Genomic DNA, 112,309 nt, shown 5'->3' with positions numbered 1-112,309 from the left:
ATTCTGAAATTAATGTAAGAATTCTTTTTTTATCTGAATTCTGAGACTAAAGAATTCTGACTAATCTCAAAATTCTGAGATTAAAGTCAGAATTCAGATTTTTCCCCCTCTGAATTCTGACTTTAATTTGAGAAAAAAAGTCAGAATTCTGCCCTTTTTCTCGGAATTCTGAAAAAAAAAAAGACGTGCCCACTTTCCCCCCCCCAGTGGCCCTAATCCTCTTCTGTAGCTAAGACACTTGCTTTTGCAAATTTGATTTTTTGATCAGCACAGCCTCTACATGCTGTTGGTTTAGAATCTAGACGTTTCTGTATGTCATAACAGTGCAATAGACAATCAGCAAGCTCATGCAAGACCCTGAGGCTGAAGCAGCTTAATGCATCATGAGAAGCTTTATTTGTTTGTTTTCTGAACTCATGTTTACAAAAGAAATACTAAAATACAAGAGTAGACCAGAGGGAGAGTTAAGCTCAAATGGGAGGCAAGGCCCCATATTGTACACTCCAATAGGGCTGTAACATCAGGTGGGCGCTAGTCCACAAAGTGGTGATGGAAGAGAAGTCAGATGTTCCTGCAAAGCATCCTGAAGCCACAAAGGCTATAATCATGAGAATGAAGATGCACAGCATAAAGAAACCCACTCTCCAGATGGCTTTCTCCAAGGTACCTGGGCATCTTTACACGATTGAGAAGCAAGAGGGAGAATAATGAGCGAGAAAATGAAATACGATGCCTCCATCACGTACAAAATCTTATCTGAGTACCTTTTAGACTGAAGCTTAACTGTGGGAAGATGAGGTTTCAGCAGCTCCTCAGTCTTAGCTTCCTCCTGCAGACAGTGTAGCAGGCATCATTAATGTAGCATTTCTAACTCAGTTTCTCTAGTTTGTATTTATTTTATTGAACTTCATACAGACATCTACATTTCCATGATTTGTGGAGTCTGTCATGCCGGTATTCATTTCAGCTGTTGTGGCCAGCAGTTTAATTTCCTCTGCAAAGGACAGAGGGCGGTTGAGCACTCGTTCCTTCTCTCTCATCAGGTCACTAAAAACAGAGTGACGCAGTACATTATGAGCTCTCCCACTATACTGTGTAATCTTTTAAAGCAAGAGGATCTGTGAGTGAGGATTACAATGTGGCCTCATCTTGTCTGTCCTCCAACTGCTTACTCAGCTCCTGCGTTGTCTGCCTGAGGTCCTGTAGCACAGACACAGGGCCAGACAGTAAAACACCTTAAAAGTTTATAAGTCAGAATTGGGCAAATGTTACAAGGGCATACATGCCAACCTTCCCGATTTTTCCTGTAGAATCCCGAATGTCAGTGCCCCTCCCAAAAATCTCCCGGAGCCACCATTCTCCCGAATTTCTCCCGATTTTCCACCCGGACAACAAAATTGAAAAACCATATATCGCAGAATTCATAGCGCGGCCCAGCCAATTCCAGTTTCCAACTGTGGCGGCAGCTACTTAGTTTTAATATTACTCCTATTACTCTTTCTGGGTCACAAAATAAACTTTTAACATATTTTCAGGCGAGAATGTAGCTGTGTAAACTTCAAATATCTGAGCCGAGGAGAAAACATCGGCACCCGTCACATCGTTTTCAACCCCCGCGGTCTTTCACTACTCAGATTAAACATGATATATAAGTCACTTTGATAACTTAAAACTGCTATTGTTGGACTTTTTTCAGTGTTTTATTTGTTCGTGAGTAAATCAGTTTGGCTGAGATTAAAGTTATCAGATTAGATTAGATTCAATTTAACTTTGTTAATCCCTCGGGAGGGTTCCTCCGGGGTTTTCACACAGCTGAATAAACGTCAAACAGAAAACTGATTAAACAGAAGTGTGAGATGGTCAAGAATTTATGGCAGCGTCAAGTTTATATTTTAGATAGCAAGGAGCAGGCGGAAGAATTTCACTCCACTGACAGAGTTCGTGATGTAATTCTGAAGGCTAGACTGTCCAATTTCACAGTCGCTCACTTCCGGCCTACCCGGCTTTTGGAGGACCCGGCCCACTTAGATTGCGAAGGCCAGGTCCTGAGGAGGATGCAGCCTCTCAATTTGGATACCCCCGCTGTTTCTGGCCAGCAAATAGAGCTGTTGGATACCCCCAACAGCCCTTTTGAATGTCTCCCTAATTCTGAGGTTTCAAGGTTGGCAAGTGGGGACTCTTTGTGAGCATCGCCTATGGACCGATTCCAAATGCAGTATCACATTTCAGGAATCTCTGACTCTCACACTGAAGATGAAGCAGACAATCCCTCCACCAAACAGACTTTAAGATGAGTTTTTTTTTTAAATCAAACAGTAATTGTGACCCACAACTACTAACTGTGCGCTCGGCTTGCAGGCACACAGCATGTTTAAGATCTCCCCGCTGACTTTCAGTGATGTTTAAGTCATAAAACTGTGAGAGCTCCTCCAAAAGCGTCAGCTTACAACTCCAATCAATCACATAATACATCAAATAATAATCTCTGTAATATTCTGGATATTTATTATTGAGCTATTTGTATGTATTAGAGCTATTTCTTATAATAAGCAATTTAGTTCAGTCTGTTACTGTTCTTACTGTATTGAAAGCAACTGTAACCACATAACTTCATTTAATAAGGTATTCTGTGATGAAAGCTGATGTCTGCTTTGCATCAATACTCAACAGTTCACAGTCTTCTTATAGACCTGCTTTTTCTTTCTTCCAAACATATACTTGATGATTCTGGCTAGACTTTCTATCTCTCTGCATCTCTGACTTATCCAGATGTTTTAGTGAAGTGACTGCACGTAAGGATTCCTTTGGAGGACTCTTCCATGCAGGCTGTGTTTGCACATCTGAACTGCACAGTGAAATAGTGCACCAACTCTCCTCTGTCAGTTAAAATTTCCAGCAGCTCTTTTGAATTCATGACGTTGATTTGTTTTCCTTTCTTGCACAGCAGGGGTGCAGTTTTAGCTAAAAGTTTTCTAAGCCTTGCAGATATTGTCTTGACTTTCAGAGTTCCTTTTAACTGTCGTTTCTCAGTGACTTGTCAGACAATTGAAAGTTGGAGGTATTTTGATCTTTTTAAAAGCCTTCCCTTTGATGCCCTGACAGTCTTTTCAACTATGGCACTTTTTGACCTGTCAACAAGTCAATTAAGGCCCAAAGAGTACCCGGACTTTTACATACAACTGTGCATTTGCAGATCCCAACAGCTCCAATGCAAGCTCGCACATCATCACACAAAGGAAATGTCTCTCTTGTCAACAGTCTGCTAATCACTGACACAGTTTGAAATCCATGTGATAAAGAGTTGCATCACATGAATAAATTGCATAAATTATACTTTTTTTGGTTTAATGTTTGATTAGATATCAATGGATAAAACATTCTTACCTTTATATTGTTGAAGCACTCTTCCACAGTTTCACTTAATTGATTCAATTGCAAGTATATCTATAAAGAAATGGTAAAACAATAAACAACAGAGAACTGTGACAATCTTTACTGTTAATGTTTGTGAGAAAATCTAAAACTGTTGGTCAGTCACTGCTTTGTATTGACATCGATGCTGATCTTATACTTGCCAGCTGAATAGCCTCATCCTTGTGCTCCAGGTTTGACTGGTCCTCTTCCCTTTTAAACTAAAAAAACATACAAAGTACAGAAGAAAAGAAGATTATCAAAATACTATATACTCATGTCATTCAGGTTTGTCAAGTGAAACCAATGTGGACGTTCTTTACATCTGCATTATTTTTTAAAGTCTTCCGGTTATATAGAAGACTGTGGAAAAACAGCACTCAGCTTCCTTGATCTATGATATGACACCCTTCTGGGATCTTTATGAGCTCATTAATATCAGATCATTCTGAAAAAAACATTCATTTTGTTTATTATGGACATTATTAGAGCCAAAAAAGAGGATTATGCACAGTATTCTTGTTTTTAAATAACTTGTCAATCACATAAGAATGGGCTGTCCTTGTTTTTGCAGTCAGATACACTCCTTGTTTGCCACATTCAGTTTCAAAACTATAATAAGGCAACGAAAAACACTCAGTTGGAGGCTTCATAACTTTACTAATGTGTGACATCGAGGTGGCTATAACCATGGTGGAATTGATAACGTTACCTTCAAGTCCTGAATTTCAGACTTGAGGTTGCTCAGTGAGAGCTTGTCCTGCTCTATTTCTTGCTGGAGGCTTTTGAGCTAAAAAAAAATAAATTATATTTATATTTAGACACAGCTTTCCAAGTTTCTGCAAAACTTAAGATGTCAAAACTGAAACCCAAAAGCAAAATTCATCCAAGATAAATAAGCATGTATCACTGCACACTGAAACTATAAAATATGAGTGTTTAAAGTTGTTACTGAATGTGAAAAGTAATGCATATCTACCTCTGCAGTTAGCTTTTCATATGTTTTCTTCATCACAGTGGATTCCTTCTCCTACACAAAAACATGAAGGTTCATCTGAAGTGAACTCGCTGGGAGAAACCAGCAATCAGTGCAACATTACATCTACATTTTATGAAGCTTAAATATCACTGGGGGAAATAATGATTTGATCCAAGGCTGGATTTGTAAGTTTGCTCACTGGCAAAGAAATCACAAGTCTCCAATTTTTATGGTTGTTTCTTTTTAATGGAGAGAGACAGACAATCAACTATTCAGAAAAAAACACATTACATAAAAGTAGTAAATTGATTTCTGTGCCATTGAATGAAATAATAAAACATGACTTAGCACTTGGTGGAGAAACTGTTGAAGATGTTTCTTGTAGTTACCACCAGGTTTGCACACATGTCAGGAGGGATTCTGGCCCACTGCTCTTTACATGAACTTTCTAAATCCTTTAGGTTTCTTGGCTGCTGCTTGGGAAATCAAAGCTTCAGCTTCCTTCACAGATTTTCTATGGGACTGATAGGCTACTCCTTAACATGCTTCATATTGTTCTCTTCCATGACTTTAGGGACTTCTCGTATTGTTAGCAGAAAAAGCATAACGATTCCACCTCTGTACCTGACTGTGGAGATAGTGCTCATTGGGTCATCATCTCTCTTCTTCCAAATGCGGCATGTCAAGTTCATGCCAAAGAACTCGATTTTGCTTTCACCTGATCACATCACTTTCTCCCAAACCTTCTCTGAATCATTTAGCTGTTCCATGGCAAACTTAAGATGTGCTTGCTTGAGCAGGGGAACCTTGCGGGTGTCGGAACCAAAGAAATTGCTTCTGAGGATAGGACTGCTTTACTCATATAATAAGTCTGTTATTGATTGACTGTAATCTATGTACCAAATTGGCTCACATCTCTCCATTAAAATGAAACTACCATAAAAACTAGACACTGTTTATTTCACTGTAAGTGAGCAAACTTACAAATTCAGCTGGGGATTAGATAATTCCTCTGCTATATTTCAAACACTTCTTACGAACCAATTCACGGATCTTTTCTTCATTCCGTCTATGTGCCTCGAAGTCATCTTCCAGAGCTATGCAAGGCTCCGCTTCAGTCTGTTGCAAGTCTTGGAAAACTTTCTCCAAGCTGGAGACACACAGTGACAGTTTTAAGCTTCTGACCACATTGCTAAAAAAAAAAAAAAAAAGAACCTAATAAATAAAATCACCATAAAAAATAAAAAAGCACAATTATCCAGTAATAACAACTGACTTATAATAGGTTTAAATTAAAAAAACAAACAAAAAAAGGAGATCTAACAGCAAGATGCAAAGTATTTCACAGGCAACAATAAAACAGCAAGATTAATCTGAAATTAGTAAAATATTAAAAACCCAACCTGATAACGTACTGGATTGTTTCATTAAATTCCAAGCAAGAATTAGGCTACGTTCACACTGCAGGTCGTAATGCTCAATTACGATTTTTTGATCAAATCTGATTTTTTTTTGTCTGGTTATTCACACTACAAATAAAATGTGACAGCAAATGCGCTCTAGTGTGAACCGTTCACGGCCCCCAAAGCGACCCGCATGCGCAAAAGAAGACGTCACACACAACGCGCTCTGTTTAGACCCAGACCAAACAGTATTGTTTGACTGATGGCCCTTAATATAAAGACTTGTTTCGGACTTTACGTTTCCCAATTTTGTTTTAAGTTATAAAGTTATTTTGTTATTTACATATGGCCTAATAATGATCCTTATTGCTGTTTTAGAGGAGCGGTGCTTCAAAGGATAGTTGCAGATTTCTGTCATAATCTGCAGATTATACAGTACAAACAAAATGTTCACGTTTCTCCAACGTTGTCTTCCCAACAGTTTCACTAACATCTACACTGGATGGCCAGGAGGCGTTCGCGATGTCTTCTCCGGCGCTGATAATTGGCGTCTGTCTTGTGTGAGTGACGTAAAAGACGGATTTAATGCGACATGACCATTCAAACAGCAGTCGCTTTCTAAAACATCAAATATGTATCAGATTCAGTACCACATACGAAAGTAACCCAGATCAGATTTGAAAATATCGGATCTGTGCTGTTCACACTGTCATACCATGATCGGATATGGGTTGCATAGGGTCAGAAAAGTCGGATTTGATGCGCTTTCACCTGCAGTGTAAACGTAGCCTTAGAAACACTGCTGTTGTCCTCAGGGCCAAAGATAACAATCTTTCTCTTTCAGACTTTTCCCAAACAAACATAAACCACAATGTTTTACTGGAAGCCAAAATATGGAAACATGTGACACTTGCAACTGAATGCCACCGAATGGCAGGGAGACGAAATGGAAGTGACCCTTCCACAATCAACTCGTGACAGTAATCTGTCTTAACTTACGTTTCAACTTGTTTTCTGAGGGACTTATTCTCCGAACCCAGTGCTGCCATGTCATCATCTGCACCATCGAGCAATTTCCTCATGTCAGCATTTTGATCTCTCAGCAGACTCTGACTGTATTCCAGCTCTGCTATTTTCTCAAGCATCTCCTTTGGTGACCTGCACATGCACATCACAGAAAAAGGTCATATGCTGCACAGTAAGTCCAACCAGTTGTGTGTGTGTTCATTAAGCATCACTCACATGTTTTCCTCTATGACATCCATTGAGTTGGCGTATTCCTTACCCTGCTGTGATCAACATATGTTTTTGTCAAAATTCATATAAAATAGTGACAAAGCCACAATACATATTTTTGAAGTGAATGGTGTTGAAAGTAATTTAGATTTCAACTAGATTTCAAGTAGACTTTATTTATTCAAGCATAAATACATTTTTGGCAAGAAAGAACAAGCAAATGCACAGGTTTCTATTAGGTAAAGTAACAAAAATATATGTGGACAAGTTGTGCTTATGTGTGGTTTCCTCCCAAAAGACAATTTTGTGCCATGAAAAACCATGATCTACTTAATTTATCTAGGCCACTACAGTCATGTGAAAAAGAAAGTTTCAACTAAACCCACCTTAAGCAGTAATAAATACAAGTAATTGTTTCCAGTGTGACTTTATCAGTCTTTTACAATATTGGCTTTTGCCCAACACAGCATGTCACTGTGCATTATGTCTAAGTATCTTCACTTTGGTCTTGTCTTTTTCAAAGAAGTATCATTGTTTTTTCAGATGTACTAAAGCTAAGCCATGCTGACACTTTTACAGAAGAGGCTTTCTCTTGGTAACGACTCCAAAGAAGGCCTACCTGTTCATTATTTTCAGAACTATACTGTCATGAACTTTAACATTTAATATGCTAATCGAGGCTTGCAGAGATTGAGTTTTTGCAGTTTCACTAAGCACTGCACAATCTGAACTTGAATATGCTGGGATGTCCACTCCTGGGATGATAGAGGCATTGTGTTAACACACACCTGAATGCTTCAGCCCAGTAAAATGCCTGAACTCCTGCTTTTACAGAGGTGCTGGTACTTGCTTAAGGTAAGTTAATCATTTACATTTGGAGCACCTGGCTGCTACTTGCCCTATTACTTGCTATGGCTATAGTAAGGGTTTGTTAGTTAACTAACTAGTTAACTTAGTTTTTGCATCAAGTCCTTTTTTTTTAACATGACTGAACCAGAAATGCTTCATATGAGGCATATTTGTTTTGGCCTTGCAGGCAAGACCAGGACATCACACATTTAAGTAGAATGACATTTTGCTGTTAATGTAAATATAGATGGAGGTATGATTAAGGCCACATTAGCTTGAAAATGAATAAAAACAGACTCAGGCTTAGCTAACGGTTAACTTAAATGCGAATAATTAAAGCTAATAAGTTATGAGAACTTAACTGTCGTTTACAAAATGGTTAAGTTTTTTTTTTTTAAATACAGACACACATGCAAGCATTATTGTAACTTTACATAAATGTTTAAACGTACTAAAATGGAGGGGGGGAAAGGCTAATGCAAGGTAAAAACGTGCAAGCTAATGGCCAGCTTTTTTTTCAGTTAGCGTTAGTTAAATAAAATTCAACTTTGTGCAATAAAGACAATTTCTAGCAGAGCTTAAGTGTAAAAGTGTTTCAGTGGTGTTGTAGCTGTATAAAACTAACAAGCTAAAAACCTTACCAGCACATGAACACTTTGCTACTTGGATACCTGGTCACACTAGCTTAACTACCAAGGATCTAGCTTCCATACAAGCTGGTTACCATGGCAGCAATTAGTTGGGCAGGCTTCACAATGAAGGCACTTTTATCAAATCGCTTATTTCCATCTAGTTTATAACAAATTTATATAGCAGTATAACTGTAAGACTCACTGATACTGCTTATAAGGGATCAGAAAAGTTGCTGCCATGTGGAATAAATGTAAACTGTGCTGGTAGATATTGCTGCTTGCTTCAGTTGCAATTATTAGTTCAATATTAGACAAATATGACAATTTGTTTGTGTTGTGTTCAAGAAACCTGTCTTGGATGTTTTGAGCTTTGTGGTTAACCATCCATTAGAAGATGGGTAAACTTCTGTCACACAGGGATGGACATGGCCAGAGGCAGGCTGTGGGTGTTTAAATGCTTAGTTCATCCCAAAGTGGTAATAGAATATCCCCTGTCACAGAACAAATGGAGTCTCAGCATGCCATACCAGTATTATTCCCATCTTATATTGTTTTATTTTGGTGAGCCTCAGTTTCCTGTCACCTGATGTAGTCGCCTGCTGCTGTAGCCCATCTTCATCAAGGTTCAATGTGTTTTGAGTTCAGAGATGCTCTTCTGCATACCTTGGTTGTAACAAGTAATTATTTGAATTACTGTTGCCTTCCTTTCAGTTTATACATTTCTCTGAACTCGGGATATTTTCAGTTATTTTCAGATGGCTGTGCAGGAAACTCCAAGGGGATCAGCAGTTTCTGAAACTCAGCTTTGTTGTTGGTGCCAGATGGATTGGCCTATGTTCAGTTACTTAAATCACCTTTCTTCCCCTTTTCCATCTCGACATACATAAGTACACTGCCATACTGTTGCTGCCAGTATGGCGAAGATTTTATCTTTTGGTGATTTTTATAATTGTTTTTATAATTGTTCCCTATTTGAACAGGATCTATTTGGAATTTTGGAATAAGAATTATTTTTATTAGTCAAATATGACAACAATTGCAGTTTAAAGTGATGCAAATTAGAAAAAGTTAAAACTTTTGAAACCCAAAATTTAATTATTTCAGCACAACTTTAACAAAAATAGAATAATATTAAAATTAAACATTTCTCAGTGGTATATCCCTTCAAGCAAACACCTTTAAAAGGCAAAACACCCAATAATCAACCAAACAAAATGATATCTTTTGGCAAGGAACTAACAACAGTTGTAAAGAATAATAATATAAAATTTAGTGACCAGTACAAACAAACAAAAAAGGCTTGTAATTTTTCCAATACACTTAGGCCAGAAGAATTAAAATAAGAAAAATAAAAGATGCCAAGGAGTAAAATACATGGAGGTAAAGGAAATTCATTTGGCATCAATTAAAACTGACATGTTCGCATTCTTCCATATTATTCTGAAATGAAGCACTTGACAGGATGAAGTACACTCAAGACAGGTAAACAGTTACAGGGATACCTCGTGAAAAAAGAAAGACTCTATAGCCATCAATTATAACAGTTTGAATGTGTTTGTATGCAAAAACTGGTAATTATAGGCAAAAACAGGATGCTCTAAAGATTTCTATACAGTATGTAACGTATAGGGTACAGAATGAGGACACAGACGCTGCTTAATGAAATATCAAGCATGGAGGCAAAACTGTTCACACATCATAAGCATGTACATTTTAAATACTGCATTCACTAAACGTAAACTGTCATATTTTGCACTTTTTTCCACACCATTTCAGTATTTACTTTTATTTATTTCAAATTAATGTTGTGCTGAAGACATTAAGACCGCTCCTTTGTGTCTCCCACTGTTCCACCTGCCACAGCAGAATCCAATTAAAAAGGTCAGTTTAATAAACTCAGGAGCATCCTCAGAGCAACAGCAAAATAGAGGCAAATGATTGTGCATTTTACAGTCAAGTGGAGTAATCAGGAACTGCGTAAGCCACACTTGTGTAACGTTCGGATTTAGGCAGCCTCAGCGTAGGGAAAACCCAAGAAAGCAGCTATTATCAACACTCCCACGAGGCGTCACTGTCAGAGATTGTGAGTGCTTCTCAACAAGGATTAAAACTGAACGTTGTTCAGTCAAAATACATTCTTATTTCAGTGCTATTTTCAAACATGTATTATCAGTGCTCGCTTGCAAGATGAACACATCGAGTTTCTGTGTTCATTTTCTGAGGCCAGCCTTGCTGAGTGTACGGATTACCATTTAAGATCAATGTACCACCAAAAGAAGACCCTTAATTTCTTTGTCTCAGCACAGAATCTACAGAGTAGACACTGGCAGTGAGTTACACCCACCAATACATTACACAGCCACAGACAATTCTACTTTCTTCCCACTCCAAGCTACCTCTTCTTGAACTAAGATGAGTTCCCCTGCTGCTCCCGATAACATTAACCACCACCATTAAAGTAAAGACACTCGGTCCGCTCCGATCAGCACCTGTTACCGCGAGGGCTCCAGCGATCCTGTGACCTGGAAGTTTATGCCGTCTCCTGGCAGTGGCGAGGGGATAAGAGGGCAGAGCCAGCAGATGTACCAACGCAGGCCCAGTGTGTGATGCAGGTTGCCAAAGAGTCCCAGGCTGTAGGGTCGGCGGGAGGAATACCACTCCCTGGTGGTCTGACCACGAAACAGCAGGTAGAGATGGAAGAAGAAGAAGGAAGACACCAGCAGGAAACCCACCACGCATGTGTCTGCGATGAATGCGAAGGCAAAGGCACGTGCTGAGACCTGGCCTGGGGTGACGAGGAACAGCAGCACACATTAAATCACAGCAAGTGATTACAAATCCAGGCAAACTGAGGTCTGTGATTCATCTCATCACCAATCAACCAGAGGCAAGAGGACAGTATCAGTTTTACTTAACCCGTAGAGTTTCTAAAATACAAACTAAAATATGTATTTCTGAATAATTCTAAATATTTTTTCATAGATCTTAATAGTCAGAGATGTAAAAATAATGGAGATGAACTAACTGTATATTTGGATCTGATATTGACATTTAGCTGATTTTTTTTTTGTGGTTACTAAGATATGTGATCAGTAATGATACCAGTCAACAGTGGGAATATCAGCCAATACCAAGCGAAATCAGACAGCAATAACGATAATTTTTCTTTAAGCAGAGATGACAGTATCCTCTTTCCTTCAGTTTTAATACATTATGTTCATTTAGCAACATCTATAAGTTCAAACAGAGTGTCAAACAGTAAGTATCACAGTAATAATGTGCATGAGACGCTCCAGCTGTGACAAACCAGATCGTACCTGAAACAAGCATGATCCAGGGTATGAGCAGCAGCAGGATGCTGTGTACCGTCACACCCTCCTTCAAGATGACAATGAAGACCTCTGCGTTCATCAGGGTGGCGTACAGGAGCCCCGACCACATGAAAAACAAGCAGCTCAGGAAGTAGCGGTAATTGCGGAAGCCCACGCACTGGCCAAAAAAGACGCAGTGGTGATCCCGCCGCAGCACGCACACCTTGCAGTCGTAGCAGTGGGAACAGCGCGGAGGAGTGTGCGTCTCACATGTGTAACAGTACCTTTGAATAAAAGACAGACTTTTTTAAATGTATGGTTATTAGTAAATCTATTTTATTGTGAGCATCAAAAATAAAGATTGTGTTGAGCCACACGTTAATAATTCAAATGAACACCTGCTTTGGAATAAAGTGTGAAGCAAACTTTAGATCTGGCAAAAAGCAAAAATCTCACTTCTTTGCTGCCGTTAAATTAATTATTTATGGTTCCCGATCTCGCATTTTTCAGATTTTAGAAAACCTACAATCTGTTTCAGTTGTCAGCAGAGGTTATATTTCTTGTTAACATGCAGTACATGTTATGCAATGCTAAATTTTGTTATGTAATCACCCCCACCCCTTTTATCGCATTGCACAGTTGTAAGCAAAGATTTACTGCAAATTTAATCTGATCACTTCACTCAAACATAAACATCTCATCTCACATCTAAGTCACAAATAATCTGTTAGGATTCAGTGTTTTTCCTAGCTTGTCTCTCTTTAAAGCCTAAAACAATATGTCAAGGAATTCTTGCCTCTGCCTTGCTTATACCTCATGTTGGGCAGGATAGGGAAGCATACAGGAAGTAGTTTTTCTGATTCGATGCTTTATGAAGGTTACAAAATACAAATTAGTTGCCCAGAACATTATTTAAATCAAGATTCTTATCAAATCATGACGACAACAACAACAAACCCGAAGCGCACAAAGCAGGTAGCTGTAGATAGGTGGCAATATTAAACATACAATGTGCTGTGCATCAAATGTTCATTTCTACAGCTGTTTAATCCTCACCTCCACCCTTGGCCGAGGACTTCTCCTCCCAGGAACACTCCCTTGATGCTGGGACTAGTTTTCATGAAGAGCAGGGCGTTCCAGCAGATGTTCCCCAACATGAAATACTGGGCCAGCAAGTGGATTAATTTCCACCGAGAGGACCACTGAGTCTTCTTCTGGTCTGGCTCCAGCGGAGCCTCCACCGACACCAGGTAACTCACCTCTCCGGTTATGGAGAAAACCAGGAACGTGTTAAGGACCACAGGGAGGTAGTGACACATCTTCTCCACCCTGCAAAACACCTTACTAGCTATACTCGTCATGTTTTATTTGAAATTGCACCTAAAAGTGAATACGGAAAGCGGAAGGAATGCTTTAGCCGACGCACAGCGGTAAGCGTTGGCTAGTTTAACTAGCCTAAAACAATCTAAATTAGCCTCTCGCGTGAGATAAAGTCAAACACATGAAATAAAAAAAATGCCTTACGTGTCTTCCGGAAAGTTACAGTAGCGTAAGAAAATAAATGGTACCGTTTTAATCTTTAAAAACCTCACTGACAAGCACGATCTCTGATTGTGGACGGAATCTCGTCTGCTAGTAGGTGTTACATGAAAATATATCCGCAATGCAACAATATACTTTGGTTCCACCTCTAACTTGCCATGGGTAAAACATGACTAAATCACTCGCCTTTAGCCCTTTATTTGTATATAACTGTGTGTATCGTTTTTTTTTTTACGTCCCAAAATGTATTTCTGTGTGTCAGCAGGCACCATTTTGGTGTAAATTTGCTTCAACCACAACCCTGTTTTGAAGAAAGAGAGAAAACAAAGCAGCTTCTCCTCTTGTTAATCTGTTCAGTTTTGTAGCAGGTGTACTTTTTGCGACAGAACTGCAAAAATATTTTTTATTACTTCTGGTTTGAAGGTGAATCAAATTTTCTCCAAGTCAGAGAAGCTCACCTTCGGCCCTAAGTATCACATGAATTTTTCATTATAGAAATGATAGACTAATTTCTAATCCTGTACATCCTGGTCGCTCCTAATGAAGATCTGAGCATTTTCAACTGTGTCTCACTCTCACTGTCATCTTGTACATCATACCCTTCACTCTTGCTGCTATCCTTCTGTCCCAGATCACCCCTGGCACTCATCTCTGCCCACCCCACTTTGCCTGTACAGTCTTCTTCACCTCTTACGCAGTTTCCGTTGGTTTTGATGGTTGACCCCAGGTATTTAAATTTATCAGCCTTCACACCTCCACCTCTTGCAGCTTCAGTGTTACACATAGATTATTATAGATGGTATTCCACTGATGCCTGCTACATGCCCTCAAAATACCAGATATTAGGTATAAAAATCATTTTGATTATGTTATACTAAGGGCTCACACATTTGCATAAATACAAGTTCCAATAACTTGGTTACCCACTTACCAATAAAGTTGACCTCGCTGCTGTTTAATCTCATTAGCATGTCGATATGTTGATTGGACAGCATGTCTTTGGTCCCTCCCCTGTTGAAACACAGCCTTTAATCCCTGGTAATCTGCTCATCTACTGAGAGCCCACAGTCATGGCTGCACCAAAGGAAAATTTGCTGTCTCTTGGGCGTCTGAACTGCTCAGAAAAAAACACTTTCACCAAAGAAAGACAAATCTGTGGAAATAAGAGGTTAGACCACCTAAATGGTACCACATTTGCAGAGAATGGTGGATGATTTTGTCTTTAAAATCTTTTAAACTCTTAAAATGTGACATAATTTAAGTGTGTATGCAGTTTTTATATGAAAAGTAATGTTCACAGTCAAGACTAGTTTTATTGGCAAGTCTAAGAAGCAGATGCTGCCATGTCTTCTGGAAAAATGGGCTGTATGTAGATGGAAAGTGTGTGTGTGTGGCTTAGATGACCATCCTGCTGCTTCATGACCTCTTTCTCTTACAGTGTTAACAAGCTGGTGTTGTTGCAAGATGACCCTTCAGCTCTTCACACTCAGGATCATCTGTAAGTTAGCGAGATGCTTTCTCAGTAAGTGTTTTTTAAACTCCAAGTTTTTATGTGTGTGTCCTATTCAAGAGTGATGCACCTGCAGCAACGCTGGCAGGAGCTGAAGGAAAGAGAGCACATAGCCCAGCAACAAAACAGGCAGCTGCTGCAGCAGTTTGAGAAGGCCCAGGACACACTGAAAGGGATGTTGGCCCGCAATGCTGCCATGAAAGTGATTCGGGTGTGTAGATGTGCAGAAAACAGACCCATTAAACACACTGGAAGAAATCTATTCTTTCCTCGTGAAGCTCTTAAAATAAACTATTGCTTTGACCCCTGCAGATGGAGTATGAGAGATACCTGGAGGAGAACTCCCCCCGCTGGAAGCAGCAACTTAAGGAGAAGAGACAGGCAGCTCAGAAGAAGGTACAAGTAATGCACAGCATGAGCTGATTATTCACAAAGTTAAAGTGTCTGGTCAAAATGTAGAGCTGGTTTGTATTTGCTGCCTTACTTGCAGTTGTGTTTACATACACTCTCGTTGGCATGAATGTAATTCTGGGCTTTTAATTATTATTTTTTTCCAAGGTAGAATGATTGTACAGCATACATCTTTAATAATGACGCTAAATAATTGGGTGTACAAGTTAGAATTTATTTTAGATCTTTTCTAATCCACACAGGGTCAAAATTATACGTACACACGTTTTAATTTTAATGATGCCGAAGCTTCTACAAAGTCTTTTAACACAATTGACCACATTTGGTAGCTTCTCTTTGCCTGCATGAAAAAGGACTCACTAGACTCAATGAACAATGGGAAAGTCCAAGGAACTTTGGGAAGATCTAAGAGGGAGAGCTGTAGATTTACTTTTTGGGAAGGTCTATTGGAACCATTTCTATATAACTGTAGATTCCAGGACCAGGATAATCAGTTTAATTAGTTATATTTAACTCAATTTATTCAGATTTATTCACTTTGCTGAGATATTCAGGAACAATCCAGGAACCACAAAGGCTCAAGCCTTTCATGAACTGGAAAGCTGCCGGTACACCAGCGTCACTGTCCACAGTTAAGCTAATTTTACATTCCCATAGACTGAGAGGGTGCCGACCAAGAAAGAAGCCACTGCTACTAAATCAACAACTTCAAGCCCGACTAAAATTTGCAGCTCCCTACACAGAAAAGTCAAACACCAAGGTTTTATAGTCAGACAAGACAAAGATCGATTTATGTCGGCAATGACAACAGGTGTGTTTGGAGGAGTAAAGATGAGGCTTTCAAACTGAAGAAAACTGTTGTAAAGCATGGAATGGAATGGATAAGGCCAGCTAACATTAAGCTTCTGGAATGGCCTTCCCAAAGCTGGACCTCAACCCTATTGAAAATGCATGGATGCTTGAAAGTTGAGTCAATGCCAGGAACCAACCAATTGAAATGAACTCTACCAATTCAGCAAAGAGGAGGGGTCAAATATCCAACCATAATTATGCCAAAAGCTTGTTGATTGCTGGTTCATCTAACCATGTGTTAGTGGGGGCGTGCAAATTTGTGCACCCAATTCTTGTTTTTTTTAAAGTCATTAAATATGTATGCTTTACAATCATTCCACCCAACAGTTCAAAGAAATCATGAAACAATCAAAATGACAGTGACATTCATGTCCATCATAAGTGTATGTATATTTCTGATCACAGCTGTATTTGATAGCACTTTCAATGTTTCCACTTCCTCTCACCTCAAAATGACAAATGCAAGGAGATTAAGAATATCCATGTTCCAAAATCCAAAGTCATTTTTCTTTATTTACAACTGATGCCATGTCTTTCTGACAGTGTATTAAAGAAACTGTTTCTTCAACAGAAAATGGACGACTATTTGAAGTCATGTTTAAAGAACACGGACGTGATGAAATCTTCTGCAGGTAAGTCTTTATGCTGTGGGGCTCACTTTAGTAAATGACTAGATCACATTTATGGTTTAGTGGTAATAATCTGGTCTCATGTGTTATCTTGAAGATTGAGGTGTTCAAATATTTTATTTAAAGTTAGTGTGACAAACACCAGTCGAACATGTATCCTTGTTTTCAGGTCCACCCACGGAGCCACAAAAAACTGCTACACCTCAAGGTTACTCTGACTACAACCAAGATGGCTCCTCCCATCTTCCCCACACGCAGTCCTCCTGGTTGAGCTGCAGTCAATCCCAGATAGCCAGATTTCCTACCAGAGTTCCACCCATCATTCCTCACCCATATCCGCTTTACTATCCCGCCTCCGCACCCGGACAGTACCATCATCCCTGGCACAGGCAGGATCTACAAGGCAGGGCTTCCCTACAGCCTGACTACCCCTGGTACCAGCCTGCTGGTGCAACTGGAACTCCATCATACTCCGAGGCCCTGTGGGGCCAGCTTTATATGGAGGAGCCTTTACGTGACTCAAGGGTTTCGCAGACTGTGGGAGAGGAGGATAAAATGAGCAGAGTGCTGAGCTCACAGAGGGAGAGGAGCATCAGAAGCAGCAGCAGTCGTTCGTCCCACGAGTTAGACGTTAAACCAGGTGAATACACAAAAATAAATACTTTTCTTACACGAGTCTTTGTGCGTATTCAGCATGTGTGTGGACTTGTTTTGTGTTCGTACATTCTGTATCTAGTCCGTCTGTCCAGCAGTCACAGTGAGAGCAGTGAGAGTGGCAAGGATTCCAGCAAAAAGGCGGGGAAGGAGAAGGGAGGAAGAAAACAGCATGTCTCTTCAGACAGAGAGAGATGCAGCCCTCAGGAGTAAGCAGCATTCTTGTAGATGTGACTTTGAATTCATTGGATCCCACTGATGTATCATCTCCCCTTAGTTTCTTCCCTTCATGCTGCACCAGTCTGCTAAATGTGTTCTGAATACCCTTCATCAATACCCCCCTCAATTTATAGGCGCATTCCTGTCTCCTTTAAAAAAAAAATGTAGTTGATTTATGTGTGTCCTAATCTTTCTGGTGCAATTACTTGCCTTTGATCACAGCACAGACAGAAGCTGCAGGAAAAGAGAGCACAGGAATGACAGTAAAGGTCAAACTGGCTGGACATGAAGCTGGGGATAGTATTTAAAGGCGTGTGGCAGTCACACTAACAACTTAGCACTAAACCACATTTTATAGAAAACATCACGTTCTTGTTACCTCCTAATTTTATATAAATTAACTTTTAAGTTTTAAAAAATATGTATTAGTTAAACGGCACATGCTGTAGAGGAGGTCACAAAAGATCAGAAACAAGTCTTCTCCTCTTGCTTTATTTCTTAATACTTATTACTGTTTTAGACTGGCAAATTCATTCATCCATTCTTCCATCTTTTAGGTTTTCTAGGAATTCGAGTGCCATTCACATTCACTCAGTTAAAGTGGCCCAAAGTTCAGAAAGCAATGCCTCCTCAGAGAAAAGCCTGAGGAGCAGTAGGAGAAGGAGAAGTGGGGAGCTTTCTGTTCAATCACCAGGATTTCAGGAGGCAGAGGAAAGGACTGCGAGTAAGGGAGGTGACTCAGAGAGTCAGGACACTGGTGAGGAGTCAGGAAGTTTGAATGAGGCATACGATGGTGAAAAAGCAGGGAATCAAAATCATGAAGAGAAAACAAACAGATGCAAAGAGTCAGGATCCCAGCGGGAGAAGGAATCAGAAAGTGGCAGTGCAAAGAATAAAAACGATGATGTCAGTGAAGTAGAAGAGCAGGACAGTAGCAGTGCTGAGCAAAGCAGCACAGGAGAAAAAGTTAAAGGTAAGACAGAGGAAAACCTGGAAGCTAAAGAAGACGGTGAAGAAAAAGAGAAGAGTCAAACAGATAAAGAACAAGATGACAGTGATACCAAACAAGGTGATGGTGCTTCTGCCAAGGACGCAACAGAGGAAGCAGAGACATCTACAGGTGATGAAATGGAGGAACAGGGAGGTGAAGAACAGTCAATCAGGCTGAAGAACGAAGGCACTGAGAACAGAAAACAGGGTGCTGCCTCCTCTCAGGATGAAGAGGATGGAAGTGAAGGCAGTGAAGAAGAAGAGGATGAGGACTTGAATCAACAGGAGGATGACGAAAGCGAAGAGGAACACGGGAGTGAGGAAGATCAGATAGATTCAGACGACTGCATCGTCACACCACAAGAAAAGAGGTAAGACGATGAAGGATTGAAATATTCCTCACAGACATCATCACAAAAAAAATCGAATGTAATCCTGTTTTTAGATCTACACAGATTATAACCGAGGAGGCAGCTCAGGAACAGGAAGAGGGTAAAACAGGATCTGATAATGACGACTCAAACGAAGTCAGTGATGAAGAGGATATTGAGAACCTTCTTGCGCCTCAAGAAGAAACTCAGCAAAAGTAAGTACTCTTTTAACTGACTGACTTAAATTACAATGTGAAACGTGCCTCTTACTTTTCTTTTACCTTGTAGAGAAAAGTATCTGAGAGGTGAAGAGAAGCCCAAAGGTACAGTATAACCAGTCTTTACAGTAACATTAGAAAGGCTGCAGGACTTCTGATTTATGCTCAATTTATTTTCCAGCGAGTTTTCACAACATGGGAATTTTTCAAGTGGAGCACGACAAGCCGAAGACGGAGGACCCAAATGACTCTGATGAGTTTGATCATTTTTATGACTAAATGTACTGCTGTGCAAGTTAAAAGAGACAAACCACATTCAAAATAAAGTACTGCAGAGTATTATAATTAGTTTTATAATAATACATTAAAAACAGAAACAACAGGCTATTTAATAACTGTTTTATTTCTTCTTGTTTTAATTAAAGGCATTTTTGAATGTTACAATCTTAAACTGGAATACAGACTGTACTCAGGCTTCCCTGCAAACACAAAATTATTTTCATTTTGAGCTGCAAAAGCAACAGGATTTTTCAGCATGTTACTTTTTCCTCCTGTTAGAGACACAGGAAGATAAAAAAATCTGGACAACAATAAAACTTAAGTGGAAGAGACACAATGTTACAAAAGCTGTACAAAGGGCAACAATAATTTGTTGAAAAAGAAATTATTGCTGCTGTATTTGACTGATAACCCATCAGTTATGAGCACAGTACACTTCAACATGTTCAAGGTATAAAAATAAACCAATATACAAAATAATTTGAAATGGTTTTCCAGCAGCATGCCTGTAGCACAGCTGGTCCTGGTTAAACCAGCTCATTTCTGGTGACAATTAGAAGTGAAAGTCTGCACTCTTGTTAGATTTTCACCACCTGAGCAGTCAAACATGGGCTCACCCTCTTCCCGTCTTCTGACTGAGGACTGCGCTGGATGAGCAGCCGCCCGTACGTCCCGCCCACCTGGCCTTTGGTCAGCCGTCCAGGGTTGACACACACACAGCCGACCACGTCCTGAAGATGGGAGGAGATTTTAGATGACATAACACTCGTAAAAACTAAAAAAAAAAAATAGTCACGTGTTTAAAAAAAAACCAAAAACATGTTTTACTTTATATTATCAATGCAATAACTGATGATCCTGCAATCAATTCCCTCAATAAATGTGTATATATAGGATGTCAAGGGGAAGACGAGTTGTTTACCTTTACAAAGTAGCGCATTTCAGAGGGAACAACAAGGATGTCGGGGGTGAGCGGCATTTGGCCGAAACTCTGGAACTTCTCATAATCCATATTTACCTCGTCCGCAGGCGGATACAGTGGGTAGTAACTGGACATGAGAACATGGACACGATCACTAATAATACGTGATCTCAAATAAATAAATAGATCTGAACTCCTTCAGGATTTACCTCCGCTGTGTGAGCATGTGCTTCAGTATACGTGAGAATTTGTCTGAGCCGGTTCCACTGCAATGCAAAACATCAATTTCAACTATGTACACCGATGACCTTCATTGGAAAATATGATCATGTGAATAATTTAAGAAAACGGTCAGCCCTGTTCTTTATAAATCTGCATAAAAATGTAGGTCAGTAACTCACTTTGGTGTTTCTGATCTGCCACCTTGATGTCAGAATTTGGTGCAAATTAGAAAACAGCCTCACTCACCAGCTGATTTCCTCTGCACCCATGTGGATGAGGATGTCAGTTGATGTCAAGCCAATAGTCACCCCGTCAATCAGAAGGGTGCAGGGGTCAGGGACCAGGGTGACACGCTGCAAAGCATGAAGACAAACATTATATAACCTGACACTTACGCATGACATCTCCGGGACTGAAAACCATATTAAAGACAAACAATGCTACACTATTAAAATAAGGTTTGCCACGAGTGCTCAGAAATCTGCTGCATGTGCTCATCAGCACGCAACAACAGTGTCTAACCTGGGTCTGTTCTTTGCTGGGGTGGGGCAGGCTGAACGGAGGCTGTGGGTAGATGAAATGGTGGTGGATGTCTCTCTGAGAAGGCACAAACACCAGCTGACAGCCAACACTGGATTAAAGAAAACGAGAAAACACGAGGCTTCATTGTGGTAAAGAAAATCTGATTTGAACAGGAGGAAAGCACAGTTTAAAAAACAACCAAACGAACAAACAAACCTCGAATCGTTACAGTGTGACTGACCTCTGTCTTAACTTACTTGTATAATGTGATGACATAGTTTATGCAGACATATATGTAATTAACAAGAAAGACAAATTTCATGTGCAGTTGCAAGCAGGTTAAGTCGCAGGGTTTCAGACGGGGTTGCAGCTATAATGTCCTTAAGGCACAGATTTAAAACAAAAGCGAAAAAAACTGTAACTTTCGGAAAATTGCAGAAAAGGTCACACATGGATCCTGAATTTAACATCACAAAGGAAGTCACATGCATAGCTGTCTGACTCTGAGCTTTGATTAGACAACACATACCTTCTGGTCCCATCCACAATGCTTTCAATGCATCTGGTGAAAATGTTCTCAAAAGTCTCAGTCACCTGGGCTTTCTATTTAAGAAACACATGGAGATGACAAAGAAAGAAAAACAAACAAACATGTTGATTAAAATGAATTCACACTGCAAATTTGGATATAGAAGCTCAAATTAGATCCTTCTATGCAAAACGTGTACGAGTAGACGGTATTTTATGATGAAAAAAAACAAAAAACTTTCTGTGATTGCTATACTGCACCTGTCGGTTTCATTGATCTGTTATTGTGGTCAATCCAGTGGTACGCTTTTTATTTCCAGACCCAATAACACTGAAACTAATCGTCTTATTTGTGGGTTAAGTGTTATATCTTGAAGGATAACACAGAAGATTTATTCAGCAAGTGATACCTATTAGTTTTTGTCTACACACATATCCCTTTTAAAGCATTTTGACTTGTGCAAAAATGCACGCGAAAGGTTCCCCCGTGCGCTGTGCACACTCAAAAACAAGAAAAACACGGTCTCTGTCCCACTGACCTCAATCTGTTCATGTTTGGAATCCACAAATGGGCCCAGCTGTGGAAGAGAAACAAGAAATAGGAAAACCAGACAAAACACAGAGTCATGGGAGGACTGTCTCCCTCATAGATACACTCCTGACAGTGTGTATGTGAGCTTTAGTGGAAATTCTGTCATGGATAGTGTCTGTTTTATGATGGAACAACAAGGGAGACTGTACCAGCAGGCAGACATCAGGACGATCCCTGACAATAACATTGATTAAGTCCACCAGGGGGTCAAAGGTCAGACTGTCAGAGGGAGCGTACGGTCCACAGGCCACCAGTACATTCAGTGGCTCTGCAACAAATGAAGAGTGTGGAGTGTAAGAAGATGGCTTTAAGTTCAAGCTAAATCTGAAAAATTGATCAGACAGATCTTACCCTCATCTGTCTCCATTTTCATGTCAGAACTGTAGAACGGCAGAGGAACAGCCTAAAAGCACAACAACGTTACAAGAGTTTTCACAAACAGGCGAAAAGTGTTAAAGCCAACAACTTAGAACCGACCTCATAGAATTTGGAAGCCACCAGTTTTCTTCCTGTAGTGTTCATACCCTCCATCACCACCACCTAAAAAAAAAAAAAAACAGAACAGGAGCATTTAGATAAATGTTTTCTTACATGTGGGTTTGTTGGAAAGAGCTGCAAAAACAAAGCTACATGCTTCTGCTGATAAAAGGTTTCCTATAATTCTGAAAGTTTATTTTTATGAGGGGGAAAAACTGTCAGAGCTCTCGGTCAGACACCGGGTCAGTCTCAAGCCCATGTCCTTGGCATGCTCTGTTACTCTTGGTGGCCATATAACCTGCTGCACATAAGCTCAGTGCACAGGCAAAGGAGAAACCACCGACTGGTCATTAGGAAGGACCTCACTGGCATACCCATTTCTAGTTTCATCTGTCAAAGTAAGCGATTTCATTCAGCTCACCTGACCAGGAAAAAGGGAATACTCTTTAAGCTCCGATAGGTCAACAGGTACTTGCTGACCGCCTTGTTCTGGTCCAGCCTCTAGCAGGACTGACTGTGCATTCAGTTTGCCATTACTGTCACAGCAAATCTGTCCTAGCACAGTTATACTGTCCTGGAGGGAAGAAGACGCAAACCCAAGAAAGAAGTTAACTTTTAATCAAACAAATAAGCAGGTTTGATTTTACTCCTCAATATATATGATTTTAAGAGAAAACAATTCAGTGATGTAACGTAACATTTTATAGCAATGTACTATTATTTAATAATTTATTGTTTAAGCAGTGGGGATGAATCTTTAATTTAAAAGTTTTCCACAGGTGTCATCTCTTCTGTACCTGGGCAGGCAGAGAGACGGGGGAGAACTCCTCAATGCTGAAGTGAGTCCTGAGTCCTTCTCCTAGCTCCTCAATCTTCTCTGTCAACACTGGGAAAGACCCAGAAAAAAAATATTATCCAAATGTTCTGGGGTATATTTATTTAGTGATTTTACACCCAAACATACAGGAAATCTTTAATCAAGTGTGTGCAGCTATGTACCGTTTCGAACATCTCGCAGCCTCTGGAACATGTATTTGTAGCTGCTGTTAAGGGAATCTTCCGGTCCTTCCAATATCTCAACTTGGACACCTGCACCTGGATCTTTCCTGCCCACCCAACGGGTGCCCTGCACAGCCCCAAACGTGGCCACCACCTCTCCCTTTCCTCCCCGCTGGCTGTACTTCTGTGAGGGTGTCGCACTTCCAAAGAGATAAGGGGAGAAGGTCACTTAAAGTGACAGTGATGCAAATACAAAGGTTTATCTTTAAAAAAAAAGCTTTCTTTTTAAACTTTAACACAACCAGAGAGCATAATTTTCACGTTTTCAAAAATAATCAGAGCAGCATGGGGTGGAGAGTACTTGGGAGAGAAGCTGGCTGGAGACAGCAGTATGCTCGGGCTGGCCATCAGAGCTGCAGTTCTCTTTGAATGAGGACGCTCTGGTGTCGTCAGAGGTCGTTTCTGAGAGCCCTGTACCGACAGGAACAAACACAGTTAGGATCTTGTCTGTCTACATAGACTCAAACTCACTCTGCGGGAGACCCACGAGTTACATCTAGCTTATCTTAGCTTTTAAAGGCAGATCAACAAAAAAAACCTAAAGCATAAATGGATAAATTTTTTTTAAAAGTTACGAAACTTTATTTCTTTTGTTCAGATTAGATAACGCTCTGCTGCTGACAAGCAAGAAGTGTTTGGTTACCTTAGCAGGAGTAGAGTAAGAATCTAAGAGATCCTCCTCCTCTTCCTCAGCTTTTATTCTGATTCATTTTGTCAAAGTCTATGACTCAACAGCAACATTAGCAGACACAAATCAAAGAAAACACGTGACTCCAGGCAGTGCAGATAGACGGGTCTTTATGCTCAAGCATCAGTGTGAAGGATACAAATCATCAATCATGCTAATGTCTCTCATTCTACTGGCTGCTTCTTCCTTTCGGGAGGTTTTTCTGGATTTGATCCTCTTGTTCAAAACCTGTAAGATGACAAACATGCTGCATTTATAAGGAGCAGAGAATGACTAAGTTGTTGCATATTTAATAAGTAATTTGTAATGCATATTAAAATCTGTGGTCCTGTTACCTCATGTTCAAACTGCTCCAGAGTGTCCGTGGTGAGCTTCACGCCTTGTTTTGTGGCGCTATAGGCAACCCACTCATGCAGTATCTCTTGTGCCTGCAGTCTGTTACAAATACACTGCTCCACCACTGAAATGGAGGAGATATGAGGGAAAACAACCTAGGATTTAATCTGAGTGTCTGAGAAAATATTAGATGCAAGTACAATGTGAATTAATTTTGTGGGACACAACTTGCAGTGAATAATTACTGTTCCTGATCTTTAAAAATGGCTTAGTAATTATAAAAGACGTATCAATGAAATCAAAACAAAAAAAGCAGATTTCTAATTTACTTGACTTGTGAAAGTAAGTTATCAAGAAGAAAAATGCTATTTTAGTCAAAAGCTTTAACTAACAAAATCGCATGCACATGGGTATATAAATATTATGACTGATGACAACAGCTTAAACATGTCACAACACTACATTACTGCTATCCTGGGTACGGTAGAGTCCTCGATGATTACAGTGATAATGCACTTAGCTTCTTTGCTAACACACTCTCCCGTGTAAAGCTTCAATCCATATGAGAAAAACGGTCATCTTAGTTAGCAACTTACTTTTGTCGAGGACGGAATCATCTTGATAGGGTATATCGAATATTTCCAGCTCAGTCTTTAAGCTCTCTGTAGTTACTAGCGACATGGTTTTATGATACACAGTTACTACGTTGTGGAAAACGTCAAAAGCTCCAATGTTGTGATGATAGCTGCTAACGTTAGCTTTACTTTTACTTCGCGACAATGCCGCCGACCCTAGTTTTGTTTTAACTACACGGCTTCTAAATACTACCTACAGGCGGTTCGCTGTTAGACAGCAGAAACTAAATAATAATGGTCAACCTGATGCCTGTTTCATTTTACCGCGAAAAAGCGCTGTTCGTGTTGGCGGCCGGAATGTACGTCACATTCGTAACAGTAATAAACGGAAGTTGGCGGTCCCACAAAAATAAAAGCCTGTCCTGGTAACTTAGATTTTTTTCAAACTTTTTCAGTGTCCCACTTCAGAAGCAGAAAAACGAAAACGCCCCACAGTTTAATCATCCAATAACAATTAAAAGCAAAGGACGCAAGAATTCTATCTGAATAATGGTCAGACAAGTGGCAACAAACTATCTATTTATACTTATTTAATCATCTGGTTGTCTGCTCCATGGTTGTCTGGGAATCACTGGATAACATATGTGTGTTTAACTATTGGATAGCACTGGTCTGGGTAACACAATTCTCAGATCTTTTTACAGGTGTGCAGTGTGTGTTAATGATACTGCTCTGCTGCTGGCAGAAAGTCTCTGGAGTGGGCAGTTGTGTCCTTGCAGAAGATCAGCAGCAGCAGCCCGTCAGTGATTGAAGATATGTACATCAGCAGATGCAGGAACAGGGCTACCAGTATCAAAAACGACTCTTTAAACCCATGGACTTTTTACCCCCTCACCTTACAAAGTGCATCATCAGTGCAAAAACAACAACCTGTCACACCCATAAACACTGCTACACACTAACATTTTTTTGTCCATGCACACATACCCACACATTAGGAACTTGTTATGATACGCAATAACAGGTTACACAAAACAGACTCATTTTTGCAATAACACCTATTGTCTGTTTTTATATCTATTAAGACTCATTTGCACTCTAGAAACAAATGCGGTCTAAACAACTGCATACATCAGATAAGAATGCACAAAATTGCATCCTTACCGATGTATAGCCTTACCTTAATTATATGATCATTAATGTGTTGTTTTTTCAAATTTAGAAAATATTTCAAATTGTATTACTTGTTGAGGTTGCTCATATGACTATGATATCAGATAATGATAATATAGTGACCAAATTCTATAAAGAATACAAGTAAAATTCAAAACTATTAGAAATAAGACAGGAAATTAATTCAACAGATAATTTTTAATCTTGCATTTAGCACACAAAGTGGTAAAATAAACATTTGAACTCAAGTTAATTATTTTAATGCTGTTGTTTATTTCTAATAGGATGGATGCATGTTAGAGCTCTGAAACTTTACATTTTACAAATTTTAAATATTCAAACGTACTGGCGCATAGCCAAAAGATGTGAAAATCACTTTTGTTTGCCACCAGATCAAAGTGAAATTGATTGTATTGATTGCACAGTTCTTGGTGATGAATGCCAATGTTTCACGGAAGAGTATCTGAACTGGGGCTATTTCAGGGTTCAGTCTTGTCAGTTTAGGGAGATATCTCAACAACAGATACTCATCAAAGATCTCATGGGCATTCTTCTGGCTATCTGTGACGAATATAAAGGTATCACTGCCTCTGATTTTACGGCTTTTTTTCCAGGTTACCATGGTGATGTAGGTAAAAAGAGAGGCTCTTTCACCTCACATCCTAAATAGATATATGGTACAGACATTTTTCTATGGGTATAACCATTGATAAGAAAAAAACTGAGATCAATTTGGAATATTATTACAAAAATAAACCAGTGCAACCAAGCTATAACAACAACTGTACTTATAAATTATGGGTTAAACAGATGTTGCTTTTGGCAGCACTTTAAAATTTTTTAAACACATTCAAACCCTTCTTCTGCTGCCTCCGCAGCCTTTAACCATAACAGAACTCTTAAGATAAACACAGAGATTCTCAGATTTCTGCTGTGGTGGGCTCATCGTTTTCAGGATGTACTTCCATCTGTTAAAACAATGACATTGCATCAAATTGTGGTTCAGTGTAAGAGGTACAGTGGTAATGAGGAGCTGCTATAGGAACTGGGTGGTGCTGGCGGAAACAAAGCGTCTCACTCACCTTAGTAGAAAAGCACTTTGCCTTGGGAACGAATTTCCACGATGTCACTCTCCACAGTGATTCACGGAGTGAGGCTGCCAACTCATGTGTGTCATGTACCTGACAAACACAAACCTAACATGTTGTCAACGCCTCTGAATACAGTATTCAGGTTCTGCTTCACACCATGAGACAAGCAGTTTTTCCACACCTTCATGCGGTTCAGACAGGCATTTCTGAAGTCCATGCTACTGCTGCTGCTCACGATACTCATGGACGAACCGAGAATCACCTCAGCAGCTGCATGCAGCTTCTCTTGTTGCTTAAGGATACACACAAACATACATAATTACTTTTTTTTCTGGTGTCAATAACTGTTGGAAATGAATGTAAAACAACCATCACAATCTACCCGAGTATAGGGTAATGCTTAATTGCATAACCAATTCAATCCATAGTTAGTGAAAAGAGAGAAAAGCTGTCAATGATCAAAACTGTTGCTGATTCATTTTCTGATAATGGACTGCAATAGTTATCATTACAGGACTAAAAACTCTTAAGTAAAAGAAGTAGGACACTTAGTGTGTTTGTGCATGTGCGTGTATGTCTTTGTCATGCCTTTTTTCTGTGATTTTGTGATTTCAGTGTGTTCCTCAGCTCAGTCTGCACGTCTGCTACGAGGGCCTGCCTGTTGTTGTTCAGAATGTCCTCCAGGTGGAGCTCTATCAACATCTCGGTGGCTGAATGATCAACAATTTGCATGTTTGGATTGGAAAACTGAAAGGCAGGCTGTCTACAGTGTAGGGTTTTGTGACTGTACATGCCGCTGCGGTTCCTCACCCATAAGATCAGTGAGCTGGGAGGTGAAGGGGTCACTATGCTGTAAGAAGAAGAAAAGCAGGAGACTCTGCTGCACTGTGGGAAGACTTGATTCCTGCTCTGGATCATCCCAGCTGTCTTTCTCTACTGTGTACACAGTACCGCCGCTATACACAAGATCTGCAGGGGATGTTGAAACATTTATGCCAAAGTAAAGAAAATAATAAGATGGATACAGTGGGAGTTACTTGAGATAAGAATTTTAAGAAGAAAACAGTGTTCGCATGAAGCCACACATGGGTTACAACCAGCATAACATGTATCTAGCATGCTGGCAATTAAAGACACACCTCTGGGTTGGGCAGGGCATTTATTTATTTATTGCAGCCTTTTATGTCAGCATTAAAAAATAGCGTGTCAAACGTGTTTCTTTTCATCCCAAATCAAACTTCTTAAATAAGATAAATGTTGATGGAAGATGGAAATAGTCAGAGACAGTGTGAAGCAGAATAGATTACGGGGCGTTTTCAGGTTTCATTGTGTAAATGTGAATGGATAGACTACTGCTGATTAATACAGACTGTCGGTTTTGTTTGTAGTTATGATTTATTGTATACACAGGGGGAGACACTTATTGTGAAAGAGCAGTTTCTGATAAAAGGGCCGCCTTTTGACTGTTATCACCACATGAGTGCGTTTAATCACACTGCTCCAGTCTGCCTTGTGTGCAAAACAGCGACTGTTAAGTCTTTTTAAAATGTAGCTTCCAGACTAATGTGTTTCTTTTTGATAGCTCTCTTTAGGGTAAGGTTTTAAATACCTGCTACTACTGCTTAAAATAAAATCTAAATGACTAAATGGTTAATCCATCCATCCATCCTCATCCGCTTTGTCCGGGGCCGGGTCGCGGGGGCAGCAGCCTAAGCAAAGAGGCCCAGACCTCCCTCTCCCCAGCCACCTCCTCCAGCTTATCCGGGGGAATACCAAGGCGTTCCCAGGCCAGCCGAGAGATATAATCTCTCCAGCGTGTCCTGGGTCTGCCCCGGGGCCTCCTCCCGGTGGGACATGCCTGGAACACCTCACCCAGGAGGCGCCCAGGGGGCATCCTTGTCAGATGCCCGAACCACCTCAGCTGGCTCCTTTCGATGTGGAGCAGAAGCTGCTCTACTCTGAGCCCCTCCCGGATGGCCGAACTTCTCACCCTATCTCTAAGGGAGAGGCCAGCCACCCTTCGGAGGAAGCTCATTTCTGCCGCTTGTATCCGCGATCTCGTTCTTTCGGTCACTACCCACAGCTCGTGGCCATAGGTGAGGGTAGGGACGTAGATCGACCGGTAAATTGAGAGCCTCGCTTTTACACTCAGCTCCCTCTTCACCACGACGGACCGGTGCAGCGTCCGCATTACTGCAGCTGCAGCCCCAATCCGTCTGTCGATCTCCGGCTCCCTTCTCCCATCACTCGCGAACAAGACCCCGAGATACTTGAACTCCTCCACTTGGGGCAGGAACTCATCCCCGACCCGGAGTGGGCACTCCACCCTTTTCCGGCTGAGAACCATGGCCTCAGATTTGGAGGTGCTGATCCTCATTCCCGCTGCGAACCGTTCCAGTGCGAGCTGGAGGCCCTCACCCTATGAAGCCAACAGAACCACATCATCTGCAAAAATCAGAGATGAGATTCTGAGGCCACCAAAGCGAAAGCCCTCCGCCACTTGGCTGCGCCTAGAAATCCTGTCCATAAAAATTATGAACAGAACCGGAGACAAAGGGCAGCCCTGGCGGAGCCCCTCACCCACCGGGAACGAGTCCGACTTATTGCCGGCAATGCGAACCAAGCTCTTGCAACGGTTGTATAGGGATCGAATGGCCCGTAGCAATGGGCCAGACACCCCATATTCCCGCAACACCTCCCACAGGACACCCCGAGGGACACGGTCGAATGCCTTCTCCAAGTCCACAAAACACATGTAGACTGGTTGGGCAAACTCCCATGCACCCTCAAGTATCCTGGAGAGGATAAAGAGCTGGTCCAGTGTTCCGCGACCAGGACGAAAACCGCATTGTTCCTCCTGTATCCGAGGTTCGACTAACGGACGAACTCTCCTTTCCAGCACCCTGGCATAGACTTTCCCAGGGAGGCTGAGGAGTGTGATCCCCCTGTAGTTGGAACACACCCTCCGGTCCCCTTTCTTAAAGATGGGGACCACCACCCCGGTCTGCCAGTCCACAGGTACTGCCCCTGATCTCCACGCAACATTGCAGAGGCGTGTCAACCAGGACAGCCCTACAACGTCCAGAGCCTTCAGGAACTCGGGGCGGATCTCATCAACACCAGGGGCTCTGCCACCAAGGAGTTGTTTAACTGCCTCAGTGACCTCGCCCCCGGAAATTGGCGGGTCATTCCCCTCATCCCCAGACTCTGCTTCCTCCTCGGAAGACGTGTCAGTGGGATTAAGGAGGTCCTCGAAGTATTCCTTCCACCGCCTGACAATTTTCTCAGTCGACGTCAGCAGCGCTCCGCCAGCACTATACACAGTGCAGGTAGAGCACCGCTTTCCCCTCCTGAGACGTCTGACGGTTTGCCAGAATCTCTTCGAGGCAGTCCGAAAGTCTTTTTCCATCGCCTCTCCGAACTCCTCCCACACCCGAGTTTTTGCTTCAGCCACTGCCTGAGCCGCATTCCGCTTGGCCTGTCGATACCTGTCGGCTGCCTCCGGAGTCCCACAGGCTAACCAAGCCCGATAGGACTCCTTCTTCAGCCTAGTGGCTCCCTTCACCTCTGGTGTCCACCATTTGGTTCGGGGATTACCACCACGGCAGGCACCAACCACCTTGCGGCCGCAGCTCAATGCAGCAGCTTCGGCAATGGAGACGCTGAACATGGTCCATTCGGACTCAATGTCCCCAGTCTCCCTCGGAATGCTGTTGAAGCTCTGCCGGAGGTGTGCGTTGAAGATCTCGCGGACTGGGGCCTCTGCTAGACGTTCCCAGCACACCCTCACTACGCGTTTAGGTGCACCAGGTCTGTCCAGCGTCTTCCCCCGCCACCTGATCCAACTCACCACCAGGTGGTGATCAGTTGACAGCTCAGCCCCTCTCTTTACCCGAGTGTCCAGAACATATGGTCGCAGGTCTGCTGATACGATTACAAAATCGATCATCGACCTACGGCCTAGAGCGTCCTGGTGCCACGTGCACTTATGGACACTCTTATGTTCGAACAGGGTGTTCGTTATGGCCAAACTGCGATTAGCACAGAAGTCCAGTAACAGAGCACCGCTCGGGTTCAGATCAGGGAGGCCGTTCCTCCCAATCATGCCCCTCCAGGTCTCGCTGTCGTTACCCACGTGAGCATTGAAGTCTCCCAGCAGGACAACAGAGTCTCCAGGTGGAGCACCCTCCAGCACCACCCCCCAGGGACTCTAAGAAGGCTGGGTACTCTGAACTGCCACTCAGCGCATAAGCGCAGATGACAGTCAGGACCCGTTCCCCGACTCTAAGGCGCAGGGAACAAACCCTCTCGTCCACCGGGAAAAACCCCAACGTACCGGCAGCAAGCCGAGGGGATATTAGGATACCCACCCCAGCCCGCCGCCTCTCACCAAGGGCAACTCCAGACTGAGACAGAGTCCAGCCCCTCTCCAGGAGACTGGTTCCAGAGCCCAAGCCATGCGTAGAGGTGAGCCCAACTATATCTAGCCGGTACCTCTCAACCTCACGCACTAACTCAGGCTCCTTCCCCACCAGAGAGGTGACATTCCATGTCCCTATTGCCAGTCTTGGCAGCCGGGGGTCAGTCCGCCAGGGCCTCCGCTCCTGGCCGCCACCCGGCACACAATGCACCCGACCCCTATGGCGCCTCCTGCGGGTGGTGGGCCTGCGGGAGGATGGGCCCATGTCTCCTCTTCGGGCTGTGCCCGGCCGGGCCCCATGGACTAAGGCCCGGCCACCAGACGCTCGCCCTCGGGCACCCTCCCCGGGCCTGGCTCCAGGGCGAGGCCCCGGTAACCCTATCCCGGGCAGGGTAAACTGTTCCCTCGGTTTCCTTTTCATAAGGGTCTTATGAATCGCTCTTTGTCTGGTCCCTCACCCAGGGCCAATTTGCCATGGGAGACCCTACCAGGGGGCAAAAGCCCCCAGACAACATAGCCCCTGGGATCCCTGTGACACACAAACCCCTCCACCACGATAAGGTAGCGATTCAAGGAGGAGTAAATGGTTAATAAAGACTTAAATTAGGCTCATTTTACTGGACTGCTGTCTGGACACAAGAAGACAGTTTGGTCTTTTTTAGAGAAGAGCGTCCTGCTTGTTAGGTACTCATTGACAGGAGAAACCATATAATATTTATAAGACTATTACTCTGCGAGTCAAATGATCTTATCTGTTCAAATATGCCATATAGAACTAATTTGCAAAATACATTTTGGGAAACTATAATGCTGCTGTCTGTATGTCCATCAGTTTGGTCCAAATTTAAACCCGAAAAACTTGATGGGTTTAATTGCAGGGGATGTTACTAAAAGCTTTTTGTAACTCTGATGGGACAGACTTTTCCTTGCATGGCACTGGCGGTCTTGTGGATGTGTCTTGTCAACTGCTGATTATTTTGCAACAAAACAGGTCCTGATAGATTTGCAGCAACTCTGGTTGTCCTATCTTTTTATCTGGCACTGCCATCAAGTCAAACATTCAGTCTGCACGTTGCACACAGTTCACATTCCACATGCTTTTTGCACTGTCACTGTGACAATATCAATGAAACAAAAATGAAACACTGCTCATCCCAAAAGCTATTAGCATGAAAAATTATGTAAATCCTTCTGAAAAAACAAACAAACAAACTTTTAAGTATATTACTTTAAGAAAAGCACAGTAATTCATGGGTAAGACAGACAGTTAGGTCAAACCCTTTATCCACAACTGGAGTCGCTGCTATGAGAATATTTTGCAGCGTGACTGAAGCACTAAATCTTGTATTGGAAATAAATGTCAAGTGCAAATTAGTTGCAGATGAACCCCATTCTCATGAGGCAGGTTTTTAGAGTGCAGGGACAACCACTGTGTTGTGACAGAAAGTAAATTCTAGAGTCCATTTTCTTTTAGTGCTTAATGCTTTTGTTTATGTTATATGTTCTGCGTCCATTGTTCTGTTTGGTTTTGCCTTTCCCATTCAAATGTTGGGCTTATGAGATCCATAAAAGTCTTAATTAGCAGCCTCAGGCTTGGGCTCATTCTCTCATAAACCCACGCAGGTGGTTGAAATTAGTTTTCTTCAACAAAGGTAACAAATCCAAGTTCTAATTGTTTCAATGTCTTAATGTCCTGTAAGGACAGGATTAACTGTTCCGGACTTTGGACCTACATCAGGTTCGTTTTACACTCTTTTTATTGGGAAATCAAACCTCTCAGCAAAAAGAATTAAAATACACCCTGAACATCAGAACATGCTGTTCCCATCAGTGATTACCTTTGAAAGAAGAGCAGTAAAGTCTATATAGTCCCAGCTCTTGACAGTCCAGAACAGCAGGAAGTTTTTGAAAGAAGCCAGAGGGCCCAGTGACAGGAATGTTACTGGGGTTGTATACCAACACATGGAAACATGTCAAGGAAGACTAATCCAAATCAGATGCCCAAATACCCCTGAAATGAGTCAGGCCCTAGTCTGAATTTCCTTCTTTTCAATTCCTTTGCCTACCATGACAGGAAATGAGACTGTGTGGTACAGATGTATGATAAAACATGAAAAGGATATTTGTATGTGAGTAAGTTCTGTTGCCACATTGGGATATGGCAGCAGACAGGGGGTCAGGAGTGTAACCACCTGAACACTCAGATCCCCAAAGAGGCCCTGCTCCATGGTTTGTGGTGGGATGCTGAGTGGCACCCTGCCTCCTATAGCAGGGTGTCCTCTCACACACCAGCACCCTTTCTTCACACAGCACGGAGGCCTTTAAATTCAAGGGGAGAAGAGAAAATCAGACGGATCAATAGAAGGCACTTATTCCGGTCAAACCTTTAAAAGCGGCATTACTGACGGTACAGAACAGGTGACGTCCAGGGTCAGTAACAGTTGGTCCGCCAGTGCAACTCTTCTCTTGACCTTGACACTGCAAGAACGCAAGATGACTATGTCAGCAGTTCATAAAACAGAGACGGATATTTCCATTCCTTTTTAATTTACAATCCAGACTCCACTCAAGAGGGTTTAGCACAGTCAGCCCTTTGTCTTGTTTTTATGTTTTTACTCCAAGACAAACCACTCGAGGCAGTTACAATGATCTACGGCAATACTCTTTTGCTTCAACTTTTTTATATTGCAGTTACTTTTTAAACTTACTCAAAAATAATTAGCTAAATTCTGTTTATGAAGTGAGATCCTTAATGAACCAAAAGCAAAGTCATTAATTGTGAGATGCTCTAACAAGAGGGAGGCTTTCAAAAACAGAAGCTATGATATACATCGATGCACTCGTACCTAAATTCCCGCAGCGAGGCCTCCTGGTTGATTTTGAGTTTGAGGTGGATTTGTATCTATGAAAAATAAGAAACATGTAAACTTTTTTTGCTTGAAGCTTAACATGTAACTCGAGATGGGGAAACAGATCTGTTCATACCCCGGCATTAGCCAAAGTGAATGTGCGCAGGAATGCCTCTAGATGGGCTTGCCACTCTGAAGTGCAGTGTCTTGTGTCTTTTACCTGTACATTGCAAGTTATTTTAAAAAAACATGAGACTCACACTACTTGTGTTACGACTGAAAAACAAGAAAAGTGCATTTCAGAATTCATCTGAGTTGTTTTTCTACCTGAAAAGATAGAAGCAATCTGAGGGAACCATACAGATCTGTGAAGGCACTCAGCTCCTCAGGGTCAGGCTCATTACATGGCCACACACAGGGACACATGCTCTCTTTCAAATGGACAAGGGCTGATGTAGCAAGAAAAGAGACGATGTAATGCACAGAGGTTCCAGTTATGTGTATATGTCTATATTTGTGTGTACATACCAGGTTGGAGGGCTTCCATTTGAATCCCTGCACACCAGGGGCCAGCCGCTGCAACTGTGCAATTAACTGGATCAATACAACAAAACATTAGCCTTTGTTCCAGGAGCTGCTGGGACAACTAGCTTCCTGTTAGTTATCTTTATGCTGCAGTAAATTTAGATGGAGGCACTAACAGTAATTGTTCAGTAATAAATTATTGGTAACCAATTAATCATCTATTGATAAAATGTTATTCACCATATCCTGAAGAATAAGTTAATTTATGTAGAGACTTAACATTTATGATATAATTTATAGCTTTAATTGATACAATAAAAATCCATTGAAGTTTTATTTTAAGTTACCGTATTTCCCGGACTACAAAGCGCACCTGAATATTAGCCGCACAAGCTAAAATCAGGGGAAATCCTGTTTTGTACATACATTAGCCTCACCTGACTAAAGGCCGCAGGTGTTTCAATGTTGACTTATCATATGTAAGAGAATATGCACAAAGGGAATTGTCAGGAAAGAGATGGCTGTTTGGAGACACACCCCTTTTATTAATATTTTGAAAAACAAGTTATGGGTACATATTTGCACAACTTTTTAGGTAGGTCAGCAGTGATCACTGACTGTTTTAGGAGCTTTTTGAGATCAAATAGAAGAAAATACATAACATTAAACATGTTAACAACACAAAAGCCATATTAAACGCAGACTACTTTAGACCCGGAAGTAGGATTCGTCGCGTCATCACTGAACAACCGGATAGGCATGTCTAAGTTCTCCCCGTGCTCTCTCTTCCCCCTGTGTGCCCTCTATGTATTTATGAGCCCTCGTCCCCTTTCGTGTTTATTCCATGTCTCCCCTGCCTGTTACGTTGGTGTTCTTCTCGTGCTCTCTCTCCTCCTGTACTTCCTGTTTCACCTCTCCCGTCAGTGTTCAGTTCACCCCGCCCTGTCTCGTTATGATTATCAGTGTCACCTGTGTTCCCCGTGTGTTCCCACTCCCCTCGTTAACCCTCTGTGTATTTCTGTCTGCGTCTCCCTCTGTTCAGCGTGACGTCGTCCCTCTTGCTGTGTGGATCTCCCTGTGTGTCTCTCTGTGAGTTCTTAGTTTGTGGTTTCCCAGTTTAGTTTAGTTTATATGTTTGTTCTGCCAGCAAATAAAGCTGAGTTTTGAGTTCATTCCCTCATGCCTGTGAGTCCTGCATTTTGGGTCCTACTCCTGCCTGCCGCACAGCGCTCCGTGACAATAAGGATCCCAAAGCGTGCCAAGAAAATATCCCCCCACAAAAAATGAACCACCAGCAGCCTGAACTGATGATACAAGACCGGATGGATTCATGCTTTCATGCTGTTTACACTAAATTGTGACCATAACACCCAAGTATTGCAGGATAAACTGTGACTCATCAGACCAGGCATCTTTTCCAATCTTCTACTTCTAATTTTAGTAAGCCTGTGTGATTTGTAGCCTCAATTTCTTGTTCTTAGCTGGCACCCTGTGTGGTCTACTGTGGCTGTAGCCCATCTGCTTCAAGGTTGGGCAAGACAACTGCCACTCACCTCATATTTTCCTTTTTTTGGACCGTTTTCAGTAAACCATAGAGATGACTGTGTGGGAAAATACCAGCAGTTCAGCAGAAATACTCAGACCCGCCCCGCCGGCATCAACAATCATACCAACTCATTCTTTATCCTGAGGCTCATCTTGAACTTCAGCATAGTCATCGTGACCATGTTTACTTACCTAAATAAATTCAACTGCTGCTATTTGATTGCCATCAGACATTTGCATCAATAAGAAGTTGAATTAAGTGTCCCTGATAAAATGACCTGTAGATATCAAAATACTGCATTTTTCTAATACATGGTGTGTAAATATAAAAAAAATAACCCCTTTTATCCAAGGACATTGTCATTTTAATATTTGATCAAACCCTACCTTAATCCTCATTTGTCTCCCTGTTATGCCTCTTTTATTTGGTGCAGTCTCAGCTGCTTTGACTCACCAGTGCAGTTCAGCTTTTGTGTAGAAACTTCGGTGTCAGTCCACAAAAGCAACAAAAGCCCTCCTCCTGTCCTTAAGCCCAGCTTTTGCCTTTGCTTTCCCATTAGCATGATCAAACGCAGCACCTGGAGAGGCCATTTGAAAAAACAAACTCCTAGCTTAGCATGCTAACGCTACTTGCTAGTTAGCGTTAGCTAGTAATTTGCTAATTTGCTAGTAATTTTCATCTTTATTAATCTCTAAACCTTTTTATCCATTTTCTTTTCTACCATGAATCAGGAATAGCTATAACTTAAACAATTACCTGTTGCATTTCTTTCAGCATTTTCAGTTGTTGTCTTTGTGCTAAATCAGCAACCTAACCTAATTTAATATGGGATCAGAACTTTGTTCCCTTAATTAGGCTGTTGACTCATACCATACCAATCCAGGAAAGCATCTGTATGTAATTTGAAAATTATTTATTATTTATTAGTTGTTTAAAATATTTGACATCATCATCATATTCATTGTAATAATAATAATAATAATAATAATAATAATAATAATAATATTTTTTACCCAGTTTTGAACATGGTTTTTATTGGTATGTATTGTATTGCTAACTGTTTTTTAACTTACTATTTAGTTTTAATGGATTTAATTTAGTTTAATTAATTTATATCTAAGCATATAATAGGCAGTAGTTTAAAAAGTATGTTTTGGAACATTTACATTTGATTGTAAAAATGTCTATATATTTAGGCATATTAGATCATAAGAAAGTAATTTATTTATTTTTATTTTTCATAAAAAACTGTTCATATACAGTGACAAGTACTCGCCTCCTTTGTAATTTCTCAGTTTTTTCCCCTACATTTGTTACACTTAACTGTTTCAGATCATCAATCAAATACTAGTAATAACAAAAGATAACCTGAGTAATACACCACACTGTTTAAATGATTATTTCATATATGATAAAAACTATCCAAATCCATCTGGCTCTGTGTGAAAAAAGATAAGTGCAGTATAAATCTGTTCAGTGGTTGTTCTGTCCTTGGCAGCAAGAAAAATTAAGTAACTGGAAATGAGTCTTTCACATCACCGGGGAGGAGTTTTTGGCTACTCTTCTTTGCAGAATTATTTTACCACAGTCAAATTGGAGGGTTTGTTTTATGTTCTTTTTTATGCAATCCTGCGTTTGTTAGTTTTAGGACAGACGTAATGGGACTGAAAGCCTTCAAAGAGTTAAACATTTGTCTTATCAGTCAACAGATTATTTTCCCCAATGTTTTGCAGTTCTTTAGATATTGTTCTGGGTTCTTTTGTGACCTCCTCCATGAGTCATCGATGCACTCTTCAAGTCATTTTGGTAGGCTGGGTTCATGAGTGTGGTTCACTAGAGTCTTAAAGCCTTAGACTGACTGATCGATGTGAATGACCTTGTTTATCATCTGTTCTTGAGTCTTTTCAAATCAAATCAAATCAAATCACTTTTATTGTCACATCACATGTGCAGGTACATTGGTACAGCACATGTGAGTGAAATTCTTGTGTGCGAGCTTCACAAGCAACAGAGTTGTGCAAAATACAATAATGTAAACAAGCAAAATACAAGAATGGCTACATCTGAAACTAATAAATATATGTACAATATATAATAGTATATGCATTTCTGGATGTGTATACTAAATATTTTTCTACGTGTGTGTGTGTGTGTGTGTGTGTGTGTGTGTGTGTGTGTACACATATTTTACAAATTAAATAGAGTAAACAATAAATAAAATATATAAAATAAAATATACAGAGTGAGACATGTGCAAAACAGTGGCGTTACTGTACAGTATGGAGTGCATAATGTTAAAGTTCCAGTAGTGAAGCTGAGGTGTCTATGACGTGTTCAGCAGTCTGATGGCCTGATGGAAAAAGCTGTCTCTCAGTCTGCTGGTACGGGACCGGATGCTGCAGAACCTCCTTCCTGATGGAAGTATTCTGAACAGTTTCAGATCATGGCATGATGTGTTGCTTTTTGTTGTCTTTTCACCTGCTTCACTTTGTCAAACAGAGTGATTTCTTGATTCAACAGGTCTCGCAGTAATCACGCCAAGTGTAGATAGCGTAGATAGTGAAATCGAACTCAGCTTTTCAAAAAGATGTGGCTAACCACAGTTAATTCATGATTTAACAAAGAGCTGACAATGGCTTCTTCACATGGGGCCTTCTTGGTTTGGATATTTTTTCCCATAATAATTGAAATCTTTTAAAAGCTGTATTGTGTATTTAGTTCTAGTTTTAGTGTTATCTTTGCCTGATGTTAAAATGTTTTTGCAGATCTGAAACATTTAAGTGTGACAAAGAGGCATAAAACTAAAAATCAGAAAGGTGGCAAAAACCTTTCAAGGCGCTTTTCTCTGATAATGTTAGCAAAGCTCTTAATTTTATGCTGATAAATAATTATTAATAATGCAATAAAAGTCACTCTACCACTGGTACTTTGTACTGTACAGCTGTAATTTTGTGGTGTTTATCAGGCTCATTACGTGCACCTCTGTTTGCAAAGACATCATTAAGCATGTATTTATTATATCTTTTGGGATCTTGCAATATTTTTCATCCTTAAAAATGAACAAACACAACACAATTCTTTCCAAGTAAATGTAATAATTTAATTTCTTTGTAATTATTCATAAATATAAAATTCAATATTGCACAGTGTGAAAAAAATCACCAGAAGATTAAAACATCTAAATTTCACAGTTGCTGATTGGATGAAGACATATGAAACTCTCCTTTAGCGTGAATCACTTTCCTTCTTTCTTAGACCACTCGCTGTATCCACCAGTATAATTGCATGCGCTGAAATAGAGAACAGAGATGAAAGATGTCAGAATATAAAAGCTGTTATTATTACATCATAAACATGCAGTAGAATGCTGCACATTTTTAAAAACAACAACAACAACAACAACAACCAAAGATGGCTCTCTACAGTCTTAAGGACTTATTGCCTTTGTGTTAATGAAGAAGACTTGGAGTTTTTTTAATGGGCCTTGTCCATGTATGTGTGTGTATTGTGTATTATAAGCAATAAATTATTTACGTCACATATCCCAGCTGTTGGACTTTGCCGATGGCCAGTCCTGATCGCCTGCCCGTCTGGCAGGAAAACACCAGCTCTGGTGCATCCAGCTGTGGCTTCTTTATGCCATACTTGGCCTTGAATTCCTCTGGATTCATTGCAAAAGCAGTCTCCACTGTATCAACTGAAGGAATCAAAGAAGAGACGAAGGTATAAAACATGAATATGCAAATGAAAACTTAGAGAAAACGTACAGAACTTGAAAAACAATCTCACGTGGGATATTGGTGCATCCTGGAATATGTCCTTTTGCTACCTCCTCTTCACTGCGGACATCAATCAGAATGAGATTTGGGCTCTTTCCCACAAGAGCCTTCAGTTCCTCATAGGAAATATCCTTGGTACCTTGAACATGGCAGAAAAAACGTTTCATTAAATTAATTAAAACTACACCACTTTCTTTTTTAGATACAGGTTTTAAGTGACAAATCATCCTGACACAAAAATGCATTATTGATGATCATTGCCAAAGGAAACTAATTACTGTTCACGTGAAAGGTTAGATGAAATATGACACCTGCTTTACTTGTACAAAGGTACATGCAAACACGCTGATAAGGAAGGATGTACTAATGCAAACCGCACTGTGGCTACATGTCATTTGGCATGTGTAATGTAGTGATCCAGAGAGTATCTTTGCTTCATTGTTAGTGCCGCAACAATCTAGCAATAATATTCAAATACATGTACATGACCCAGCCACTTTGTTAGGTACACCTGCTCAGCTGTTCATCATCTCAAAAATTTAATTAACCTGTCACACGGCATACAAGGCTCACCAAAAATTAAATAATAGAAGAGTCATTTCAGCATGGTCCAAATTCTCTAAAGCTTATTTATAGCAGCTACTGGAATCGATACCAAGAAGAACTGAGAAAGTTCTGAAGCTAAAAGGGGGTCTTGCTATCAAGGTGTACTTATTAAAGTGGCTGATGTAAATCGTCCTAGTTATTTAAACACCGTAAGGTAAACAGAGTGTTGAGTTCAGCTATTAAAATAATTCGTTTCTCAATTCGGCTTTTAGTTTAAGTAGAAGATGGCCTGAAAAAGAACCTGACATTTAGCTCCCCTTTCATGCTATATTCCTTACAAGATAATTTCACTCGCATGTTGACTTGTTCTTATCATATAGTGTGATGAATATGAGCCTGTAAAATAGGAGTAAAGGTACACTGTCCTGACTGCCAGTGAAAATATGCAGATAATTATCAGCGGTTATTAAACCTGATTGTTTTTTCTTACTCGACTAACCGAGTAAGAAAAAACAATCAAGTCCTTAGGGAGACTTAAAAGCTTCCAGTTTGAGCTATTTATTGTTTGCTGAGTCATTCTTATCCTACAAAGTGAGGTTTCTTCATGTAAATATTTAGTAGTAAGAGAAATAAATGTGGGAAAATGAAACAGTTCAAAAGAAGGACCCCAAAACAAGTTTAAGTTTACAAAAATATATAATTCAGATTTTTATGAAAGCACTCTATTACTTCTTCTTAAGCTACTGTAGTTTCGAATTGTTATTTTACAAATTGGTTACCCATTAAATTAGACGTGCTTCAATTCAGACAGCAATAAATATTTTATAGTTTGTTAACCTGGTTAACAAAGTTGCAGAGTGGGCTTAAAGACTCACCTGTGTTCGCCATCCTCTTTGTTGGGTGAAGTTGAAAATATGAATGGCATTAGCAATTATATATAATGGAATAATAATGCACCTTCTGCATGCATTTGTTTGGTGGCACCTCATTGGCTCACCTACTGGTAAAAGGTGGATCTTAGCCCTCGAGACTTCACTGCTTAGCCAATCAAATCAAAGTCTTACTCATTTGTTTCCCAAGTAAAAGCTAGAGGAGGTGTTTAGTGACTGTGCAAAAGCCTGTTTTACAGTGTATAGTTAGTGGCTTAAATATTTTTTACAAATGTTTTGTGCAAGTAAAAATTATGAGTGTGACATGCCTAAAGGATCAAAAGTAAACCAGTCTCAGTTCTTATAGTGCAGACACAATCGCATTATTAGAATGAAGTGAACCCAACCTTTAAGTGGAAACTAAAAAAAAAGAGGTTAACATATAGAGTTCTCGTTTAAATGATTTTATTTTTTAAAAAGCACTCAGCAGTGTCTATCTAAAAAAATAACATTTACTTTACATTCTGTCTTTGATAGATTAAAAAAATATCACAGATCTACAGAGGTTAATTTGCCAGCAAATAAAACTGTGGTGGCTGCAAAGTAGCATAATAAATGATTTGTTAACATTATTCCTCAACTTTACAGTCATATTCACTCATATTTACACATTCCTTGAAGAAGGAGTTTAAATAATGTTTAAATTCTACAGTCACTGATTACACCACTACAGAACTGCATTTGTCCAGATCACAGTGTTCCACGTGTACTTTAGTAAGTCCATCAGTAGAGTCTCTCTTTCCCTTTCGAAACTTCTTATACTTCCCACAGATCAGAGCTGCTATTACAACCAGTAAAAGGAGAGCGACTCCTCCTCCTATAATCCAGGCCATCAGTGTGTGGTCAGAAGATTCATGCAATTCATACCGCTTACATGAAAACTCTGAAGGATCGCTGCTTCCTGCGTTGTTCACTGCCACCACACACACTTTAGTTCCCACTTCCAAAGATCTGACCAAACCCCGCCGTGACGCATCCCCAAACTTTGGGACTTCACTGTCCCTTCCCTCGATGACTATTCTGTACTCAGATACCACTGAAGATGGAGCACACCACTGCACCTGTATTTTCCCTCTGTCACTCCCCTCACTGACTGGAACCAGCGCTTGGATACGTGGTGAGTGAGGACGCACATTAGCTCCACTCATCCCAGGGCAGAGGCACCCAGTTTGCTCTGAAAGTGTAACACAGGGAACCTGGTTCTCCGAGCAGGGGTCGTACTCGCAGAGCTGGTTTTTCTGGTGTATCATTGGGACGTTCACCACCCTAGTAGGAGCTGTGGTGGTGTCGTATTCAATAAGGTCATAATCATCCTGGCCGTCTGAGCCCATGTCAGGCACGCGTATGATCTGTGAATGGGTGATGGGTGGGGAAGCAGACGCAGCATTGGTGAAGAAATGGGAATGCATGGGAGGCAAGACAAAAAAGAGAAGTGCCACCAGGTTCCTGCAAAGTGAGGTCATCTCTGTGAAAAGAAATGACAAGAATAAATATGGTCACTGGTCACTTTACAACTATAAATAGACTGATTGATGCAACCTAACCACAGCTTGTTCATTAACCTACTTCTGTATATTAAAAGTATTCCTATGTAATTTTCTTTAGTTATGATGAAGTAAATTACATAAGAAACGCACTGAAGCAACAGTCACTGTAGCAAAAAAAAGGAACTAGTTACCAGTGATGGGAATAACGGCGTTACAAGTAACGGCATTGCATTTGGAGTGGCACAAATAATTTGTGTGGCATCTTATTTAGTGCAGAACACCTGATTGTTATGTAAATAGTTTGAAATGGTTATTAAAAAAAACAAAACAAGGTAAAAGGTAAATGCAAATAACTGGTGTTTGCAAAGGTTGTGCATAGGATTTTAAAATTGACAATTTATATTTGCATTTAAAGTTATGAAATATGATTCAATAAACATGTTTGTGGTTGTTACAGTAAAAAATACAATTTTTTCTACTCCGATTGTATGTTTTTTTGTCTGACTTTAGATCAATTGTGTTAAAACAGTTTATCAAAATAAAAAAAATCCTGCAAATTCAGACACGTGAGGTTGTGCTGAAAAGAATGATACCAAACAAGGCAAAGTAAATAGTTTTTAAAGGTGAAAAAAAATGGCTAATTATACCCTGGACCCCAGAGTGTTAAACTTTTAAAGTAATGCAATAGTTACTTTTCCTAGTAATTGATTACTTTTAGAATCTTGCAACTCAGTTACTAACTCAGTTACTTTTTTGAAGAAGTAACTTGTAACTATAATGAATTACTTTTTCAAAGTAACTTAACCCAACACTGCTAGTTACTGAATTTGGTTGAAATTTCCAATTAATAGTTCTGCAGTGGTGAAATAGTGAAACTTTAAGATTTGTTCTCCATTTTGGCACCTTAACACGTACTGTTAAGATGAACAGTAACTGTTAACATCTTAACTGTTAAAACAACTCCACGCTGTTTGATACAAAGACACATTTTTCTTTCAGTTCTCCTCTGCTCTTCGGTGTAATACTTTGGAGTTCAGATATAATCAGTCCCTCTCTTTTCAGAGAGCCATCAGGTGTGGAGAAAAGTAATGGAGGGAACATAAAAAAATAATTATTAATATTATTTTTTAGCTTTGAGACACTTAAGTTACCTTAGCAGTATGCTTGGTATTACTATCCCGTTGCAGGATGACTTGCGGTCTAGATAACAGGATAACAGATAGGTTTCTATGCACGTCAGAATTCATTGTGCAACTGCCCTCAGCAGTCATATCGTCAGAGGAGATAAGCTTGCTAGCACCTGTGGTAGCCATAACATCCTCACCACCATTTTTAAAAAACAAGCTTTAGATCTTGGGTAGTTCTTCTTTGCCTCCACACTTTGATCTCGCTCTTACTCTGATACAGCTTAATCTTGTTCTCGTCTGTCCATGACGCCTTATTTTTCAGAATTCTGCAGGCTCGTTTAAGTACTTTTTAGATTTAAACTGTAGTCTGGCCATCCTGTTTTTGTGGCCATTTAGTGGTTTGCATCTTGCTTCTGTATTCTGTTCATGAAGACTTCGAAGTCGCTGACAAACACAAACACATACCTGCCCCCAAAGATCTGTTTCTTTACCATAGTGAGGGTTCTTTTGTCCTCAGCAGTGGTCTTCGTTGGGTTAATCGTCCCTTTGTGATTACAGGGCTGATGTCTTTAACTGTTTTATTCTTCTCATAATACCTTTAGCTTTTTCCTGTTGTTGAACAATGGCAACTACAGACTCTGTAGAAGCAAGTATAAGTAACGTATCCCTACGCTAATGGACCAATGTCCAACTTTGATAAGATAAGTGGAAGAGAATGGCTGGCTGGCTGGCTGGATGGATGGATAAATGGATGGATGGAAAGAGTGGCACTGGCAAGCAGAGAAAAATGCATCCTTGTCCCAAACATTATGGAGGGTAATATATAAAAGAAGAGAAAGATAAAAGAGTTTTTTAAGTCTGGTAATACATAAAATAAAATTCTTTGGCTGGATTCGAGGCACCAGGATGCTGTTTGCCTTGGTTTACAGCTCATAAATGCTCTTGTGTACACTCAAACATCTGCAGTGTCCTGTCCTGTAAACACGGATAGATAAATAAATACTGAGTGCGGGAAGACAAGTACAACTACCCCATCAGCACTACCATTGTTACCTGGCAGAAAGCCAGGGGAGTTTTGTGGGAACCCAAAATGTAGAAAAAGCCGGCTGGCTTTCATTCTGGTCAGTTTACAAAATTATTCATAACAGTCAGAAAACATTTTTCATGCTGTTAAACGATAATACTTATGACTAAACCTCTAAAAATAAAACATGAAGCAAAGAAAATACTGAAATGGGTCTACAGTACCTGCTTAATGCTGATGGATGTGTCAAGTCTCAAGTCTGAAGTTCTTTGTTTCCACTGTGGCTGCTCTCACCGTGTGCTCCCGACTGTTCTCAGTCTTAAGCTGTTTCTCTCAGACTCTCTCCTCCTCCTCATCTACACCCCCTCATCATTCTCTCCCTTCTGGGCCTCCCCCCACCTCCTCTTTTTACTCTTTTTTCACTTCTTCCCATTTGTTTTTCTTCCAACTGACCAGCAGTGCTCTTTTATTTTGTTAATCCGTGTCTGGAATTTGTGTTTGAATGTGCGTTACGAGGGAGAGGGGGAGAGTCGCCATGTGTCTGTGTGCTGCTCAGCATATTAATTTGCTAAGTAACAGCGGGAGACAGGCTTGTGCTTGTTGCTCGGAGTGTTTTTCACAATCTGTAGGTGTAGCTGTCTGTTTTTCCATGTTATATCAGAATCAGAATCAGAATCAGAATACTTTATTGATCCCTGGGGGAAATTATTTTTTTTTGCAGGTGTTATTATGGAAGGGGACAGCACATAAGGTCACCTAACTACGTGTTTATTTGTGCTTCTCAGAGTCAGGAGGGGGGTGAGGAATGCTTGGGTGTATTTATTAAAGTTGTCCTGCATCTCTTGTAACCCCTCATTGTGAGACATTGGAGAGAAACGATGGAGGTTTGTTTTGTTTTTACCCTTTTATGGGATAAAGCTGGCAGAGTACACATTTTTTCTTTCTTGTTCCAAATGCCACTGTGGCACAGAATAGAGGAAAAGTACCAGCGCAGGAGCCTCCTTTTATCGTTAAAGATTCACTCAACTCATATCACTGACATCTCTGGATCCTTCATTTCAGAAACAATTCCTAAGATCTTTGGCCGTTTTTAGTCAGTAGAGTCACGCTGAGTGTTTTATACAACATTACAGTTCTTTGTTTGGGAGGATGATGATTGGCTTCTTTGTGTGTAAAACAAAAAGTATACAGTGTGTTTAAAAAGTCATAACTGCCTTTGAATTTTCTTAGAATGATTATTTCGTTTAAATATGAGAAGATTTGAAGGCAAATCTGTTAAGGTTTTAGTGAGTATGAGTTTACATATGAGGGCAAAACGATTGAAGAAAGCTATAAATCTGTCCAGATAAAAATACAATAGAAAAGAACCTAAACATGCAGTCATTCAAAGTGGAACAACATAGTTACTGGGCCAGGTTGCTTATAACTTTAACTCTCAAAAAGAAGAAGCTGAAGTTGGAGCTTTAAGAATACACAAAATAACATAATATGAATCCACACTGGGAAAAGGTATGCTGTGCACAAAAACTTAGATTTAGACCCGCATAGCTCTAAAGGGTTGAAAGTGAGGTGTAGCCTTTCATCTTTCATAACATCTACAGTCTTTCTCCTAATTACCTTTAAAAATTCTTCACTATCACATTTAAGACCTTGACTCTCTATGTGCTTGTTAAAAAGGAGTCTAGCTGAGTCATCAATTAGGAAATTCTGTAACACATTTTCAGAGAAGAGCAGAGGCGCTTCACAAGTGGTTGTGCCTGTTGTGGGAAATGAAACAGTGTTGCACATCTTGGTTTTATTATCATGCAGAAGAAATATTGAATCCAAATGTTCTTTTCTCCCCAGCACAGCCTTGTTCAAAGGCTGCGATGAAGGATTAAAAAGCTGAATTGAAAAGTTCAGACTTTCAAACAGGTCAAGTGAAACAGATATGACTTAATGAACAGTTTAGACCTAATGAACGTTCCCAGGAGTCGTCAGATATCGATTATTTCTGAAATGTCATCTATTCCACATCTTTGGTCACTTGATATTCGTGGTATTACCCTTAAGTAGTATCTCAGTGCTTACTGGATGAAGCAAACATTTGATGAACGCATTCACGTCCTCGGGATTAACTGTAATCGTGTTAGTCATGTCAAAATGGAAAACTTTCCATTTCCGAGTACTTTAATTTTTGAATGAAGACCTGTGAAACGTTCCCTGCTGTCACGGCTGTATTTTAATGTTTATCCAAAGACATTTTAAGGGACAATCTTGATACTGGGAGAACTTCCGGTTCTTAATATCTTATTTGGGGAAAAAGTTAGCAAAGCTTTTCAGTGGTTACATGACTGCTGATCCTGGGGTTATTTAAGACACTGAAGAACTATTTCAGCGGTTCTTCAAAGCCAAGTGCTAAGACCTGGTTTTAAAATGACTTGATTTATTGCTCATTAGCAATAAATGCAGATTATGTCTCTGAACAAGGCAGCGTAGCTTTTCTCCTTGCACTCCTGTGTTTAGTCAGTCAACCAAGCATGAATATAACATGTATCATTTATGTGTCATAACTGAGTAGAAAATTCAGGAAGAGCTACTGTAAATTCAGTAGGAAAGAGCATATTTAGAAAGGTCTCCTTAAGTCGTCCCCCATATGTATATTCTGTCTTCACGTTGTTTTGGCTACGTGAAACCACCATTTCTTCCCCTGTCTGACCCCCCCGTTTGCCACGTCAGAAATTGCTAAGTATCAACAGTTTCCCTGAAACTGTCTGGTACAGGTTTCTGTGGTTCATCAAGTTGAAGTCATTCATTTCAACATCCAGTCAATCCTTGAGGACAGTCCAGGATCTGTGATAACGATTCTTCTCTCATTACAGAAATACTCTCACATTTTCAGCACAGCAGTAAGTTTTTTCTTGCTTCATCCAGCTCAGCGTGGGCATTTTGCTCCATTGTTTTTTTTTAATTTTAAAATAAGCAAGATCGTGTTTTATGACACTAACAATAAAGAGAGCCAAAGAATTTCACTCTGCATGAACACAGTGTCAGATTAAAAGAAACATACAGAAACAGTGGCTTACAATAAAGATTTTTTCAAAGGTCTGCAAGCGACGACTCAGCCAACGATACATCTAGACAGACTCCAACACAGAGACCCTTCCATCAGCTTGTATGCTATTTGTGTGTGTGAGGTCACACTTGTGAGGGTAGGATTACGTCAGATAAAGAAGGAGCTCCTCTCTTCGTCAAATATGGAAAGCGGAATCGACAGAACAGAAATGGAAGCAAGTATCTGCTATTTTTAAAACGCTACAGCCGATCAGCCAATTTTTTTTTAAAGATTAAATTTATTGCCTGTTTTTTTCATGTTCATTGTCAACTCTGGAACAACTACTTACAGGCAAAAAAGTATACAGCATAGAGTCAGTGACTGACTATGTTCAGTAAATCTTGTGATCGTTGGGAGGTGAGTAATTCCTGGATGAATGGCTTGACTTCCTTATTCAGCTTTTTCTCTCAGGTAAAACCAAGCAAACGCAGGTGGCTGAAGGAAAACTATGCACAGACTGAGCTGATAGAGTCACTGTTTTGTCTTCACTGGTTTTTCTAACATGCCCTTATGTACTGATAAGGTCAGCAGTTTTGTTAAAGGTGGAGATCATCACTAAGGAGGCCAAGCTTTTTCTTTTTAAATTACTTTCCGCGGTCAGTTTTAGGCCAGACTGTTTTTTTTTTTGTTTTTTTCATAGAAACTGTGGTTCAGAGGTCCCTGAGGAATAAAGGAAGCCATAAAGATTGAGTCACATTACTTGAGATAGTGAGTTGCCTGCCTGTGCACATTCCCCTTTCTTTCCCTCCTACATGTTTGATCACGTTGCTGTATGTGACACACAGCCATGACCACATAGACAACTCCATGGTTTAAACTTGTGGTGTAGTAGTGGTTAAAAAAAATCCCTACTGATATGGAATTATTTTATTTATTATTTTCCTGAGTAAAACAACAATTATTCATTAAATAGGGAATCTCCTCTAACATATGTTTATTGAATCAAAATAACATCCCTTTAGTTTCCCATTCACGTATTCAGTTTCTGATTGATTTGGCGCAACTTAATCAAACTCATTCTCCAGTCCCTCTCATAGTCCATACGTCTCTGAGGATTTAAGCTATTTCTGTTTAAACAGGAAGCACTGCTATTGGCTAAATCCCAATCACCTTTGACCTCCCACTTCACTCAAAAGGAATCTCGTGGTAGGGTTATTACCAGACTCTGTGATGTTGTGTGAACCGCTACTTTCAGCTTAAAATAGCCGTGGAACTAGAATGCAGTCCCAGTCAGCGTGAAGTCCCAGTGATCCTCCAGAGGATAATTGGAAACAGAAGTGTAATGTAGCAGTACTATGTGATGATGAGGTCCCACATTCCTAAATCTGGCCACAATAGAGTGAATTATAAATTTGAATTGGATTTGTTTTGTTTTATTGGCCTTTTAAATCAAACAGGGGGCTTTATTTCTATTTTCTTTTTCCCTTTCCCTTTTTTTCCCTCTCTCTTAAAAAACTTGAATGTGTGTAAAATTTTACGCTCTATTTTTTATTTTTTTTACTTTCATGTAGGCTTATATGAACCTTTTAATTTTTTTCCCTCTGTAAATAACTTTTTTCAATTTTGAATGGTGCTATACAAATAAAAAAATTAGTATTGTTATTAATTTGATTCCCCAATGAACTTACAATACCTATGCGTATTTTATTAATTATTTATGTTTCATGAATCGGATCAAATCTCAGACAAAATACAGACACCAGACAGACAGGGGGCTTAAATAAACAAGCATGTATTTTATTAAATTAAGCTCGTAGACATGTGGAATTGCTGTCAGTAGAAAGCAGGTATATGATGAATGTATCTGAAGGAAAGGAAGTTTACCAAAAGCAAACAAAACCCAAACCAGCCACTCTTCTCCCCAGCAGATGAGAGCGTGCTAGAGGGAAGGGAAAGTATTTTAGCACAGAGCCCCTTTTAAAAGCCATTAGCCAAGTTCCAACAGGCATGTTTCCGATAAGACCTGTCAGCCACACCTGTTTCCTACATAAAACTGAGGTTACATTCTAAAAGTCCTTCGCGTTTTCTTCATCCTACCCGCCTTTCCTTGGCCTTGATAAAAATGTCAACAAGGTCAATATGTCATGAAGACTCAGATAAAGAGAAGAGTGATGCAATGAGAATCCAAACTAGTCTCCTTAACAATGTAATTCAAGATGCCTGCAGTGTCAAAACTACAATGAAATGCAAAACGAGCATCGTAATTCACAACATGTTGTTAACTTCTTGTTATATGCAGGTCATGTAAAAGACAACGGTTTTACCTTCAAAGGTCGGAATTTTAAAGAAGAAGAAACAAAGAGGGCCAGATTTAGAGTTTGTTGCAGCACAAAGCCTTCTTTTAGCATTAAAAGGCTACTGGATTTAAGATAGATAGGCCAGGTGAAAGCCTGTTGTGGTTCTGTCCTTCTAGCAGTGTTTTTTAATTTGAAATGAGAGGCGGAGATGTTATCAGAATCAGTAGGTGATTGGAACGTTGGATGGATGGCTGAAAGTTGAGTCAAGCCCAATTATGTCTGTTTCCCAATAATACTGGTACTTTCATGAAACAAACTAGAAACTAACTGAACCGGGCTCCCTTTTTCTCAGCAGTGCGCACACAATGAGTGATGTTTCTTTATTTAACTGTCAAATGCGGCTTTTGTTTTGTACTATGTGAACATGTATGATTAATGTCTGAATGCAAAACAAAAAAGATCCAATCTGATGATAAATAATTACTGTTCTTTGTAATATTAATGATGATAATTTGCACTAACACAGCTCTCCTCTGGATAAATCCTGTTCTCCAGTCTCATTCCTCATGACCCCTCTCACAGTGCCCAGTAATTTCTATTAGAAGAGATATCCTTCCTATCTGAAATATTGTTTGATGTCGTTCAGACTCTTCTCATTGATCTAACTTACCTTGTTGTGTATTATTTTGGTTAGTAGACCTATATCACCCCCTCCCTCTTGCACACTCACTGGGTGAACTGCTAATTTGTGCTGCTCTTAGTAGAATACTCAGTATTGCTGAAATGAACTGACGATGTGATCTAGTCTACCTCATTTCCTCCTCTTTGTTTAAGATATCCATGATAACTAAAGTAAAAGAAGTGAAATGAAATTACCCCCATCCATCACTCCCAGCTCAATCAAAGTAAAACCTAACCAATCATTATCCTAAAGGCAATAGACCTAAACAATAAAAAAAATAATTATAAAGAACCTTGAACTCACCTTGATGAATTAATAGAACTCATAATCTAGATTTACAGCACTAATATAAATATGTGTTTGTGGAAAAAATTCATCCATCAGCAAGTTTGATGATCAGAGTTCAGCTATGCATATAACAGCCTGTTGTTGAAAATGTAAACTATTGTGGTTCATGAATAATTGAAAGATTTATTTCAGTGATATATGGGACTACTTTGTCTCCTCTCATTTCATAAAAGATGCTCCCAGTGTGTAATGTGCTAAGGGATTTAATAAAGGAAGCAATGAAACGAGTCACTTCACAAACTTTTAATATTTTTGGACCATACCCAAAGAAGAGTTGCTCCAAACACGTTTCCTCTTTTTTTTTGATTATTAAAGTCTTAATTGTTCTCAGAAAAGGGAAAGAGAACCTTTTTGGCCTTTTAATGATGCAAACTAATAAACTGCATATTTTCTTTGAACATATCAACAAATGTGTCACATGATGTGAAATCTCAACATAAAATGTGCTGATAACAGAGAATCCATAGCAATAAAGTTTAATAAGAACTGTATAGATGTAAAATGTACATTTAAAAAATACCATTAAAGCAGGCAAAGAAAAAACTGCACCTTACTCTTTATCAGGGGACCTAAACATTATTATGTCCAGGATATTTGTGGCATATCATGGCATACAAATAACCTTTGTGATAATTTATCAAACACTGCACTCGATTTTAATGCGCATGAAACAATTATCTATTGTTCATCTCCATCAGTAGTACAAATGCTTGAATTTCTGCAGTCTTCCTATGATGTTATTAAGTCTTATTTAACTTTAGCTAGTGTTAAATGGATGCAAATCCAAGTATTTAGGTATCACTATAGAACAGAATGTGCAAATTAAAATTTACTTGGAAAGACCTGGGTCCCTGTTTCTTGGAATAATCTACAGAAGGAGCTGTAGTGATTACGACAGGGGAGACTTTAAGTTCATCTTATTGGAGCAAGAGAATAGGTCTCTTGGTCAGTGTGACTATATTTTTAAAGCTGCTCTTGTAATGATCTGCATTACATATGTGGTTTGTGTTCATTAGTCTGTGCTGAATACCTGGATTGGAACTTTTAATCGCGATGAAACTTTTACCTGTATAATAAATTAATAAATGATAATAAATCAAGGATAGTAAAAATAGCAAACATGCTTTCGCTGTCATCATTACTACCAATAGAGCAGCTTGTTGATTCTGATAATCTGCCAGATGTTGCTATGAGAAATGTGAAAAGCACTTTTTTTCTTCTGCAGCCTGGCTCCTGTTTGCAAGTCTGTTGATCACACTGCGAGACACTTTATTCACTATTAAAAATGAAAGAATATAAAATGGAATGTAATTAAATAGAAGAAAAAACATAACACTGGAAATGACACAGACTTATGATTGGTGGTATTTATTATATATTTTTCAGTGGCTGATTGACATACATATCCTTTAATATTTGCCAGGAGGTGCTGGGACACCCTCACATGCCTGATGAGGAGCAGAATTCTTGAAAATACCAGACTGTGAATCATGTAGTAGTGGCTGAGAGATTATTATCAAAACATCTCAAAACTACCAAAAGGCAATGTGGGAACCTCTCATTTACACTGTCTGGATAGTAGCCAACAGCATAAACATTTGTACCGATGGTTTCCGCTTTGAGACCTTTACACCGAGTTGTAGCTCCTCTTAGTGGTGAATGCTCATTATTAAATCTTTCTTCTTTTCCCCACCTTTTCTTTTCCAATCACTTATGTTTGGAAAAATAAATATTTTTCTGCCACTAAAAAAAAGAAATGATAAAGTAAAATGAGATAAAATAAACATTTATTGTCATCTGTAACTTATAAATTATTGGTTATTATCTCAAAATTTAAATGTACCAAGGTAAAAAATTTGAGAAAATAAGGTAGAAATACTATACAAACTACATTTTTTAAATACTTTTGTTTTTTTGATATAAACAACAAATTTTACAAAATTTAACCGACAGTTTACAGCTTACATATATAACTTATGTTTCCTTCTTTCTTTTTTATTTTAATAAGGGAGTAAAAATTCCTAGTTAGGTCCCACAATCACAAAGAAAGTTAAGGTCGTGATGTGGGAAGTGTTATAGCTCTAACGCTGCTGCTGGAACAAATATGAGACTTCATTATTACCAGTGTGAAAGCAGTAAGAGGGGGAAGAGAAGGCATCATTTCGACACTTTTTAATGTCCATGCACATTAATTTCATACACTACAAGAAGTTGTGTGGTACAAAGCTAAGAATCAGAGACTTGTTAGGTCTTTTTGAGCTATGCACTCTAAATTCACACGTGTAAAACATTTAAAAAGATGTCACACTGCTTCACTAGAAAAAAGCTAGAGCTCCTTTATAAACCTTGAGCAAACTAGTGATTGTTAAAATACCTCAGGAATATCAAGGATGTTGTCACATGTTTTATGAACTTCCAATATTTTCATGGTCTTACAGCATGACACAAAAGTTTATTTATTTATATGTATTTATTCATTAATATAAAATTCAGTGTACAGTCTGAAAAATACCAATATTTATTTTATTCTTCCTGTTTTCATAAATAAATATGAAACTCTCCTTTAGCATCATTTTCCTTCTTTCTTCGACCACTCGCTGTATGCACCAGCATAATTACGTGCACTGAAACAGAGAACAGAGACATAAAAGATGAAAACTGTCTTCATTACGTCAAGTAAATGCAGTAAAAAGCAGCACTTTTTCAATAATATGAAAAAAATGTCTTCATAAAAAAGAACTTGACTTTGTATAATTAAAGGACACTTGGAGTTTTTGTTGGGCCTTGTGTATGCATGTATGTATGTATATATGTGTATTTTGTTGTATAGGTAGTGACTTATTTACTTCACGTATCCTAGCTGATGAGCCTTGGTGGTAGCCATTGCCCCTCGCTTGCCAATCTGGCAGTGAAAAACCAGCTCTGGTGCATCCAGCAGTGGCTTTGTTACTCCGTACCTAACCTTGAATTCGTCTGGATTCATTTTAAGAGCGCCCTCTACTGTATTAACTGGAGGAATGAAAAAAGAGACAAAGATAGAAAACATGAACAACAAGTACATAACTGCCAGAACCTGATAAACCACATTCACCACAGCACACATGCAAAAGATCTTTGTGTGTGTGTGTATATATTATATATACATACATACATACATACATACATACATATATATATATATATATATATATATATATATATATATATATATATATATATATGCGCAAAATGCTAAATAAAACAAACTTGACAGACGTGGAATATTAATGGATCCTGGAATATGTCCTTTTGCCACCTCCTCTTCACTGCGGACATCAATCAGAATGAGATTCGGGCTCTTTCCCACAAGAGCCTTCAATTCCTCATAGGAGATTTCCTTGGTACCTGAAAACATAGGAGGAAACACAAGAAACAGTATGATAACCTTTCATCAGATTAAATAAAACTACACCAATTACTCCTCAAATACAGGTTTCATGTCACAAATCATCCTGACACAAGAATGCATTATTGATGATCCTCGTCAAAGAAAACAAATTGCTGTTCATGTGAAGGGTCAGATGAAATATGACACCTGCTCTAACTGCCCAAAAAGGTCCATGCAAACACACTGACAAGGAAGGATGTACCAATGCTAACCGCACAGATATCAATGCTAACATGACATATGTAGAGCGTCATGTAGTGATCCAAACACTATCTTGGCTCTGTTGTTAGTGCTACAACAACCTGTACATCATAATTACATGTACATGCCCATGCTATTTTGTTAGGTACACCTGCTCAGCTGTTTATCCTCTGAAATACTTAATCAGCCAATCACATGGCAGCGAATTTGGAAAATAGAAGATTGCAGAAACATTGCCTGCAGTTCTGCTGCTACATTCGAATGGTAATGTAACAGCAGGTTGAATTTTTCTTTTTCTTTAAAGTTGTAAGAATATGCAGACCTAGTTTTTGTTATGTAAATTCGTAATTAATTTTATTTTTGGAAAAGTTTTTGGAAAGTGATTGGTTTATTAGCTTATGGACCCTCCCATTAATCAAGGGATTAAGAGCACCCTGGAGGGGTGTGGTAAAGATGTTTTTTGTTAGTCAAATGTCAGGAGGGTTTAAAAAAAAAGGTTTTTTTGACCACTTTTGAAGTTGTTAAAGCAATTTAAGTTAACTTTAATTTAATTTTAAGTTTTAAGAATTTATTTGGTTGATTTTTGTTAATAATTTTCCACGAAATAAATGCCATTTAATTTTAAACAATGAAGTCAGAAGTGTGTTCTAAAACAAACCTCCCGTTGCCACCCACCTTTTCTTGGACTTTTTTGGTGTTTGGAACATAAAAGGCCGTGACATAAACAGAGTATTGAGTTCAGATATCAAAAGAAGAACACGCCAGACTAAGCTGCCACATATTGTAATTAGTTTCTCAATTTGGCTTCTAGTTCAAGCAGGAAAAAAAAAAACCTTTAAAGACTCCCTAAAAGCAGAACTTGACATCAAACTCCACTTTCATAGTACATTCCTTACAGGCAGATTTTCCATAAAGGCAGGCGTACTTGCTTTTATCAGATCGTGTGAAGAGTGTTAGACTGTAAGATATGACTAAAGGTACACTGGACTGATGCAACAGGTTATGGTATGCAGATAATTATCAGTTTGTTGTTTGTTGCTCGAGTAACCGAGTACAGTCCTCAAGGAGACTGGTGCCTCTTTACTGTTTGCTGAGTCATGCTACAATTTTTCCTTTCTGTAAATATTAGAAAGAGAAATACAGCCTATGGAAACAGTTCACCAAAGTGACCCCAAAATGTATGAAAACATATAAAAAATTTTTTTTATGAAAACACGGTAATACTTCTTAAGCTGCTGTAGTTTTGGGTTGTCACAATTAAAAATAGTCGTCTTTTACTCATTACGTTTGACATGTTTCAGTTCATTCAACAAATTCAGACAGTAGCCTTCTATAGTTCACATACGTTAACCGTATCTGTAAGAGTGGGCTTAAAAAGACTCACCTGTGTTCGCCATACTGGTTGTTGGATAAAATTAGAAATATGAAAGTCATCGACAATCACAAACGGTATAACAATACTGGATCTTCTTCCTGATACATTTGTTTGGTGCTGTCTCATTGGCTCGCATACCGTTGAAGGGCGGGGCTTAGTCGGCGAGGCTTCATCGCTTAGCCAAACAAATCAATTTGTCACTCTTCAAAATAAAAGGAAGTAAAAGGTATTTAAATAAATGCATATGTTGAATATTTTTTCACAGAGTAAAGTATGTGGTTTAAATATTTTACGTTTAAGTGTTTTGTGCGAGTAAAATTACGAGTGTGATATGCATAAAGGATCATATGCAGTGAGCACAAACCTTTTAATGGTCGCAAAAAAGATCAAGTTGACACAAACATAGTTCCTATTTAAACCATTTTATTACAAAAACAATCAATCAGTCTCCTAAAAATAATATTTACTTTACATTCTGTTTCTGATATATTAAAAAATAAACAATCTACAGAGGTTAATTTGCCAGCAAATAAAATCATGGTGACTGCAAAAGAGCATTATAAACTATTTGTTCTCGTTACATTTTACATGTACATTGTTATAATCGCATTTACACTTTCTTTGAGGGAATTGAAATAACATTTAAATTCTACAGTCACTGATTACACCACTACAGCACTGCAGTGTTCAAACTGTACTTTAGTAAGTTCATCAGTAGAGTCTCTCTTTCCTTTTCGAAACTTCTGATATGTCCCACAGATCAGAGTCCCTATAACAACCAGTAAAGGGAGAGCGAATAAACCTCCTATAATCCAGGCCATCACTGTGAGGACAGGAGATTGACGACATTCATACCGCTTACATGAAAACTCTGAAGGATCTCTGCTTCCTGCGTTGTTCACTGCCACCACACACACTTTAGTTCCCACTTCCAAAGATCTGACCAAACCCCGCCGTGACGCATCCCCAAACTTTGGGACTTCACTGTCCCTTCCCTCGATGACTATTCTGTACTCAGATACCACTGAAGATGGAGCACAACACTGCACCTGTATTTCCCCTCTGTCACTCCCCGCACTGACTGGCACCAGCGCTTGGATACGTGGTGGATGAGGAGGCACATTAGCTCCACTCATCCCAGGGCAGAGGCACCCAATTTGCTCTGAAAGTGCAGCACAGGGAACCTGGTTCTCCGAGCAGGGGTCGTACTCGCAGAGCAGAGGTTCTAGGTCCATCTTTGGGAAGGACACCATCCTAGGAGAAGCTGTGGTTGTGTCATATTCCTCCTTATTAAAGTCATAATCATCCTGGCCTTCTGAGCCCATGTCAGTCATGTGTATGATCCGTGGACGAGTGATGGGTGGGGAAGCAGACGCAGCATTGGTGAAGAAATGGGAATGCATGGGAGGCAAGACAAGAAAGACAAGTGCCACCAGGTTCCTGCAAAATGAGGTCATCTCTGTGAAAAGAAATGAAAAGAATAAATATGGTCACTGGTCACTTTACAACTATAAACATACTGATTGATATATTTAAAATATTCCTGTCTAATATCTTTCAGAACTTGTTACTGAATTTGGTTGTAATTTCTGATTAATGAAAAAAGCAAAGAGGCTCTGCAGCGGTACCAAGGATGACAGTGAGACTTTAACATTTGCTCTCTGTTTTGGCATTTCACTGTATCAAAAGAGAGAAAGACAAAAGTGTGGTGACACACAAAAGAAAGTTCTTTGGCTGGATTCGAGGCACTGGGATGTAGTTTGCCTAAGTTTACAGCTCATGAATGCTCTTGAGTATACTCATACATCTGCAATGTCCAGTCCTGCAAACACATTTGTACTTGGAAGAAAGCCAGGGGACTTCCGTGGGAACCCAAAACAGACAAAAAGCTGACTGATTTTCAGTCTGGTCAGTTTATAAAATTAATTATAAAACTCAGAGAATATTTGTAATGCAGTTAAAAGATAATATTTATGACTAAACCTCTAAAAGTAAAACATGGAGCTATAAAGTGAAAAAAAGAAAATACTGAAATGGGTCTACAGTACCTGCTCAATGCTGGTGGGCGTCTCAAGTCTGAAGTACTTTGTTTCCACTATGGCTGCTCTCACTTGTGCTCTCAACTGTTCTCAGTCAAAGCTTTTTCTCTGACTCTCTCCTCCTCATCTACACCCCTCATCATTCTCTGCCTTCATGGCCTCCCCCCACCCCCTCTTTTTACTCTTTTTTTCCCTTCGTGCACTACAATTTTCTTTTTATTTAGCAAGCTTTCTAACTGGCCATCCGTGACCTTGCAGTTTGCACAGATTTTTTTAAGCTCAGATGTGTATTTATTAAAGACCCCTTCCACCTCTTGTAGCCCCCATTGTGAGATGCTGGAGAGAAATGAATGAGGCCTCATTTTGTTCTTATCCTTTAATGTGCTAAAGCGGGCAAAGTACCTTTTATGTTTCACAACATTTTTAATCTTTAAGGACAAAAAAATCTTAATTACTTTGCGAAGACCTTGACTTTATTAAAAAAACTTTCAGCTGAGATATGCGTGGGGAAATGATACGCTTTCTGTAACTTTTGAAAAGAACTGAAGATCTTTTATCAGAAACAAGTGCTCAGAATTGGATGTGCCCAGTCAGGGGAATTGCAGGATAAAATTCCTTCACTGTTACTTTCCAAAATACTATGTGTCAATACATTGCAGAACAGCAACACAACCTCTACTTCCACAGAGGTAGGTTATCATATTAATAGTGTTACATACTTATTGCATATGAAACTGGATACTGTGTTTCTTCTGAAAAAGAAAGCGTCACATTTGTTATTTGACGCTTTCTTTTTCAAAGTCAAATAACAAGTGCTTGCCTACTTGGTATAACTCTCAAATGCACACCTTAAAGCTGATAAACTGTAAGCTGGAGAGAAAATAACGTCTCACTAATTTAGAAGGTCTTCATTTAGTATGGTAAAAAGAGTTTGTTGCTCTATAAAAAGCCCTCCATGAAGCTGGGACCATCTTACTGTTCATCACTGATTAAGAAAACAAGAACAACCCAAGGTTTCTCCTCAGTACTGGTTCCAGGCTGACCTACTTAAGTTTAAAGCCTTTCTTTAACCATAACATTTTAGTTTTGACAGACTTTACACTTTGTTCTATTTGTGTGTACAGTTTTATACTCTATATTTCTACTCTCAGTATATTTTTCATTGTGAACCTTTACATCCTGTTCTGCAAAGCACGTTTTTTCAATGCTGAAAAGTGCTATACAATAGAAACAGTGCTTGTAACAAATGTTTCTAGTTCTCAGTTCTTTGTTTAGTATTGTTCCCTTTCGCCTGTTTCTTCTTTGTGTGTCCTCCCCATGGTCCCTTGTGTGTAGTCAGTCATGTCTCTTTACCAATGTCCAGTTTGTGTGTCTTTGTCCATGTCTCTGTCTCAGAGTTAAGGCGTCCTGTTTTATTCTGCTAGTCTCTCGTCTCATGTGCACCATGTTCAGTTTTCCTTGCCTCATTAGTTTGATATGAGTTATATTGTGTCATGTTTCTTCCCAGGTGTGTTCAAACTGCCTCTCATCCCCACAGCTGGCCTCTCTTGTGTATTTAAAACCTCAGAATAGAGGGTTGTGCCTGTGTTCTTTGTTGTGTCCTCCATCACAGTTGTGCCCTCTGTGCTCTGCATTTCTTTACGGACTCATAGGCTAGTTAGTTCCTTACCTGAGTTTATGTATCCCATTGAAAGGCTTGTGTCCAAGCTGAAACTTGCTTTCAGTTTTTTTTTTCTAGGAAATAAATCTTATTTCTCTAACCAAGTAATGAAACATTCAACCCTGTAACATTCTTACTTTTATTGGATTATGCTTATCTTTATGAATGCACCAGGCCAGTATCTAAAGAGATTAGATACAAAAAATTTGGAAACAAATGCACTGTCCCTGTTTCCTGGAATAATGATCTGTCTGTGTTCACTTGTCTGTCTGCTGAATATCGGTTGGAGTTTTTTCTTCACTTGCATTTTTTGTAACTGATGCTGCTCTCTTGGCCAGGTCTTTTTTGAAAAAGATATTTTAACTGCTATCAGACTTTGTCCTAGATAAAGAAAGGATAATAAAAACAGCCAACATGCTTTCACTCACCATTAAGGCTGTAGGAGTATGTTGTTGATTCTGATAATCTGCTAGATTTTGTTATTTTTCAAGGATTGATGAGGACATCTACAAAGCAGTTTTGCATAGCCTTTATATTGTGCTGCTGGGTTCCCGGTTGCATGTCTGGTGACCTCACAGCTTCAGACACAACTGAACCTGAGTAACCTAAGAGCTAATTTACTACAATTTTAAAAAATAATGAAGGAAATGACATAAAAACCTATTATTTCTAGTATTAATTATTCATTTTCAGTATTTAATTGACATACAGGTCCTATACAGTTGGCCAGGGGGTGCTGTGACACCCTCAGCACGAGTACTTCCCAGAGTCTTTGATGACATTGAGCAGAATGTTTTAGAATACCAGGCTACGAATAGAAATTTGGCACACTGGCAGTATAAATAGTGTGTAGATCACAATGTATATCAACACCACAGAATAGTGACTTAGAGGCTTATCAAAATATCTCAAAATTACCAAACATCAGTGAAGGATTTTCTAGTTTTCTCTTTCTGGAGTGCAGCCAGTAGCATAAACATTTTATCTTTGCTGTTCAGTTGCATTATAAATAAACTTAATGACAAACCTACCAAGACTGTTTTCACTTGCCATCACAGTACGAAAAGCGCAGATGTTACTGATCAGGTTAATGCTGAACATTAAGATCAGTCCCAAGTCCTCAAAGCTGAAGCAGGAATTAAACCATCAATCGTGATATTTTTTACACTTGAGGTTTCTGCTGTGATATCAGACAACAAAACCTGTCTTTACATATGTTAAAATATCATGCAGTTTGTCTTCACAGCCACTGGAATTTATGCATCTGTTCATGTAAAAGTCTGACTGAGATTAAAATCTTTTTAATAAGAGACCTTCACACTGATTTGTAGCGCCACATAGTGGTGAATCCTCGTTATTGCTGCTTCCTGACCCTTCACCCCGTTAACACCATAGATGGTAAAGTTCTGCTGTCTTTCCCCCCCAATACCCTATACTAAAACCTTACTTATGCCACTGAAATAAATAAATCCATGAATTAAATAATAAAGATTTCTTGCCACCAACATATTAAAACTATACGTCTCAACTGAATAAGTCATTATGTCAAAATTGTGAGTTAGGTGTCTTAAATGATCAGCTTACTAACCCAAACATGTGAGAAAATCAATCTAAATTGAGAAAATATCTTCAAATTTCGAGTTAGTAAATCGATTTTTTTTTTTTTTAGATTTTAATCCCGTATTTAGAGTTTTTGGATGATATTTTTTCCTTTCTCCATATCCATACAATCCAGAGAGTTAGTAAGCAGATAACGTGCCTGACGTCTGCCACAATGATGTAAAACATTTTTTAATCTAAAAATTCAATTGATAGTTTAGAGCTATTTACAACTTTAATAAAGCTAAGACGTATTTTTTAAAATTATAATTAATATTATTTATTTTAGATATTAGGTCACTTAATCAAACGAACAAGACTTGTTACAAAAATTAAATTTAAAATTTGCAAAAATTACAAAAGTAGATATATCTCTTGATGTGTCGATATAATACACAGTATGTTATATTATGTTATACTAGATTAGATTAGATTATAGAGGAAAATGCGCTGAAACGGATGTTTGCATTAGCCACAGGATGTTGTTACTAATCCGACACAAGAGAGGAAAAGCAAGGCACACTCGGGTTTTTCCGCGAAAAGCCACGAAGTGCAAACTCGTTCTACTGTAACTGTACTGAAGCTCCACCATTGGCTCCAACTGTCCGTCCGCCGGGGAAAGGAGGTGGTCGAGGAGGAGGGGTGTGTGGATTTGCTGAATGACGGCTCGGTGTGTGTTGACACTTGAGAACCGCTACAGCCTACGGGACATGCACAGGCCTACCTACGTTACATATCCACCTTGTAAAGATAAAAAGAAGCGTCTAATTCTTGCATTTAACATCGGGAAATGTTGATGATAGTGCGGGAACTGCGCGACGGGGCTACACGGAGTCGAGGCGGAGCGGACGTTTTCGCAGGTTGATGATCCTCTTTCGGCACCGAGGAGAAGAGCCAACACAAGTAAATACATGGTGTTAGTCTTTATAGGCGGTTAGGCAGGCTTGCATTAAAAGGAAGGATAGGCGGTGCGAGCTAATTCCTGGAAATATAGACCTCCGGCCAGAATGACTCACGCTATGTTTGCAGGTTGGAGTTTATTCGCTGAAGTTGGGGCTGCGAGCAGCGTGTAGGAAGCTTGTGTGCCAGGAAAAACACCATCCGTCTTTCACGTTTGACAGATAACCAATCAAAGCTGTTATTCAAATCGGTGCTCTTATGTCAGCGACCTATATCTCATGCATGTGCGCCAAAAGCCCACAGTAGCCTCTCCGCCAGATCAGACAGCATGGGGACCAACGGGCTAGACAACCAAGCGCAGCCGTCCGACAGAGAGTCACGGACGGAACAGCCGGCTCCAGGTCCTCAGATGGAGCAGAGGGATGCCCCTCAAGACCTAGACACGAGAAAGCATGACCAGGCGGACGGCAGCGAGGGTAAAATCGTGAAGGAGGACAGTAATACGCAGCTGATCGAGACCGGCTGCAAGCCACCCCTCACGCCGGGTTCCGACTTCGAGGCTAGGGTGCAGGTAGAGAAGCCCGGCCACGGAGCTGGCTTCGTCCCACCCGAAGGTGGTTTCGCTGGCTGGCTGGTGGTTTTTGCTGCAACCTGGTGCAACGGGTCAATCTTCGGAATTCACAACTCCTTCGGGATCCTGCACATGATGCTGGTGAAGGAGCACACAGACCCTGAAGACCAAACATCCCAGTTCAAAGTGGGTGAGTAAGTACTATCTGAGCAGTATCTCTCTGCTCAGGTGGGCTGGAGCTGAAGCCACAAGTGAGCTGGTGGACAGGAGTAGAGAATCTTGATGCACATTTGGTTTATAATTAAAGGATTTTTTTTTAAAAGTGGAACTTAGAGCTGTGGAAGTGTCATTTAAAGCACAATTACTATAATAAACATTTTAACATCAACTTTATATTAATTTACAGGATGTTTATTTTAATATGTATATCACTTTAGAAAAAAGTGGAATAACTTAAATTCCCAGTGGAACACTAAACACAGTAATGAATAAAACAAGTGCCCCACCAGCAGGTGTAAAGTATGCTCATTGCTGCATTCTTATTTTTGAATTATTATTTTCTTCTCTTACTCTGAAATTGCTCCTTACATCCTGTTGAAATCTCTTGTTTTCCAAAGCACCAGCATTCTAATGAGTTACAGGCACTTAACTGAAAAAGCACCGTAGGCACTTGTTAACTATTCATTAAGGCTGTCTGTTTATCCACAACACAGTTTGCTACAGTGGGTCCTTTGATAAAGGTTTCCTTAATGATATAGTGAGCACAAAGGACTGAATATTTGTGAACATTTGCACCGGTACTGAGCTGATATTGGAGTGCTGTTTTTTTCTTGTTATATTTTCCCCTCTTGGTTCCCAACAACCAAACAAAGACAAAAATTTTAAGCTATTTACCACAATATCATTGAACATTTGGCCAGAACAAAGCTGTTTTGTTAAATATCAGCCAGGGTGGTAGTAGACAGATAATTGCAGTTAGCGAGGCCGATATTGGTCCATACGAATGTCTGACCCATGCATTGCTGGACCAGTATGGACAGACTTGTTAGAGTCCCCAAGATGCACATGACTAATGATTAAAAATCCTGCGATAGATATGTAAATTAGGGATATTGCTTCTGCTTGTAGTATTTAATACAATCTAACAGGTAGTTATTATTAGAGTCACATCATTACCCTACCCACTTCTCCCATTTCAACCATTCTGTTTAGGATCATAAGCTTTCATTACTAAATGGTCAGACTATTTCTCTATCCTTATTTACTGTTTGCGCTCAGCTCCCTGCAACGGGAAAGGCACTATACAAAGCAGTCAAGGATATCAGTCTTAATAAAGAAATCACTGATGTTCATTTACAGGAATGTGACAGTTCAGTCTTGTTGTTGCAGATAAATTAGTCCCCAGAAACAATGGGCCTGGTGCTACTCCAATTGTTTGCAGGAATCTGACATTTTCTTGTGCCTGCAAGTCCAGTAGAAACATTTCTATTCTTCAGTGAGTTCACAAAGTCAGCGTCCAATTTGTTGCTAATGAAGCTCTGGGCTTCTGGGTAACCGTGGCTTCTAGCTTTGTGCTTGTTAATCTTGTTAACAAATACTGACTAAAGGAGTAATCATGGGAATTCTTGTTTGGGGGGAGAAGAAAGGGACCCTCCTGCCTTTCTTTCTCCTCCTCCCCTTCCTCATTGTGAAAACCGTGAAAGCTGCTTCTGCAGTGTACTGATCCATACAGAGAAATGTTTTGAGCTCGGGAATCATGTAACAGGAGTGGATGTTTTTCTTAAAATCCTCGTCAGTTCCCGCAATCACATGCAAAAGTTAAGGTCACAATGTGGGAAGGGATTATGGCACTAATGCTGTTTGCTGGAACAAATGTGAACCTTTATTATTATTATCAGTATAAAAGCAATAGGGGGGCGGGGCGGTATAGGAAAGACATCTTATTTTTTAAAAGAAGCTGATGGAATTTTATACAGGATGTTTATATTCTCTCTTCCCCATTTTTTGACATATTTAGGATTTCATCTCCAGCATTTTCTTGGGTTGAGCTCATATGTGAACAGATTAAGTGAGTAGGCTGAGACCTGACCTTTTTACCTCAGCAGCAGGAAAAAAGCACAGGGGAAGAGCTTAGCTACAATAGCTATGATCTTAAAGGCTTCTTTTGAGATATCCGGTCTAAATTCACACGTGTACAACATTTTAAAAGATGTCAGACTGCTCAATAGAAAAAAAAGCAAAGGACCATAAGGGATAACAAAAGGCTGGATATAATGAAATCATACTTAGAGATCACCATTAGGCCTTGCTGAGGTCTTTTATAAACATCGAGGAGTAAACAAGTGAGTTTCAGAATACCGTAGCAGTATCGAAGTAGGGGTTGAGAACAGTAGGTACTTTAAATTTTTAATGACGGCGAGGTGTGTGTGTGTTATGAGTCACATATGGTAATGATTTGCTCCGTGATTAACATGACACCTTTACTCATTTTTTTCCCAGTTGTTACCACAAAAATGTTGGTAAACTTGTAAAGTGAGTGCACGTGCCCGGCACACCTTTCTTTTGAAAATGGAAGGGGGGGGGGGTGCTTTCATAATCAGCGAGGGGTGAGCCCCCAGTCAGGTGGTGTGCGAATGAACGTGGCTGCACCGAATGTGGGAGGAAAGTTCAAAATGCAGCCGGCACTGTTTCAGCTGCAGCAAAGTTGGCAAAGAGGGAATGTGTGTGAAGGGGCAGAAGAAAGGGACTGAGTGAGGAAGGAATTCATTTTTCATTGAAGCCTAAAACTATTTCCATCTATGTGCCACCGTGAAACGGAGCAGGAGGAAAATTGTGATGAGAAAAAACGTAGCTCATCAAGTTCTACTTGTTTCTAAGCCTAAAGTTGGTTTACTTACTGAGCGTTATGCACTTTATTCTCTCACAAGAATACTTAATGACTCTGTAGTAACTATACCAGTAGGCTATGGTATCTGTGCGAATGTGAGAAAACATCTGATGACTCCAGCTGCAGAAGCCTGTTGGCTTTAGTCACCTACATTACATCAAATCCCGCTAGCTTGAATGTGCTGTGCTTCACAAATCTACAAATCAACAGAGAGAAATGCAGTGAAATGATTCTTGGGGACTTAAACATCGCCTGGATTTCTTCATCATGCACTCTTAAAGAAAGATGACAAAGAATGCGAGTGATTTAACTCAGATATTTATCATTCCTACCACAGTAAGCTCTGGCATGTCTAGACTCATGTCTGCCTCATTCACTGACCACATCTACACTAATGGCACAATAATGGATCTAGTAAGTGTAATAGCAATGACCAGAATCATTAGGTCACAGATTCTGCTTCAAAGACTTATGATGTAAAAAATTCACAGGGGAAAAGAACACACCGAGTGAAAGATTCAGAAATTACATTACGCTTGTTCCTGGATATCTTACAGACTGTTCTAGACAAGCATGCACCGATAAGAAAACTCACTAACCTATTGTGAGCAGTGCTTTAGCCCTGTGGCTTGATGTGGAGCTTAGCTAAATGAAGAATGCTGCAATAAAACTGAGAGAAAATAATAGAACAAACCACGTCATTTTTAGAAACTAAATCTGGAAAGATTGAAAACACAAGCTCAGTTAACTAAAGCATGAGTGTATTATAGAATAGTTTTACTGACATGTTAGGCACATATATCTTTGTTCATTGAGTCTAATTGTGTCAAAACCCACTATGTATGTAAATAAATAAATATGTAAATAAACTGTTTTTTAAACAAATGGAAATCAATAAAAGCCACGATGCGAATAACTTGGATAGCAAACTTTTTTGTTGAACCAACTGAAGAATTTATCAAGAATTGTATATGATTTTTAGGCTTTACTTGAAAGCAATACAAATATAGGAGGTTAAAACTTGTTTCTCTGCACAAATGGGCTACATAACCTTGATGGTAAATGAATAAGGATATAGCCGATTGCACTTTTGAACTGTTGTCATATTATTAACTTTAGTCTGAAAGAAACAATTTCCTCTCAAAGCCAACGGTTTTAGCCTTTATAGCAGGTAACTGTTATTCTTCTATCACTGGCCTTGACGGCAGCTCAAAATCTTTTTATCTTAGCATAGAAAACTGATGCCTCGTTACATTAACCGCTAGATGTAAAATGAAAAATGGTGACGCTTTCTTGCGTGACGTCAGTGCTGATTTCAATATAAGGAACATTGAACTATAACTGAAGTACCTTAAAGCTTATATTTTCAGTGTAGATGCTGGTGGCTAAGTTACGGTTATTCCGCTAAGCCTGCAGACACAAAGGGATCGAGACCGGTTGGCAATCCCCAGAAACCTCTGGTTGCTAGGGAAAATTTGTGTTCCTCTAAGTTTTTGGAAGTGACATTTGTTGAAACTGATTGAGTTGGGAGCTGCATCAGAAAATTCCTTACATTCGCTTTGGTTGCTAGCAGATTGCTGGTCCCTCCTAATTTTCATGGAAGAGACTGACAGTGTGTAAAACACTCGCTAACTACTAGCCTAGCAGTATTACAACTTAAAAAAATACAACCAAAAAACAGAAATGGAGCGGATTCACCTTCAAAGTTCAAAGTGTGGTTTGATCCTTTCAGGATCAAGTCAGGAAATGTTTGCTTTAGTGGCAGAACCACACTTCCTTATGGTGCAGTGCTTACGGACAAGTTGGTGTCTTGTCTGGATATGACTTCAGGGCAGGTCCAGCTTTTAGGTGTCAGTCTGGATAAACAGCTTACCTGGTCCTGTCACACTGATAGGATTGAAGCCAAAATGAGTGCCGCAGTATCTGTGGTAATTATGCGGTAGGTAGCTCAGTCAGACAGATCAAACAATTACTGGGTTTATCTCATCTTGACTATTGATCAGCTGTTTGCGTAGAACAAGGTTATGTGTTTAGCAATTTGTTGTTTATCCAGGGTAAGTGTAGAGGGCCTGCTGTTGGATGAAAGTAGGGGACACACTTTAGTTTTCTTTCATTACATTTCAGCTGTTGCTACACCGGTTATTATTAATAAGAACTGCTAATATCGAGCCCCAAAAAAGCTTAAAAAGTTGATTCCTTTTTACTAGTCAAAAATTAATTGCCCTGTCACCTGTAGTCTAATTTATTGCTAGATTTCTCTTAATTTAAGTGATTTCTTGGGTCCATTTAAAAAATTACTCGTGATGTTTTGTTCCTGGTTCAAAGACTTTGAGACAAGCTTCTGCCAGATAGGCTCCATTAGTAATGCTGCAGGTAAAGGAGAGCCTTTTTAACTCAAACATCATAATGTTTATGCATTCATAACTTTAAGTGTTGAAAACCCTGAGAATACTGAAATAACAGGGACATTCACACTCACTGGCCTGGACGTTGGAAAGTATCTGAAGATTAAAAGCAGCCATTCGCTGCATGCTGACAATATATAGTTAGGAATAACTACAACAAGCCAAAACTAGCCAACAAGTGAGAGGCATTAAAGATGTTTTACTAAACTGCTTAAAGCTGTCTTCCAAATATTGAGTTGTGCTTCATCATATCTCTGTTTTCTTTGTGTGACCTTGTTGTGCATTATTTATCTTGGCCATTGTTAGCAGTCAGGTAAAAAAAATACCTTTTAAACTCTGTTTCACTTTAAACTCATTGATTCATTGCTTAAAGGCAACGATGGCGTCTTTATTGAAAGTCTTTCTAATGTTAAAAAGCCTTTAACAGAACATTAAACATGGGGAAGAATGAAGTGCAACATATGCTTATAACATTTGTATACACAGTGGTTGGAGAAACTGGGGAAACCTTCAAAGACAATGATTCCAGGTTTATCTCTGTGTTTCTTCAGTGGCTAGTTGTTCATTATTTTAGATGTGCTTAATAATCATTGTTGGATTTTCTCAAAAACATCAAAAACAAGTGAAGTAACACAATAGTCTGTCTGCCAAGAACATGTCTTAAACCATTAACGTAGGGCTGTGCTCTTGGTAGGTAGTGTGTTATTGTTTTTCCCCTGCTCCAGATTTCTCCAGCATCTCCCAGGACAGCTGGAAATCTTAGGTTGGCAGATCAGGGTGCAACGAGGCATTTTTAGCATTCCAGTGGACAGTGGAATGGGTTCAGGTTGGAAAAAGTTTCTTCAAACTCCATGCGCTTATAAAAAGGTATATAAAGATGTGTACAAAGAGTATTTATTGGTTGATTTTGGTTAGTTTTAGGCATTTTTTTCTGTATTTAGATAGGATGAGGTCCATTTAACCAGGCGCTTGGCTCTGGACCCTTCTACTGATCACAATTTAGCCTATGGGGTATGCACCCTAACGACTAGGACACCAGTGTCCCCTCAATACCAAAATGCATCTGTTTATAGAGGATGTTGCTGAAACTATCATTTCAGTTCAATCCAATTAATTTCAGTTGTACTACTACGCTGACACATGACAGAGTAAAATCTCCGCAAAACACATCCATTAAAAAAAATAAAAAGGATTACCCCTTTCAGCTTTATTAATAGTGTCAACACAAGCAGTTTGCACTTACTCTCAGCCTGAAATATGATGCGATTTGTAAACATCAGAGGGAATAGTTGATTTTCCTGTGAGTGGTACCGAGTAAACAACTCAAGGAGCATCCTGATAGCTTTGCTGTCAGAGCTCATTTATGGTCTGAGCCTGAGCTGTTTGAAGAGACTCCTGGTTGATCTGTGACAGATGGGCCTCCACATGCCTTCTGCTAGCAAGCCTTTGCGAACTGTGTCGCCTCACCTGTTGTACTTTCTATATTTGTGCTAACACAACATCCTTACCATTCTACTGTCTTTATGATACAAGCAGTGTTTTCTCATTCTTTAAAATGAACATTCTGTCCATATTATGGACTTTAATCTTTAACTTGGTATGGTATTAATTATTATAAGATAAAAATGACTGATTTAAAGGTGACTTTTATGCTTATCTTCATCTTCACAGTGTTGTTCTTGGACTCTACTGTAGTATTCGTGGATGATTCACAGTTGATTCACAGTTGATTCACATGGGCGACCGTGGCTCATGGGGTTGGGAAGCGCATCTGTAACCGGAAGGTCGCTGGATCGATCCCCGGGCTCTCTGTCCTGGTCGTTGTGTCCTTGGGCACTTTACCCTACCGCCTACTGGTGCTGGCCAGAGGGGCTACAACTGTAGCTACCTCCACCAGTGAGTGAATGAATAGTGGTATTGTAAAGCGCTTTGGGTGCCTTGAAAAGTGCTATATAAATCCAATCCATTATTATTATAGATGATTCAACATGTTTGATCTAATACTGGACATTGGTGCGGCTTGTAAGTTTGTGCACTGCCTGCGTTTGAAGAAGTTTTAGCTCTTTTCTGGCTAAATTCAAGCCAAATATCTCATGATTGACTGACTGACCACATTAGGGATATGTGCTCTCATCATATAGATATAGAGTAGACAAAATGCTCTGAATCTGTGCATTTGGAGCAGTTTGAAACCTGAGCTGGATCATAGGGATTACTCGTACATAATCAAAAAACACACTGCTGGATCGTAGCAGTGTAAAGCAATGTATTTGTGTTTTTCAGTTTATTATGTTGCCTCAGCACCTGCTAAGAGCATTTTATGTTACCTTGAGGGACAAAAATACCTATGACTATTGTTTCTTTAGGAGTACGTCCCCCAAGACGCTCTCAGAAACAGTGTGATGCATTGTTTAGGTTCAGCAGTATTTCCCCGTGTCTGCGTCAGCCGTGGAAAATATCGTCAGAAAGCATTTGAACAGATGTGTTTTTGATTGTTTGGGCTCACTGGCTCAGAAACAATAATTTTGAGCTGAAAGCAGCAGTGCGCTGCATTCGCAGTCGTCTAAGCGGATGGTTTCATACACTGCGGGATACATTGGAAGTGAAAGAAAATGTCATTGGTGCTTCTCAAAGCAATGAAAACAAAAACAACAGCAAGGGATCTTTCCAAGGACAGTGTCTTTGTTATTCTGGAAAACCCACAGACCATATTCTGAGCAGTTTCCCTTCAAAGTATCGTACTTTCTGCCCCCTTAAACAAGGGGACTAATGACCTATTATTCCTACTCTAGTCATTTGATATGAATCCTGATATTCTCAAATTAAGACTGAAAGTAGGCAGTTAAACGTCATTATTTCATTTCAAATCTGGTGCTGTGGACAACAAAATAGTGTCAGTTTCTCATTGCACTACAGCTGCTCATAAAAAAGGATCTGTGAACCTAATAATTTAGTAACTGCAGTGTAGGTAATTTAATGCCTGGTTAAATTTCAGCTTTGTTATGAATGGAGTAACAGGGCCTCTGTGATATGAATGACTTAGTTTTAGTGTACCTTTTAGCTGTCATATATATGGTTGTCTAGGATGGCTACACATGACACAGATTAGACTAGACACAGTTATGTAAATATACATTTTAATTACATAACACATAGAAGAAATCCACAAAACACAGTTGTCTTGCATGCATATATTACAGCTTAGCATAAAGCATGCTGAACTCATTAGTCTTATATAAACTTCTTATTATATAAAACCCAACTGCATTTTTCTGCCTTAAGTGTTCTTACTCTAACATAAATATGGGTCCTATAGAGTATGCTGCTTCTTGTCAGACTGCATCAATCATGTTAAGAGATGGAAGCTTGTTAACCCCCTTCTTTGCTACCCCACACAAACAGACATCTTTTCATTTGGCTCCAGTCTCCCTCACTGTGTTCTTTTGCTTTTGTTTGAAAGTGTTTGGACCTAATCCCCTCTAATGAGCACAGTGCACTCAGTTGTTGTGTCAGGACACAGGGAAATGGGGCTTTGTTGTGGGGCTGGCCAGAATATAGAGTATGCTGTAAGGCAGTGTGACACGGGCCTGTTGTTTTGACCCTCTGATTTCACATCGGACCTTTTGGTTTGTCATGTCCAAACTGTTATTGGTGCAATACTAGCATTGCAGGTGCTAGAGCCATTAAAAAAAGCAATACTGGAACTACATTATAATGCCAAACTGACCAATTTGAGTGTTATAAAACACTTTACATCTCTGTGTCAGATATTGGGCTTTCCAAGAATGAGTCTGCAAGAAACAGCATGCTAGCAGCAGTGCATGTCCAGATGGGAACGCCGCAATCACTAGCTGAGATTGGTGAGATTAAGTTAAGAGCCTGTGGTATTTTCCAGACAAACCAGCTGGACATCTAGTATTGAACAGAAAAAAGGAAAAGTATTACAGGTGGTAGCTTAAGTGGTCTTAGGAGCTACATCAGTAAGAAATAATATCTGAAGCTGAGGAAATGCAGTGATTCAGCAATAGAAACACTCATAACTATCAGCCAGTTCACACTTTTAGGTAACTTAAAGGGCACTGTTTTTATGTTTTTATGTCTCACTACTTGCAAATTCCTCAAAGTATGCTATTTAGAATTTGACTGGACTAGAAAAAGTCTCACCTTGAGCAATAAAGCATAATTTAAGCATCACAGCCTACCTATGTATTATAGTGGACCATTTATGATGGTCATTTATGATATACTCATTTGTAATATGAGTATATCACTATCCACTAGAGCACCATTGGGAGGTGGTGGAACAGGAGATTCACAGTATGGATGTGCAGCAAGTGTGTGATGCTATGATGTCAACGCGGACCAAAATCCTGTTTCCATCACCTTGTTGATTCTGAGTCTAACCCAGCACTGCAAGGTAACAAAGTGACTAGTGAATGTGTATCAAAAGCATTTAATATATTATACTATTAAATCTACTGAAATTGTTATTGAGGATGTAGATTCCACCTATATGGCTCCCCCCCTCCCCTTTTTTCCATTTAATTTGAAAGAATAAACTGTAGAAAGACTCGAGTAGAGTCCTGTGCTTTAATCGTACTCTGTGTACCAGAACATGTATTACATGTATAGTATAGTACATAGGGTTACATAGTGTCCACATTTAAGACTATTTATACAGTGGTGCACAGCTCATGTTTCACTCTGAACTCAGAGTGTGTGTGTGTGTGTGTGTGTGTGTGTGTGTGTGTGTGTGTGTGTGTGTGTGTGTGTGTGTGTGTGTGCGCGCTTAGGTACATAAATCCTGCCATCAGGCTGTTTAGTAGTCTCTCTGGTCTCATTTCTATTGGACTGTTGGACCAGTGTGACCCAAGGCCCAGACACCATGGTAGACATCAAAGCTACCTTTGCTCCCTCAGGGACTGGATCCAGACATGTGTTTGTTTGTACTACAGGGTACGCGGTGTCTCTGCTAGAGAAATCTGCCTCGTTATGTTTTAACACTGCATGCTCTACATGCCAGAACTATCCACTTTGATTCACTTTTTGATCTGCTTAATCACCATGAGAAATCTTATAGAGCGTGTCTGATCTACATGATGCAAGTGTAGACACAATAATGAGTAGAGTTACATAAATGTATATTAATAGCAAATCACATCAGGTGGTGAGAGAGTCACAAAGACAGAGAAGAAAAAACTAGTGTGCAGCATACAAAGCTTTGTAGTTTTTCAAAGCTTCGGGAAATCTTGTGGGCAAAATTCTTATTGTCTGGGTTAATTAATACCTACTGTATGGGGCATTTAAAGGCAAGACTCAAAATGCTACACATGTTTACTTTGAGCGTGGCTGCTGCTGAGGTCAGGTGGCAGATTTGCAAACAGCTTGCAAGCTCTCAAAAACTTTAAACAAAACATAAAGATTTGCATAGAGGCCCAGGCATACGTGCATGAAGGCCATGTTGTTTTTCAGTGATGCCTTTTTTAACTTTTATGCAATAACTTTTACACGTGGAAAAAATTATGTTTTAATGGTCAAGGACTGCACACACTGATCTTTGCTTTGTGTACAAACAGATATAACAGTGTCTTTTATTTACTTTAGGTGATAGGTATAACACCTGAGATTTCCACATGCTTCTGATGATGAATTCTTTCTTCTCTCAACTTCCTCTCCAGCCTGGGTTGGGGCCCTGGCCATGGGCATGATCTTCTTCTGTTCACCTGTGGTCAGCATGTTCACAGACCACTTTGGCTGCAGGAAGACGGCTGTGAGTGGGGCGGCACTGGCTTTTATAGGACTGCTCAGTACATCGTTTGCAAAGTAAGACATGTTTGTCAGATACGTCCTTTGAAAATATGAATGAAACCATGTAAAATTATATGCTAAATCAGGGGCTCTAGATGTTTTGCCCTTTTAGGCCTCCAAGAGGAAATTTTGTGGGTAAACCATTATGAGCTTGCACATGAAAAACCCATGTGGGCCCCATGTCGGCTAGCCCATGTGGTCCTCTGTGAGAGTTTTCTGTGGACAACCTACACTGGGTTTATTTATTATTATATTTATGCTCGTTTTTCTTCCTGATGTCCTTTTTTTTCATTGTAGTTCCTTGATCCTTCGTTACTTCACATACGGCATATTGTTTGGCTGCGGCTCCTCCTTCACCTTCCAGCCCTCGTTGGTCATCCTGGGCCACTACTTCCGCCAGCGCTTGGGTCTGGCCAATGGTGTGGTGACGGCTGGTGCCAGCCTCTTCTCTATGGGCCTTCCGGTGTTACTGAAAGAGGTGGTGGAACCTTTGGGCCTCAGCAGAACATTCCAGATCCTCAGCGTCTTCATGCTGATCCAGGCTCTGCTGGCGCTAATGTTCAAGCCTCTGATCCCTGCTGGGGGAGACATGGGCCCCCAAGGAATAGGCCCCGACCATGCCGAATCCCAAACTCAAGCTAATGCTCAAAGTGGAGGCAGGTGGAGCAGGGCGATAACCACCATCAGGAAGTACTTCAATTTGCGTGTGTTTCACATCGTCACATACCGAGTGTGGGCATTTGGAGTGGCTACAGCTGTATTGGGCTATTTCGTGCCATATATCCATCTGGTAAGAACATAAGATAGGCAAGAAGTAATTGTTTCTAAATGGTGCTGCTTTATAAATATTTACAATAAGCCCAGTTTTTATGTGAATAAAGAAAGCACTGTTTAACAGCCTTTCAGTTATTTCTGCTGTGGTAAAACATTCCGACCTCTTTATTTATATTATGCGCTTACACAAAGAGCATTAGAGATCAGTGGGGTTCCTAATCATGGGTTTGATGTAAAAATGCTTTTTCTCAGCTGACACTGGAAATGAGGGGGAGTGAGATTGATGTCAGAGCCATACTGTTGCACTGTGGGAGGTCTGGTGCCATTCATCTTCTGTAGGCCTTTTGGAAAGAGGGCAATTGAATGCATGTCAACTGAGTAAATGAGCAGTGGCTGAACATCGCCTTTGTCCCTCTCAATAAGGATAACAGAGTTTGTCACAATAGCTTCTGTGAGGAACAGCACTCAGTTGCCAGGAGTTAATTGTGCTCTTCTTAATTTTTTTTCTGCTTCAGTGTACAACCTTTGAAAAAGGTTGCCCAAAGGGAAAATCTATAATTTAAATATGTCATGTTGAAGCCAAAGAGCTTGACAGTAGTTTACTAACTACTAACTAAACTACTCAGCTAGAGAAGCCGAAAGTAAAAGAAGTCCATTTATCCATTTTGTTTACATCCACAAACTCAAGTATGTTTTCAAAGTCTGAACTCTGATTGAATTTGGGGTGTGATAATAAGATAGTAAAAAATGAAGATGAAGTGTTAAGTTGCTGTGAAGTTGATCTCCCTCTATCCAGATGTCGGATGTTCCAGCTCCGGCCTCCCTCTGTCAGGCCTGTTGTTTCAGGCCCGGGCCCAGATGTAAACACTGCCCCGGTCTTTGTATTGGCTCGACCATCTCAGGAAACCTCTCCTGTATGGCCTCTCTGTATCCCTAAACATACCTATCCTATGGCCATTGATGAATGTAGACCTTCAAAGCAGAGCAAATATTTCACAAGGACCAGCATGTTCAGGAAAGACTTCAGAGGGCGGTTTCATGTTTTGGATCTAATTTGGGGGTCACGGCTAAAGGGAGCGGGAGGCTCTGACCTATATGCGTTCAGTCTTCCTGCTCCGCAGTTCCAAAGGTCTGTTGATGTGGACATTTTGTTAATTTTTGAGGTTGATTTGGGGTGAAGGATGAACAATTCCACTCCAACAAATGCTGAGTGTAATGTTTTCTCGGCAATGAAGAATACGGTTCATGAGCACGTTGTATAATATCTTTGTCATTATATGCACGATGGACTTTTACGGACTAACAGTGTCCACAGTAATGATTCTGTCTTATTGTGTCTCTCAGATTAATTTTGTAAAAGAACAGTTCAAGGGCACTGAAAAGGAGTGGGTGCTCCTTGTTTGCATAGGAGCATCATCAGGGGTGGGACGCCTCACTTTTGGAAAGATCGGGGATCTCATTCCTGGTCTACGGAAAGTCTACATGCAGGTGAGGGAATTATTGAAGCTCTAAAATTTATGCAGACTGCTTTTCTGCTTTTCTTTACTGTTTGGTCTGTTTTTGGGAAAACCTAATGCACTTCACAGTGGTAAGTGTGCCTGTCAAAAAGTGGTTTTTATAAAATTTGCCTCATTCACCCACACAAGCACTTTTTTTTAATGCTTTTCCTTACTATGTAAGAGTAACTCAAACAGTCCCAGACCATCCCACTACCATCACCATATTTGACCGTTGGTATGATGTTACTTTTCTGAAATGCCAGCTGTAACGGGACACACGCCTTCCAAAAAGTTCAGCTTTTGTCTCGTCAGTCCACAGACTATTTTCCCAACAGTCTTGGGGATAATCGGGATTTTTTCTGGGAAAACCTAGATGAACCTTTATGTTCCTTTTGCTCAGCAGTGGTTTTCATCTTGGAGCTCTGCCATGCAGGCTTTTTTTTGCCCAGACTCTTTCTTATGAAGTCATGAACACTGAGGCAAGTGAGGCCTGCAGCTCTTCGGATGTTTTTCTGGGGTCTTTTGTGACCTCTTGGATGAATCGCCGCCGCGCTCATGTGGTAATTTTGGTCAGCCGGCCACTCCTCGAAAGTTCCCCACTGTTCCGTGTTTTTGCCAGTTATGGATACTGGCTCTCCCTGTGGTTCACTGGAGTCACACAGTTTTAGAAACAGCTTTATAACCTCTTGGGAGTTTTCACTTATTTTGATTCTCATTTGTTCCCGAATTCCTTTGAATCGCACTATGGTGTCTGGCTTTTGACGACCTTTTGGTCAACTGCTTACTTTGTCAGTCCGGTTCTGTTTAAGTGATTTCTTGATCGAGAACACGTGTGGCAGTAATCAGGCCTGGGGACTCAGCTTTCCAAAGATGTGATATACAACAGTTAATTTATGTAATAATTCGCTTAAAAACGGCATTTTGTTTTTACTTGTGTTTACATTTGTGTACATATGTACATATGTTTGATGATTTGAAACATTTAAGCGGGGCAAACACTTTTTCACACACCTGTGTTGTTTGTTAGGCCCAATTTTACTAAAATATTTATTTTTTATTACCTTGGTGAAATTAGAAATTCGTTTTTATTAATGGCTTAATGGCATTATGTTTCTCTGGAATGAAAAACAGACTTGCGAACACAAGGGGAATTACATGACTGGATAATGTCAGGTTCCTTGTCTATTTTCCAGGAAATAGACAAGGTGATGTGAGAGCAATTTGTGCAGTGAATACAAACAGGAGTTGCCATTTCCTGCACGTGCGGCTTCTGCTGAATGCAAAACACAGGGATCCATTGTTTTGACCAGTAAACTCGTTCAAGCAGCTCACTAAGCAAAGGGGCACGGAGTTACGGATTAATTAAAATATAAAAACAACTTTGAAGTTGTGGGACATGCATACTTAAAATGTGCTGATCTGTGATATCAAGCAAAGTATTTCTAAAGCTTCATTTGCAGTATTAGTCATATAAAGAATTTCCTGACAGTGTGGCGGTGAATATTAAAGAGTCTAGTTATGCAAGAGTCTTTTATAGAATGAAATCCAGTATGTTTCTTTTGTCCAAGTGTTGAACACAGTTTTTAATTGCTTAAATCCACATTGTTGTAGTTGTGAAGGGATTTGAAGTAACACTCTTTGGCTCTTTGAAGTGACACAGAACAGTCATTCACAGCATTCATGCCGTAGACACTTAGTGAACAGACAGCTTTATATCTTTTATATTTTTCATAATCATTAACATGTAGTTTATTAATCAGATTGATGACGGCACCGGTGCACTCAGGTGAATTACCATAGTAAATGTAACTATGATGCTGAACTTTGCCTGACGGAGACGTTAGATGAGAGCGATGACACAGGAAGAGTCCTGAATTGGAAAAATTAATTCAAAAATTCTTTTATGTTGTTACCACAGAAATACACTTAATTTAAATAGTATTTCACAGTAAGGACCAACAGGTCTTACCCAGCCAAGTGGTAAGACTTACTCATATCAGAACTTTGTTTTTCTGCATATTTAAAGTATGTATGAGAACATATCAGGACTTTTTATCGTTCATGATCAATTTCTCTGGCAGACAAAGTACTTTTTATTTTCTCAAATAACTTTACCTGACATAAATATGTGTAGGTGGAGCCTGTAGATGGAGGGTGTGTCCACTTGCACACGTAACCATATCTGCCTGAGGCCAGATTTACATGCATGAACAAAGGCAAAAAGAAAGCAATGTGAGCCATCTGACTGACTGCATTTAACACATATTTATCTGTCAAAAAGAATGTTAGGAGAGCATCAAGACATTCAAAGCTTGTTTATGGGTTCTTGCTGTATTTTGCAGGTGGTCTCCTTCATTGTTCTTGGCCTGATGTCCATGATGATTCCTCAGTGCTCGATGTTCGCCGGGCTGGTGGTCGTGTGTGTGTTTCTGGGACTGTGTGATGGATGCTTCCTCACCATGATGGCTCCCATAGCTTTTGAGCTTGTCGGGCCCATGCAAGCCTCGCAGGCTATAGGTTACCTTCTAGGCCTCATGTCTATCCCTATGACTGCGGGTCCACCTATCGCTGGTAAGAAGCTATATATGTGTGTGTGTTTTCCACTTTTTGAATAGCGCAGATATATGTTATTTACACATCTGTGCTATGCTTGTTGGCAGTAGGGATGCACAATGAGCTGAATTATATTAGCAGAGAAAAACCTTGGACGTGGGTACAACTAACGTAATTAGTAAACGGAAAAAGACAAATGCACAGCAGGACAGGTTATACACTGGTTTGTGTTTAGAGATGGTTGGGCTCATGGCCAGCCACTGCCCGTCTCCAAGGATTTGTGTTCATGAAAAAGCACACACAGTACTGATCTTCGATCTGCGTTCTTTTGTTCCGCTCGCTAATAAAAAAATAATACCTAAGAACACTAGTCGCAGCACGCTGCTGACTCAGGCATCTTTTGACTTTATCTCAACAATCTCTTTTGCCTCTCACACATACCAGAGCTGCTTTTACTACACAACTTTCTGACTTCCTGACAGCTTTTTCCTGGCCTTTGTAGCCTCAGCCAACATACTGAAACTCTTAGATGTCAAATGCTAAATGTACTTTTTTAAATGAAGAGTCATGCTGTCTGGCAGGGTTTTTTTTTAATTTCTTTAAAAGAGATTAAGTTTTCAAAATAATCTTCACTTCCTAATGACAGATTTTTGTTTTGCATTGCAGTATTAGAGACAGCAGTGCACTGACATAGATCGATAGCATATCCAAAGCTATGCCAGCAATATTGGTGCAACCAATAATCCTTCTTACTGTAATAATACATTACTATGCACCTCTTTTATAGTGTGGTTAAACAAAAAGAGGCATTATGACAGTATATACCTGCAAATTGTTCAACTAAAAAAAAAACCTGCTAGTTGTAGCCTTGCTGTATCCATTTCTTTTGCAAAGTCTTGTTTTCATAATCAAGATATAGGAGATCCAATTTCATCTTTAATGTTTTCTATTCAATAATCAGAAATTTTATTTTAATTTTGGGCACTTGTCTTTTTTCACAATTGACCAGAAATCCAGGAAACAAGACAGAAAATAAGGAATTCTTACTGTCAAATTCCATGAATTTTACAAAAATGAACAGCCTTGTTTCTTGGCTTTCTGTCTCCTTTGTTAGCGAACAGTATCACCAAAAAGTAATATGAACAGGCGGTGCAGGTGGGATGTTAATTTAAGAGATCAGACTGCACTACTTGAGAATGCACACTGTGACCTGCATGCAGAGAAAGTGTCTTTTTTATTGACTTATGGTTACTGGAACCAAAGAACTGTGTTAGAGGAAAAACTGAGGGGCTGCACCAGGCCCCATGATAAGAAAAACAAATATTAGTTTGAATTGTGACACATACAGAGCCTTCAATTGGAGTCCAAAGATAAAACATAGTTGGAAATGAGCACATTGGGGCCCCTTTAAGCCACAAAAACAACCATAATAACAACCATACTATAGAACATAAAAACGGTTCGTTTATTCTAATGCTTAGTTAGCATTAAAGCCTACAAGCAGACAAACTGAAACTAAGGAACACTGTGTTTATGAGGCTTGACAAAGCTTATTGTCTTCTAGGCCCAGAGCTGTAGTTAAAAAACCCCCCTGCTCTTTTCTCATGTGTCCTTGAGGCCCAACAAATGTGGATTTCCTTCCTCATATAATCTTTGCACACCCTGGTCTGTAAATGGTTTGAATACTGTATTGTTTACTACAACGTTTGGTAATTACAAATCTTTTTCTTCACTGCCTTCGTCAACACACGGCCTGTCTTTGCTAGTGTGCGATGTCCACCATCTGCCGGGCAGCGGAGTAGCTTAAATGCATTGCAGGATGTGGAAGAGGGTGTACATTTATTTCACTGTGTGTATACACAGTATAAACAAACTGGGAATCTGCTTGATCTAAAGCAGATGTTTTAATCTTTCCATTCGCATTTTGCTTCCTTACCTCCGCTGCACAGGTCTCCTGCATGACTATTTTGGGAATTACACAGTGGCCTTCTCCCTGGCTGGTGTGCCTCCGATGGTGGGGGGCGTGGTGCTGTTCTTTGTGCCCCTGATCCACCACAGGCTCCAGCGAGGTCAGGCATCACCAGAGGAGACCTCCACAACTGCCCACATGTTGCCCAGCGCCCCACCGGCCGAGGAGCCCAAGAGCTGCTCCAATGGAGACATCCTGCCCGGCTATACAGATGTAGAGACACACATCTGATCGCATCATACAAAGGTTAGACACATCGTGTATGTGAAAACATACATGTATGCAATAACGTCTAGATATTCCAATTCCAATTCCTTCTAAAACATATTGCATATACTGTTTTTCTCAGGGATTCAGCCCACCAGCACCTTTTCTCATCCATAATCTGTCCTCCACCTAACCAGAAGTCTCAACTGTGGATTTCCTGTTGGCTGATCTTTAACCTGCAACCCTCCAAGACCCCCCTCTTTGGCTGTTTTCTTTCTTTTTTTTGTTTAATGCGAAGAGAAGTTGACAATGCTCTGGCGACAAGTCACGGAGTGGATGAAAAGAGGGCACATTAGCGTCGGAGGTGGATAAAAGCAGAAAAGCACAACGTAGTCTAATCTAGTCGTTGTAACACATACCTCCACGAGGAACTAAATGAAGACTAAAAAGCTGTCTTTCTGATTTTATAGCATTTAATCGTGCTACCTTAGCTTTTGAAGCTGTAAAAAAGATACACTTTTATTTTTAGATCTTCTGAGAAGAAGAGGTATATAAAATAACAACTAGTGAAGGGATAAAGTCAAAATGTCTTTATGTTGTACCTCAAACATCTGATTTCTTTTTAACACAATGTGTTTTATTTAGTATGTGTAGCTAAAACATGGTTATATCTTAAATGATTTGCAGCTTTGCTGTATTCGGCTCTGCGCTTCTGTCTGTGTTTTCTGCTGTTACAGCTACAAGAGAAGCATGCGTACTGTTTGTACATGTCACAGGAGGTAACAGATATTGCCAGCAGATACAATCCACCTCAGCTCAGCTGCACATGAGTTTTAGACCCTGGCGTCACTGTGTGTTCACACTCCGCTGTCTAAAACTTAAGCAAAATTTCTTCACCAGTCTGCCTGCAAGGAGGACGTGTGTAATTGTGGCAGCTGTTGATTCCACTGATTCATATGCAATGAACCTTAGTGTTTTTGACCTGTTACCAGTTTTCAGTGTTGGGTCAGTGACTTTTCACCACCACAGTTAATAGAGGGTATTTCCTCCTGAGTCTGTAAAGCATAAATGTTTGCTTTTTTTCTCACCAAACGAATTTTTTTTTTAGCAGGGTGCTACACAAATCTGAATTAACTGTGTCTGACACAGCTTTGAAAAATAACTGACAACAGTTTTGTGCTTTATAGGTGTGGAAAGAGTTGGAGTCAAGCAGTAGTTATGGGAACTTAATGGCTGTGAAAAACATAGACTTTATTCAACTTTGCAAAAGGCATTTTGTTTGAAAGTGTATGTGTGTGTGGTTGCCTAGTGATCTTAGTAAGGACTAGTTTGAGTTTCACATCCTTTCTGCCTGTTTAAAGGTTATGATGTGGCCTAAGGATTGTTTACAAGAAGGTTATGGTTGGGGTGTTGGTTTGGATGGTTAGGGTTAAAGATAGGGATGATGTCAGTGATCTTCCTCACAAAGATAGTCATGCATCCTGTGCGTGTGTGAATCTGCATTTAATATTAGAGGCATTTATTTAATATGAAGCTAAGTTGGGGTCTGTTGATGAAGAGGGGGCAGAGATTAAAAACTGCCAAATGGCCCAAGCCCTCATCAGGCCGTCTCACAGATAATCCAGCCAGTTTGCTGCTTTAATTTAGCATCACTACGATGACATCACTAGTTGTTTTTGCAGAAATGGGAAAAAAGAGACAAAGTTGCAATCTTGTTGAGATACAGTATTCCCTCGGGAGGACAATCTGTAGTGGTAACTACCACTTAGCATTTTGGACCACTTACCTCTGCGCTTTTAGATTGCAAGTTCTCCTGAACGACAGACTTCAGCGAACAGACGTGAAGTAGAGCTGCAATAATCAGCTGTTTGAGTTACACAATTCTACGTGGTTCTATGCATAACTGAATCACAAAGGGGGGAATGCTGTGGCATTCAGCTGGCGTTTCTTTGTTGGTTTCCCCTCCTTGCTTTCACTGCCATTACTCAGTCCGCTCCTGCTTGACAACAGATCAGAGCATAAAAGCTGCACAAACCTCACTGCTGAGTGTAGTTTTTATATGGACAAATGGTTCTGGATAGGAAACATACACCTGTACCTCAGTAATTACACAATCCTCAGCAATCCAGTTGAACACTTCGACATTCTTTATTATTTTTTAACGTTGCTGTTCTGTGTTGAGATTTTTCTTTTTTTCCTGTTACAGTCCGAGAGCCACAAAACTGCCAAATGTCTGTTGTCAGTCAGTCTCGCTTCTTCCAAAACAGTTGGTGCGTAAACGTTTTTAACAGATCTTCTGCCTTCGTATCCGTTTACTCTGTTGTTTTCAGTCCTCAGCATTCCCGCTCTTCCGACACATTCACTGATCGTTGTCACCGTGAGTTCTCTTCATGAAATTGTCTTCAGCTGAAGAAATGCTGTTATTTAACTGTCAGATATACTTAATAAGATGGAATAAAGGAATATAAACAGTTTATATGCGCAGGTTGGGAAGCAAAATCACACGTCTCTAGTTTGAGGTCTAAGGCTTTGTTAGATTTTATTGGCAGTGCAAACGGTTGTTTACATAATTTGCAGCTGCTGCTGGCCAATAAAAAAAAAAAAAAAAAATGGTGGTAATTAAAAATGATGGGTTTACACCAGCCATATAAATGAATGGTTTAACATGATATCATCCCTCCATGCAAAGCCTCTTTTACTTAACTAAAACAGTCACCAGCTGCCCAACAGATTTTGTAATTAAGTATTATAAATGATTTCAGGAGATGCTTCTAGAAGTGCAAATTCAGCGTCCTTATAGAGTTGGTTTATATTTATATGAAGTGCATCCACCCATATGTAAATATGAAATGTAATGAGGCAAATTCTATTATATAAACTATCTTTTTTGTGTACACTGTCAATTCCACTGCTGCTCAAACTAGGGGTCTGTGTCATTTATATTCCACCACTGGTAAAAAAAAATTAGATAAAGCTAATGTCGCAACATTATGTCCTCTTCGGTGACCCCCCAGTTGTGAAAAGTGATTTTTCTTTATGCACCAATTATATCCGTCCAAACAAAATGTAATAGATTTCTTTTTTTCAGTTTTTAGCATGTCATTGACTGTGAAGATACATTTTTTGCTTTTTTTCTTAATTTTTAGTATGTTGTCATCATGTTAGTGTTTTCCAAATCACACTTTTGAAGACAAAAACAAGACATTTGAGTCACAGCAGAAACCTAAATTATGAAAACTTGCCTGCCTTACATTTACCTATACACGTGATCAAAATTTGTTTCCAGATTTGAGACCAGAATTAAAATCGTAACATTTTCAATTATACCTGTGCTACTTTTCTACTGATTATTTTTCATTTTCTAACGGCTTCGTCCAGTTTCTGGTCAGAAGCAGCTGAATGCTTTTTATTTTGTAACCTACTGTAGATTAAGATACAGAAAAATGACATATATTACTATAATTCTTCTAAATGAATCATAAATAAGTTTTTTTGTGATACTGCTGGAAAGAGAACTGTTGAGTTAGTTTGTGTGTCCGGTTCTGAAGGAATACATAAAGGCGAAACACCCAAATGAATGAAAAATGAGACACATGAGTACATGTGTATGGTTACAGGGTGTCTGCTAAACCAGTGTTTGGCTTAGCAAAGCCGTTTGATCTATGCAGCATCACTGGGTTTGTGGTCCACTTTATGAGACTGCATTAATTTCATTCTGATCATGTCAGACTGTAATAATGAATGCTTACTTGGACTACAAGTTGCATTTGTCTCTGTAGCACTCAAAGCTGTAGCTGGTAGTAGTTCGGGAACCGCTAAACCTACAGTAGAGCCCCTTATACTTTACCTAAACTATGTATGTACTACTAACACTACTACTTGTTTTACTTAATGTTTTCTTTTTAAATACTTTGTATTATTAGAAAGCTTTGAGCTGTTGTCAGACTTGTCACTGTTTCCCAGAAAGCTTCACCTTTTTCTCCTGTGCTGCTTGTGACATACACTATGCATGTAGCAGCTTCAAAGAGGCACATTAAACTCTAATGTACACGTGAAAAGGCAACGCTAGCATGATTCCCTATGTGCTTTCTTGGTTGTTTCAAAACCCATAGAAATACAGGTCAGATGAACTAAATGTGATTATACTGTGTCATATTTACTTGTTTTTTTTTTTGTTTGTTTGTTTGTTTTATAGGTAATTTAAAAAAATAGCATAATTTCTTCACCATTTGCAGTAGCAAGCCTTGTTATACCGGTGTGCAATGTGTCATTTTGCTGCTCTTCAGACCTCAATCTCTGCTTACTGTGTAACATCTAAAACAAACAGTATGTGTTAAAGCATAGCTGAGGGTCTCTATTATACGCTGAGTCATGATTTGCAGATTACTATGGATCCCTTCCAGGAAGAACACAATATTACAGGTCGCACATGCATAATGTATAGACCTTTCCACACTCCACATGTTTTATTCAGTGATATTTTTTTTTAAAAATTATCTTAACTGTAGGCATCATGTTTCCACATTTATAAATGTTCCAATGTTTTTAGTAACTGTGTTTTTAAATTTTGTGAAACACTTAATGGTCAAAAGTTTTGAGCACTCCCTCCATTTTCCAGGTATTTATTGAGATTAAGGCTGTTAATGTCTATTGACCGTAAATGGTACAAAGGTAAGCAGTAAACTGCAACAAAAACAGAATTAAGAAAATAATTTCCAGTAGCGGTGCAGTTCAACGTAGCTTTGAAAGTAGATGCAAACAATTTTTCTAGAGACAGCCAAACATCGAAAGGACCCAGAGGGCCAGCTTCAACAGGAACATTCTGTGATTTAATTGTTAGGGTATTATTTACTTGGTCATGAGGGAGTTCTTTATCATTAGTGAAAGCTGCAAAACATGAAAAAAATCATTCATGGCCTCCTTCACATTTTCCAAAACCATGCAGTGGGCCAGACTGGAGTCTTTGGCGTCCCTATCCCTGCCCTTGAGCCTTATATTTGACCCTCCTGGTTTAGACACTATGTGATGTAAACAGCAGTAACTGGAAAAGTGGAGGTGTGCTAAAACTGTTGACTGATTCTGTACGTTGTCTGTATGGTTCTGCAGTGATGCTCAGCTGAGACCTCCTCACAGTCTTACATATTTCAGTACAGGGATCTGATAAACCTTCCTTCTCTAACCTCCAGTAAGGTTCCTGCAGTTAAACCTCTATGGCCTCTCGTCACTTCTTAAAGCTGCCACCTTTTGTCCTTCTGTTTCACACAAGCTGTACTTTTGCAAAAAAAGAAGCTTTTTTTTTTTTTTTAAATATATATCTATCCGTTTAATTCCTTTTACAGAATGATCAAACAAGGCCAGTGTCATCACATGATCTGAGATTAAGTCATGCTGCTAGAAAAATGTATGGATTTTTTTTGTCATAATTTTGAATCTGTATCAAAAGAGGCACATTTTTTTTCTATTAAACCTATAATAAAGACATAATATTGCAGCTCATGCTGTCACTCTTTTCTCTATAGCTGTGCGCTTCGCTTGTCAACTATTTCACCCAACTGGAGATTAACTTTGTGTTTTTGTGCTGTTGTCCATGGACACACTCTCGGTCATCAAATGTGCAATCTGTTCACTATCACCAGAGCAACATGGCTGTGTTCATTCAGGCTTTAAGTCCTGCGCTGGCCTCAGTATTCCTCACTTAGGCACCCGGTCATGGTTAATCTTGAAGTTTACGCTTCGCTGAATCAGCTCCGGAAAGCAAAGCTCTTTATGTACAAAGGGAATGACTGGGCACGTGTCACAAGGCAAAGAATAAATCAGTTGTTGACTTCAACTCTGAGCTTGGAGCTCCTTTATAAAGCAACTATAAACACAATGAAGAATGATATTTCTGGGGCACACATTACATTATTTAACCCCTTTAAATGTGAGCGTTCTAATATTGCATGACTATATAGTGTTTAATTCATGGATTTCTTTTATACTTCTGTAGGCACATGTTGTTTGTCCAGCCATCCATCCAAGTCAATTCTCTCAAAAGTGGCTAATTTACACCTTAACATGATTTGACGCTGAACTCCACCCTCAAATTCTCATTCTATATTAAATCCTTCTCAAAATCTGCAGAACACAGCTGAAACCCTCATTAATGCTTTGATCACTTCCCACCCAGATTACCTCCTGGTTGGCCAGTCTATCAAAGCCCTGAACATGCTGCAGTATGCTCAGAACAGTTCTCTCCTTAACGTTTTTCAGATGCCCCGTCCATGCAGTATTTAAACCCAGAGTACACCATCACTCATTGTGCGACTGTTATGGTAGTGGTAGTATACCTCAGGCCACTTTTTACTTATTTGCTCACCTGTGTGTTTGGAGTCATTATTCTTGTACTTACCTGTATCCTACTTCCTGTTTGAGTACCTGCTGTAAAGAACTCTTTACTAACCTGCCTGAGCAACTCTTGCCCTACCAGCCTCACTACTTACTACTTACTACCTCACTACTGATCTTTTTACTTACTGGAAATCAACCTTATAGAATGAGACAAGAAGTCACAACCTTGTTTTTTAGTAAATTTACTTGAACTAGTCCTAGCCATGGAGAAAGGAGAGACACTGTACTAAGAGCGGTTTGGTAAACCTGCTAAAGAAATTGGCCTGAATTTGATTTCTGCTGATGCTGCTTACCAGTGATATTCATTGTTCTTCCAAAACACAAAAATCATTAAACCCTTTGACTCATTCCTACATGTTGACCCCTCTAGAAGAAAACAGAACGATTTTCCTTTAAGAATTGTTTTCATATAATCCTCTAGATAGATTTGCAGTTAGTGACTGGTATTACCTGTTGGAACAGTACTGGCTTCTATCTTACCACAATAGTGTTGGCACAGCAAATGATCTGCCTTGAAGGTACTTTAAGGAAGTGCCTTAGAAAAATGTTTTAACAGTAGATCTTTCCATATAGTGAAAACTACAGAAGATTGTTTTGACTGCTTGTTTTTGACAAAATAGTTACCGTCACTAAAGTTTTTACTTTTTTTTTTTTTTTAATATTTGTTATCTCAAAACGTCAAGTTAACTATAAATGTCAATTTATTTTTTTTATTGAGATAATAACTCCCCACGCCCCCCTTCAGCAGCTGAAACAAACTTCTATACTAAACCTTTTTTTCCTAAAGCAAACACCAGTGTACAGTGGGGCAAAAAAGTATTTAGTCAGCCACCGATTGTGCAAGTTCCCCCACTTAAAATGATGACAGAGGTCAGTAATTTGCACCAGAGGTACACTTCAACTGTGAGAGACAGAATGTGAAAAAAAAAATCCATGAATCCACATGGTAGGATTTGTAAAGAATTTATTCGTAAATCAGGGTGGAAAATGAGTATTTGGTCAATAACAAAAATACAACTCAATACTTTGTAACATAACCTTTGTTAGCAATAACAGAGGTCAAACGTTTACTATAGGTCTTTACCAGGTTTGCACACACAGCAGCTGGTATTTTGGCCCATACCTCCATGCAGATCTTCTCGAGAGCAGTGATGTTTTGGGGCTGTCGCCGAGCAACACGGACTTTCAACTCCCGCCACAGATTTTCTATGGGGTTGAGGTCTGGAGACTGGCTAGGCCACTCCAGGACTTTCAAATGCTTCTTACGGAGCCACTCCTTTGTTGCCCGGGCGGTGTGTTTTGGATCATTGTCATGTTGGAAGACCCAGCCTCGTTTCATCTTCAAAGTTCTCACTGATGGAAGGAGGTTTTGGCTCAAAATCTCACGATACATGGCCCCATTCATTCTGTCCTTAACACGGATCAGTCGTCCTGTCCCCTTGGCAGGAAAACAGCCCCATAGCATGATGTTTCCACCCCCATGCTTCACAGCAGGTATGGTGTTCTTGGGATGCAACTCAGTATTCTTCTTCCTCCAAACACGACGAGTTGAGTTTATACCAAAAAGTTCTACTTTGATTTCATCTGACCACATGACATTCTCCCAATCCTCTGCTGTATCATCCATGTGCTCTCTGGCAAACTTCAGACGGGCCTGGACATGCACTGGCTTCAGCAGCGGAACACGTCTGGCACTGCGGGATTTGATTCCCTGCCGTTGTAGTGTGTTACTGATGGTGACCTTTGTTACTTTGGTCCCAGCTCTCTGCAGGTCATTCACCAGGTCCCCCCGTGTGGTTCTGGGATCTTTGCTCACCGTTCTCATGATCATTTTGACCCCACGGGATGAGATCTTGCATGGAGCCCCAGATCGAGGGAGATTATCAGTGGTCTTGTATGTCTTCCATTTTCTGATGATTGCTCCCACAGTTGATTTTTTCACACCAAGCTGCTTGCCTATTGTAGATTCACTCTTCCCAGTCTGGTGCAGGTCTACAATACTTTTCCTGGTGTCCTTGGAAAGCTCTTTGGTCTTGGCCATGGCGGAGTTTGGAGTCTGACTGTTTGAGGCTGTGGACAGGTGTCTTTTATACAGATGATGAGTTCAAACAGGTGCCATTCATACAGTGGGGGACAGAAAAGCTTCTTACAGAAGACGTTACAGGTCTGTGAGAGCCAGAGATTTTCCTTGTTTGAGGTGACCAAATACTTATTTTCCACCCTGATTTACAAATAAATTCTTTACAAATCCTACCATGTGAATTCATGGATTTTTTTTTCACATTCTGTCTCTCACAGTTGAAGTGTACCTCTGGTGCAAATTACTGACCTCTGTCATCATTTTAAGTGGGGGAACTTGCACAATCGGTGGCTGACTAAATACTTTTTTGCCCCACTGTAACACTCCAAATTGTCCAGCAGGGGTCCCTGTCCTCATGTCTTATATTGAAAGTAGTAAAGTAAATAGTAAAGATTGAGTTACTGCAAATAAATGTACTTATTTTAATAATTATATGATAATTAATTAAATGTAGTTTAATATTTATGCTGGTTGGTTTTATTCTCTGTCTCCTACAATATTTAGTGGGCATGCACTTGAGTCTTTTTTCTTTCAAAAAATATGACTCCTGTAACCCTACGAGTCACTGATTTTCAAGTTTAGATTTGTTTGCAAGTCTATGAGCCAGCCTTTAGACAACGGTGCATGTTCTTGAGTCACCTAAGGGTTTACATGATTTCTAAAAATCATTTAAAAACGCAGATATTTGTGACGTGTTGTGAATGCACACAAATGTTTAAACATGAGCAGAATCTGACTAAAGAACACATTTAAATCTAAAGGTTTAGAGATTTAAATAAGTCAAAGCAATGATGTTAACATGTAGATAGTAACTTCCACAAACAAGCAGTTTTATACCAGAACTGTCACCTCATTACAATCTGATGATGTCTGAAAGTAGCAAAAACAAATGAGGACAGGAGACAGATAAATCATGTCTATACTATATGTGTGCTAGTGCAGCAAGAGGAATATTCAATGAGATATGAAACACATTATATGATCTTTCTCTCTCTCTCTCTGTATTGATTACACATGATAAAACCAGATATTTTTGTAGTTAATGCTGAAAAAGTGGTTACAGAAACAACAGACATTTCTATTATTTTACTGTTTACAGATAACTAATATTAATATATTACTTACTTAACTTAGATGCAGGCCATGGTATTTACAAAAGTCTGTAAAGCTGATTAAAAAAAATGGTAAAACCCCACAACATTTAATCCATTTTCGTTGAAATGTGCATGTTTAAACAGACACACGATTATGTAGAAAAACCGATGTTGAGATGATTCTGTGCTTGTGAAATATTTGTAATCTCAAAGTTTTTCAGGGTAATAGGGTGTTGTCACAATGGAAAATCGGCAAATGATCCATGCTGCACATGTGGGATGGTTCTTAATATGGTCAAGACCTACTGTTGCAAAGAACTGTTTATTCATCACCATGGTAACTGAAAACCCTGCAGTTTATTTGGAAGCAAAGCCCCCGAGTAAGTCCATTCAGCAGCTCCTCTTTGAACAATGCCTATAGGCAGTGAGTAATCATTACATTGAACTTTGGAGGCATTGGCAGATTTTCTAAACGGTATTAAAAATAGAGTTTGAAGATTATTATTGTTAATCTGACCATCTGGTCGCTTTATTAGGAACTATTGTGCAATCTACTGCAAAGCAGTGCAGCATCTTCTTCAAAAATTTGACGGTTCCTGTGACATGTTTCATGTTAAAAAACAGGAGGTGCTTGATAGAAGCACAATTTACGAAGAGCTGTTTCACTGGTTTGAATTCGATTTGACAGTTACAGTCCCCAATATTGGTGTATATTACACAAATACATTGTATAGTGGTTATTGCTTATAGTAGTCTCTTGCTTAATATGAGAAAACAATGTGAAAAAAAGAATTATTCTTGTTCAATTTTGCAAGAAGAAAGAGAAGATGGTGGGAAAAAAAGTATAGACAGGTACTTCTGTTTTTGTGTGGTTTTTTTCCCCCTAATCTATATGTCGGTTCTCAGGGTCCTTAGGCCAAGGTAAGAAGTGATGTCAGTGAGGGTGATAAAACTGTGGTCTTTTCTTCAGTTGTGTCACTTTGTTTTCCTTCCTGCTGGTTTGTAAAAGCCCCGAGAAACAGATTCCTTTACACTGTTGTCACAACAAGAAGTGTGACAATTGCTCACTGAGGTTCACATTTATAAATGTTTGAGAAAATCTGAAAATTCTGATCACTCATTGGTCATATTTGGAAATTCTTAATCAGATTACTGTCTGTGTGGCATCTGACGCTTTGAAATCAGAATCAGTAATCAGTTTGGTTAAAATACAGTTTCGAAGCAAATGGGTTCGAGATGTTTAAAATCAGCTCAGCCTGATATGTCACTGTCTAAAAATCCATCCATTCATTATCTTCCACTTATTCAATTCAGGGTGGACGGAGGTGATCACAGCAGTCTAAAAAACATTTTATGGACAAAAGGAAATACCTGTTTCTCAGAAAACCTTCTATGAGTGTGTCATGACTCACATTAAAATAAGGTAAGCTATAATTTTCTGAAATTTACCAACTTTTTAGTTTCATTTTGTTTTCTGGTATGATGCAAACTTAAAGAAGAAGAAAAAAGAGGAAACCGAAGGGCCGTCGAGGCCAGCTGTGTGTTGTTGCACATTAACCTCAAAAACCCACTGCACTGATGACATCTATGTGTCCTGTTTCTCACCCCTTACCAGCTGAGCAACAGAAATGTCTTCTTACATTTAAATACGTTTGAGCTTTAACAAACATGGATGTTCAATACTTTGATTTTGTGCTGTTATTTTTATGATTATTTGATATTTCTACGTTTCTTTCCTTCTTTTTCGTTAATTAAATATATTTTTGATCTGCTTTGTAGCTTTAGTTGCCCATCTAGATTACGCTGTCATACTGTATCCACTTTAAAAGATACCTGCTTTCTTTTAATTAGACTGTACTACATAAAATTAGCTTTTTGACACTCAAATCAGCCAAAAACTATTTGAAAAAGTCATCGCAATCAACGTCTTTTTCCAGGAATGATGACAGCTATTTGTGAAATAATAGCGTCATGACAAGAAATAAATATTCCCCACCTCCGCATTATCTTGCTAAATTTTCCTTCCTAAAATAATTTCTTCATGAAATAACTCACAGCAACATTTTTGTGATTAGCTTTGAGGAACCAGAAGGTTTTTTTTGGCAACAACAGTGAGTTAACAGCTGTTAGCTGAAAACTTTTCTGCATAAGGTGTGAAGCTTTTTCTTAAAGAATTTGAGGAAAGTGGGCAAAAAGAAGTGCCTAAAGCAGCAGAAATAGGAAAAAAAAAATCAGCAAAAACCTGACCTGAGAGATCCGTCCTTCACTTCATCTGTCTACTGTTGACTGAAGCCTCATCAGAAGGAGGCACAAGGATAGAAGGATGGCTGTCAAGAAGGGAGGGAGGAAACGTGGAGTCTATGGATCCAAATTAGAAATTTTTAATTTTAATGAGGACATGAGGTGCAACTGTGAGTGTCTACAGCAATCTGTAAAACACAGAGGAGGGGCTGTGGTTTTAGTTTTCAACATGACAATGATCCCAAACACACTGGCAGTGCAGTAAAAGCATACCTGGATAAGACAAAAACACATAACAAGGAACAGGATCAGTCATGGATTGGCCTTCCCAAGACGCAAACATCAACATTATGGAAGCAGTGTGGGATCATCATGACAAAAAATGGAATAAAAGTCAGTCAACAACCAAAGAAGATACCAGAAATTGACTTTCAAGCTTTCAAGAATTGAGGAAATTGTTAGCAAAGTTTAAAGAAATGAGGTGCACTTCAAAACTCACACAGTTAGACTTGGTCTCTTTAATCAAATTTTTACTTCAACATGAAAACTTTTTGGACTTTTGGTGATGTGAAGCAAGGACTTGAAAAAAAACCCATTAAATGTATAGTTTCAGTTGTGGGTTTTTCTGTATTGCGTCAACATTTGAATGATTACAAAGAACAAACTGAAACCAAAAGCTGGAAAATAAACCTAAACTCATGTTTAGCCATTTAAGCTCCACCTGTGTCCACTTTGCTGTATGTGACTGGCCTGTATTTGTTGCTGTTGCTTCTTTCACACACTAAACTCAGTACTAGAAGTTGAGCAGCAGGCCATGGCCTCTCCTTTCCTCTGAGATTATGTGTGCGGATTGGTTAGCGCGAGATCAATGCAGGTGCTGTTCTGTGCAGGTCTGTTTTTGAGATTATAGACAATTTGTTATTGTTTTCAGAGAGATGTGATAGTCAGGCATATTGTGCTACAGCCAATTCTCTGCCAGTTCATCTCCTGTCCAGTGTTACTCTGCCCTCCAAACAAAACACAGACCCCCTGCCTGGAAACTTCCTGGCTGATAATGAGGTGATAAAGGTTGTGGACCTACAAACAGGGTGAATTCCCTGTTTTCATGTTGCCACCACACACGCAAAACCAACAGATACAGGCATGCACACACCTTGTTGATCTTAGCATTGGTTTGACAGTCCTTGGACCTGGTCGTTCTATCATTGTGTGTGAACAGACTTGTTTTTCCTCTGCTGAACGGGAGTGCATATTTTAACTTGTAACAGAACAATGCTGGACCTGAAGGGTTCATTGTTTCTGCCAGGAGGGCCTGGTGGAGGCGGATAAGCCAAAATAACAGTTTGGGAACATTTTGGACTTAAGACAGATGAAATGAAGAAAGAGCATGGATAATGAGCTGGAAAGAATGAAGAAAGCAAAAGCAGGAAAAGTAATTGGAGATCAGAACGCAAAAAAGTGAGTCAGAAAACACTCAGTTTAGCTCTAAGCATGTTCAACTTTGGACTAGTTAACAGTTTTGGAAAGCAGCCATAAGAATTCAAATGTTTTATGTCTGTCAGCAAAAATATGTTATGTAATATATTACACATATTTTTAGTATCATGAAAAAAGCACCACTAACTAGTAAGTTCATAGTTTATTCAAATGTAAAGCACAAAAATACAAACTTTTCCAATGATATAAAACAGCCAAACAGTATATATCCATCTGAGTCAGAAATATTTACACACGATTACATTCAAAAGGTTTTCTCTGTAGTTATTGCAGCCATATGCTGAAGTGGTAATTCTCAGAGTTTTCAGCTCTAATTTCTTCTGATCAGTAATTGTTCACAGATTGCAGCCACAGGAAAAATAGCTTAATACAATTTATATATAACTTAACGAGGGCTTTTCTACTTCTTAAACGCTGCTTTGTGCTGCTGGTTGCGTTTGTCCAGTGGTCTCAGACGCCCTGCTGTGTGTCACAGCCCAGCACCTCCAGACGCAGAGCGATGTCTTTGATCCAACCCCGTGGGTGGATTCGGATGTAGCGGGCAAACAGCGGAGGCTCAAAAACATTGATGGCTTCTTCGTCAGGGTCGTCATTTCCTTTGAAGATCTTTGGATGAACAGAGGAAGAAAGAAGAGAAGCGGTAAGTAAACAGTTTGACAGATTCATGCAGAATCGGACACATATCTGCACCTGGTTGTGCATGCCGGCACCCAGAGCATTTTATGCCACTAAAACATCAAAATGCTTTAAATGCCAACACATTTTGGTAACCTCCCTGAAGAAATAAATTAAAGAAGCAGTAAGCATGTTAGTCATTGTAGTTTTATGGACTGTTTTATGTAGGTGAAGTCATAGAGGAAGCTGGAGCCCATCCCAGACTGACAGAGGCCTCATTTTACTGCAAAACTAAACACTAAGCCTACCTTTTCTCTCCGGGCTCTCTCGTCTAACACGCTGCTCCAGGAGTGCCCATCAAGACTGCTGGTGACTGAGAACTCCGTCACCATCATTTGGGTCATCAGTGATCGTGCTCCTTGGGTGATGACTCCTGTGATGCGTCTGACTTTCTCCAAGTCAACCTGCAGCCACTCGTGGGGGTTGTTGTTCTGAGGTAAGAGAGATACATGAGGAAACATGGTTAGATATAAAAGAGAGAGAAAAATGATTAAGTGCAAGTACATTGTGAAATTTAGGAAATTATTATAAATGTCTATGTTCGGAAGAAAAAGGTGGATACATTTAGGAAATACATAAATCTTGAGTCACCCATCATTTTAATGTATTTTTCTTGGAAGATGGGGGAGCTGCTAATTAATTAATTAATTAATTAATTAGCAGCGTCCCCTGGCCTACAAAACACTCTGAAAGTCAGTTAACCTGGCCTGTTTACTTGTTCTGCTTCTTGTTTTGTTTTGAAAGACTCACATGTCTTGTTATTTCAGTTTGTCTTCTTTGGCTGAGACACCAGTCTCTGCATTTAATGAGTCAACAGATTGTTGGCAACTGTGCAACTAAATCTGATCTGCCACTTTGTTGTTGAGCTGAAGTGGTTTCAAAACACTTCCACTTTGCAATAGCACGGATGATGGTGTAATATGCAGAAAAAGAGATTTCACCAAATGACTTAATGTTGGTGCATTGTTACAGCACCACACCTCTTCAATTCTGTAGCAATGGGACTGAAAACACCTGAATTCAAAGATGAAGAGGTGCAACCTAATGCTTCTGTCCATACTGTGTACGGCTGCCTGAATATTCAGTAAAGACTTTGACCTTTTGAATTTACGTTGAGTTCTTACACGGACTGTGGATTGATCCACTGACCTTCTAGTTACTGGACAAACAGCTTGACCTCTTGGGCTGCAGAAACTCAATATTGTGGTGTGTAATTTAATTGACAGATACCCAACAGAAAAAAAGCATGTTGACAGGATCAATACGTCCAGGCAACATACAATATATAGAAGCCCGGATTGAAACCAGGGCTTAAAAAATCTAACTGAATTTTTGTTTTTGCAACATTTAATCCACCGCTATGCTCAACCACTTAAATCAAAAATACACTATCTATCTATCTATCTATCTATCTATCTATCTATCTATCTATCTATCTATCTATCTATCTATCTATCTATCTATCTATCTATCTATCTATCTATCTATCTATCTACATTTGTGATATTATGTGCAAAAATTAATAAATTAAATTAGTAAAAAAAAAACTTTTATGACTAAAAGAAATGGATACATGTTTCTGAATGAAGCAGATAAAGCAAAGAAAGCAAAGAGATGTAGAGATGGCCAAAATGAATACCACACTGCTTCCTCTCCCGTATTACCAGGAAGGAGGAAACTCATAAACTAAGAAAATGCTTTTGGCAATGCGATGCATCATTTTCCACTGACATGACTTTGCTGTGCATGGCCAGACCTACACGAGTGCTTATTGTGAAGACTTTTTTATGTACTTTAAATCCTCCATTCGTCATTCAGGAAACATTTTTAGCTGTTTACTGCAGGGAAACGGTTGGCATCAGAAGTCTAAACAGAACTTGAAACTCTGTGCTCTTTATATTAAAACCCAGTCTAAAAATCAGATCTCTCATGCTTACAAAGAAAAGCAAAGAAAATGTGTTTTTTTTTCAGTATCCTGTGACATATTTGCAGTATTCCTGTTTAGTCTAACCTTAGCACTCACTTCAGGTACTAGCGGAGCCAATCAGGATGTTAAAAAAAGGAAAATATTATCTAATTCGATCAGATCCTTGAAACCTTTTAAAAAGACTGTTCTAGGTAAAAGGTAGCGCGCAGTGGTTGACCTCAGTCCCAACTGATGTGTGTGACCTTTAATAAGCAGCTCAAGAGTTTTCCACAAGGACAAATCACACCTCTCAAGTTCAGTGCTGCGAAGTGTGAAAATGATAACTTCAGACAGAAGATTGAAAGCTTAATAAATGTCATTATGCAAATTACTGCTCTCTCAGTGGTGAAGCTTCTTGAACAGTATAGCTGAGGCACTGATGGTGCTTGCAAAGCTGATCTGTTAATATTTTTGCTGCTTAGAGTAAAACATTTTTTAATATTTCATTTGTATTCCAAGATTAAATGAGATATAAAACAAACTGTCTGCTTTATGGTATCCTCAGTGGGCAGACATATTTTTTCCCAGACATCAGAGTTAAACAGAACTTATGGTTTGTGTGAACTGCACGTCAGACACACTGTAAATGGTCTCCGCTCCACTAACTGTAACATAATCAATATCCTTTTCTCCTCATGTGTAGTTCTGAAATGCTAAATGAAGGCCAGAGTAACTTCCCTGAAAGCCGCCACTTGTTCTTATTCTTTATGTTTATTAAAAATAAGTCAGTGTACAGTTTTCTACAAATTTTGCATATGTGTAATTATGTGTGTGCATGTTCACCATTGGCCTCCAGGCGTTGGCGCCGCCCTCCTGGTGGAGGCGAGCGAGACTTGGTTTCCAGGTACGGAGAAACGAGGAGTGAGATGAGGAAGCGCTGAAGCTGCCATCAGGAATACTCTTCCTCTGGAGTCCGAGAGGGAGAGAGCAGCCTGGCAACGCACATATATCCCACAGATATGATGTAAGCACTTTCACAGTCTATACAGAACTACATTGAGATCATTCTTGTTATTTTTGGTACAACTCACTGTTGAGATCACAGCCCAGCAGCTCCAGCCGGAGAGCGGGCCTCTGCACAACGCGGTAAGGGTGGATCCTGATGTAACGTGCCACGAATGGCGGGGAGAAGAGGTTCTCTTTTACTTTGGAGCTGTCCAGGTTGCCATGAAAGATCTACAACAGAACCACTTTTTAGATCACACTTGGCAGGACGGCATGTTTTAGCAGAACAACCCAGCACTGAAACAACTGCCGCACATTCTCCATACTTTTCTTTCTTTTCCAGACTTGAAATTTGCTTGAGATGAGTAACCAAGTATTTGGTGTCTTACAGCATTTATTTAAGAATGAAACAATTTAATAAAGCCTCCTTTTTAGTTCATCTACTATTTATCCTTGGCTTTTCATTTCTGTGGTGCTTTGACGCAAAATAGAAGCAACTATGAGGAATTGGAAATAATTTTAGCCGTCGACTCAATCAAATATTAAGTAACAGCTTCACAGCAGCAAGTTTCACTTTTCGCTTGAGCTTCTACTCTTCACTTTAACTTTTGGATTCAGTAGAAAGGAATAATGGAGGAAGCGGTTTGTCTTCCTCCAAACATGAAACAGGAAACAGATAGCAGAGCTGCTTTTGCCCTGTGAAATGTTCCATAACACACAATTTCAAACCAGCACACATTAAATGACATCATGCCATATCTGGAACTTCAATAAAAATATAAAAGTGGTCATGTGCTCTCTTTTTTCTGGCGATGTGGGGTTTGCAAATGACATGTGTGGTTTCTAGTTTTGGACTTTTCAAAGCTGCAGTACTAATTTCCAGAAGGGTTAACATTTTAGTGGTGCATGCCACAAAACTGCAGCTGCTGTCCAGTGTAATAATCTTATATTTAGATTTTGTTTTTAAAATCTAGACATGTTTATCGTAACTGGCCTTATTTGTCATTTAAAAAAGCTACAAGTTCCCTTTATAACTGGATTGCTCTGAGTCTTTTTATAATCTTATTGTCATGTTTGTGTGGTGCAATGACAGTCAGGACGCCTGGCTTATTTGAAGTAAAATTTACTTACTTCAAGCCTCATATTCAGAAACTGTGGAATTAAATATCACAGGGCAATTTCAACCCTTACTGTAACAGATATTCAGCATGTGGACATACATTGATGTTGCTGGTCTCGTTTCCTCTGTAATTAGTCCAAGTCTCCTGGTCCAGGCTGTAGGAGACAGTGAAGTATGTGATGTAGTGCTCTCTCAGCCTTGACCTCACTCCCTGTGTCTGCACACCATGCATGAGGGTGGGTCTTTGCAGATCAACCTAAAAACACAGACATTGCATTATATTTTCCTGTGCCCTATTTTTGGTTTATATGAGATAACTGATTGATTAAACTGATTTTGACATCATTTTTTAGATCAGTTCAGAACATCATGACTTTACGTAAGTGAAGGAAATAGAGCAGAAACAAAGAAAGCTGCACATCTAACCTGTATCCATGATTGCTTGTTTTTGCCCATCCAGGCATTGATATAACCTGACTGGTCCAGCCTCGCCAGCGCTGGTTCCCAGTAATCTAGACACACGTGAAAACACAGTTATAATCCATCTCGCTGTGGGTAATTTCCGGGCTTTCAGATCTCATAAAGTTTCCTGGTGGCCACCAGAGTGAGTTCTTTTCATTTGTATGTTAAGCCCTTCATCTCCTCTGCGCACACTAAGAGGGATTAAGAGCCTTCTTGGTGTGTTTCCCTGCTGAATTGGACTAAAATAAATAAATATAATAATAACTCTTCCCCTTCTCCTGCTGTCTTACCTATGTGATCTGATGCTGTGATCTGGGAATCTTCAATCTTCCCTGATTTCATCCCCAGCGGCAAAACACATTCTGCATAGCAAAACCAAAAAAATTCCATGCATTACAAGTTTCCACATGCACACAAAAATTACCCATATATTATACAATTTTTAGCATGTTCTGCTAGTACCATCCTTCACCTAAAAACTCAGTCAATACTATTTACAGCAGCATTACTTGGTCAGAGTACATTGCACGTACTTGGGTCATAGACCAGTAGTTTAGCCCTCATGCCAGCCAGCTGATAATCTCCAATAGTGCATTCCACCAGCCAAGTGCCGACCGTGGGTGGTCTCATCTCCACCGTGCCAAATACACCTAGAGGAGGGAGGAATAAATTGGTGAGCAATGCAATACATGAAAAAAGTGTGTTTCATTGCAGGAAAAGCAAACAAAAACGTGTTTAACCCCAACTGGTAAAAAAAGAAAATCTGTTATTTCAGTGGAAGCATCTGTTCATGTGTCATCATATGATGAAGAGCAGTAGAGTCTGGGAGAGTGGAAAAATAAGTATATGAATATGCATATGTATTTACCAGGGAAGAGGTTGTAGACGCCCATACGGTGTTCCTGCTTAGCATGAATAGTGAAAGGCAAACCATGGAAGTGCACAGCATGGATCTCTGTGTCGCTTCCTACGTTCAAAAGGTGCCACCTGACTCGCTGGTACTGGGCTAACAGCAAACCAGGAAGAGTCTCTGCCACATAGCCGTTTATTGCTGAGGATAAACATTGGCATTACTTATTAGAGTGATTACAGCCTAGGCAGGCAGATTTTACATCAGAAATCAATGTGTTAATCTTTACCTGCAAACTTATTGCTGGTGTGGTACCAGGGATCCTCAGCATTGACTTGACAAGGTGGGGCACAGTGTCGCTTCAGGTTCTCCTCCAGGTACCAGCTTTTAGTTTCATCAAAGGTGTGGAAGAGCAGGGAAAACGCCTGGATGCCTGGCTGCGTGTTCTCATTGGGCCGGAGGGTACCAGGCTTACAGATCACAAGTGGACCGATCAGACCTGAGTGAAGGTCCTTCTCCTAGAATATAAAAAAGAATTGTGAATTTTCTCCTACTCAGGTGAATAGTGTTAATGTTGGACATTTTAGTTCCTATCTTAAGATAGGAACAGGGTACAAATGAAGACTTTGCAGACCTTGTCCACAGTGGAGTAATAGGCCCCAGTCTTGCAGTCAAATTCAGAGTCAGTCGGTCCTTGTTTCTTGGTTACTCTCCAGTTATAAGTTCGGGCTTCACCAGGAGGAACGGGCTCTCCTGGCACCCCGGGCGGAGCAGAGGGGGAGCTTGTTTGGGCAGTGCTGGCCCCCTGGCTTCGGTCATAGACTCCGTGAAGGTGAAAGGAGAACGGTCTGGATGCGCTGTTCTTAAAGGTCACCTGGGATTAGACATAGTGAGAAGATGGGTTTAATTAACTAATTAATTGATGACCATTGTTCACATTTATTTCCATATTTCAGCACCAAGTTAGATATCTGCCGAGTCTTGAGGAAACAGTCATTGTTTTACTTTGGTTTGGGTACAGTAGCACTCACAGTAAGGAGATCATTAATCTCAGTTGTGATGACAGGTCCCATGATTCCCAAGTGCTCCTGAAGCTCCCCTCTGTCTTCAGGTAGCAGGAAGTCTTTATCCTTGTAGGCTCGAAACACCACCTTCTTATAATCTGGCAGGAACTTCCTGATCCCTCGACGTATCTCACTAAAAGGAGGGATTGAGTCGAAACTGCTGTTTACACAAATTATATTAAAGATGTATTTTTTTTGGTTTTCAGGTGACATTAGGATTTCACATTTTAATGGGGGAAGTTGGTTGCATAAACACTGGGTGGGCTTTCAAACAGTTTCCTGTCCTCTCTCAGTCTTCAGCTGACCTATTCTTATTACACAAACTTGAGAAAGAAGTCAAAAAGGCCAGAAAACAACAGGAAAAATAAAGGCATAGTGCCACAAATGTTTGACAGTTTCCTAGAATTTCTGCAAGGAAACTTAATTCTTACCCGTTTTCAAAGACCTGTTGTGGTTTTCTGATGCCGTAGTTCCAGATGATCTCCTCTGCAGCAATGTAGTAGTGCCGAGGTCTGACTCCTCCAGAGCGCACGTTTATGTAATCTGCACCAACTGTATCTAATGTGTCATTCGCCTAAAAAACAATTCGAATTTATGTAGTGAGACTCGTGCTATTTAATGTCCTTTACAAATGTGCGTGAGACATACATCCCGGTACCTCATAACTGTAGTCATCATACTCGAAGGACAGATCAATCGTTGTGTTTGCAGCAGTGTAGTTGACTTCCACATCAGGCAGATCATGTATGAGTCGCTCTGGCTTGATGCGAATGTGGTTTTGCGGTACTAAGTTTTTATCCATATCTGCTGAATTTTGTAACTCTGCAGCTGAGACCTTGGTGCTCAACAGGGGTTCCCGGTCCAGTATGATCTCGTTGCTCTCTTCAAGTTCTACCACTGTGTCATTCTTCTCGCTTTGCATTTCTCTGCTTTCCTCAGCTTTTGCCTTGGCATCGATGTCAGTCATGTTTTCCACAACTTCTCCAACAATCTCCATTGTAATTTCTTCATCCATTAAATCTTCAGAGCTTATGTCTTCATCTGTCTCATTTCTGTTTGCCTGCCTTCTCTGTCTCTGTCTTTCTCCATGCTCTGTCTGATTCTCAGAAGCTGCCCTCTCTCCATCTCTGTCTAATTCTTTCAAGACATCCAGTGGGATTTCACTCTCAGAGGGAGCTTTCCCCCCTTTCAGCGATGCTATGTTCACTTTCCTCAGGCGGCATCTCGGTCCAGTTCCTTCAGTTTGAGCAGTGGTGTTAAGTGACTGAGTACTGTTTTGAGCCCGGGCTTTCTTGCACACTCGAACCAACACTGTGTGATTTTCAGGTCTCAAACCTCTTGGCAGGAAGTCTATTTTATCAATATAGTCAGAGAGATCGTCATCCCTGTCTCCATTCCCGCAGGGACGAACGGTGTAGTGGATGCTCATCCCGCGGTTCTTGAGGCTGCTGTCAAAGGCACTGATCTCCCACTCACCTACAAGAGGGGAAAAGTGTGTGTGCGATACAAAGTAAAACATCCACTTTGCACACAAGCCAAACAACCTTTGTGTGTCCTGTATAACTGCCTTGATACGCATTGTTAAAAAAGCAGCGCTCTCCAGATTGTTACATCCCTGATTACAGTGTCTTTACTGTGTCTGTGTCACTTAGGGGTGGAAATAGGGTACCAGAGTCACACAACAATAAAAAACCAAGACTCCAGAGTTGCCTAAAGTTTGAATCCACCCACCAAACAATATTTAACAAATGAATTTGTTCCTGCAATTACAACAGCTGACTCTCTCTGCAGATGTTGGCCTATGACCTTACCAATAAGCTCCGTCTCCATGGGAAGAGTTATAGCAGTCATGGGAAATAGGGTGAGGACAGACTGGTAGAGGCCTTGGTACTGAAACATGTTTCCAGTGAAGTAGACGGAGAGGAAGTCACTCTGGGTGCCCACACTGGCAACGTGCCAGAAGGTCACATCAGTCTGACACATCACAAACTGACGCCTGCTGAACATGATGCCATTTACACCTGAAAGGAATTAAGCAAATCAAATGATTTATTTTTCAACTTCTGATGATTATTTTATATTTTGTGTTCAAAAGTGGCTTTCATTTCAGTAACAACCACCGAAAAGAAGTAAACGTAACTCACTGTAAATGACATTTGAGTTGTAGAAGTCGGGCTCCGTGGTGTTGAAGGACTTTTGAGTGGACTTCCGCATGTTTTCATCAAAGTACCAACTCCTGTTCTCATCAAATATGGCGAATATCAAGCTGAACTTCTTATCTGGTCCCAACTGCATGCAAAAACAGGATTCAGCAAAACACAGAGCAAGCTGCAATGTTACGTCAGTGCACATTAACGGTTGTGGCTGCAGCTTGAAAACATTAACATTCTCCTAACCAGTCGTCCTCTGAAATCGATGGCGTCATACTTGCAGATGAGCAGGGTGCCCACCAGCCCAGAGGCCAAGTCCCTCTCTGGGGAGACAGTGCTTTGATACAGCTGGGTCAAACACGTGGGGTCTCCTTCCAAGGGCCCATCATCTGTTGTTAGCCTCCAAATGTAGCCAAACGTCTTGTTGGGGGGCACACCCATTGAGTGCAGGTCACTCTCTGCAGCTGTTTGGTTAGATTTGAAAAGACTTTGTGAATGAAATCATTAGGCGTTAATAAAGATAATCAATCAGATGTTAGAGTCTGTCCTTTTGGTGACAGGGACTAATCAAAAACAGTCACGTTTAACTTGTCAATTTTAAAGGTGCTGTGTTTAAAACTGTCATTTATTTCTTGACTTTATCTGTGTGCTTTTCGGATCAGTAATCTGCTACTGCAGGGATTATATTTACAGATTAAAAGTGGGGAAATTACCTTAAACAGTGTGAGAAACCTTAAAAATGCTACCTCGCAATGACTAAAATTAACTTTTCGATGTCTGACAAAACCACTCAAAACTGAGAGACAATCATTTTGTCTCTTTAGCTTACCATTTGTGGATCTTTGCAGCGGAAAGATCTTGGTAAGGCCGTTGGGGTAGATGTTGAAAGGGCGACTGGCCAGGTTCTTAAAGGTGATCTGCAAAATATTAAAGCCATTCAAAGGTAGGTTCACCTCTCAGTCTGGTGTGATTCTGATAGTTTTTGCTTAAATTTAAGGATGCAAAACTCTGAAATGTTATTCACTCACATGGAACTGATCATTGACTTTTCCTTTCAGAATCGGGCCGAGGAGTGGGCTCTCAGGGTCTTTCCGCTGAGTGAAAGATCCATCTGTGTATTCCACATACACGACCTTTTTATACTGGTAGCTGAGGTGGTGTGAAGCTGAAGGCAAATATCTGGACTGGAACTCACTGATGAAGCAAAGAGAAAACAAACATTGAGTTAAACAAGTGTCGCTCTGTTTTTCTTCTGCTATTCTGCTATGATTCCTCTCAGTACCTGTCAGAGGGTTTGAGATGAGGAGCGTAGTTCCAGGTGACCTCTTCAGCAGCAATATAATGCACCCAGGTTTTGGACTCCTGTCCTCTGAGGCTTCTGACTTGCAGTTGTGTATTCTTTGGTTTAACGTTGATCACGTTGAACAAATCGCCATCGTCGAAGTTCTCGTCGCTGTAGTCCTCCTCGTGTTTGACTTGACGCCGGTTGGGCGCTGGAGGAGTAACGACCTCGGGGCATTTTTTCTCCACTGTGAACAATGCGTTCATGCCATCTGGGGCAAGCAGACGTGCACAATGAAAATAAAGACTCGCAAAACAACAAAATGAATAAAATGTTCTGGTTCCGGAATCTTGGTCTTTCTTACCATGGCGGTGAGCATGTATTTTGCAGCTGATTAGAAAGCTGCCGATGGTGTGAGGTCTCATTTCTGCGGTGATAAAGCTCATGGGGGTTACCTCCACGGTGACTTTACGATGGTTCAATATCTGAAGAAAAAAAAGCAAACAAAGGCAGTGTAGTGCACATTTAAGATCGCGTTTAAAAATCTAACATCACCTAACTCTTAGAAAGAAAACACGTATCCCAAAATGCTTTGCTGTGACAAACACGGTTTAATGAGCTTTATTATATATCTGTTGCACTGTTTCTGAAGCCAAACTGAGTGTAGTGTTGTATAGAAAAGTAATAAGCAATAATAAGGAAGCAGCACATATTCCTTAATCTAAGTGTATTCTTATTACATATACATGTTCCTGCCCTTCCAGAATGAAACATTAGATTACCGTCAAAGAATGATCCTGAAACTGAATGGAGTGGATTTCTGGAGCTGTGCTCATGCCTATCAGATGCCAGAACACAGGATTTCGGCCCTGACACATTGTCAACCCTACACACAAAAACACAGAAACAGAGAGAGTGGGTAAGGCAGAATAAAATGCGACCAAATTCCTGTGACGACCAAATACAAAGCAGCCACTGATAAGCTGTGCCCGCACAGTGTTAGCGGCAATTAACATTACAGCATGACTTTCTCGCTGTAATGTTAAGTGATTTCTGTTCTGAGTCGGGCTCTTTGATTACCAGGTAACGTTGAGTTAACAAAGCCATTGATGGTGTGGTATTCCTTCTTGCCGTTGCTCCTTTTGAACTTCTCTCTGCTCACCCTCTCTCCAACCTCTCCATACCAGCTTTTGGTCTCATCAAACACTGCAAAAAAAAGGACGAACGCCGGATATCTCCTCTCCTCGTCTTCTGTGAAGGCACCTGAAGGAAGACAGGCATAATTCACACGATGCAGGATGCGATAAAAGGATCCCATCGAGTACATTTCCACAATTCCTTACACTTCTTTGAAATTCTCTTTCCAGTCCACTGCTTTTATCTCCATGCAGTGCTATCATAACTATACCTCTAATTGAAACATAACAGAGTCAGAGTAGTTAAAGCTAGATGATGCTCTGATTAAGACGGCCTTATTTCTTTCTTTTTATGTTTTTGATTTTTGATAGTATGTGTTTATGGAAAATACCAACAGAAAGATGAATCAGTAGCATTCTTACTTGCTTTACAGATAAGCAGAGCACCAATGAGTCCTGAGTTAAGGTCTCTGACTGTATCGACTCGTGATGTGTATGAGTAGGTGAGGCAATCGGGGTCGCTGGTGGTGGGGCCGTCTTTAGGGCTGATGTCCCACACATACTCATAGTATCCTCCAGGAGAGACGGCATCATCTTCCTTCTCCTGGCCTGCTGTGGAGTCATCATACCCAGCTCCTGGAAAGAAACCACATGTAATCACTTTGTGACTCATCTGTACCCTTCAAGCAGTAGAAAGAATTGAAAGCAGAAAATACACTCTCTAGCCACTCTGTCTTAAAACTCTAATCAGCCAATCCCATGACAGTAAATCAGCGCATCATTTAGGCATGTAGATAGGTAGTCAAGATGATGTGCTAAAGTTCGTCTTGGGCCAGAACCATGTCACAAAACTCAAATAATCTCAACTGGTTCATTGGACACAACATTGAGTCTGCTGTACTCAAAATGCTTCCAAAGTCACCAAATATCCAATAGAGCGGATGTGGTGGAACGGGAGATTCACATCGTGGATGTGCCACCGACAAATCTGCAGTAACTGTGTGATGCTATCAAGTCAATGTGGACTAAAATCTCTGAGGAATGTTTCCAGCACCTTACTGAGTCTGTGACATGTTGAATGAAGCCAATTCTGAAGACACAAAGAGGTTCTAACCCATTACTAGCGAGGTGTAGCTAATAGAGTGGTTGATGAGTGGCGGCTTGTGGTGACGCTGAAGTGATTGGATCTGCTTCATCAAATCCCGTTCCTGGACATGGCAGAAGCTGCTTTTCAGATTAGGATAAGCGCAGTTATAGGAATCTATCCTTTGGTGGTAAGACATGAACTGCTTACAGAAACTGACTGCATTAGATCCATGGCAGCATTAATCTGTAGGGGGGTTATTAACACTAAGAACCTTCTTAAGTCAGTGATATTCAGCTATATCCTTGACGGTTGGGTAGTGTTGAAGATGAAAGAAGTTTAAAGACTGACTGTTTGGCTCTCACAGGCAGTGCAATATCTGCACACGCAAGATAATGAAAACCGTTTCTCTTGGTAATTTCTAAGGAATGAGGTGGCAACTGTTATTTCCTGAGTTCTGTATAACTTAGGAAACCGTTTTCATGATCAAACCATTAATAAGCCTTAACAAGCAGTTTTTTTGGGTACATTTTGATTCGGATAACATATTTTCAGACTCAAGCAAAACCGGAAAAGTGTTGATCTCAGCCAAAGTAGTACTGGAAAGCAAGGATCTGGGCTTTTCTTTTTTTGTGAATGAACGTTATGTTTAAACAGACATGAGTCAGAAAGCTGAGTCAAGTTCTTGCTAGCTGCTTGGTGAGGAAGAACAGAATCCTACTGAGTAAGGTTCACCTTGTGAGTAAGTTTATGAGTGAAAGCAAGACAAATTCTTTCCATTCTGTTACTCCAACCTTCAGATTGTTTCCAGTAGGTGATCCCCACAGGGCTGATACTGTAGGGCTGAGAGGCTAGGTTTTTGAAGTGGACCACCACCGTTTCACCAGCCTGTGTGACGATCACAGGGCCTTGAATCCCTGCAAGAAAATTACATCTTTTTTTTTTTTTTAAGAATTCAAACAATTCAGGCAAAAAAAAGTTGAATTTGTTTCTTTTTTTTTTTTCAAACCACTCAGAAAAATTGTCTGACTGTCCTTGGATGTTAATATAACATTCAAAAAATGTGGTATGATACAAGCACTTATGGATTTTTTTTTATTGATTATTGAAAATATGTACAAGGAGACTTACCTGTCCATGCTGGTCTTGGCTTGGGAACAGTGTATGTAGAGTCCGTATACTCCCTATAAATTGCTTTGATGTATTTTTGCGGAATGTCCTTGGATGTCCTTCTTAAAGATAAAAACACGCATAAAATTATGAAGAGAAACTTATGAGAAAACTGACTTAAAATATCCTTATTAGCTCTTCCTTAATAAAACTGCATTTAATTTACTTCTAGTAATTCAAAAGTAATTTAAAGAAACAAAACAAAAAAATTACATAAAGAAAAGCTAAAAACATAAGAGCAAAACTAACCTAACTGACTGGACACAGATTTTTCTGAAGCTAAGTCTTCTTCTTCATTTGGAAACATAATCATCACAATTATTTACCAACCGAACAGACTGCTCGTGATTTCATTTGTCTAAATCAGACTTATATTTAAGAAAGAGTTTACCTTTGTTCAGTTGTTGGGTGAGGCTCGTAGTCCCAGCCGATTTCTACAGCTGCTATATAATACTCTCTTACAGTAGCACCTGGCTGCTGCGCTTGCTCGATGGAGGAGCAGAGGAGAGGCAGCAGAAGCGCGAGTGTCGCTCTCATCGCTGCGTGCGCACTTGTCGGCTCCATGGCGTCCCGGGTCGAACACTGCCACGGCTCTGGTGCGCCTTCCGTGGGCTGAGATATTTAAAGGGAGGAGGGCGGAGAGGGGCCAAGTCACTGAGAGGTTCAAGCACGCGGGGGATCTGTGGTGGCTGGGGAGTGTGTGAGTGAGATTGCGCGCTCTGCTGTGGTAACATTACATGACAGTGTTCCAGGAAAGAGATTTATCTAACTTTGCTACACCATGTGGCGCCCAGAGTCAGAAAGTTACCCCGAGTCACACATTCTTAAATACTTATAATTAAGGAGCTTTATTCATACACACACTCACTCGTACATTCAGCAACAGTTTTCCATGTTGGAAACATTATTGATAAATAATTATGAAACACAAGCCAAATATCCCAGTTTTACAAACGTTCATATATACTCATAATGGACATCAATTGTATTTTGGGGCTTTTCGTGATTTCTTTAAACAGTTTTTTGTTTGTTTTCTTTAAGGTTGGAACGATTGTACTGCAGATTCGTTAATCACAAGAATCGGGTGCACAAGTTTGACTTTTTGGGGGATTTTTCCTAATCCACACAGTGTCGAAAGTACACAGACGGACACACACCGCCTCTGACATTTGGTTAAAAGTGTAAGTCGCACATTAACTGATGCTTTTGGAAGTTTTTGGCATAATTCTGGCTGGATATTTGAACACTCATTTCGGCAGAATTCATGCCAACTCATTGCTTTCCTGAATTTAAGCATAGTCTGCAAATCTTTGGCAGAGTTGAGCTCAGGGCTTTAGGAAGTGCATTCCAAAAGTCTAATGTTAGCCTGCTTTATCCATTCCAAAACCAGCTTTGATTTATGTTTGGGAACACTGTCCTGTTGAAATACCCAGTTGTGTTCAAGATATCTAGATTTTTATTTGAGTTATGGCTCCCGCTTCATTGTTTCATCCACTGTGCAATGCACCACTGCCACTGGCAGCAGAACGGCCTCAGAGCATGATGCTACCACCACCATGCTCGACAGCTCAGACAGTGCTGTCAGGTTTGAATGCATCACCTTTACTCTTCCAAACAGACCGCTTGTCATTGTAGCCCAACAGCTCAATCTTTGTTTCGTCTAACTAAAGAATTTTCTCCAGAAGGTGTTTTAACTTTTCCATGTAGGCAGCTGCAAATTTCAGTTGAACTTGAAGGTGTTGATTTTGAAGGAAGGGCTTCTGTCTCAGTTGGTACCCTCTCAGTCTCAAAGAGCACAGGCTGTTATTTAGCTTATTTATAAAGAGCAAATATTGATGAATAACAGGTAAGTGGAGTGGAATTGGAATAGCAATGCTTTTAACATACCTTGCAAGTATTGGGTTGAACCATTTTTGCCTTCAACACAGCCTTAATTCTTCACAACATAGATTCATCAAGGTACTAGAAAAATTCTTCAGAGATTTTGGTCCAAATTGACATAATAGCATCACACGGTGGCTGCAGATGTGTGGTTCCACATCCATGATGTGAATCTGCCATTGCGCCACATCCCAAAGGAACTCTATTGGACTCAGATCTGGTGACTGTGGAGGCCACTTGAGTACACAGTCATATTCAAGAAACCAGTTTGAGCAATGTTAGATGGTGTGTTAACTTGTTGGAAGAAGCCATCTGAAATTGGAATGGGCATGGTCATCAATACTTGTCATCTCTTTTCCAGATCATTCCCTATACTCCCCACAGATGTTTGTGCAAAAAAACCCACTAGATCAGCAGTTTATAAAATACTCCAACAACCGTCACAACGGCACTTAGCTAACCTTTCTTCCCCATCTGATGATCCCTTAAAACTTCAGCAGGTTGTCTTCCTCATGTCTTTGTGCCTAAAAGCATTGAGCTGTTGCCATGGAATTTGTCAATATTTAATGAGCAGTTGAACAGGTTTACCTAATGAAGAGGTTGGTAAGTGTATACTTGACTATTTGAAAATAGCATTCACCAATGGACCGCCTGCATTTACAACTTTATAAAAAGAAAGAAAAAAACAGAAGCAAGAAGAGTTTTGCTATTAACGTGCCTTAATGGGTTTCCAATGTTTAATAGCCAAACAATAGAAATAAATGAATACCTGCATTATGAAACTGTGCCTCTACAAGAAATTATCACTACACACCTTTCACCAATATATCCCTTCATACGTTCTTCATGCACTGTGTAGTGTTTACAAAAATGTCAAAGAGACAGAAAAGAAATATTTTCCAGGGTGTGTTGGTTGGTTGTTGATGCTGTATGAAACTATTGTGTAATATAATACCATTCACTCTGCACAGATACCACTTAGTTTCAATACAAGATATTAAAAGATTCAATTACTGTATGCCCTGGATGGTCGATACTTAACCAACCAAGAAAAGAATTTTCCACTTTCCTCTC

At 39.8% G+C, this 112,309-nt stretch overlaps 11 protein-coding genes across 23 annotated transcripts; 2 read left to right on the top strand and 9 right to left on the bottom strand.

Annotated features, from left to right (window-relative positions):
- Positions 1-364: 364 nt before the first annotated feature.
- Positions 365-9,515, bottom strand: LOC113006873 (myosin heavy chain, skeletal muscle, adult-like). 3 transcript variants are annotated; one of them, XM_026143104.1, is made up of 12 exons: positions 8,520-9,515; positions 7,036-7,082; positions 6,793-6,951; positions 5,432-5,582; positions 4,391-4,441; positions 4,124-4,201; positions 3,576-3,632; positions 3,385-3,444; positions 1,136-1,200; positions 918-1,047; positions 765-829; positions 365-675 (listed from the first exon to the last, which is right to left on the bottom strand). In XM_026143104.1, the coding sequence occupies exons 2-12, from the start codon at positions 7,056-7,058 to the stop codon at positions 471-473; spliced, it is 1,044 nt and encodes a 347-aa protein (XP_025998889.1). In that variant the 5' UTR covers positions 7,059-7,082; positions 8,520-9,515; the 3' UTR covers positions 365-470. The 3 variants fall into 3 exon arrangements, with proteins under 3 accessions (XP_025998889.1, XP_025998896.1, XP_025998903.1); XM_026143111.1 differs by having other exon boundaries at positions 924-1,047; XM_026143118.1 differs by having other exon boundaries at positions 5,432-5,540.
- Positions 9,516-9,581: 66 nt separating this feature from the next.
- On the bottom strand, positions 9,582-13,405 carry zdhhc24 (zDHHC palmitoyltransferase 24). Of its 2 annotated transcripts, XM_026143139.1 has the most exons (4): positions 13,346-13,405; positions 12,878-13,150; positions 11,828-12,105; positions 9,582-11,295 (listed from the first exon to the last, which is right to left on the bottom strand). In XM_026143139.1, exons 2-4 carry the CDS (start codon positions 13,138-13,140, stop codon positions 11,003-11,005), a joined length of 834 nt encoding a protein of 277 aa, XP_025998924.1. In that variant the 5' UTR covers positions 13,141-13,150; positions 13,346-13,405; the 3' UTR covers positions 9,582-11,002. The 2 variants fall into 2 exon arrangements, with proteins under 2 accessions (XP_025998924.1, XP_025998916.1); XM_026143131.1 differs by lacking the exon at positions 13,346-13,405 and having other exon boundaries at positions 12,878-13,195.
- On the top strand, positions 13,018-19,609 carry LOC113006845 (DNA ligase 1). 5 transcript variants are annotated; one of them, XM_026143080.1, is made up of 12 exons: positions 13,018-13,071; positions 13,995-14,090; positions 14,802-14,861; positions 14,934-15,084; positions 15,186-15,269; positions 16,708-16,768; positions 16,935-17,405; positions 17,502-17,628; positions 18,196-18,999; positions 19,074-19,214; positions 19,288-19,322; positions 19,399-19,609. In XM_026143080.1, the coding sequence occupies exons 2-12, from the start codon at positions 14,077-14,079 to the stop codon at positions 19,494-19,496; spliced, it is 2,046 nt and encodes a 681-aa protein (XP_025998865.1). In that variant the 5' UTR covers positions 13,018-13,071; positions 13,995-14,076; the 3' UTR covers positions 19,497-19,609. The 5 variants fall into 5 exon arrangements, with proteins under 5 accessions (XP_025998865.1, XP_025998846.1, XP_025998837.1 ...); XM_026143061.1 differs by having other exon boundaries at positions 13,066-13,128; XM_026143052.1 differs by lacking the exon at positions 13,018-13,071 and adding an exon at positions 13,184-13,525.
- pola2 (polymerase (DNA directed), alpha 2) lies at positions 19,603-25,803 on the bottom strand. The gene is made up of 18 exons (XM_026143094.1): positions 25,439-25,803; positions 24,842-24,966; positions 24,646-24,734; positions 24,462-24,519; positions 24,120-24,229; positions 23,759-23,958; positions 23,557-23,645; positions 23,181-23,333; positions 22,760-22,822; positions 22,634-22,685; positions 22,432-22,550; positions 22,230-22,268; positions 21,692-21,765; positions 21,163-21,271; positions 20,887-20,993; positions 20,628-20,684; positions 20,419-20,545; positions 19,603-20,227 (listed from the first exon to the last, which is right to left on the bottom strand). Exons 1-18 carry the CDS (start codon positions 25,521-25,523, stop codon positions 20,075-20,077), a joined length of 1,809 nt encoding a protein of 602 aa, XP_025998879.1. The 5' UTR covers positions 25,524-25,803; the 3' UTR covers positions 19,603-20,074.
- Positions 25,804-26,839: 1,036 nt separating this feature from the next.
- Positions 26,840-37,889, bottom strand: top6bl (TOP6B like initiator of meiotic double strand breaks). 4 transcript variants are annotated; one of them, XM_026180466.1, is made up of 14 exons: positions 37,778-37,889; positions 37,475-37,598; positions 35,479-35,544; positions 35,278-35,399; positions 35,087-35,170; positions 34,948-35,003; positions 34,508-34,579; positions 34,225-34,420; positions 33,940-34,063; positions 28,492-28,650; positions 28,270-28,391; positions 27,863-27,973; positions 27,673-27,786; positions 26,840-27,558 (listed from the first exon to the last, which is right to left on the bottom strand). In XM_026180466.1, exons 1-14 carry the CDS (start codon positions 37,796-37,798, stop codon positions 27,511-27,513), a joined length of 1,419 nt encoding a protein of 472 aa, XP_026036251.1. In that variant the 5' UTR covers positions 37,799-37,889; the 3' UTR covers positions 26,840-27,510. The 4 variants fall into 4 exon arrangements, with proteins under 4 accessions (XP_026036251.1, XP_026036271.1, XP_026036260.1 ...); XM_026180486.1 differs by having other exon boundaries at positions 27,673-27,771; XM_026180475.1 differs by having other exon boundaries at positions 33,940-34,051.
- A 2,279-nt stretch (positions 37,890-40,168) lies between these two features.
- Positions 40,169-42,656, bottom strand: LOC113029548 (thiosulfate:glutathione sulfurtransferase-like). 2 transcript variants are annotated; one of them, XM_026180451.1, is made up of 4 exons: positions 42,222-42,656; positions 40,811-40,939; positions 40,556-40,718; positions 40,169-40,311 (listed from the first exon to the last, which is right to left on the bottom strand). In XM_026180451.1, the coding sequence occupies exons 1-4, from the start codon at positions 42,232-42,234 to the stop codon at positions 40,257-40,259; spliced, it is 360 nt and encodes a 119-aa protein (XP_026036236.1). In that variant the 5' UTR covers positions 42,235-42,656; the 3' UTR covers positions 40,169-40,256. The 2 variants fall into 2 exon arrangements, with proteins under 2 accessions (XP_026036236.1, XP_026036228.1); XM_026180443.1 differs by lacking the exon at positions 42,222-42,656 and having other exon boundaries at positions 40,811-41,051.
- A 75-nt stretch (positions 42,657-42,731) lies between these two features.
- On the bottom strand, positions 42,732-46,263 carry LOC113029537 (LRRN4 C-terminal-like protein). The gene is made up of 2 exons (XM_026180431.1): positions 46,138-46,263; positions 42,732-43,740 (listed from the first exon to the last, which is right to left on the bottom strand). Exon 2 carries the CDS (start codon positions 43,736-43,738, stop codon positions 42,935-42,937), a length of 804 nt encoding a protein of 267 aa, XP_026036216.1. The 5' UTR covers positions 43,739-43,740; positions 46,138-46,263; the 3' UTR covers positions 42,732-42,934.
- Positions 46,264-54,431: 8,168 nt separating this feature from the next.
- Positions 54,432-57,411, bottom strand: LOC113029529 (thiosulfate:glutathione sulfurtransferase-like). Its single transcript, XM_026180423.1, has 4 exons — positions 57,287-57,411; positions 55,530-55,658; positions 55,121-55,283; positions 54,432-54,898 (listed from the first exon to the last, which is right to left on the bottom strand). Exons 1-4 carry the CDS (start codon positions 57,297-57,299, stop codon positions 54,844-54,846), a joined length of 360 nt encoding a protein of 119 aa, XP_026036208.1. The 5' UTR covers positions 57,300-57,411; the 3' UTR covers positions 54,432-54,843.
- Positions 57,412-57,732: 321 nt separating this feature from the next.
- On the bottom strand, positions 57,733-59,464 carry LOC113029524 (LRRN4 C-terminal-like protein). Its single transcript, XM_026180410.1, has 2 exons — positions 59,326-59,464; positions 57,733-58,736 (listed from the first exon to the last, which is right to left on the bottom strand). Exon 2 carries the CDS (start codon positions 58,732-58,734, stop codon positions 57,940-57,942), a length of 795 nt encoding a protein of 264 aa, XP_026036195.1. The 5' UTR covers positions 58,735-58,736; positions 59,326-59,464; the 3' UTR covers positions 57,733-57,939.
- Positions 59,465-63,050: 3,586 nt separating this feature from the next.
- slc16a2 (solute carrier family 16 member 2) lies at positions 63,051-87,978 on the top strand. The gene is made up of 7 exons (XM_026143039.1): positions 63,051-64,236; positions 75,017-75,161; positions 75,444-75,936; positions 77,265-77,408; positions 79,762-79,990; positions 81,922-82,187; positions 82,291-87,978. Exons 1-6 carry the CDS (start codon positions 63,804-63,806, stop codon positions 82,170-82,172), a joined length of 1,695 nt encoding a protein of 564 aa, XP_025998824.1. The 5' UTR covers positions 63,051-63,803; the 3' UTR covers positions 82,173-82,187; positions 82,291-87,978.
- A 7,607-nt stretch (positions 87,979-95,585) lies between these two features.
- f8 (coagulation factor VIII, procoagulant component) lies at positions 95,586-109,974 on the bottom strand. Of its 2 annotated transcripts, none has more exons than XM_026143037.1 (27): positions 109,746-109,974; positions 109,316-109,413; positions 108,979-109,101; positions 107,524-107,736; positions 107,045-107,227; positions 106,747-106,850; positions 106,329-106,449; positions 105,965-106,235; positions 105,711-105,876; positions 105,512-105,599; positions 104,929-105,146; positions 104,677-104,821; positions 104,344-104,553; positions 103,191-104,008; positions 102,964-103,106; positions 102,500-102,665; positions 102,103-102,342; positions 101,758-101,986; positions 101,487-101,669; positions 101,152-101,268; positions 100,909-100,980; positions 100,583-100,668; positions 100,257-100,412; positions 99,123-99,267; positions 98,875-99,023; positions 96,374-96,556; positions 95,586-96,056 (listed from the first exon to the last, which is right to left on the bottom strand). In XM_026143037.1, the coding sequence occupies exons 1-27, from the start codon at positions 109,916-109,918 to the stop codon at positions 95,901-95,903; spliced, it is 4,956 nt and encodes a 1,651-aa protein (XP_025998822.1). In that variant the 5' UTR covers positions 109,919-109,974; the 3' UTR covers positions 95,586-95,900. The 2 variants fall into 2 exon arrangements, with proteins under 2 accessions (XP_025998822.1, XP_025998817.1); XM_026143032.1 differs by having other exon boundaries at positions 109,316-109,416; positions 109,746-109,973.
- Between the last annotated feature and the right edge of the window lie 2,335 nt (positions 109,975-112,309).

This window comes from Astatotilapia calliptera, chromosome 2 (genome assembly GCF_900246225.1).
Source record: "Astatotilapia calliptera chromosome 2, fAstCal1.2, whole genome shotgun sequence".
NCBI lineage: Eukaryota > Metazoa > Chordata > Actinopteri > Cichliformes > Cichlidae > Astatotilapia > Astatotilapia calliptera.
The sequence above is the reverse complement of the archived record's forward strand: the minus strand, read 5'-3'. Positions and strand labels throughout refer to the sequence as shown.

Excerpts from the sequence above, each read along its gene's own strand:
- top6bl (XM_026180466.1), bottom strand. The coding sequence starts at position 37,798 with ATGCTGAAAGAAATGCAACAG. Across the intron at positions 35,400-35,478 it reads AATGGAAGCCCTCCAACCTG|CCCTTGTCCATTTGAAAGAG; the intron begins GTATGTACACAC and ends TTGCTACATCAG. Across the intron at positions 34,580-34,947 it reads GCCTCGCTGCGGGAATTTAG|TGTCAAGGTCAAGAGAAGAG; the intron begins GTACGAGTGCAT and ends GCGTTCTTGCAG.
- LOC113029524 (XM_026180410.1), bottom strand. The coding sequence starts at position 58,734 with ATGACCTCATTTTGCAGGAACCTGGTGGCACTTGTCTTTCTTGTCTTG.
- pola2 (XM_026143094.1), bottom strand. The coding sequence starts at position 25,523 with ATGTCGCTAGTAACTACAGAGAGCTTAAAGACTGAGCTGGAAATATTC. Across the intron at positions 23,334-23,556 it reads CCGTCTCTCTGCCTGCCCAG|GACAGTATAACTGTGCTAGG; the intron begins GTACAGAAGAGA and ends TCTTCCCTCCAG. Across the intron at positions 21,766-22,229 it reads CCAAACATGAACAGATTGAG|AAAGCCCAGGTGACTGAGAC; the intron begins GTCAGTGGGACA and ends TTTCTTAAATAG.
- LOC113029548 (XM_026180443.1), bottom strand. The coding sequence starts at position 41,045 with ATGCATTTTTGTGTCAGGATGATTTGTCACTTAAAACCTGTATCTAAA. Across the intron at positions 40,719-40,810 it reads AGGATGCACCAATATCCCAC|TTGATACAGTGGAGACTGCT; the intron begins GTGAGATTGTTT and ends TGATTCCTTCAG. Across the intron at positions 40,312-40,555 it reads CAACAGCTGGGATATGTGAC|CGCATGCAATTATACTGGTG; the intron begins GTAAATAATTTA and ends TCTCTATTTCAG.
- LOC113006873 (XM_026143104.1), bottom strand. The coding sequence starts at position 7,058 with ATGGATGTCATAGAGGAAAACAT. Across the intron at positions 4,442-5,431 it reads AAGAAAAGATCCGTGAATTG|GAGAAGGAATCCACTGTGAT; the intron begins GTTCGTAAGAAG and ends GTTTTTGTGTAG. Across the intron at positions 3,633-4,123 it reads CTGAAATTCAGGACTTGAAG|TTTAAAAGGGAAGAGGACCA; the intron begins GTAACGTTATCA and ends ATGTTTTTTTAG.
- f8 (XM_026143032.1), bottom strand. The coding sequence starts at position 109,918 with ATGGAGCCGACAAGTGCGCACGCAGCGATGAGAGCGACACTCGCGCTT. Across the intron at positions 105,147-105,511 it reads GCTGCAAAGATCCACAAATG|CTGCAGAGAGTGACCTGCAC; the intron begins GTAAGCTAAAGA and ends CTAACCAAACAG. Across the intron at positions 102,666-102,963 it reads CAACAGGTCTTTGAAAACGG|TGAGATACGTCGAGGGATCA; the intron begins GTAAGAATTAAG and ends CCCTCCTTTTAG.
- zdhhc24 (XM_026143131.1), bottom strand. The coding sequence starts at position 13,182 with ATGACGAGTATAGCTAGTAAGGTGTTTTGCAGGGTGGAGAAGATGTGT. Across the intron at positions 12,106-12,877 it reads GTCCTCGGCCAAGGGTGGAG|GTACTGTTACACATGTGAGA; the intron begins GTGAGGATTAAA and ends TTTTATTCAAAG. Across the intron at positions 11,296-11,827 it reads CTGGATCATGCTTGTTTCAG|GCCAGGTCTCAGCACGTGCC; the intron begins GTACGATCTGGT and ends TCGTCACCCCAG.
- LOC113029537 (XM_026180431.1), bottom strand. The coding sequence starts at position 43,738 with ATGACCTCACTTTGCAGGAACCTGGTGGCACTTCTCTTTTTTGTCTTG.
- slc16a2 (XM_026143039.1), top strand. The coding sequence starts at position 63,804 with ATGGGGACCAACGGGCTAGACAACCAAGCGCAGCCGTCCGACAGAGAG. Across the intron at positions 75,937-77,264 it reads TCGTGCCATATATCCATCTG|ATTAATTTTGTAAAAGAACA; the intron begins GTAAGAACATAA and ends TGTGTCTCTCAG. Across the intron at positions 79,991-81,921 it reads TGCGGGTCCACCTATCGCTG|GTCTCCTGCATGACTATTTT; the intron begins GTAAGAAGCTAT and ends TCCGCTGCACAG.
- LOC113029529 (XM_026180423.1), bottom strand. Across the intron at positions 55,284-55,529 it reads AGGATCCATTAATATTCCAC|TTAATACAGTAGAGGGCGCT; the intron begins GTCTGTCAAGTT and ends TCATTCCTCCAG. Across the intron at positions 54,899-55,120 it reads CATCAGCTAGGATACGTGAA|TGCACGTAATTATGCTGGTG; the intron begins GTAAATAAGTCA and ends TCTCTGTTTCAG.
- LOC113006845 (XM_026143052.1), top strand. The coding sequence starts at position 13,485 with ATGCAACAATATACTTTGGTTCCACCTCTAACTTGCCATGG. Across the intron at positions 13,526-13,994 it reads CCACCTCTAACTTGCCATGG|ATCACCCCTGGCACTCATCT; the intron begins GTAAAACATGAC and ends CTTCTGTCCCAG. Across the intron at positions 19,000-19,073 it reads GTCACACCACAAGAAAAGAG|ATCTACACAGATTATAACCG; the intron begins GTAAGACGATGA and ends TCCTGTTTTTAG.